Below are 144179 nucleotides of genomic sequence, written 5' to 3'. Positions count from 1 at the left end.
CCAGCAACGTATGAGGATTCCAGTTTCTTCACATCCTCATCAACGCTTGTAAATCCATACTTTTTAGTCATATCCATCCTAGTAGGTATGACATGTTATCTCACTGTGGTTTTAATTTTACGTTACTCCAATGGCTAATAATGTTGATGATCTTTCTATGTGTGTATCAGCCATTTGTACATCTTCTTTGGATTACTTCAGTCTTAGGACAGATAAAAATTAAAATACCTTTATTTAGAAAGGAACTGATGCCTCTTTATAGGAACTAATAGCATTCTTTCAAGTGAGGCCAAATTAATAGTTGCTTAAAAACATTAATACAAAGGGAATACATCTTTAAATATGTGGCATAGGACTCTGGGGTTAAAAACACACTTTTATCTTTAAAAAGTAGCAAAAATTAACCTCAAAACTAAGTGATTGAGAGGAAATTCCTCTTTTTCATTTTTATTGGAGTATAGTTGATTTACAATGTTGTGTTAGTTTCTGATGTATAGCAAAGTAAATCAGTTATATGTACACATCAGTGCAGTTCAGTTTAGTTGCTCAGTCGTGTCCGACTCTTTGTGACCCCATGGACTACAGCACTCCAGGCCTCCCTGTCCATCACCAGCTCCTGGAGTCTACCCAAACTCATGTCCATTGAGTCACTGATGCCATCCAACCATCTCAAATTCTGTCATCCCCTTCTCCACCTGCCCTCAATCTTTCCCAGCACCAGGGTCTTTTTAAATGAGTCAGCTCTTCACATTAAGTAGCCAACGTATTGGAGTTTCAGCCTCAACATCAGTCCTTCCAATGAACACCGAGGACTGATCTCCTTTAGGATGGACTGGTTGGATCTCCTTGCAGTTCAAGGGACTCTCAAGAGTCTTCTCCAACACCACAGTTCAAAAGCCTCAATTCTTCAGCACTCAGCTTTCTTTATAGTCCAACTCTCACATCCATACATGACCAGTGGAAAAACCATAGCCTGCATGAAGCACAAGCTGGAATCAAGATTGCTGGGAGAAATATCAATAACCTCAGATATGCAGATGATACCACCCTTATGGCAGAAAGTGAAGAAGAACTAAAGAGCCTCTTGATGAAGGTGAAAGAGGAGAGTGAAAAAGTTGGCTTAAAGCTCAACATTCAGAAAACGAAGATCATGGCATCCGGTCCCATCACTTCATGGCAAATAGATGGGAAAACAGTGGAAACAGTGGCTGACTTTATTTTTGGGGGTGCCAAAATCACTGGGGATGGTGACTTCAGCCATGAAATTAAAAGACTCTTACTGCTTGGAAGGAAAGTTATGACCAACCTAGACCAGCATATTAAAAAGCAGAGACATTACTTTGCCAACAAAGGTCCATGTAGTCAAGGCTGTGGTTTTTATACATATATCTTCTCTTTTTTAGATTTCCTTCCCATTTAGATCACCACAAAGCATTGAGTAGAGTTCCCCGTGCTATAGCCAACAAAGGTCCATGTAGTCAAGGCTGTGGTTTTTATACATATATCTTCTCTTTTTTAGATTTCCTTCCCATTTAGATCACCACAAAGCATTGAGTAGAGTTCCCCGTGCTATATACACTAGGTTCTTATTAGTTATCTATTTTATATATAGTAGTGTGTGTATGTCAACCTCAATCTCTCAGTTCACCCAACCATCTCTTTCCCACATGGTGTCTGTAAGTTTGTTCTCTACATCTGTGTCTCTGTTTCTGCTTTGCAAATAAGTTCATCTGTACTGTTTTTCTAGATTTCACTTATAAACAATACTATATGATGTTGGTTTTTCTCTTTATGACTTACTTCACTCTGTATGACAGTCTGTAGGTCTATCCACATCTCTGCAAATGGCATTATTTCATTCCTTTTTATGGCTGAGTAATATTCCATTATTTATATGTACCACATCTTCTTTATCCATTCCTCTGTTGATGGACAGTTAGGTTGCTTCCATGTGGAAATTTCTCTTTTAGAGTAGATAAATAAGTAGTAAATACTGTTCGGTTAAAGAATTAAACAGTGGGCTCACAGGAGACCTTATCACCAGTATTTCTATTTTTTTGGAGGAGCCTTTGAGACTTGCCTAAGAGTTAGTGGATAATGTAACAAATCTGGCACCCCACTCCAGTACTCCTGCCTGGAAAATCCCATGGATGGAGGAGCCTGGTAGGCTGCAATCCATGGGATCGCTGAGGGTCGGACACGACTGAGTGACTTCACTTTCACTTTTCACTTTCATGCATTGGAGAAGGAAATGGCAACCCACTCCAGTGTTCTTGCCTGGAGAATCCCAGGGACAGGGGAGCCTGGTGGGCTGCCATCTATGGGGTCACACAGAGTTGGACACGACTGAAGTGACTTAGCAGTAGCAGTAACAAATCTACTGTTTTGAAAAAGGTAAAGTTATCATTTTAATATAAATGACCCCATATCAAAAAACCCAGTTCATGTGAGAAATAAAGTATAAGGCCCTGCCTCTAAAAGTGCTCAATTAATATATGTTGACCAAATTAATTTTAAAATCACTTCGACTCTACTTAATAACAGTTACTATTTATTGAGTGCTTATATGTGCCAGATAAGAGCTTCATATATGTTATCTCATTCACTCATCTATGAGGAGGTATTCTTAAAATAATCTCATATCTCATGTAGATGAAGAAATCAAGCCTTTAGATTAAATAAATTGCCCAGAGTCAAACAGCTGCCAAGAAACTGAAAGCCAAGTTCAAACCCAGACACAGACTTCAAAGCCTGTGCTCTTACCTTCTGTAATTCTTGATTTTCTCCAGATTCTCAGGGAAATATCTATTGCAACACAAGGTATATATGAACTCCAGCTACTTTCAGTATTAAATCTGTAAGCTTCTATGATGTCACATGCTTCTATTTATCTTTCAGGATATCTCCGAGTGTTTCATCTGGGAGTTATTTATCAGATAATTGTCCTTCTTAGGGTAACACTCTATCTATAAAGATTGTGTGGCAGTTAAGTGTTAGTTGCTCAGTCCTCTCCGACTCTTTGTGACCCCATGGACTGTAGCCCGCCAGGCTCCTCTGTCCATGGAATTCTCCAGGCAAGAATACTGGAGTGGGTTGCCACGCCCTCCTCCAGGGGATCTTCTTGACCCAGGGATCTAACCTGTGTCTCCTGCATTGCAGGCAGATTTTTTATCATTTGAACCACCAAACACATTTGTGTAATAGAGTCTTCGACAAACTGAGCTTCTACACATCACCTACAGCTGAATCCCGAAGACAGAGAAAAACAAGAACACAGTATGAGCGCTCTCACCAAGCTCAGGCATGGTTTAGATGCTTTACTGAGAATGTTCCAGCGGCAAGAGAAGGCATTTTAGAGTAGGCATATCTGTTGCTCCTGCGCTGTAGTCAAAGAAGAGAACACCAGAAAGGGGATAGATGCACCAGAAGGGTCCATCCCATTGGGATGGTTCTGAAAATAGACTACATATTCATCCCTACTTGAGTCAAACCTTAAGACTTTTAGCTGGGGCTAAAATGGCTCTGGGCTACCCAGGTAGCACTATGGTAAAGAAACTGCCTGCCAAAGCATGAGTTGCAGAAGACACAGGTTTGATCCTTTGGTTGGGAAGATCCCCTGGAGTAGGAAACGGCAACCCATTCCAGTATTCTTGCCTGAAAAATCCTACAGACAGAGGAGCCTGGCAGGCTTCATCCATGGGGTTGGAAAGCGAGGACATGACTGAGTGATTGAGCATGCAGGCAAAATGGCTCCATTCACCCTGCTGAAAGAGCTGTGCCTCACATTTCCGCATAAGTTGGCCCTTCCCTTTCCTAACCCAACAGCCACTAGCTCTGCAGGTGTTGGCCAGGGGTAGGCCGTGTATTATCAGAACCCAAGAATGAGGAAGGCATTTGGTCAATTCCAGAAATGGTGGAGAAGTTACTGAATCACCACCATTATCTTACATAATACCATGCCACAAAGATTTCTTTGCCTATGAATAATTCCTGGGTTTGCATAAAATACCCTGGGATGCCTCAGTGGTGGGAGGGAAGCTTTCACTGGGCCCTCTCCATCAGCTCATTCATTCAGCCTAAATTCCTCTCCGAGTACTTTTTCAACCCTCTTCTTAAATCTGACTCCCTATTTTCATCTCAGGCCTAAGTCTTTAAAAATGCTAAGAAATAAGAAATGAATTGCGTGAATAACAACTGGAGAATAGTTAAAGAAATAAAAATGCATTAAGCATTGAGCTTCTAAGTGAATAAATAAAAATTTTAATGAACATTTCTTAAATGAATGAATAAATTTAGGATTTAGAACAAATCAATTTCATCCTAGGATAAAACATACAGCCACGGGCTTTCCTGGTGGTCCCTTGGTTAAGAATCCACCTGCCAGTGAAGGGGACACAGGTTGATCCCTGTTCCGGGAAGATTCCACATGACATGGGGCAACTAAACCCATGCGTCACAACTACTGAAGCCCTAGAGCCCGTGCTCCACAATAAGAGAAGCAACCACAATGAGAAACCCTTGCACTGCAACTAGAAAGTAGCCCTACTTGTCCCAACAAGAGAAACCCCAAATGTACCAACAAAGCTGAGTGCAGCCTTAAATAAATAAATAATTTAAACAAAACATACAGCCACTATTGAAAGTTTCAGTTCAGTGCAGATCAGTCACTCAGTCATCTCTGACTTGTTGCGAACCCATGGACTGCAGCATGCCAGGCTTCCCTGTCCATCACCAACTCCTGGAGCTTACTCAAAACTCATGTCCATTGAGTCGGTGATGCCATCCCACCATCTCATCCTCTGTCGTCCCCTTCTCCTCCCGCCTTCAATCTTTCCCAGCATCAGGATCTTTTCAAATGAGTCAGTTCTTAGCATCAGATGGCCAGAGTACTGGAGTTTCAGCTTCAACATTAGTCCTTCCAATAAGTATTCAGGACTGATTTCCTTTTGGATGGACTGGTTGGATCTCCTTGCAGTCTAAGGGACTCTCAAGAGTCTTCTCCAACACCACATTTCAAAAGCATCAATTCTTCAGTGCTCAGCTTTCTTTATAGTCCAACTCATATCCATACATGACTATTGGAAAAACCATAGCTTTGACTAGACAGACCTTTGTTGGCGAAGTAATGTCTCTGCTTTTTAATATGCTGTCTAGGTTGGTCATAGCTTTTATTCCAAGGAGCAAGCATCTTTTAATTTCATGGCTGCAGTTACCATCTGCAGTGATTTTGGAGCCCAAGAAAATAAAGTCTCTCACTATTTCCATTGTTTCCCCATCTATTTGCCATGAAGTGATGGAACTAGTCCCCTTGATTTTAGTTTTCTGAATGTTGAGTTTTAAGCCAATTTTTTCACTCTCCTCTTTCACTTTCATCAAGAGGCTCTTTAGTTCCTCCTCACTTTCTGCCATAAGGGTGGTGTCATCTGCATATCTGGGGATATTGATATTTCTCCCAGAAATCTTGGTTCCAGCCCAGCATTTCACATGATATACTCTGCATAGAAGTTTAATAAGCAGGGTGACCTTATATAGCCTTGATGTACTCCTTTCCCTATTTGGAACCAGTCTGTTGTTCCATGTCCAGTTCTAACTGTTGCTTCCTGACCTGCATACAGATTTCTCAGGAGGCAGGTAAGGTGGTCTGGTATTTCTATCTCTTGAAGAATTTTTCACAGTTTGTTGTGATCCACATAGTCAAAGGCTTTGGTGTAGTCAATGAAGCAGAAGTGGATGTTTATCTGGAATTCTCTTGCTTTTTCGATGAGCCAACGCATGTTGGCAATTTGATCTCTGGTTCCTCTGCCATTTCTAAATCCAGCTTGAACATCTGGAAGTTCACAGTTCACATACTATTGAAGCCTGGCTTGGAGAATTTTGAGCATTACTTTGCTAGCGTGTGAGATGATTGCAATTGTGCGGTAGTTTGAACATTCTTTGGCATTGCTTTTCTTTAGGATTGGAATGAAAACTGACCTTTTCCAATCCTGTGGCCACTGCTGAGTTTTCCAAATTTGCTGGCGTATTGAGTGTAGCACTTTCACAATCATCTATTAGGATTTGAAATAGCTCAACTGGAATTCCATCGCCTCCACTAGCTTTGTTTGTAGTGATTCTTCCTAAGGCCCACTTGACGTCACATTCCAGGATATCTGGCTCTAGATGAGTGATCACACCATCGTGGTTTTCTGGGTCATGACGATCTTTTTTGTATAGCTCTTCTGTGTATTCTTGCCACCTCTTCTTAATATCTTGTTAGGTCCATACAATTTCTGTCCTTTATTGTGCCCATCTTTTCATGAAATGTTCCCTTGGTATCTCTAATTTTCTTGAAGAGATCTCCAGTCTTTCCCATTCTATTATTTTCCTCTATTTCTTTGCACTGATCACTGAGGAAGGCTTTCTTATCTCTCCTTGATATTCTTTGGAACTCTGTATTCAAATGCGTATATCTTTCCTTTTTACTTCTCTTCTTTCCTCAACTATTTGTAAGGCCTCCTTGGACAATCATTTTGCCTTTTTGCATTTCTTTTTCTTGGGAATGGCCTTGATCACTGCCTCTTGTACAATGTCACGAGCCTCTGTCCATAGTTCTTCAGGCACTCTATCAGATCTAATCCCTTAAATCTATTTCTCACTTCCACTGTATAATTGTAAGGTATTTGATTTAGGTCATACCTGAATGGTCTAGAGGTTTTCCCTCCTTTTTTCAATTTAAGTCTGAATTTGACAATAAGGAGTTCATGATCTGAGCCACAGTCAGCTCCTAGTCTTGTTTCTGCTGACTGTATAAAGCTTCTCCATCATTGGCTGCAAAAAATATAATCAACCTGATTTCGGTATTGACCATCTGTGATGTCCATGTGTAGGGTCTTCTCTTGTGTTGTTGGAAGACGGTGTTTGCTATGACCACTGTGTTCTCTTGGCAAAACTCTGTTAGCCTTTGACCTGCTTTGTTTTGTACTTCAAGGCCAAATTTTCCTGTTATTCCCAGTATCTCTTGACTTCCTACTTTTGCACTCCAGTCCCCTATAATGAAAAGGACATCTACAGAGTTTGAATAATCTAAGGCAATTCTGTGTCATGATAGTAAAAAAAAAAGAACAGACTATGAAATTATACATGTAGTATTCCTCAACCGTGATGAATACCTATGCATATAAAATTCTGGAAAGAATTCACTAACATTTTTTTCTTAATTTATTTTTAGTTGAAGGGTAATTACGATATTGCGTTCGTTTCTGCCATATATCAACATGAATCAGCCATAGGTGTACATATGTCCTCTTCCTTTTGAGCCTCCTTCCCACTTCTCACTCCATCCCACCCCTCTAGGTTGTCACTGAGCCCTGTTTGAGTTCCCTAAGTCATACAACAAATTCCCACTGGCTATGAGTTTTACATATGTTAATATATATGTTTCCATGCTACTGTCTCCATTTGTCCAACCCTTTCCTTTCTAGTGGAAGTGGTGAGGAGATTGAAGGGATTAGATCTGATAGAGAGAGTGCATAAAGAACTATGGATAGAGGATCATAACATTGTACAGGAGGCGGTGATCAAAACCATCCCCAAGGAAAAAATATGCAAAAAAGACAAATGGTTGTCTGAAGAGGCCTTACAAATAGCTGAGAAAAGAAGAGATGGTAAAGGCAAAGGAGAAACGGAAAGATACACCCATCTGAATGCAGAGTTCTAAAGAGTAGTAGGGAGAAATAAGAAAGCCTTCCTCAATGAACAATACAAAGAAATAGAGGAAAACAATAGAATGGCAAAGACTAGAGATCTCTTCAAGAAAATTAGAGATACCAATGAAACATTTCATGCAAAGATGGGCACAATAAAGGACAGAAATTGTATGGACCTAACAGAAGATATTGAGAAGAGGTGGCCAGAATACACAAAAGAACTATACAAAAAAGATCTTCATGACCCAGAAAACCACGATAGTGTGATCACTCACCTAGAGCCAGATATCCTGGAATATGATGTCAAGTGGGCCTTAGGAAGGATCACTACAAACAAAGCTAGTGGAGGCGATGGAATTCCAGTTGAACTATTTCAAATCCTGAAACATGATGCTGTGAAAGTGCTGCATTCAATATGCCAGCAAATTTGGAAAACTCAGCAGTGGCCACAGGACTGGAAAAGGTCAGTTTTCATTCCAATCCTAAAGAAAGGCAATGCCAAAGAATGCTCAAACTACTGCACAATTGCACTCATCTCACATGCTAGCAAAGTAATGCTCAAAATTCTCTAACCTAGGCCTTAATGATACATGAACCGAGAACTTCCAGATGTTCAAGCTGGTTTTAGAAAAGGCAGAGGAACCAGAGATCAAATTGTCAACATGTGTTGAATCATAGAAAAAGCAAGAGAATTCCAGAAAAACATCTACTTCTGCTTCATTGAATATACTAAAGCCTTTGACTGTGTGGATCACAACAAACTATGGAAAATTCTTCAAGAGATGGAAATATCAGACCATCTTACCTGCCTCCTGAGAAATCTGTATGCTGGTGAAGAAGCAACAATTAGAACCAAACCTGGAACAGTGGACTGGTTCCATGTCGGGAAAGGAGTACATCAAGGCTGTATAAGGTCACCCTGCTTATTTAACTTCTACACAGAGTACATCATGCGAAATGCTGGGCATCATGGATCTACACAGAGTACATCATGGAAATGAAGCACAGGCTGGAACCAAGATTGCTGGGAGAAATATTAATAATCTCAGATATGCCGTTGACACCACCCTTATGGCAGAAAGCAAAGAACTAAAGAGCCTCTTGATGAAGGTGAAAGAGGAGAGTAAAAAAGATGGCTTAAAACTCAACATTCAAAAAACGAAGATCATGGCATCTAGTCCCATCACTTCATGGCAAGTGGATGGGGAAATAATGGAAACAGTGACAGACGTTATCTTCTTGGTCTCCAAAATCACTGCAGATGGTGACTGCAGCCATGAAATTAAAAGATGCTTGCTCCTTGGAAGAAAAACTATGACCAACCTAGACAGCGTATTAAAAAGCAGAGACATTAGTTTGCTGACAAAGGTCCGTCTAGTCAAAGCTATGGTTTTTCCAGTAGTAATGTATGGATCTGAGAGTTGCAGTATAAAGAAAGCTGAGCACCAAAGAATTGATGCTTTTGAACTGTGGTGTTGGAGAAGACTCTTGAGAGTCCCTTAGACTGCAAGGAGATTCAACCAGTCCATCCTAAAGGAAATCAGTCCTGAATATTCATTGGAAGGACTGATGCTGAAGCTCAAACTCCAGTACTCTGGCCATCTGATGCTAAGAACTGACTCATTTGAAAAGACCCTAATTCTGGGAAAGATTTAAGGCAGGAGGAGAAGGGGATGACAGAGGATGAGATGGATGGCATCAGCGACTCAATGGACATGAGTTGGAGCAAGCTCCAGGAGTTGGTGATGGACAGGGAAGCCTGGCATGCTGCAGTCCATGGGGTCACAAAGCATCAGACATGACTGAGCAACTGAACTGAAATGAGCTGATAAGGAACTGTACCCGATAGCAGCTGATAAGGAACCATACATAGATAGCTCTCATGACAAAGGAATATTTTAAGTGCCAAAGTCCTAAGTTTGAAAAGATCTTTTGTGTTTTAGGAACTGAGAAACCAATGTGGGTGAGGGATAAAATTGCCTGAGATAGGAAAGAGGTAGGTAGGAGACAAATCATGCAAAGCCTTTAGGTTATGGCAAGTTTTTGAACTTTATTCTAATTAAATGTAGTGGGAAGTTATTGGAGGGTTTTAAACAGGGCACTACTGAGCGACTGAACAACTCCTTCCACCCTTCCCCATGTCCATAAGTCTGTTTTCTATGTCTGCATCTCCATTGCTGCTCTGTATAAAGGTTCATCGGTAACATCTTTTTAGATTCCATATATATACATTAGTATAAGGTGTTTCTATTTCTGACTTAACTCTGTATAAAAAGCTCTAGGTTCATCCACCTCATTAGCACTGACTCAAATGTGTTCCGTTTTATGGCTGAGTAATATCCTATTTTACATATGTACCACAGCTGTTTATCCATTCATCTGTTGGTAACATCTAGGTTGCTTCCATATCCTAGCTATTGTAAATAGTGTTGCAATGAACACTGGTGTACATGTGTCATTTTAAATTATGGCCTCCTCAGGGTATATGCCTAGTAGTGGGATTGTTGGGTCATCATGGTAGTTTTATTCTTAGTTGTCTTTTTTTTAAGGAATTTCCTACTGTCTTCCATAGTAACTGTATCAATTTACATTCCCACCAACAGGGCAAAAGGGTTGGCTTTTCTCCACACCCTCTCCAGCATATATTATTTGTTGATTTTTGGTGATGGCCATTCTGACTAGTGGAGAAGACAGTGGCACCCTACTCCAGTACTCTTGCCTGGAAAATCCCATGGGCAGAGGAGCCTGGTAGGCTGCAGTCCATGGGGTCTCGAAAAGTCGGATACGACTGAGCGACTTCCCTTTCACTTTTCACTTTCATGCATTGGAGAAGGAAATGGCAACCCACTCCAGTGTTCTTGCCTGGAGAATCCCAGGGACGGGGGAGCCTTATGGGCTGCCGTCTATGGGATTGCACAGAGTCGGACACGACTGAAGTGACTTAGTAGTAGTAGTAGTAGTAGTATTCTGACTAGTGTGAGGAGAAATTCACTAAATTGTTAATAATAGTTATTATCCTTGTATAGAGATATATAATGGGTGTTATTTTTGTTCTTCTTTCCAATGTTCAGTAACTTCTTCAGTTTTCTCTATGAATCATTCTTACACTTATAATCAGAAAAAAATAAATGTCAGTATTTTTTTCTTTGATGCAAAGTGTCCTGTGTTGTGCTATAAAGAACTCTCTCATTGTCACAGATGTTTTCTCTCACAGCTCTGCACCAGGAAAACTGGAAACACTGCTCTGGGAGAACGCCTCCCACAGCCACCTGGCTCCTCTCGTGTCCACACACGTGGGGATCTAGCAGAATGAAGAGATTAGTGTGGGAAGGTGCTTCTGTCTGCCATGCTCTTTGCCCAGCTCTCGCAGGTCTGTGCTTGCCACTCCATTCCTGTCTGTCTCACTTGTTGTTGGTGAGGAATTTTCCCAAATTATCACTCCCAGCGAAAGGCATTTCTCTAACTAGGTCTTGGGAGATGGAGACGTAACATTTGCCAGGTTTCTCAACCCATCTCTCAGGTTGACTTGGGCCACATCCCGGGAGAAAGCACTTACCCCACCCACCTCAGGATCACTCAAGTGGCAAAACATGCCCCCAGCTGTGACATGTTCTCACTGAAGAAAGGCCTGCCTACACAGAATTTTTCAGAATTTTCAAGCTTAGTGTCAGTGTAGGAGCCACTTTTTAATATTTTGCTTAGGACTCCTACATTTCTATTTCCACCACGCTGTTCAGAATTTAAAAGCAAAACTCTATACTAAGACTGAGGACTGCAAGGCCTGAGCCACAAATGTTCAGCCATAAGATGGAAATGAAATGATCTGAGAGGTATGAATGTTTAATGAGGCCTGATTTGGAAATGACAGGATATGCAGCCAACACATGGCCTTTTCTGGAAAGTTATATTGTTCGTGTGACAGCAATTAAGTCACCCCAGGGGACAGATTTCATGCATATCAACATTCCGCAGAGAGGCGAGTCTGCAACAGGAGACAATGTGCTTTTCTGGCCCAGCTCTGCAACAGCCACATTTCTGACTTAAGAGTCCATTTACAGCAGGAAAAGTCCAGTAATCTCAAATTATCATACACAGCCAATTAAAAAAAATGTGTAATACTATAGGACAGGTTCGTCACTGACTCTGGTTAGGTTAACTTGTAATATGTCATGGTGATCTTGTTTCTCAGGTCCAAAGCCTTCTCTAACCTCCACAGGCAGAGTGAAGCAGTTCCACCCTGAGTACCATCGCACCTTGTTAACGCCTCTTTTCCAGCACTTGTTACATGCCCGTAACCGCTTGTTTACAGATACCTCTCTATCACTGGACCAAGACTTCTGGAGGGCAAGGGCTAGAACTCTTGTACTGAGTGCAGAGATTGCCACTTAATAAACGTCTGTGGCACTAACTGCCTGTCAAAATGTTCATTTTCCCCCCTCAGAATTGATACCACACTTTAAACAATGTTTAACACAGTTGAGAGAGGTATATTTATAGAATTTTAGAACCGAGGGGGAACCTCATTTTGTTGAAGGGATAACCACAACTCAGGAAAGCCTAGTGACCCATCCAAATTCATCGAACATTGCTGAACTGAAACATGCACACTACCATGTGTAAAACATAGCTGGTGGGAAGTTGCTGTCTAACACAAAAGCTCAACCTCATGCTCTGTGATGACCTAGAGGGGTGGGATCAGGGGAGGGAGGGAGGCTCAGAAGCAAGGGGGCAGTTGTATACTTACGGCTGATTCACATTGTGGTATGGCAGAAACTGACACGACATTGTAAAGCACCTATCCTCCAATTAAAAATAAATTAAAAAAAAAACATTGCTGAGACCATTCCTCAGTGCAGTTCTCTTTGTGAGAGTTAAATGTGCTTTAGGAAAATGGACTTTTATTTTACATTCTGGGAATTCAAATCTGTAAGCCTTTAACTTCCACGTTTAACAAAATGGTGCTAACAGGCCTCAAGAAGTATTTTAAGTGTGGGTAGTATAGGTCATTGTTTGGCCTAAGTCTGCCCTCTAAACGTGAGGAAGATATGGATCAAGAGACACCTTACTTTAATGTGTTAAAACTATTTTCATGAGTTTGTGGAACATTTTATTTTTATTTTCCATTATAGTTTTAGATTTATAGAAAAGTTACAAGGTAGTACAGAGCCCTCATAAATCTGTCACCCAGTGTCAGTTTCACCTAATGTCATCTTACATTATCCGTGTATATTTCTCAAAACTAAAGAGACTAACACTGTGTGCATTCCTATTTATGGAATTGTGCATCCCTATAAATGGAACACCAGAATTAATTCAGATTTCACTGGTTTTCCCACCAATGTCCTGTTTCCATACCAGGGTCCCGTCCGGGATACCAACATATGGTTAGTTGTCATCTCTTCTCTGAGCGTCTCTGGTCTGTGACAGAGAAGGGTCTTTGCTCTATGACAATTTGTTTGCTTTTAATTTTTTTGGAGTATAGTTGATTTACAGGGTTGTGTTGGTTTCAGGTGTACAGCAAAGTGAATCAGTTATACATATGTCCATTCTTTTTTAGATCCTTTTCCCATATATGCCATTACAGGGTACTGAGCAGAGCTGCCTGTGCTATGCACTTGGTCCTTACCAGTTACCTATTTTATATATAGTAGTTTATATATGTCAGTCCTGACAATTTATCCCTCCCTTCTTTCCCCTGGAAACTCTGTTTGTTTTCTATATCTGTAAGACATTTCTGTTTTGTAAGTAAGTTCATTTATATTCTTTTTTTTTTTTTTTTGGTTCCACATATAAGCGATATCATATGAGATTTGTCTTTGTCTGACTTACTTCACTCAGTATGACAATCTGTAGATTCATCCATGTTGCTGAAAATGGCGTCATTTTGTGCTTTTTTATGGCTACCATGACAGCTCTGAGGAGTACTGGTTGAGTATTTTGTAGATTGTCCCTCAAATTGAATTGGTCATATGTTGTCCTCATGATTAGACTGGAGTTATGGGGTTTTTGGAAGCACGCCACAAAGGTGACGTTCCCTTCTCATCACACTGTATCAGCAGGTGAATGATATTCCCATGTTATCACTGGTGAGGCTAACCATGATCATTTGGTGAAGAAGGGTATTTGCCAGGTTTCTCCACTGTAACGTTAGTATTTTTCCTTTCTATTCTCTGTTCTTTGGAAGTGAGTCACTAGGACCGGCCTGGAAGGGAAGAAAGGTTTTATGTTCATATAGTATTTGGAATTCTTTCGTTAGGGAGATTTATCTCTTGAGTTCATTCAGTTCAGTCGCTCAGTCGTGTCCGACTCTTTGCGACCCCATAAACTGCAGCACGCCAGGCCTCCCTGTCCATCACCAACTCCCAGAATCCACCCAAACCCATGTCCATTGTGTTGGTGATGCCATCCAACCATCTCATCCTCTGTCGTCACCTTCTCCTCCTGCCCTCAATCTTTCCCAGCATCAGGGTCTTTTCAAATGAGTCAGGTCTTCACGTCAGGTGGCCAAAGTATTGGAGTTTCAGCTTCAACATCAGTCCCTCCAATGAACACCCAGGACTGATCTCCTTTAGGATGGACTGGTTGGATCTCCTTGCAGTCCAAGGGACTCTCAAGAGTCTTCTCCAACACCACAGTTCAAAAGCATCAATTCTTCAGTGTTCAGCTTTCTTTATAGTCCAACTCTCACATCCATACATGACTACTGGAAAAACCATAGCCTTGGCTAGACAGACCTTTGTTGACAAAGTAATGTCTCTGCTATTTAATATGCTGTCTTGGTTGGTCATAACTTTCCTTCCAAGAAGCAAGCGTCTTTTAATTTAATGTCTGCATTCACCATCCACAGTGATTTTGGAGCCCAGAAAAGTAAAGTCAGCCACTGTTTTCACTGTTATCGCATCTATTTGTTTGTCTAGTCAAGGTTATGGTTTTTCCTGTGGTCATGTATGGATGTGAGAGTTGGACTGTGAAGAAGGCTGAGCGCCGAAGAATTGATGCTTTTGAACTGTGGTGTTGCAGAAGACTCTGGAGAGTCCCTTGGACTGCAAGGAGATCCAACCAGTCCATTCTGAAGGAGATCAGCCCTGGGATTTCTTTGGCAGGAATGATGCTAAAGCTGAAACTCCAGTACTTTGGCCACCTCATGCGAAGAGCTGACTCATTGGAAAAGACTCTGATGCTGGGAGGGGTTGGGGGCAGGAGGAGAAGGGGATGACAGAGGATGAGATGGCTGGATGGCATCGCTGACTCGATGGACGTGAGTCTGGGTGAACTCCGGGAGTTGGTGATGGACAGGGAGGCCTGGCGTGCTGTGATTCATGGGGTCGCAAAGAGTCGAACACGACTGAGCGACTGATCTGATCTGATGGGACCAGATGCCATGATCTTAGTTTTCTGAATGTTGAGCTTTAAGCCAACTTTCACTGTCCTCTTTCACTTTCATCAAGAAGCTCTTTAATTCTTCTTCACTTTCTGCCATAAGCGTGGTGTCATCTGCATATCTGAGGTTACTGATATTTCTCCCGGTAATCTTGATTCCAGCTTGTGCTTCTTCCAGCCCAGCGTTTCTCATGATGTACTCTGCATAGAAGTTAAATAAGCAGGGTGACAATATACAGCCTTGATGTACTCCTTTTCCTATTTGGAACCAGTTTGTTGTTTCATGTCCAGTTCTAACTGTTGCTTCCTGACCTGCATACAGGTTTCTCAAGAGGCAGGTCAGGTGGTCTGGTATTCCCATCTCTTTCAGAATTTTCCAGTTTATTGTGATCCACACAGTCAAAGGCTTTGGCATAGTCAATAAAGCAGAAATAGATGTTTTTCTGGAACTCTCTTGCTTTTTTGATGATCCATCTCTTATCCTCCCTTTATTTGTGGAGACTTTGGTTTAATAGATAATAGCAATTCCTTGAATTTGTGGGAAGCTAAACTAAATTATAATTGTATAAGATAGTAAGCTTGGACAGATTAAAAAATAAGCATATGGTGTTAAAATATGAATTTAAGTGGTAAACACCTTTTTTGGGGGGTACCACCATGGCTACCCTAGTGGTTCAGCTGGCAAAGCATCTGCCTGCAATGCAGGAGACCCAGGTTTGATCCCTGGGTCAGGAAGATCCTTTGGAGAAAGAAATGGCAACCTACTGCAGTATGCTTGCCTGGGAAATCCCATGGACAGAGGAGTCTGGTGGGCTACAGTCCATGGGGTCGCAAAGAGTTGGATGTGACTTAATGACTAACATTTTCACCATGGCTGAGAGGATTCACATCAGTAAACTTTCCAGATAACTGAAATGCATTTCTTTAATCAATAAGAGGGTTTTTTTTTTAAAATATATAAACTTCTCCCATTTTTCCGGCTGTCTTTCCAAGATGTATGTATGCTTTTATCTTCTAGAACAGAATATGCTGAACACAAATATAATGTTGTTACAAAGATTGATCATTATACTGAAATTCACTGTGATGATGATGGTTAAACTTGACCTCTAAAGTTTTTTTCCAATGCAAGTTTAACAACTATCAGACAAAATTGATGCTGCTTTGTCCCCAAATAACCAAAGACTTGTTGTTTTAAACCTGAGGTTTTTACCTTCAGCTGGGGTATAGCGGTGTCAGCCTTACTTCTAGACTGGAAGGAAGCAACAGGTGTTCACACAAAAGCATGCAGGACAGCTCATACAAATCCCTCGGGGAGGTGCTGAAAAGCCAGACTCTGATTCACGCCTGAGATTCTTCATGTCTAACAACCTTCCAGGTGGTGCCGGTGCTGCTGGTCCATAGATCGCTCTTTGAGTGGCAAGGACCCAGGGAACTCTGCTCACCAGACTGTGCAGTCTGGCTGTTGGCAAGGCTTTAGGAGGCCAGGAAGTTCCTGGCACAGAGCAGAGCTGCAAAGAGCTTTGACTAGACATGGATCATTCATAAAGTACAGACAGAGCTTAGAAAAAGAAGGAGCTAGGTGACAAAAATAAATCACTCATTCTTCTAAAATAATCCAAAGGAAGGAAAGAGAATTCTCTTCCTTAAGAGAGGTGTTAATACTTTAGAGACAAATATTTTCTGGTCTCTGTGGTTCCTTTGATGTTGAAAAGAAGTACTTAGGCCACATGAAAAAATAATAAGCTAATGTTACATAAAGATCAGTTTTGTGGAGAGAGGTCCACTTCTACAGCTTGAGACTTCTTATCCTAAAATTACACTTGAGAATTTTAGGATGGCACTAATGTGCATTTTGGCTCAGATGGTAAAATGTCTGCCTGCAGTGCTGGAGACCCAGGCTTGATCCCTGGGTTGGGAAGATCCCTGGGAGAAGGAAATGGCAACCCACTCCAGTATTCTTGCCTGGATAATTTCATGGACCGAGGAGCCTGGTAGGCTACAGTCCATGGGATCCCAAAGAGTCGGACACGACTGAGTGACTTCACTTTCTTTCACTTTCAATGTGCATTTTATATGATTGCTTCTATTATTCTCTTACAAACAAAGGTTGGTTTGTCCTTCAAGATCCAAGCCCCCACAGCCAAACCCCTAGCTGTTTTCAAGTTAAGCTAATATGACATATGGAATCTATTTATTTAAATCTAAAATCATTCCTCACTATCCAAAGAGGGTTGGCTCCAGGACTCCTATGGATACCGAATCCATGGCTGCTCAAGTCCATTATATAAAATGATACACATCCTCCAGTATACTTTCAAACGTCTCTAGATTACTTATAATACTTACTACAATGTATATGCTTTGTGTGTAGCTGTAAATGTTAAAGCTATGTAAATACCCTCCTTCATTTGGTGGGAATGTAACTTGGTACAGCCATTATGGAGAACAGTATGGGAGTTCCTTAAAAAAAAACAAAAATAGAGCTACCATAAGACCCAACAATTCCACTCCTAGGCATATATCCTGAGAAAACCGAAATTTGAAAAGATGCACGCACCCTAAATGTCATTGCAGCACTTTTTACAATAGCCCAGGATGCTAATAAAGTAATGCTCAAAATTCTCCAAGCCACGCTTCAGCAATACGTGAACCGTGAATTTCCAGGTATTCAAGCTGGTTTTAGAAAAGCAGAAGAACCAGAGATCAAATTGCCAACATCTGCTGGATCACGGAAAAAGCAAGAGAGTTCCAGAAAAACATCTATTTCTGCTTTACTGACTATGCCAAAACCTTTAACTGTGTGGATCACAATAAACTGTGGAAAATTCTGAAAGAGATGGGAATACCAGACCACCTTACCTGCCTCTTGAGAAACCTGTATGCAGGTCAGGAAGCAACAGTTAGAACTGGACATGAAACAGCAGACTGGTTCCAAATAGGAAAAGGAGTACGTTAGGCTGTATATTGTCACCCTGCTTATTTAACTTCTATGCAGAGTACATCATGAGAAACGCTGGGCTGGAAGAAGCACAAGCTGGAATCAAGATCACTGGGAGAAATATCAATAACCCCAGATATGCAGATGACACCACCCTTATGGCAGAAAGTGAAGAAAAACTAAAGAGCCTCTTGATGAAAGTGAAAGAGGAGAGTGAAAAAGTTGGCTTAAAGCTCAACATTCAGAAAACGAAGATCATGGCATCCGGTCCCATCACTTCATTGCAAATAGATGGGGTAACAGTGGAAACAGTGAGAGACTTTATTTTTGTGGGCTCCAAAATCACTGCAGATGGTGACTGCAGCCATGAAATTAAAAGATGCTTACTCCTTGGAATGAAAGTTATGACCAACCTAGACAGCATATTAAAAAGCAGAGACATTACTTTGTCAACAACAAAGGTCCGTCTAGGCAAGGCTTTGGTTTTTCCAGTAGTCATGTATGGATGTGAGAGCTGGACTATAAAGAAAGCTGAGTGCTGAAGAATTGATGCTTTTAACTGTGGTGTTGGAGAAGACTCTTGAGAGTCCCTTGGACTGCAAGGAGATCCAACCAGTTCATCCTAAAGGAGATCAGTCCTGGGTGCTCATTGGAAGGATTGATGTTGAAGCTGAAACTCTAATATTTTGGCCACCTGATGTGAAGACCTGACTCATTTGAAAAGACCCTGATGCTGGGAAAGATTGAAGGCAGGAGAAGAGGAAGATAGAGGATGAGATGGCTGGATGGCATCAGTGACTCAATGGACATGAGTTTGGGTAGACTCCAGGAGTTGGTGATGGACAGGGAGGCCTGGCATGCTGTGGTTCATGGGGTCAGAAAGAGTGGGACATGACTGAGCGACTGAACTGAACTGAGGACATGGAAGCAACCTAAACGTCCAATGACAGAGGAATGGAGAAAGAAGATGCAGTGCATGTGTAGAATAGAATCTGCTGCTGCTGCTAAGTTGCTTCAGCCATGTCTGACTCTGTGGGACCCCATAGACGGCAGCCCACCAGGCTCCCCCGTCCCTGGGATTCTCCAGGCAAGAACACTAGAGTGGGTTGCCATTTCCTTCTCCAGTGCATGAAAGTGAAAAGTGAAAGTGAAAGTGAAGTTGCTCAGTCGTATCCAACTCTTAGCGACCCCATGGACTGCAGCCTACCAGGCTCCTCCATCCATGGGATTTTTCCAGGCAAGAGTACTGGAGTGGGGTGCCATTGCCTTCTCCGAACATATATACACTACTATTTATAAAATAGATAACTAATGAGAACCTACTGTATGGTACAGGGAACTCTCCTCAGTGCTATGTGGTGACCTCAATGGGAAGGAAACATAAGAGTTCGTATATGTATATGTATAACTGACTCATTTTTCTGCACAACAGAAACTAACACAACATTGCAAAGCAATTATACTCCAATAAAAATTAGCTTTACAAACCATGTAAATAGATACCAGAGTGCACAAAATTCAAGTTTCACTTTCTGAAACTTTCTGTAATTTTTTTCTAAATATTTTTGATCATGGTTGAATCCACAGATGCAGAACCTGGGGATACAGAGGGATGACTGTGCAATGAAATTATGATTCCTGAATGAAATGTCTTTATTAGGGAAACTAATGAAGGATTTCTTTCTTTTTTAAATTTATTTATTTTATTTTTGATTGTGCTGGGTCTTCATTGCTGTGCACGGGCTTTTCTCTAGTTGCAGCAAGTGGGGGCTTCTCTTTGCTGTGGCATCTGGTTGCGGAGCATGGGCTCTAGGCACATGGGTTTCAGCAATTGCAGTGTGTGGGCTCGGTAATTGTGGAGCACCGTTTTAGTTGCTCCGTGGCATGTGGAGTCTTCCCTGATCAGGGATCAAACTTGTGTCCCCTGCATTGGCGGGCAGATTCTCATACCACCAGAGAAGTCCATGAAGAGTTTCTTGACTGTGAGAAAGCTTTCACATCATCACATGCATTACAGCAAGCTCTCGGAAATAGTTCTGGTCAGAAATGCAGTACTGAGGGGAAAACATTGCAGACGGATCTGGAGACCTGAATTCTAGCCCCTGCTCAACCAGTAACCATTTGGATAACGTTTACCACTTGGGCAAGTCACTTAGCTTCTCTAGGCCTAACTGTATAAACTAGATGACCTCAGGATTTATTTCAAGCCCTCGTTTTTCACCACTCCATTCCCATATCTCAGAAAGATGTTTTGCGTACATTTCAAAATAATACTTATCCCTGTTTATAGTGTCATTAATAAAGATGATTCTGCCAACTTGTGCTTAACCCTTGAGGAAGTAGAAATTGAATGTTATGTCAAATAAATATCAGAGGAAAAAATAGCTGAGATTTGACCTCATTTTTTGAGTAGATATGTTTGTGGTTGTCAGCTAGCTAAGCCACTAATTTAGTTAATATTATACAGAGTTATTGCTAAACTCTCCTTTCCCCCAGATAATGACTAAAAATCAAAGTTTATGTCATGGGTTATTACAAGTTGGTAAAACTCTGAATTCATCGTACCAGGTAACAAATATCATATTAGAGTTGATTTTATTTATTTATTTAAAAAATTTTGGCCATACCACCTGGCATTTGGGATTTTAGTTCCCTGACTAGAGTTTGACCCCATTCCCCCTGCAGTGGAAGCACGGAGACCACTGGACTGCCAGGGAAGACCCCGGAGTTGATTTTAGATGGAAAAATGACTCTAGCATCATTGACTGAAAAGGTAAAGAACAAAAGTGCTGACTGCTGCCTGAAAAAATTTAGCTTGGTAAATGTATATCTGAAACAGTGGCAGGCACTATGGCAGGATGAGATGCAGTCAGCATAGCAGTGAGAACATGGGCTGCAGAGCTGTATATTCAGATCTGAAGTCTGACTCTACTACTTGCTGGTGGTATGACTTTGTAAAGTTGCTTAAACCCTCCAGATGTCAGCTTTTTTGAATGTGACAGGAATAATACTAGTACATAACTCATAGAGTTGTTAGGATGATTAAATAATACTTGTAAAGCACTTAAAACACTACTCATTACATGTTCTCTGTTGTTACTGTTATTAATAGGAACTGAGATGGGAAGAGGGAGAACTAGTCAAGACAGGAAGGCAAGCGTGGTCACACTAAGAAAAAGATGCTGAAAGCAAGTTCAGAAATGGGTAAGATAGTAGTACTTTCCATGTCTACTTCCTACATTGATTATTCTCTGGATGTGACTACAATACTCTTGTATATAACTCTTCACTCTCTGCATGTGGTGGGTAATATTTCAAAGTGATTTCATACATACCTCATTTGATTATCAGCAATCTAGGGAGGTAAAATCTCTTACCCAATCTAGCAAATACCGCTGACTCCCACAGAATGCGCATAAGGCAAGCCCAGGACAGTGCATTAGAGTGCATGAGCACAGTGCCAGAGAGCACAGCAGAGCTCAGCAGGCCGTCTCCTATCTGGACGCTCAGAAGTGTTGCTGGGCTCTTTATATGCACCGGAGATGTAATGTGGGGTTGTTTTCTTTCCCAAGATGACCTTATTGTACATTTCTTGAAAGCATTATGTTTGATCATCCTCATAGCTTCACATCTACCACCTGTACGTCATGTTTGTTGGTAATAATAGTAAGCATATTTTGCATGCTTCACCCAGACTTGCACTTCCTTGTGGCTCAGCTGGTAAAGAATCTGCCTGAAATGCAGGAGACCTGGGTTCAATCCCTGGGTTGTGAAGATCCCCTGGAGAAGGGAAAGGCTACCCACTCCAGTATTCTTGCCTGGAGAATTCCATGTCAGTCCATGGGGTCTCAAAGAGTCGGACACGACTGAGCAACTTTCACTTCACTTCACTACACAGCTGATCGACTTTCACTTTGTGACTTTCACGTCACTTCACCGGCCTTAATTCACTTCACTTCACCGGCCTTAATTTTGTATCAGAAAGTAGCCATTTAAAGCATTTTCTTTGCTTAACTCTGGGAGGTACTTGTATTGCTGCATCTTATGTTGTTTGTTTTTGCTATGATAGCAAAGCAATACCCTATGAAACAGTGCCACAAAAATATTTCACATAGAGTTAGGGAAGACCCATAGAAATGGTCTATATGGTGACGATAGAACATAATCTCTGGCTGAGTAACAGGAAATGTGTCATAGAAGTTATTGGCTTATTATAAATTAAGACAATAATTAACATTGACCACTTTCTGTGTGCCTGGCAATATGCCAGGTGTTTTATGTGAATATAACCCACATGATATTGCAGTATGCCCAGCATGTGGCAAACAGTAGGAGTTTAATAGATATTTGTTGAGTAAATAAATCTATGGGATAGGAATTACTTTTATCCACTTTATAAATGATGAAAATCAGGTTTAGAATTTTAAGCTTAGCCTAAGATCACATAACTATTAAGTAACTAGTGAACCTAGTTGGTCAACTGAAATTTGATTGTAGCATAACATAATGTAGTGGTTCAGCGTGGGAATTCTGGAGCCAGCCAGACCACCTAGTTTCGAATCCTAGCTCTGCCACTTGCAAACTGTATGACCTTGGGGAAGTTACCTGGCCTTTCTGTGCCTCAGTTCCTTCATCTGTAAATTAGAAATAGTAATTCCAACCTTCCAACGTCATTGAGGTGATTAAATGAGATCGTACATGTAAAGCACTTAGAACTGTGCCTGGCATTCTCTAAATATAACTATCACTGTTCAGTAGAGTCTTATATTACATACCAGTAGAGCTTTCTACTTTTCAAAGAAAAATTTTTATATTATCATAATATCCTTATAAGGTACTCAATAATCACTATAATTAATATAATAGTATCTTATGCAGTATAACCTATAAAAATATTGAGTCACTATGTTGTACACCAAAACTATTGTAAGTCAACTATACTTCAATTTCAAAAATAATAGTATCTCACTTAATCCTCACAATAGTCCATTTTATAGATTACAAGAATCAGGCTCAGAAAGATTAAATGGATTGCTAAAGATCACAAAGCAACTAGTTAGGCCCTGTTGGGAAAAGATAGAATGAAAGATTAAAGATAACACACAGTGTCAACTCTTAGAATAACTTTTAAGAAGGGAGTAGAGGGAAGACAGATAGGAAAACAACTAGCTCATTCAAGGCATAATGAAGCCATGTACTAAACGGGGTTCAGGTTACATGTTGAGGAAAGCCAAAAGAAGAATTGATGAATTCTGTCTGGAGGTAGTATGTTTGCCTAGAATCCATCCCAATAGCACCAAAGCAGATCACTGTTTTCATGGCAATGAAACATATTGCGTCTGTTTGAAGTCAAAAAAGTTTGAAGGTCTTGGAGTAGCAGATAAACATGGAAAGGAGTTTCCCAAAGAAAAAAATGCCTAAGCATTCATAATCACTCCCACACATTTGGGGATGTGGGAAGGAAACAGTGACCTTCATTTTAACGGACAAATTAAGTATTCAGTACCAAGGATAATGTGAACAGTATAGAAAATGAATCGACATGGCCTGAGCCATGTGGAAATTATGTGAAAATAAGTAACTATATAGACGACAGACTGTTTCATACACCTGGGTGCGAATCTTGGGAAAACCTAGAAGCCACAGTTGAGAACACGTCAAACTCAAATCTTGGGGCCTCTTTGGTTCTAGACTCCCTCTAGTGGTTCAACATTGGTGCTGTAATTGGTACGCTTCAGTTGATAGAATCCACCAAATTTGGGATCATATTAAAAGCAAATAAGCAGGGAATTCCCTGGTGGTCCAGTGGCCAAGACTCCACACTCCCAATGCATGGGACCCGGGTTCCATCTCCATCCCCGGTCAGGAAAGTAGATCCGGCATGCCACAACTAAGAACTCGCCTGCTGCAGCTAAGTGTCCTGCCCGCCACAGTGAAGACTGGAGATCTTCACTGAGTGCTGCAACTGAGGCCAGTGCAGCCGAATAAATCAATAAAAGCAAATAAGCAAAAGAACCACACAACTCTTACTAAAATGGTTTCTCACACACACAAAAAAACTATTTTGTTGAATGGTATAATTTCAACTATTGAGGTAGTGGGAATAATAGGGTTGCAAAGGGTCTGATCTAAAAAGGAACACAGTGGATATCACAGGCTAACTGGAAAAGCCAGTTTTAGTTCTTCTGATGTGTGGGTAAGAGCTGAAGGTCAAGGAACAGGGTTCCTGTATGCTTTTGTTTGCAAACTAAGGTGAGAACTCAACTTTTTAGGGATAAAGAGAAGTGGATATTTTCTAGGTATGTGGATCCTACAGGGTCCTTGGCCTTGTACAGGTCTAGCTTGGCCTTGTATAAAGTCAACCTTTAGACTAATCCAAAGAAATACATAGTTTCTTTCATACCATATTCCTAATTTTGCAGCCTCTACATCTGTATTAAACCAAATTCAGAAAATTCTAAGAGTGATATAACTTTGTTTCCCTGCATTGGCTTTGGTTATGCCCTTTGGCTATGTCTTTAAAAAGTCTCCTACTTCTTCTACACAACTGCATGAGGAGGAAGACTTCTGTGTTTCCCTTCCTGCCAGTTCTGCATTATAGATACACATAAATCTGCCAACTCTTTAATATGACAGCCCTTTACATACTTAAGAGTGTTATCATGTCCTCATTAAGTCTTCTTTCCCTTTTTTGGATTTCCAAAGCTTTTTGGAACCAGAATAAGGGAACCTCTGTGAGGTACAGCTATCATGATTGAATAAATTACTGGGCATTTGTTCACACTTTCAGAGGTAAAAACACTGGCTTAAAAAAATATGTATTGAATACAGTCGACTTACAATGTTGTGTTACGTTTAGGTGCACAGTGAAGTGAATGAGTCACATATGTACATATATCCATTTCTTTTTTCAGATTTTTCCCCATATAGGTTATTACAGAATATTGAGCAGAGTTCCCTGTGCTATTCAGCAGGTTCTTGTTAGTTATCTATTTTGTATATAGTAGTGTAGTAGTGTGCATATTATGTTAATCCCAATCTCCTAGGTTATCTTCTCCCATCCCTTTCGCCTTTGGTAACCATAAATTTGCTATGTCTGCAAGTCTATTTCTGTTTTGTAAATAAGTTCATTTTTATCCTTTTTTAAGATTCCACATGTAAATGATATCATATATTTGCCTAAGTTCATCCATGTTGCTTCAAAATACAATGGCTTTTTATTTCAGAAAATACAAAGCTGTTCTTCAGGATAGAAAGCCCAGAGATGAATCCATGCGCCAGTGGACACCTAATTTATGACAAAGGCAGCAAGAATATACAATGGAGAAAAGACAGCCTCTTCAATAAGTGGTGCTGGGAAAACTGGACAGCTACATGTAAAAAAATGAAATTAGAACATTCCCTAACACCATATACAAAAATAAACTCAGAATGGATTAAAAACCTACATGTAAGACCAGACACTATAAAATTCTTAGATGAAAACATAGGCAGAACACTCTTTGACATAAATTACAGCAAAATCTTTTTTGACTGACCTCCTAGAGTAATGAGAATGAAAGCAAAAATAAACAAATAGGACATAATTAAACTTAAAAGCTTTTGCACAGCAAAGGAAACCATAAATCTGACAAAGAAACAGCCCTCAGAATGGGATAAAATAATAGCAAATGAAGCAACTGACAAAGGATTAATTTCTAAAACATACAAACAGCTCATATAGCTCAACGTAAAAAAATCCAATAAAAAAATGGGCAAAAGACCTGAATATATACTTGTCAAAGGAGACACAAAGATGGTCAACAAATACATGAAAAGATGCTCAACATTACTAATTACTAGAGAAATGCAAGTCAAAACTACAATGAGGTATCACCTCACACTGATCAGAATGTCTATCATCAAAAAATCCACAAACAATAAATTCTGGAGAGGGTGTGGAGAAAACGGAACCCTCATACTCTGTTGGTGGGACTGTAAATTGATATAGTCACTATGGAGAATAGTATGGAGGTTCCTTAAAAAACTAAAAATAGGTATAACCCAGCAATTCCAATTCTGGGTGTATACCCAGAGAAAACCATAATTCAAAAAGACACATGCACCCCAATGTTCAATGCAGAACTGTTTACAATAGTCGACACAGAAGCAACCTAAATGTTCATCAATAGAGAAGTGGATAAAGAAGGTGTGGTACATATATACAATGGGATATTCCCTGGTCATAAAAATAAATGAAATTGGGCCATTTGTAGAAATGTGGATGGATTTAGAGACTATCTCACAGAGTGAAGAAAGTCACAGAAAAGTGAATATCATTATTAACTCATATATGTGGAATCTAGAAACATGGTATCAGTTCAGGTCAGTTGCTCAGTTGTGTCTGACGCTTTGCGACCCCATGGACTGCAGCACACCAGGCCTCCCTGTCCATCGCCAACTCCCAGAGTTTACTCAAACTCATGTCCATTGAGTCAGTGATGCCATCCAACCATCTCATCCTTTGTTGTCCCCTTCTCCTCCCACCTTCAATCTTTCCTAACATCAGGGTCTTTTCAAATGAGTCAGCTCTTCCAATCAGGTGGCCAAAGTATTGGAGTTTCAGCTTCAGCATCAGTCCTTACAATGAATATTCAGGACTGATTTCCTTTAGGATTTACTGGTTTGATCTCCTTGCAGTCCAACACCATAGTTCAAAATTCTTCTCCAACACCATAGTTCAAAAGCATCAATTTTTCTACGCTCAGGTTTCTTTAGTCTAATTCTCACATCCATACATGACTACTAGAAAAACCATAGCCTTGACTAGGTGGACATTTGTTGGCAAAGTAACGTCTCTGCTTTTTAATATGCTACCTCAGTTGGTCATAACTTTTCTCCCAAGGGTCTTCTACAACACCATAGTTCAAAAGCATCAATTCTTTGGTGCTCAGCTTTCTTTATAGTCCAACTCTCACATCCATACATGACTACTAGAAAAACCATAGCCTTGACAAGATGGACCTTTGTTGGCAAAGTAATGTCTCTGCTTTTTAATATATTGTCTAGATTGGCCATAACATTTCTCCCAAGGAGCAAGTGTCTTTTAATTTCATGGCTGCAGTCACCATCTGCAGTGATTTTGGAGCCCCCCCCAAAATAAAGTCTGCCACTGTTTCCACTGTTTCTCCATCTATTTGCCATGAAGTGATGGGGCTGGATGCCATGATCTTCGTTTTCTGAATGTTGAGCTTTAAGCCAACGTTTTCACTCTCCTCTTTCACTTTCATCAAGAGGCTTTTTAGTTCCTCTTCACTTTCTGCCATAAGGGTGGTGTCATCTGCATATCTGAGGTTATTGATATTTCTCCCAGCAATCTTGATTCCAGCTTGTGCTTCTTCCAGCCCAGCATTTCTCATGATGTATTCTGCATAGAAGTTAAATAAGCAGGGTGACACTATACAGCCTTGACATACTCCTTTTCCTATTTGGAACCAGTCTGTTGTTCCATGTCCAGTTCGAACTGTTGCTTCCTGACCTGCATACAGTTTTCTCAAGAGGCAGATCAGGTGGTCTGGTATTCCCATCTCTTTCAGAATTTTCCACAGTTTATTGTGATCCACACAGTCAACGACTTTGGCATAGTCAATAAGGCAGAAATAGATGTTTTTCTGGAACTCTCTTGCTTTTTCTAGGATCTGTCAATTTGATCTGGTAATTTGATCTCTGGTTCCTCTGCCTTTTCTAAATCAGCTTGAACAACTAGTTCATGGTTCACATACTATTGAAGCCTGGTTTGGAGAATTTTGAGCATTACTTTACTAGCGTGTGAGATGAGTGCAATTGTGCAGTAGTTTGAGCATTCTTTGGCATTGCCTTTCTTTAGGATTGGAATGAAAACTGACCTTTTCCAGTCCTGTGGCCACTGCTGAGTTTTCCAAATTTGCTGGCATATAGAGTGCAGCACTTTCATAGCATCATCTTTTAGGATTTGAAATAGCTCAACTGGAATTCCATCACCTCCACTAGCTTTGTTCATAGTGGTACTTCCTAAGGCCCACTTGACTTTACATTCCAGGATGTCTGGCTCTGGGTGAATGATCAGACCATCATGATTATCTGGGTTGTGAAGATCTTTTTTGTACAGTTTTTCTGTGTATTCTTGCCACCTCTTCTTAATATCTTCTGCTTCTGTTAGGTCCATACCATTTCTGTCCTTTATCGAGCCCATCTTTGCATGAAATGTTCCCTTGGTATCTTTAATTTTCTTGAAGAGATCTCTAGTCTTTCCTATTCTATTATTTTCTTCTATTTTTTTGCACTGATCACTGAGGAAGGATTTCTTATCTCTCCTTGGTCTTCTTTGGAACTCTGCACTTAAATGGGTATACTGGAGATCAGTGGAGAAATAACTCTGAAAGAATGAAGGGATGGAGCCAAAGGAAAAAGAATAGCCAGCTGTGGATGTGACTGGTGATAGAAACAAGGTCCGATGATGTAAAGAGCAATATTGCATAGGAACCTGGAATGTCAGGTCCATGAATCAAGGCAAGTTGGAAGTGGTCAAACAAGAGATGGCAAGAGTGAATGTCAACATTATAGGAATCAGCGAACTGAAATGGACTGGAATGGGTGAACTTAACTCAGATGACCATTATATCTACTACTGCAGGCAGGAATCCCTCAGAAGAAATGGAGTGGCCATCATGGTCAACAAAAGAGTCCGAAATGCAGTACTTGGATGCAATCTCAAAAACGACAGAATGATCTCTGTTAGTTTCCAAGGCAAACCATTCAATATCACAGTAATCCAAGTCTATGCCCCAACCAGTAACACTGAAGAAGCTGAAGTTGAACGGTTCTATGAAGACCTACAAGACCTTTTAGAACTAACACCCCCAAAAAAGATGTCCTTTTCATTATAGGTGACTGGAATGCAAAAGTAGGAAGTCAAGAAACACCTGAAGTAACAGGCAAATTTGGCCTTGGAATACAGAATGAAGAAGGGCAAAGACTAATAGAGTTTTGCTGAGAAAATGCACTGGTCATAACAAACACCCTCTTCCAACAACACAAGAGAAGACTCTAAACATGGACATCACCAGATGGTCAACACCGAAATCAGATTGATTATATTCTTTGCAGCCAAAGATGGAGAAGCTCTATACAGTCAGCCAAAACAAGACCAGAAGCTGACTGTGGCTCAGACCATGAACTCATTGCCAAATTCAGACTTAAATTGAAGAAAGTAGGGAAAACCACTAGACCATTCAGGTATGACCTGAATCAAATCCCTTATGCTTATATAGTGGAAGTGAGAAATAGATTTAAGGGCCTAGATATGATAGATAGAGTGCTGATGAGCTATGGAATGAGGTTCGTGACATTGTACAGGAGACACGGATCAAGACCATCCCCAGGGAAAAGAAATTCACAAAAGCAAAATGGCTGTCTGAGGAGGCCTTACAAATAGCTGGGAAAAGAAGAGAAGCGAAAAGCAAAGGAGAAAAGGAAAGATATAAACATCTGAATGCAGAGTTCCAAAGAATAGCAAGAAGAGATAAGAAAGCCTTCCTCAGCCATCAATGCAAAGAAACAGAGGAAAACAACAGAATGGGAAAGACTAGAGATCTCTCAAGAAAATCAGAGATACCAAAGGAACATTTCATGCAAAGATGGGCTTGATAAAGGACAGAAATGGTTTGGACCTAACAGACGCAGAAGATATTAAGAAGAGATGGCAAGAATACACAGAAAAACTGTACAAAAAAGATCTTCACGACCCAGATAATCACGATGGTGTGATCACTGACCTAGAGCCAGACATCCTGGAATGTGAAGTCAAGTGGGCCTTAGAAAGCATCACTACGAACAAAGCTAGTGGAGGTGATGGAATTCCAGTTAAGCTATTTCAAATCCTGAAAGATGATGCTGTGAAAGTGCTGCACTCAATATGCCAGCAAATTTGGAAAACTCAGCAGTGGCCACAGGACTGGAAAAGGTCAGTTTTCATTCCAATCCCAAAGAAAGGCAATGCCAAAGAATGCTCAAACTACCACACAATTGCACTCATCTCACATGCTAGTAAAGTAATGCTCAAAATTCTCCAAGCCAGGCTTCAGCAATATGTGAACCGTGAACTTCCTGATGTTCAAGCTGGTTTTAGAAAAGGCAGAGGAACCAGAGATCAAATTGCTAACATCTGCTGGATCATGGAAAAAGCAAGAGAGTTCCAGAAAAGCATCTATTTCTGCTTTATTGACTATGCCAAAGCCTTTGACTGTGTGGATCACAATAAACTGTGGAAAATTCTGAAAGAGATGGGACTACCAGACCACCTGACCTGCCTCTTGAGAAATTTGTATGCAGGTCAGGAATCAACAGTTAGAACTGGACATGGAACAACAGACTGGTTCCAAATAGGAAAAGGAGTATGTCAAGGCTGTATATTGTCACCCTGTTTATTTAACCTATATGCAGAGTACATCATGAGAAACTCTGGGCTGGATGAAGCACAGGCTGTAATCAAGATTGCCGGGAGAAATATCAATAACCTCAGATATGCAGATGACACCACCCTTATGGCAGAAAGTGAAGAGGAACTAAAAAGCCTCTTGATGAAGGTGAAAGTGGAGAGTGAAAAAGTTGGCTTAAAGCTCAACATTCAGACAACAAAGATCATGGCATGCGGTCCCATCACTTCATGGGAAATAGATGGAGAAACAGTGGAAACAGTGTCAGACTTTGTTTTTCTGGGCTCCAAAATTACTGAAATTAAAAGACGCTTACTCCTTAGAAGGAAAGTTATGACCAACCTAGATAGCATATTCAAAAGCAGAGACATTACTTTGCCAACAAAGGTTCGTCTAGTCAAGGCTATGGTTTTTATTGTGGTCATGTATGGATGTGAGAGTTGTACTGTGAAGAAGGCTGAGCGCCGAAGAATTGATGCTTTTGAACTGTGGTGTTGCAGAAGACTCTTGAGAGTCCCTTGGACTGCAAGGAGATCCAACCAGTCCATTCTGAAGGAGATCAGCCCTGGGATTTCTTTGGAAGGACTGATGCTGAAGCTGAAACTCCAGTACTTTGGCCACCTCATGCGAAGAGTTGACTCATTGGAAAAGACTCTGATGCTGGGAGGGATTGGGGGCAGGAGGAGAAGGGGACGACAGAGGATGAGATGGCTGGATGGCATCACTGACTCGATGCACGTGAGTCTGGGTGAACTCTGGGAGTTGGTGATGGACAGGGAGGCCTGGCGTGCTGCGATTCATGGGGTCGCAAAGAGTCGGACACGACTGAGTGATTGATCTGATCTGATCTTTCCTTTCCTCCTTTTCTTTTTGCTTCTCTTCTTTTCACAGGTATTTGTATGGTCTCCTCAGACAAAGCAAGAGTAAAGACAGAGACGTGGAGAACAGCTGTGTGGATACCAAGAGGGAGGGTTGTGGCAGGAATTGGGAGATTGGGATTGACATATATACACTATTCATGTTATGTATAAAATAGATAACTAATGAGACCGTACTGTATCGGGAACTCTACTAAATGCTCTGTGGTGACCTAAGTGGGAAGGAAATCCAAAAAAGAGGATATATGATTCACTTTGCTGTACAGTAGAAACATTATAAAGCAACTGTACTCCAATAAAAATTTTAGAAATTACAAAGCTTTCTTGAGAAGTCTGAATTTACAGTCTTTGTTCTTCAAAGAGAATAGAAAGCACTAGGATTAAGAGAAAGAAGAAAACAGGGTTTAATTGGTGATTTCCCCATCTAAGGATCTCCTCTCAGTATAATTTCCTGGTTCCTTTTAGGTTGTTCCAACCTAGGAGCTGGAAACAGACAGCCGAGGTCAGTAAGTGACTATGGACTCGAGAAGTTCGTCATAGTGTCTGCAAAGCTATAAAAAGGGCCACAAGATTTTACCAAACCCAACACCGTGGCAAACTATCTTGACGGTCTCATCATTGTCTAACAGTCTAACTTCCTATTGGTCCTTTCCACCTATTAGGAGACTCACATCAGCGGCTTCCCTGGCGCATGCGCATCACCTGCTTCCGGCCACGGTGTGCAGGTCTTTCCGGCCCGGTGGAATTCCTACCCGATTTTCCTGGGTTTTGCGTCTTTCGTGAGAAATGGCTCCGGACTCGGCTTCCTTTCCGGAAGGACCTCCCTTAAAGCTGCTACCCGTAGATACTAGGGATCGGGGCACCCAGCGCTGTCGTCTGGGCCCTACCGCCCTCCGCGCCTTAGGCGCCCACCTGGGCTCGGCGGTGAAGATCTCGCTGCCTGACGGTGGCTCCTGCCTGTGCACCGCCTGGCCGCGGCGGGATGGAGCGGACGGCTTTGTGCAGCTGGACCCGCAGTGCACGAGCCCGGGGTCGGCAGTGGGGGCGCCGGGGTCTGGGGGGATTATTAACCTGAACCGACTCCGCTTAGTGCCCTGCCCGCCCCTTCGGAGCCTCGCGGTGTGGCCGGAGTTGAGGGAGCAAGCGGGCGCGTCCGGTGCCCCGAGTCCAGCCGCGGTGCTGGAGGCGGTGCAGGAGCTGCTGAGGAACCGTCCAGTCTCTCAGGGCCACGTGGTGGCCGCTCCTCCAGGCGCTCCGGGTCCAGTGGCCGCCCTGCACATCGTTAGCGGGGCGCCCAGCCCGAATCCTGCTGGGTTGGTCACCCCTCGCACCCACATCAGTCTGAGCGAGGTGCCTCCGTCGGAGGAGGAGCCGCAGCCCGAGGTGCCCCTGGGGGGCCTTTCGGAGGCGGCCGACTCGCTGCGGGAGCTCCTCCGCCTGCCGCTCCGCTACCCCCGCGCCTTGGCCTCGCTGGGGCTAGAAGTGCCACGCGGGGTGCTCTTGGCCGGCCCCCCGGGAGTGGGCAAGACCCAGCTAGTGCGGGCAGTGGCTCGGGAGACGGGCGCGGAGCTGCTGGCGGTGAGCGCCCCAGCGCTGCAGGGCGCCCGGCCCGGGGAGACGGAGGAAAATGTGCGGCGGATCTTCAAGCGCGCCCGGGAGCTGGCCAGCCGCCGTCCCACCCTCCTCTTCCTGGACGAGGTGGACGCCCTGTGTCCCCGGCGGGGCGGCCCACACCAAGCCCCCGAGAGCCGCGTGGTGGCCCAGGTGTTGACGCTGCTGGACGGCATCGGTGAGGACCGCGAGGTGGTGGTTGTGGGATCCACCAACCGGCCGGATGCTCTAGACCCAGCGCTGCGCAGACCTGGGAGGTTCGACCGAGAGGTAAATAAAGGCTCAGCCAGTTAGCTCATTGCCCCTGAACCCGGCCTCATCTGGCCCTGGTTGGCTGCCCCGAGGCGTTTCCCACTTAGCTTTGGAAGTCAAGGAGACTGGAGTGGGGCTTTTATTTAGAGAACCCGTTCTCTGCTTTACAAATGATTTGCGAGCCAGGACCCTTTCCCTCCCAGAGTCAAATTGCTCTGAGAAGCCAGGGGGCCGTTTGGGATTGTTGTGCAGGCCCTGAGAATGAATACTGTTATCAGTAGCGTTAGTTTTTAAGGACTACTACAAGCTATTAAACTCTTAGGATTTGGAATGAGAATCTAAAGTGAAGGATAGCCTCAAGAAACAAATGTGTTGAAATAAGAAAGAAGGCAGGGAAGAACTAAAGCAAAGCAGACGTTAACTCTTCTATCTAGATTTATGCATTCCTTGTCTGAATGCCAGCATCCTGTACCACAGTTGCTCTCTTAGTTGCCAGGAAGATTGAATATTCAAAATATTCAAATATTCAAGTATTATTTTATAAACTTCAGGCCTAAATTGATTCTTGATTTCTGTTAGTTTGAATGGTGGTTGTGATGTTTGAACTTTGTGGTAGGATTATAAGAGACAGCTGATAATTGCAGACTTTAGCATAATCTGTTTAGAACTTGAGTGGATTTCTTCTTCACACCATCTAATACCTGTCTGCTGAATAAGCTCCATAAGGGCAGGGACATAGACTTTCTGGTTTACTGGACCTAGAATGTGATAACCCACTCCAGTGTTCTTGCCTGGAGAATCCCAGGGACAGGAGAGCCTGGTAGGCTGCCGTCTATGGGGTCCCACAGAGTCGGACACGACTGAAGCGACTTAGCAGCAGCAGTAGCAGCAGAATGTGATAAGGTTCTCAAAAATAACAAAATAAAAACTTCCTGAAGTTGTTGCTGTTGTTCAGTCACTAAGTCATGTCTGACTCTTTGTGACTGCATGGACTGCAGCACACCAGGCTACCTTATCCTTCACTATCTTCTGGAATTTGCTTAAACTCATGTCAGTGATCGGAGAAGGCAATGGCACTCTACTCCAGTACTCTTGCCTGGAAAATCCCATGGACGGAGGAGCCTGGTAGGCTGCAGTCCACGAGGTAGCTAAGAGTAGGACACGACTGAGCGACTTCACTTTGACTTTTCACTTTCATGCATTGGAGAAGGTAATGGCAACCCACTCCGATGTTCTCGCCTGGAGAATCCCATGGACAGGGGAGCCTGGTGGGCTGCCGTCTATGGGGTCGCACAGAGTTGGATACAACTGAAGCGACTTAGCAGCAGCAGCAGCATGTCAGTGATGCTAAGTAATCATCTCATCCTCTCTTACTCCCTTCTCTTTTTGCCTCCAGTCTTTCCCAGCAGCAGGTTCTTTTCTAATGAGTCAGCTCTTTTTATCAGGTGGCCAAATTATTGGGGCTTCAGCATCAGCATCAGTCCTTCCAGTGAATATTCAGGGTTGATTTCATTTAGAATTGACTGGTTTGATCTCCTTGAAGTCCAGGGGACTGACTCTCAAGGGTCTTCTTCAGCATCACAGTTCGAAAGCATCATTTCTTAGGCACTCAGCCTTCTTTATATGGTCCAACTCTCACTTCTGTACATGACTACTGGAAAACCATCAGTTCAGTTCAGTTCAGTCGCTCAGCCGTGTCTGACTCTTTGTGACTCCATGAATTGCAGCACAGCAGGCCTCCCTGTCCATCCCCAACTCCAGGGGTTCACTCAAACTCACGTCCATCGAGTCAATGATGCCATCCAGCCATCTCATCCTCTGTTGTCCCCTTCTCCTCCTGCCCCCAGTCCCTCCCAGCATCAGAGTCTTTTCCAATGAGTCAACTGTTCGCATGAGGTGGCCGAAGTGTTGGAGTTTCAGCTTTAGCGTCATTCCTTCCAAAGAACACCCAGGGCTGATCTCCTTCAGAATGGACTGGTTGGATCTCCTTGCAGTTCAAGGGACTCTCAAGAGTCTTCTGCAACACCACAGTTCAAAAGCATCAATTCTTCGGCGCTCAGCCTTCTTCACAGTACAACTCTCACATCCATACGTGACTACTGGAAAAACCATAGCCTTGACTAGATGGACCTTTGTTGGCAAAGTAATATCTCTGCTTTTGAATATGTTATCTAGGTTGGTCATAACTTTCCTTCCAAGGAGTAAGCGTCTTTCAATTTCATGGCTGCAGTCACCATCTGCAGTGATTTTGGAGCCCAAAAAAGTAAAGTCTGACACTGTTTCCATTGTTTCCCCATCTATTCCCCATGAAGTGATGGGACCAGATGCCATGATCTTCATTTTCTGAATGTTGAGCTTTAAGCCAACTTTTTCACTCTCCTCTTTCACTTTCATCAAGAGGCTTTTTAGTTCCTCTTCACTTTCTGCCATAAAGGTGGTGCCATCTGCATATCTGAGGTTATTGATATTTCTCCCGGCAATCTGGATTCCAGCCTGTGCTTCTTCCAGCCCAGCGTTTCTCATGATGTACTCTGCATATAAGTTAAATAAGCAGGGGGACAATATACAGCCTTGACGTACTCCTTTTCCTATCTGGAACCAGTCTGTTGTTCCATGTCCAGTTCTAACTGTTGCTTCCTGACCTGCATATAGGTTTCTCAAGAGGCAGGTCAGGTGGTCTGGTATTCCCATCTCTTTCAGAATTTTCCACGGTTTATTGTGATCCACACAGTCAAAGGTTTTGGCGTAGTCAATAAAGCAGAAATAGATGTTTTTCTGAAACTCTCTTGTTTTTTCCATGATCCAGTGGATGTTGGCAATTTGATCTCTGGTTCCTCTGCCTTTTCTAAAACCAGCTTGAACATCAGGAAGTTCACGGTTCACATATTGCTGATGCCTGGCTTGGAGAATTTTGAGCATTACTTTACTAGCATGTGAGATGAGTGCAATTGTGTGGTAGTTTGAGCATTCTTTGGCATTGCCTTTCTTTGGGATTGGAATGAAAACTGACCTTTTCCAGTCCTGTGGCCACTGCTGAGTTTTCCAAATTTGCTGGCATATTGAGTGCAGCACTTTCATAGCATCATCTTTCAGGATTTGAAATAGCTCAACTGGAATGCCATCACCTCCACTAGCTTTGTTCGTAGTGATGCTTTCTAAGGCCCACTTGACTTCACATTCCAGGATGTCTGGCTCTAGGTCAGTGATCATACCATCGTGATTATCTGGGTCATGAAGATCTTTTTTGTACAGTTCTTCTGTGTATTCTTGCCACCTCTTCTTAATATCTTCTGCGTCTGTTAGGTCCATGCCATTTCTGTCCTTTATCAAGCCCATCTTTGCATGAAATGTTCCCTTGGTATCTCTAATTTTCTTGAAGAGATCTCTAGTCTTTCCCATTCTGTTGTTTTCCTCTATTTCTTTGCATTGATCACTGAGGAAGGCTTTCTTATCTCTCCTTGATATTCTTTGGAACTCTGCATTCAGATGCTTATATCTTTCCTTTTCTCCTTTGCTTTTCGCTTCTCTTCTTTTCACAGCTATTTGTAAGGCCTCCCCAGACAGCCATTTTGCTTTTTTGCATTTCTTTTCCATGGGGATGGTCTTGATCCCTGTCTCCTGTACAGTGTCACAAACCTCAGTCCATAGTTCTTCAGGCACTATGTCTAGTGCCTGTCAGATCTAGTCCCTTGAATCTATTTCTCACTTCCACTGTATAAGCATAAGGGATTTGATTTAGGTCATGCCTGAATGGTCTAGTGGTTTTCCCTACTTTCTTCAATTTAAGTCTGAATTTGGCAATAAGGAGTTCATGATCTGAGCCACAGTCAGCTCCCAGTCTTGTTTTTGCTGACTGTATATAGCTTTGACTATATGGACCTTTGTTGGCAAAGTGATATCTCTGCTTTCTCATTTGCCATTTAGATTTTTGTCATAGCTTTCTTTCCAAGGAGCAAGCGTCCTTTAATTTTGTGGCTGCATTCACTGTCCACAGTGATTTTGGAGCCCAAGAAAATAAAATCTGTCACCGTTTCCACTTTTTCCCCTTCTTTCTGCCATGAAGTGATGGGGCCGGATGCCATAATCTTAGTTTTTTGAATGTTGAGTTTCAAGCCAGCTTTTTCACTCTTGAAAATAAGGATTTTCTCATATTCAGAATCTAAGATACATACTTAAGAGTACCTAGTAATAGTTCCATATTTGTTCGCTAAATTATTATACATATTTGTGAGGATAAAAAAATATTTTTAAGCTGTAAATGTTTTCTTTTCTTGCTTTGCACATAGGTTGTCATTGGAACTCCCACTCTTAGACAAAGAAAGGCAATTCTACAAGTGATTACTTCAAAGATGCCTATCTCTGGTCAAGTTGATTTGAACCTCCTTGCAGAAATGACAGTTGGCTATGTTGGCGCAGACCTGACTGCACTCTGTAGGGAGGCTGCCATGCAGGCTCTGCTTCATAGTGAGAAGGTAAGAAATATTGGTTTATGACTTACGTTAACCCTTTTATTAATGTAACAAGTTAATTTGGGGACTTAAAAAAGTGGTAAGTACCTTTTCTTGAAACTTTTGACACCTTGGACATCTGTTTCTTATATGTATTTTTACATCTGAATTCCATATATAAATAGTGTATGACTGAAAGTGGGGACAGAGAGTTGACTTCTCTAGGTCGGCCGAGGGCATGTTCCCGTTCTCCCATACTAACTCTTTAGTGTTAAAGCCCAGTGCAATAAGGAAAAAGACACTGTGACCCCAGAAGAATCAAACATGTGTCTTTAAAATTTTCGTTTTATTTTGAATCTACTTCAGACTTAGAGAAAAGTTGCAAAAATAGGACAAAGAATTTTTGCATTTTCTTCGCCCAGATTCTTCAAATGTAACATTTTACCCCCTTTGCTTTATCATACTCTCTTCATGTGTATGAATGTTTATGTATATATACTTATACTCTCAAATGCAGCCAAAATGCCCACATAGCTTTGAAAAGTTGAGTGTTTATTTCCTAAAATCAGACTAATCAATAGTACAAACAATAATCAAGATGAAGAAATTAATACCAACTTTTACTTAATCTATATAGACCTTATCCAAACCTTACCATTTGTCCCATTAATTTCCTTTGTAGCAAAAATTTTAAAAGAAAAAAAAATATTTTTTGATCCAGGATTACACATTGCATTTATTAGTTGTCATGGTTTCTTAATCTTTAATCTAGAAACTTCTTCAGTCTTTCTTTTATGACTTTAATTATTTTTAAGAGTACAGTTCAGTTGTTCTGTAGGATATTCCTCAGTGTAGGTTTGACTGATATTTTCTCATGATTTGATTCAGGTTTTGCATTTTTGGCAGAAATATTCCAGAAATGATACTGTGTTCTTCTCATTGTGTCTGTTAGGTAGAAATGATATATCTTTGTCCTGTTACTGATTTGATATCTTAGATAAGGTGGTTATCTCTGAGATTCCCTATTGTTAAGATACTGTTTTTCCCTTTGTTATCAATACGCATCTTGTAGGGAAAAGAACCTTTTCTTACTCTGGAGAAGATTAAGTGCCTGGAATTTTACTTAAATTCATCTTTGACATTTAAATCCTTAATTCATGAGTGCCTTTTGAAAAAATAGTTGGGATATTAACTTAAATATAGTAGTTTTCAACACTATAGATTGGAAAATCTGTTCACTTTGTATGTAATAAGTCATCCTGAGTCCCTAAACTCCTCCAGAAAAAAATTAATTTCATTGTGCTAGGGGTTCTGTTGTAACACTTAAAATTGTCCTTTGATCTTACTCCTAATTTTGAGGTTTTTTTGTTTTTTTTTAAACCATAAAAGGATGATTTATCCTAGATTTTGAAAACATTTTTACCTAATTAATTTATATCCTTCCTCATCTTCTTTTCCTTTATTTTTACTCTTACACTGAAGGTAGGAAAGGAATTACATGAACTTTAAGTCCTCATCTTTGGGGTTTAGAACCAGAAGTGCTTAAAGATTTAATGACAAGGCCCATGTGTGAAGATGTGAGAATATATGCCTCTTGAAGGGAGGACAAGAGTACAGGATGTGGAAACAGAGGTTTACAGTTAGAATTCCCTCTGCTTTGAAGTTCCAGGTTTGACCTAAAGCACCTTGGCTTAGGTGGTCCAGCCAGCTGCAGTTGTCCTAGGGTGGAGCCCACTGCTACTTCAGGAGGGCCTGCCCAGTCATAGTTAGCACAGGTGATGGCTGAGTTCATAAACAACCAGGGGAAGTGGAAAAAAGAAAGGCAAAAAGGAAGAATGGACGGAGGCATCTGGGCAGGTACTGGTTCCATCTATTTCTTTCTCCATCTCCAGGCAGCTGAGGAGCTGTTGCTGCCTCTATTACAGGGTAGATGAGGACACATTAGAGTTTGTTCAGCTTTTTGTCAAGTATGTCTATTAAAGCATTGGAAGTACAGTTTAACACATAAACATATACACATGGAAGGGAAAGGATTTTATGTGCCTGAAAGGGTTATGAAAATCAAGTGAGTAATATATACACACTAATGATCTGGAAGTGTAAATGGGACTTTCAAATGTTAGTTGGTGTTCACCTAAAGTGTGTTAGTATTCATTTACCCAATATCTGATACTGTTAGCTAGTAAAAAAAAAAAGATGGTATTTTAAAAAATTATTTAATAACATTATTTGTGAGAAATTAAACAAGATAAAAATTGTCTGAAAGCTCATCTCCCAGAGATTATAATTATTAGCATTTTTAGGAACACTGTTAAGAATAGCTCTGTATATACATATTCACTTATTTAATCTTACATAAATGGGATAAAATAGTTTGTTATTGAAAATGGAAATTTTGGGACAACTAAATATTCAGAATTTGATGTAAGGTTAAATACTTAAATATAATACAGATATTACAAATAGAAATATGAATTTTTAATAGCCAAAAAGAAGATAATTTACTGATTTGAGCATTTTAGAATGGCAAAACAATACTATTTTTAAAAAAGATGACAAGTTCAAAAGCAAAACAAACAATACTATAAACAAAGGCAAGGACACGAGACAGACTGGGAAAAATACTGCCAGCCCCTGACAAAACACCAATTTCCTTGGTATAGAAAGAAGTCTTACAAAGCAATAAGACCAATCTAAGAGAAAATGTGTAGTAAAATATGAACTGATGAACTGGTAGTTGACAGTGAAAGGATTACAAATGACTAATAAACATGAAAAATCCTCAACTTTCTTTAAAGATTAGTCTTTTTTGATTCTTTCTCTTTTAAAAACTTATTTTGAAATAATTAAAACTTCAGGGAAAAAATTTTAAAAATTAAACAAAACTTCAAGGAGAGTTGAAGGTAGAGAACTCCTGCTAATTCCTTTATCCAAACTGACAAGTTTTTAACATTTTGCCATATTAGCTTTATCCTCCTTTGTTTTCTCTCATCTCTTTGTCTCTCTGTATATATACAGTTGATTTTTGAGCAACATGGGTTTGAACTGCTCTAGTTCACTTATACGTAGATATTTTTTGAGAGTAAATCCTGCAAGTAGTGCACGGTCCAGGACTGGCTGAACCCACGGATGTGGGGAACAACAGATTTGTTGGGCTTCCTCTACTTAAATGCAGATTAACCTCCATGATGTTCAAGGGTCAACTGTATACATATACGCATTCTTTTTTTTTTCTGAATCATTTGAAAATGGGTTGCATGCATCTTAACCTGTTGTCTCTTAATATTTTAGTGTCCATTTCCTATGAATGAGTATGTATAATCTCATTATATTCAGGAAATTTAACAGTGATCAAAATGTTGTCAGATCTACAGTCCCTATTCTGATTTTGCTGGCTGTTTCGTTTTGTAGCACCCTTTTCCTTCAGTGTAGAATTTAGTCCAGGATAATATATTATGTCTAGTTTTTGGTTTTCTTTAATTTTGAATGTTTCCATAGCACTTTCTTGGTGTGTGCGCGACATTTTGACATTGACATTTTTAAAGATTTAAAGTCAGTGATGTAATAGAGCATCTCTCAGTTTGGGTGTACCTGTTTCCTCCTAGTTACGTTCAGGTTATGCAAGCCCAATAGGAACACTGCATTAAATGTTAGTGTGTCCTCCTTAGGATGTCATTTGTGGAGACATAGTGTGACCACCTACTCCTCACTGGGGGTGCCTCTCGTGGGTGACTGGTGCGATCAACTAGTCAAGCGTTGGTCCAGTTTATCTGCTTTGGAGTTGTTATTTTTCCCCTTGCAACTAGTAAGAAATCTGTGAGGAGACCCTCTAAGACAATGCAGCCATCCTGTTCCCCGTCAGACTTTCTCTCCCCTAGATTGGCATCCACTGATGATTCTTGCCTCAAATAGCCATTACTGTAATGGTTGCAAAATTTATTTTCTAATTCCATTATTCCTTTTACCTCACTCTCAATTGAAGAAACTTAATTAACGCAATAGTAAACACCATGTCCTCTGTCACAATGGCAGACATTTAAGGTCTGGTCATGTCCATTGTTAGAGAGGTGTGGGGAAAACAGCTTCATATTATTGATACAGCTTGGAGCACATTTTAATAGTAGCTATGAAAATTCTAAGTGTGCATACTCTTAAGCACAGTAATTCTATTTTGAGGAAAGTCTTATATAAAATACTTGAACATGTGTACAAAGACATTCAGTTGCAGCTTTGTGTTTAGTACCAAAAGACTGGAAAACCTCTGTTCGACAGAAGGGTGTCATTAAAATACTCATGCAATATTATGCAGTTGTCAGAAAGAATGAGGTTATTATTGTATTCGTGGACATGAAAAGATTCCTGAGAGATGAAAAAGTACAAATTAATGTGTACGGTATGGTCCCATTTGTGTCTCTCTTTGAAAGGATATACATATGTCATAAACATACTGGAAGAATATACAGGAGACTGTTGACTTTCTCTGGGGATGAAGATTGGTGGGAGTTGGGGAGACATTTAGTTTTTTCATACCATGTATTATAAATTTCTTTATAGTGACAAGAAAATAGATGTATAAATTCAAATGAGGATCACAATAAAAAAGTAATCATGTTTGTGTGCCACAAAAAAGGCCCACCTGATTTTTGGTTTGATTTTGCTTTTTGGGATGGATTACTTCAGAACCAGGACAATCCGACAATTGATGAAACAGACTTCCTTGAAGCTTTTAAAAAGATCCAACCCTCATCATTTCGAAGTGTCATTGGAGTGACAGACATCAAACCTGTTGGCTGGGAGCAAATTGGTGGCCTTGAAGATGTAAAACTGAAATTAAAGCAGGTGAGATAGAGACTCTGCTTAAGCCAGTAGAGTAGGACGGTCTAAGTGTAATGCATTTGTGCTGTAAACAAGTGGCACTGAAACATGGCTGCCTTCACTGATGTGAACCTAACATCCGGGTCTAATGATCGCTTTTCCATCCTTGTTTAACTGGACTCTGCAGACATCAAATGCCATTTTTCATACTTTCTTTCTTCACCTTTTTGTTTAGTTTTTGCTCTAAAGAGTTTCTAATTTAGATGAAGGATCAGTAAACTCTTTCTGTGGAGGACCAGAGAGTAAATAATTTAGGTTTTATGATCTCTGTTGCAGTCATTCGACTCTGCTATCACAGCACAAAAGCAGTCATATGTAATGAGTATTTGTGTTCTGATGAGATTTTTATTTATAGACACTGAAGTCATAATTTTCACACCACAGAATAGTCTTTTTTTTTTTTTTTTTAACATTTAAACATGTAAAACTGATTCTTAGATCATAGACTGTATAAGTACAAATTCTTCATTCATAGGCCTGAATTTACCCCGAGACTGGTAAAAACACAAATTTATAATTAACAGTCACTTTGGCCTGAGTAGTTACTTGATACTGATTCTCACAGTGGCTGTTGAGGGTCACAGCTCACTGGATTTTCTTACCTGCACTGCAGTTCCAAAAATTAATTTTTCCAATTCCCCTTTGGGTGATCCTGCCATAAGAAAGTAGGTTTCTCAAATTGAGCACACACAAGACTAATTTTTAAGTATCCATTATAATTTATTTGTCTTAACTAGGAGCTGTATCTACAGTGAACCCTGGAATCCTTGTATCCATGGATAGGCACATTTTGTTGTTGTTGCTAAGTCACTAAGTCATGTCTGACTCTTTGTGACCCCACAGATTGAAGCACACCAGGCTCCTGTGTCCTCCACCATCCCCTAGAGTTTGCTCAAATTCATGTCCATTGAGTCGATATTCCTCTCTAACCACCTCATCCTCTGTTACCCCCTTCTCCTCCTGCCCGCCCTCTTTCCCAGCATCAGGGTCTTCTAGTGAGTTGGTTGTTTGCATCAGGTGGCCAAAGTCTTGGAGCTTTGGCTTCAGCAACAGTCCTTCCAGTGAATATTCAGGGTTGATTTCCTTTAGGATTGACTGGTTTGATCTTCTTCCAGTCCAAGGGACTCTGAAGAGTCTTCTCCAGCACCACAATTTGAAAGCACCCGTTTTTTGACACTCAGCTTTCTTTATGGTCCAACTCTCAAATCTGTACACAACTGTTGGGAAAAACCACGGCTTTGACTATACAGACATTTGTCGGCTGAGAGATATTTCTGCTTTTTAATAGATATCTAGGTTTGTCTTAGCTTTCCTTTCCAGGAGCAAGCGTCTTTTAAGTCATGGCCACAGTCATTGTCCACAGTGATTTTGGAAGCCCAAGAAAACAAAATCTGCCACTGTTTCCACCTTTTCCCTTCCTCTTTGCCATGAAGTGATAGGGCCAGATGCCATGATCTTAGTTTTTTGAATGTTGAGTTCTAAACCAGCTTTTTCACTCTCCTCTTTCACCCTCGTCAAGAGGCTCTTTAGTTCCTCTTCACTTTCTGCCTTTAGAGTGGTATCATCTGCATATCTGAGATTGTTGATATTTCTCCCAGTAATCTTTATACATTTTTATATGTGTGTATGTATATATATATGTGTGTGTGTGTGTGTATATATATGTATGTATGTATGTATGTATTTGACTGTGTTGGGTCTTAGTTGCATCATACAGGACCTTCCATCTTCATTGTGGCATGTGGGATCTAGTTCCCTGACCATGGATTGAACCTAGGGCCCCTGCCTCGGGAGTGTGGAGTCTTAACCACTGAACGTCAGGGATATCCCTCTCCCAGTGGTCTCGATTCCATCTTGGGTTTCATCCAGCCCGGCATTTCACATGATGTACTCTGCATAGAAGTTAAATAAACACAGTGACAATTTATAGTCTTGTACACCTTTCCCAATTTTGAACCAGTTTTTTCATGTCCAGTTATAACTGTTGCTTCTTGACCTGCATACAGATTTCTCAGGAGGCAGGTTAGGTGGTCTGATATTCCCATCTCTTTCAGAATTTTCCACAGTTTGTTGTGATCCACACAACGGCTTTAGCATAGTCAATGAAGCAGAAGTAAATGTTCTTCTGGAATTCCTTTGGTTTCTCCATGATCCAACAACTGTTAGCAATTTGATCTCTGATTTCTTCTGCCTCTTTGAAATCAAGTTTGTACATTTAGTTTTCAGTTCACTTCAGCCAGCTGAAGTCTAGGATTTTGAGCATAACCTTGTAAGTATGTGAAATGATACAATTGTATGATAATTTGAACGTTCTTTGGCATTACCCTTCTTTGGGATTGGAATGAAAATTGACCTTTTCCAGTCTTGTGGCCACTGCTGAGTCTTCCAAATTTGCTGACATATTGAGTGCAGCATTTTAACAGCATCATCTTTTAGGGCTTGAAATAGCTCAGCTGGAATTCCGTCACTACCACTAGCTTTGTTCATAGTAATGCTTCATAAGGCCCACTTGACTTCATACTCCAGGATGTCCAGCTCTAGATGAATGACCACACCATCCTGGTTATCTGGCTCATTAAGACTTTTTTGTACAGTTCTTCTGTGTATTCTTGCCACCTCTTCATCTCTTCTGCTTCTGTTAGGTCCTTAACCATTTCTATCCCTTATCGTGCACATCCTTACATAAAATGTTCCCTTGATATCTCTTATTTTCTTAAAGCACATTTAAATATACTCTAATTTTTTTATATGCTCTCATTTAATCTTCACAAAATAGCCATACTTTCCTGTGAGACACACCGTCTTCCTTTAGCTCTGAGATGTTAGGCTTTCCTACCTTTTTGAGCACTCCTCTCCCTTACTTTAAATGTTAATTCTCCAAGCTCCCAAGAGTCCTCTTTTTGCATTTTCTAAGTGAGTCCTTCATCTCTCATCTCCTGAAGCGTGTCCCAGGCTTCAGCTGTCTCCTGAAAGCAGCTAACTCAGAAATCTTTATATCCAGTGCAGATAGTTCTTTTGATCATCAAAACTACTTAACTCCCTGCCTACTAAATAACTTCCAGGGATCTCGGATTCAGCATGGCATGTCCAGAGTTCAGCTTACCAATTCCATCTCTACAGCTGGATTCCCTCTCGCAGTGAAGACAGCCAGTTGCCCCATCCCCTAAGTCAGAGACCTGTCTTCTAAATGGATGTCATGTTGCATGTCATGTACTTTCCCCTCTGGACTTCCCCCCTGCATATAGTGCACTTACACTGTATGTTTCAAGTCCATCCCAACCACATGATCTCTGCTGCCTGTGACACATCCAGCCTTATTATTTTTGTAGTCTGAGTCATTGCACTCATTGACCACTGCTAAGTAGTTTCCTTCCCTCTGGTTTCATTTCCTTCTAGTTCATTCTCCATACTGCTTCCTCATTGTTGACTAAAACTATGAAGGCCCAGTGTGATCTGACTCCTTCCATTTCAGCTCCATCACTCCTTGCCTCCCACGTCCTCCACTCTGTTCTGCTTACCACTGGGAGATGAACTGGATGGTTTGATGTGTCTCTGTATATATTTGTTCCTTGTCCACGGAATGCCCTACTTTGGCCTCGTTGGTAGTTTTTAAGCCTGTCTCCCCAATTACAATAGGAGTTTCTAGTACGGGGATCTTGTCTGTCTTTTTTTGTAGAGGCAATGTATCAGTAGTTAAGAACTCATGCTCTTGACCTACACTGTCTGGGATTAGTCTTAGTTCTGCTACCTCACTCATAATAAGGTAATAAGGCCTGGGCAAGTTACTTTACTTTTTAAGCCTGAGTTTCTGCATCTCTGAAATTATGATGATAACAAAACCATCTACCTCAGAGGTATTGAGGATTTGTTTATAATTCAGCTAACATTTAATGAGTGCCTACTTTATGAAGGTGTCATTCTAGGTGATGGGGATTTAGAGGTGAACTTTGCCTACATTCCGGCAAGAGCAGAATGACAAACTCAACATGGGAATACAGTAATTTCAGATAGCAAATGAGTTAGTGCTCCAAAAATAAAAAATGGATAGTAGCATAGAGTTCCTAGGAAGAGGAAGGTCTGTTTTAACTACAGTGGTTAGGGAAGACCTCTCCAAGGAAATGACTGTAGAGTGGAGATCTGAGTGATGCAGAATAGCATATCAAGATCGCAAAGGAGTGTTCAAGCAGAGAGACTAGCAAGTAAAGGCCCTGAGATGGGAACAAACTGTGGGGGGTTATGTTAGGCCTTGTAAGCAGTGATAGTTAGGAATTTGGATTTGAATATTGTAATTCTGACAAGAAGTCATTGAAAGATTTTAAGCAGGAAGTGATGTGACCTCACTTATGTCATAAGCTCACTGGCTGCTGTGTGGAGATTGGACCCTATATCCAGCTCATAGCAGGTAGCTGAAGATTGTTGAATGAATTTATTGAATTTTTTTTTTCACATTTTACTAAAACAACTGTCTCCTTTTGTGTCCTGTCTCTTTTTGTGTTCTTTTAGAGCATTGAATGGCCTCTGAAATTCCCTCGGGAATTTGTTAGGATGGGCCTGACACAACCAAAGGGAGTTCTCCTATATGGGCCCCCTGGGTGCGCCAAAACCACGCTGGTGAGGGCCCTGGCCACCAGCTGTTGTTGCTCTTTCGTTTCAGTGAGCGGAGCTGATCTCTTCTCGCCTTTTGTTGGAGATTCAGAGAAAATCTTGTCTCAGGTTGGTTGGTTTATTTTCCCTCATGTAGTTAAGTTTACTTTTGAATTTTTGTTTCATGCCTTAAGGATAAACCTTATTTTTTAAATGTAACTGGCTATATTTCCTGTTAAGAATGTTATACCTGTTTGTGTATAGAAAACTTAGAAAATTTAGAAAAGTATAAATAGGAAATCCTCCATAGTCTCTCTACTTACTGTTAACATTTCGGTGAATTTTCTTTGTCGTTTTGTTTCCTTAGGCAGGGGAGTGAGTGGATATTATATATGTATATCCACTCATTATATATATATGTATATATACCTATCCACTCATTATATTTATGTACTATCCACTCATCTTTTATATATATATATATCTGGACTTCCTTCATAGCTCAGTTGGTAAAGAATCTACCTGCAATGCAGGAGACCTGGGTTCAGTTCCTGGGTCGGGTAGATCCCCCTGGAGAAGGAAATGGCAACCCACTCCAGTATTCTTGCTTGGAGAATCCCATGGACAAAGGAGCCTGGCAGGCTACAGTCCATGGGGTCACAAGAGTCGGACACGACTGAGTGACTAAACCACCAAACCACCATATATATATCCATTCACATATATATACATATACATACATATATATCTTTATTGTGATTTAGCTTAGTGTTACCACTTTTAAAATTCAGTAATATTAAATGTTTTTTGAAAATAAGATTTTTAACCCCTGTATAATACTGTTCTTTATTTGTTCATTCCCCAGTTCTTAGACATTTAGAATCTTTCTTTTTATATTTTAAAAATTATAAATAGTAATGCAGAAAGCATTCATTCATATGAATAAGGCATGATGTATAGCCTTTTAATATTTCCACTTTTGAACAAAAGGTATTTCGACAAGCAAGAGCAAATACACCAGCAATTGTGTTTTTGGATGAGATTGATTCAATCTTGGGCTCTCGATCAATCAGCAGAACAGAATGTAATGTTCAAGATCGTGTTCTTTCTGTTCTCCTAAATGAATTAGATGGTGTTGGATTGAAGACTATAGAGAGAAGAGGAAGTAAATCAGATCAACATGGTAAATGCAAGCAGCTGGAAAAAAATGAAGAGGTATTTATTAGCCAGGATACACCAAAATCCAGGCCAACAATAAACAGACTGCATCTATACTGTCTTTTCCTATGCTGGATTCATCTCATACATTTATATAATTTCAGTTTGACTATTAGGATTTTTACAGAGCTGGTAAAATTGTGATTTAGCTGGGAAGATGAGGCAAATTTTATAATAAAGTATCTTAGATATGTGTGAATGTGAATTTTTTCCTAAGATTAGAAATGTAACTGCATATTGCTAGTGGAGAGGGGAGTTTCTTATTTCTGTATCCTCATAAAGTAGTGTTTTATGTGAAATGAAACAAAACAGACTATTATTTCCAATAATCAGTAATTAAAAACTTCCAGTTTTGTTGAGGTTTCCTTGGTTCTAATGCAGTTAAAGTGACCTTTGGAAATCCTTTTCCTTCCAAAGCTTTTGTTTCTTCTTGGTGTTTCTTATTTCCCATTTCTTAAATTGTTCCATAGAAAGAGAGTCTTATAGCTCCTTAGGAAGATATGCCACTAGAATTTGAAGGGACCCATGAGGTGTTCTAATCAGTTCTCATAAAGCAGGAATTCCTTCTATAGCCTCTGACAGGTGTTTACCCAGTCTCTGCTAAAATACTTGCAGATACAGGGAACTCATTGCTTTGAGAGATCACATTACTGGAAAACTGATCTGAAAATTCAGTTCAACAATTCTGAATGCTTAGCATGTGTAAGGCCTTGTTGTAGCAGCTCTTAGATATATTTTTTTAAATCTTCATCCTGGATTTATATACACGCAACTTATATTAGTTGTCATATATTTGCCTCTGTAAAGAAGAAACAAAAAAAGAGGTAAAATAAATCTCCCTCCTCAAGAACATGAGAGCCAAGACTTTTCATAGGTATACTATGTGCTAGTCAGATGCTTCTGTCTTTTCAAGTCATGCATTTAAGTTGTAATCACTCGCTGGGGCTCAGATGCATTCAGGTCAGCAGATAGATGTTCTCTGCTGTGGTGTAGAGCTTTTTTCATCAGTTCTCACAGTGAGAGATGCCCCACTGGGGTTGATCACTCCCTTCACCGTGTGCATGTTGTATAGCTCTTTGATTAATAATTTGTTTCTAGGGTGCCTTGATATTGAGAAGGTGGTCTGGATAGGAAATGTAAGCATTCTAGTCTGAAGAGAACAGTATTCTCCTATTTAAAAACAAACAGACCTGCTGATTTGTAATTAAAAAAAAATACATTTACTAATTAACAACTTATTGATGTTACTTTGTGTTGTATATATTCCCTCAGCTAGAGTTTCAAGAAATTTTCAATAGCAACGTCATGGTTGTTGCAGCAACAAATAGACCTGATGTGTTAGATGATGCCTTGTTACGGCCTGGAAGACTAGATAAGATTATTTATATTCCTCCTCCAGATGAAAAGGTAATCACTGTGCACATTTACTCTGTGTGAGCATTCCTAATAACACATCAGTGTCTGAGCTCTAAGAAGACGGCAGAGTTGAGTTCCTGACTGGATGTAAGTGTACATGGTGTGTGTCCTATATTGGATTCTGTGTTTTTCTTATCTAATGGTTCATCATAAATTATCATTTTCATCTGCTTTTGCTGGATACTCTGGCCCTGTTTTCAGAGAAACATAAACCTAAAAAATGGTAGTAATTTCGGCTTTGTGGAAGGCTCAAAATACTGAGTTTATGGAGTCCACTCAAAATTATTTTGCAGCTAGAATGGAAGAATCCTAAAGTGTTAAGGAGTTTTGGTGATTATCTAGGTGAGCATCCTTATTTTACAGTGGAGAAATCTGAGCTTACAGAGATTATATAATGTATCCACAGCCAAAGGATCAGTAAACCCTTTGTCCTTCTCATCCAGAGCCACTGGCAGTGAGTGGTGAAAGACACAGAAAATGCATTTTTTATTTATCAGATTTTGAAGGGATGAAAACATTTTTTTAATCTATTTTACTTTTTAAAAATTATAAAAATATTAAAATTTATCTTGATGTCACATTTACTTTCTTACCTCCTGAGAAAAAGTGATTCTTATTTTTTAATTCTTAAATATATATACTTTCTCTGTAATATAGAAAATTCTATATGTTTTAATATAACATTATGTCAAACATTAAGCTTCTAAACATACTATGTTTTATTTTGTTCCAGGGAAGGCTTTCTATTCTGAAAGTCTGTACAAAAAACACGCCAATGGGGCCTGATGTTTCCTTAGAAAAGGTAGCAGCAGAAACCTGTTTTTTCTCTGGAGCTGATCTTGGAAACCTCTGCAAAGAAGTAAGTTAATGAATTAGTGAAGAAAATGTACACATTTCTGCATTTATTCAGATCTTCATTCACTTGGTTTATTCAGATCTTCATTCACTTGGCAGTATTTACTGAAAGGGAGGCACCATGGGAGGTGAAACAAGCCGCTCTGGTTCCTTGCCTTCTCTTCAGGGCTTACAGGTTGATGCGGCAGGGGGTGGTGCCGAGGGGTGATACTGAATTTAAAAATGTAGTGAGTTGGGGAGGTTTAGGGTGCTAGGAGGAATACAGTCCAGACTTGAAAATAAGAGAAGGCTTTCTGAGAGAAGGTGTGTGTACATTGCAAGTGGAAGGATGATTAGGGAGTTAGCCAGTCTGTGGGAGAGAAGGGGAGTGTCTGAGGCACAGGGAATAAAACGTGCAGATGATCGGAGGTGAGGGGATGACATTACTGAAGGGGTGGCCAGTGGCCGGCTCACACAGGTCTCTGTAAGGCACTCTAAGGCATTTAAACTTTATCTTGAGGGCAGAAAAAAGGTCAGCCACTGTAGGTTTTTCCTTAGCAAAAACTTGTGAAAATGAGAGGATACTGCCCACTGAATTAACATACAGTGAACACACTTGTATAACTACCACTTGGGTCAAGAAAGAATGTCATCAGCATGCTAGAAGCTTTTCGTGGTCCTTCCTGCTGCTACTGCTGCTAAGTCGCCTCAGTTGTGTCCGACTCTGTGCGACCCCATAGACGGCAGCCCACCAGGCTTCCCCGTCCCTCTATCACAAAAGAACCACTGTCCTGATTTCTAGCACTGTGGAGATGACTTTTGCTGCTTTTGCACTTTATATTAATGGAACCATATGGTATGCTTTTCTGTCTGCTTCTTTAACTCAAGATTATGTCTATGAAGTTCTTTCGTGCTTTTGTGTGTAACAGTGAAAGTGTTAATTGTTCAGTCATGTCCAACTCTTTACGATCCCATAGACTGTAGCCCACCAGGCTCCTCTGTCCATGGAATTCTCTAGGCAAGAATACTGGAGTGGGTTATTCTTTTCTCCAGGGGATTTTCCTGACCCAGGGAGTGAACCCTGGTCTCCTGCACTGCAGGCAGATTTTTTATTGTTTGAGCCACCAGGGAAGCCTGTGTATAACAGTGGTTTGTTCATTTTCTCTTTATGATCAGTGCTGTGTCCTGTTTAAAAACTCCTACTCTGAGATCAGGAATACAGTCGCTCATCTTTTTTTTTTTTTATATTGGAGTATAGTTGATCTCATCTATACTCCAATATAGTTGTTCTGCACTCTGCTCCACCTCCCTGACACCCCCCCGCCCCCGCATTTAAGGCTAGAATGTAATGTAGAAGGAAAGATGGTCCACTGAGAAGACTTGATCACTTTAACTTTTTAGCTTAATATTTTTAATGCCACGAATATTGAAATTCTGTGAAGTGAGACTGAGATTTTGATGTTCAGATTTTAAAGTATTACCGTATATCATAAAATAACAGTGAAGCATATTTATTATTTCCTATTGTTTGTCTTTTATAGGCCGCCTTGCTGGCTCTGCAAGAAAATGGACTGGAAGCGACCACAGTGAAACAAGAGCACTTTCTAGAATCACTTAAGACTGTAAAACCGTCCTTAAGTCATAAGGATTTGACTTTATATAAAAACTTATTTCAGAAAAAAGAATTTTCTATCTTAGAAGATATTTAAAAATTATTTTACATACCTGCTCAAGGCTTAATTGAAATGTGAATATGCACTATAATTTGCAACTTACTTAGTGTGTATTATTTCCTATAAATAAAAAAACTTGTGCCTGATAGGCTAAGATTTCATACAGAAAAGTTAAAAGAATAAGGCACTCATATACTTCTAACTCAGATTCACCATTTTTTTTTTAAAATTTATTTGTTTGGCTGTGCCAGGTCTTAGTTGTGGCATGTGGAATCTAGTTCCCTGACCAGGAATTGAACCTGGGGAGCTCGGATTCTTAACCACTGGGCCACTGGAAGTTCCTCCAGATTCATCAGTTTTTACCATTTTGCCACATTTGTCTCCTCTCTCTCCCTCTTTCTCCTCCCCTCCACAGTATTTTTTATGAACTATTTAGAAGTAGATTTTACATATCACACATCTTTATCCTTTTAATACTCCACTGTACATCTCGTATAAATGAGGTTATTTTCTTATATGACCACAATGCAGTTATCACATTCAAGAAATTTAACATTGATAACAATGTTTTAATCTACTGATTAATGAATGTCATCCGTTGTTCCAATAGTGATTGTTTTTCCATTAGAAGATGTAGTCTAGGATCACGCATTCCACTTAGTTGTCTTGTCTCTTTAGCCTCTCTGCCTCTTAATCTGAAACAGCCCCTCAGCCTTTCTGAGCACCCTTGACACTTTCAGAGAGTACAGACTACTGTGTGGAACCGTCAGTGCTGCTGTGTGTCTGTCTTCCGGGCGTCACGGTGGATTCGTGTCGTGCAGCAGTATACCTGCTGTCACGTCCTCAGATCACAGCTGGAGGCACGTGACATCTGCACATTATTGGTGACATCAGTTTTGATCACTTGTTTCTGATATCGTCCCCATCTCCACAGTACAGCTGTTAGTTTTCCTTTTGTAATTCTGAGTATTTTTTAAGGAGCTAGATTATATGTAAGCTTTTATTTTCCTTTATTAAAAAGGTAATAATGCTAGAAAATACAGATAAACATGAAGAAGACCCTTGGGTATTTAACTTTCTAGTCCCTTATACACATACAGATGTGTAAGGGACTTTTTAAAACCAAAAGGCATGGTACTATGTAGCTCTTGTTTTTTTCTCACCTGACAATATCTGCTAAGTATCTTACTGTGTCTTCACCCACAAGGTGTCATACAGAGAAGAGTGTGAGTGAAGGAGCAAGACATGGCATAGAGAGGGCAGCTGGGAGCAGGGACCTCAGACAAATCATGCAGCGAATTAAGCACCAGATGAACTTCAAAAGAAGTGTATGTACAGTCAGAGCATGGTGCATGAACTATACAAAGTCATAAATGTGAAGCAGTTGTTGGAAAAGTTTCCTATTTCTGACTGGAGCCAGGATTATTACTAAGCAATTAAGGAGCAATTACTTTTGATTATTACTATAATTACAATTGATTATTACTAAGCAATTGAGCAATTAAGAAAAAGGCCTATCTTATTTATAGGTATAAAATGTAATTCATGGAGGAGGAAATGGCAACCCACTCTAGTATTCTTGCCTGGAGAATCCCATGGACAGAGGAGCCTGTAGGGCTACAGTCCAGTGGCGGGTGGGGGCGGTCACAAAAGAGTCAGAAACGACTTAGCAACTAAACATCACACACTCAATCCAGTTATTGGGAAACATTTAAGTATCTTTGGAATAACTTGAGTACGTGAATTGACTTTCTTAACCATAAATTTTATAAAATTTAAATAAAAGAATATCAAACCAGTCCTAAAGGAAATCAACACTGAATATTCATTGGGAGGACTGATGCTGAAGCTCCAATACTTTGGCCACCTTATGCAAAGAGCTGACTCATTGGAAGAGGTCCTGATGCTGGAAAAGATTGAAGGCAGGAGGAGAAGGGGGCGACAGAGGATGAGATGGTTAGATGGCATCACTGACTCAATGGACATGAGTTTGAGCAAACTGGGAGATAGGGAGGACAGGGAAGGACAGGGACAGGGAAGCCTGGCGTGCTGCAGTCCATGGGGTCGCAAAGAGTCGGACATGACTTAACAACTGAACAACAAAATGAAGGTCAAAGGTTTCTGATGAAAATTTAACATCCAAATCAAAATGCGCCATAAGTAAAAATGTACACTAGAATTCAGACTCAGCATGAAAAAAGCTGTTAAGTGATTTATTAATTTGTCATTGATTACATGTTGATGTCATTGTTTTGCTATATTAGGATAGATAAAGTAGTTTACTTAAAAAATTATAATTATTCTAACAAAGTGACATGCTTTAGAGTAGTAGGGAAAATACCTAGAAACTTTATTAGAATTCTAATTATTTTCGTTCACGTTGTGTCAGTTGTTGATTTTATAGGACAAGGCAGCTATTAGGCCTTTGCCGTCTCTAGGTCTAAGGCACTCTAGCCTGAACCCCTTACCTCTTCTAGCTGCGGGCCCTTTTTGTTTTTTCCTAGAGGAAGTTTCCAGTGGTCAGCCTAGAAATTTGGTACACACACTTTGGTTAGAAGCTTGAGTTTTGCTTTGAAATTGTCTTTTTATAACTTCTCAAGAGAATTTCTGGAAGCTTCAAAATTCTTGAAGACAAAATCCATGTTTCTTCTCTCACTGATGTAAATGATGAAGTCAGATTAAGGTGTTCTTTGACTCAGTTTCAGTGTGATTGAAGGTTTGCTCTGGGAAACTTCCAAAAGCTGTGTTCTTAATTGGTGAGAAAACACTTATGCTTCTAAGTACCTGGGAAGTGTGAACAGTTTAGTTCAGTCACTCAGTCGTGTCTGACTCTTTGCAACCCCATGGACTTCAGCAGGCCAGGCTTCCCTGTCCAAGGTCAAATCCTGGAATTTACTCAAACTCATGTCCATTGAGTCGGTGATACCATCCAACCATCTCATCCTCTATCATCCCCTTCTCCTGCTTTCAATCTTTCCCAGCATCAGGGTCTTTTCTAATGAACCAGTTCTTTGCATCAGTTGGCCAAAGTATTGGAGTTTCAGCTTCAGCATCAGTCCTTCCAATGAATATTCAGGACTGATTTCCTTTAGGATGGACTGGTTGGATCTCCTTGCAGTCCAAGGGACTCTCAAGAGTCTTCTCCAACACCACAGTTCAAAAGCATCAATTCTTCGGCAGCTTTCTTTATATTCCAACTCTCATATCCATACATGACTCTTGGAAAAACCATAGCCTTGACTAGACGGACCTTTGTTGGCAATGTCTAGATAGCATATTCAAAAGCAGAGACATTACTTTGCCAGCAAAGGTCCATCTAGCCAAGGCTATGGTTTTTCCTGTGGTCACGTATGGATGTGAGAGTTGGACTGTAAAGAAGGCTGAGCACCGAAGAATTGATGCTTTTGAACTGTGGTGTTGGAGAAGACTCTTGAGAGTCCCTTGGACTGCAAGAAGATCCAACCAGTCCATTCTGAAGGAGATCAGCCCTGGGATTTCTTTGGAAGGAATGATGCTAAAGCTGAAACTCCAGTACTTTGGCCACCTCACGCGAAGAGTTGACTCACTGGAAAAGACTGATGCTGGGAGGGATTGGGGGCAGGAGGAGAAGGGGACGACAGAGGATGAGATGGCTGGATGGCATCACTGACTCGATGGACGTGAGTCTGGGTGAACTCCGGGAGTTGGTGATGGACAGGCCTGGCGTGCTGCGATTCATGGGGTCGCAAAGAGTCGGACACGACTGAGCAACTGAACTGAGGTTGGTCATAACTTTTCTTCCAAGAAGCAAGTGTCTTTTAATTTCATGGCTACATTCACCATCTGCAGTGATTTTGGAGCCCCCCAAAATAAAGTCTGTTTCCACCATTTCCCCACCTATTTGCCATGTAGTGATGGGACCAGATGCCATGATCTTAGTTTTCTGAATGTTGAGCTTTAAGCCAACTTTTTCACTCTCTTTCACTTTCATCAAGAGGCTCTTTAGTTCTTCACTTTCTGCCATAAGGGTGGTGTCATCTGCATATCTGAGGTTATTGATATTTCTCCTGGCAATATTCCAGCTGTGCTTCATCCAGCCCAGCGTTTCTCATGATGTATTCTGCATATAAGTTAAATAAGCACAGTGACAATATACAGCCTTGACATATTCCTTTCCCTATTTGGAACCAGTCTGTTGTTCCATGTCCAGTTCTAACTGTTGATTCCTGACCTGCATACAGATTTCTCAAGAGGCAGGTCAGGTGGTCTGGTAGTCCCATCTCTTTAAGAATTTTATAGAGTTTGTTGTGGTCCACATAGTCACAGTCTTTGGCATAGTCAATAAAGCAGAAGTCTTTATGGAACTCTCTTGCTTTTTCAATGATCCAACGGCATGTTGGCAATTTGATCTCTGGTTCCTCTACCTTTTCAAAATCCAGCTTGAACATTTGGAATTTCACAGTTCATGGACTGTTGAAGCCTGGCTTGGAGAATTTTGAGCATTACTTTACTAGTGTGTGAGATGAGTGCAACTGTGCAGTAGTTTAAGCATTCTTTGGCATTGCCTTTCTTTGGGATTGAAATGAAAACTGACCTTTCCCAGTCCTGTGGCCACTGCTGAGTTTCCAAATTTGCTGGCATATTTGAGTGCAGCATTTTCACAGCATCATCTTTTAGGACTTGAAATAGAGTTCAACTGGAATTCCATCACCTCCACTAGCTTTGTTTTTAGTGATGCTTCCTAAGGCCCACTTCGCATTCCAGGATGTCTGGCTCTAGGTGAGGGATCACACTATGGTGATTGGGTTGTAAAGATCTTTTTTGTATAGTTCCTCTGTGTATTCTTGCCACCTCTTCTTAATATCTTCTGCTTCTTTTAGGTCCATACCATTTCTGTCCTTTATTGCTTTGCATGAAATGTTCCCTTGGTATCTAATTTTCTTGAAGAGATCTCTAGTCTTTCCCATTCTATTTTTCCCCTCTATTTCTTGAACGGCATTACATTAAACTCTAACTCCTTTCTGAGCCACATTACAGCATTAAACAATACGTACGGATGTGAGAGTTGGACCATAAAGAAGGCTGAGCACCAAAGAACTGATGCTTTTGAGTTGTGGTGCTGGAGAAGACACTTGAGAGTCCCTTGGACAGTAAGGAGATCAAACCAGTCAATCCTAAAGGAAATCAATCCTGAATATGCATTGGAACGACTGATACTGAAGCTAAAACTCCAATCTTGTGGCCACCTGATGCAGAGAGCCGACTCATTAGAAAAGACCTTGGTGCTGGGAAAGATTGAGGGCAGAGAAGAAGGGGGCAAAAAAGGATGAGATAGTTGGATGGCTTCATTGACTCAGCAGACATGAGTTTGAGCAACCTCCTGGAGATGGTGAAGAACAGGGAAGCCTGGCCTGCTGTAGTCCGTGGAGTTGCAGAGTCGGACACAACGGTGCAACTGAGCAACAACAGACCGTATGAAATTTAGCAAATCCGTATTTGCTAACCCTGGTAACAGTCAGCCACTGAAGGATGGGCATGAAGGAATAATGAAGATGTTCAATGAAAAAATATTTGATTTTTCTTACAAAGCCCAAGCTGGGCTGCCTAAAATCTAAGTTAGATTCCTAGAGTGGGAACCAAGTAGCTGTGGTTTCATGCCCCTGCAAGTCTGGGTTACAGCTAATACCTTCTTGCCCCACCTTTCTGTCTTTATAAAAGCTTTCTGTTTGTACTACCCCTTGGAACACCTTTCTAGTTCATCAACTATTGAATAAAGTCAATTAGGTCTTAAAATTGACTCCGTTGAATTTTATTTTTTAATACTATATACAATTTATACATTTTTAAAACATTTTAATCTAAACATTTCCAAACATTTAGTAATATGACAAACTCCCACATATCTATAAGCTAGATTAAATAGTATTTTGCTAAATTTGCTTCATTTGTTTTCTAACTGAAGTATTTTACGGTAAATCCCATACATCATATTTCTTAATCTCTTTAAAAATGTGCTTTTAAAAAAAGCCCATAATACCATTATCACACCTGAGAAAATCAACAGTACTCCTTTAATATTTCATCTCTGGTCTGTATTTACGTTTCTCTAATTGCTCCCAAAATGTCTTTTTACAGTTGGTTTGTTTATATTCAAATAAATATCCTCACCTTTGGTAAGATTTTTCAGAGCCCCTTAGTCAGAATTAATCACCTGTCTTTGGCACCAAATCACGTAAGAATTACATGGAAATTACTTACCCATGGAAAGTAAATTGGAAGAAACGTGATTTACCATGCCCCATTCCCAGAATAGTGCCTAGGCTACTGTTACACAAAACTGCATTTTGAAAAGCAACGACTTTGGCAAAGCAGGGCTCTGAGTTTAATTTGGCTTGTGGGATCCTAGTTCCCCCACCAAGGATCAAACCCAGGTTCCCAGCAGTGGAATCTCAGAGTCTTAATCTCTGAGCCACCAGGGAATTCCCAAGGGCTACACATTTTAATTTTAACTTGTGGGTCATGATGGATTCCTATAGGATTTCTTTTTTCTCCTCCTTTCATCCTATAAACAATTTATCTTTAATTAAAATGAGACTTTTCTTAGAACCTTCTGACAAGCTTTAGAAATTCTGCAGAAGGAGCATTAAAAGGCTTCTTTGATTCTGTTCAATACAAATTGTTCAGTTCAGTCACTTAGTTGTGTCTGACTCTTTGTGACCCCATGGACTGCAGCACACCAGGCTTCCCTGTTCATCACCAATTCCTGGAGCTTGTTCAAACTCATGTCCATCAAGTCAGTGAGGCCATCCAACCATCTCATCCTCTGTCGTCCCCTTCTCCTCCTGCCTTCAATCTTTCCTAGCATCAGGGTCTTTTCAAAGGAGTCAGTTATTCTCATCAGATGACCAGAGTACTAGAGTTTCAGCTCCGGCGTCAGTCCTTCCAATTAATATTCAGGACTGATTTCTTTTCAGATGGACTGGTTGGATCTCCTTGCAGTCCAAGGAACTCTCAAGAGTCTTCTCCAACACCACAGTTCAAAAGCATCAATTTTTAGCGTCCAGCTTTCTTCATAGTCCAACTCTCAGATCCATATGTTACTACTGGAAAAACCATAGCTTTGACTAGATGGACCTTTGTTGGTAAAGCAATGTCTCTGCTTTTTAATGTGCTGTCTAGGTTGGTCATAGCTTTACTTCCAAGGAGCAAGTGTCTTTTAATTTCATGGCTGCAGTCACCAGCTGCAATGATTTTGGAACCAAAAAAAAAAAAAAGTTCACTGTTTCAATTGTTTCCCCATCTATTTGCCATGAAGTGATGGGACTGGATGGCTGGCATGAGCTTCTTTTTCTGAATGTTGAGTTTTAAGCCAACTTTTTTACTGTCCTCTTTCACTTTCATCAAGAGGCTCTTTAGTTCTTTACTTTCTGCCATAGGGGTGGTGTCATCTGCATATCTGAGGTTATTGATATTTCTGCTGGCAATCTTGATTCCCACTTGTGCTTCATCCAGCCTGGCATTTTGCTTGATGTACTGTGTCAGTTAAGTAGGCAGGGTGACAATATACAGCCTTGATGTACTCCTTTCCTGATTTGGAACCAGTCTGTTGTTGCATGTCCAGTTCTAACTTGCTTCTTGACATGCATGCAGATTTCTCAGGAGGCAGGTCAGGTGGTCTGGTATTCCCATCTCTTTAAGAATTTTCCATAGTTTGTTGTGAATACAAACTACAAAAAAGTTTTAATTTTCTTTGAAGTAATCAACACACATCTCCAGTTACAACTTGGATTACACAGGAAGAATTAGGTGGTAGTAACTGGGTTAGAAGTTATATTTATGTTCTGCCATATGTAAAACAATTATTTGCAAATAACAATTACTATTGATTGAACGCCTACCTCAGGCAAAACAGAATGCTATATTCTTGGCATACAGTCTACCATTTTTTCCAATTCCCTGCTGAGCTAGGTTTGTCCCTATTTTATAAGAGCCATAAAGCCTAAGCAGTTTCCTTGAAGTCAGTCAGCTAATAAAGTGTGGCAGGGGTGGCCAACTGACCTGAACTCAGGTCAGTTTGAATGCAAAGTCCATGACTAGAACTAAAACCAGGTAACAGAGCTGGATCTGGCCCTTCACAGAACACTGTTTTCGATTTTACATTAACTTATATATAGCTTGAACTTCAAACAGTTTTAAAATAATTTTTTTAAAATAACTTTTTAAATAACTGAGCTTGCACTCTTGTCTTAATTTCAGTTGCTAAGAGTGGGGTGCAGAAACAACAGTGATATTGTCAGACAGAACTGGGCTCTGATTGCATCTCCACCACTTACTGGCTATATGACTAGAGCATCTCTGAGCCTAAAAAACTTGAGAAAATGTCGAAAAGATTCTTGTACAGCGTCTGGCACACAGATTATGATTTAATTATTATTCCCGTGATTCTGCAGCCGCCTGCATGTTCCGTTCAAGGCTTGTCTGCTAGCTTAGGGGTGAGTTAAAACCGGACAAGACAAAGCTAGCCTCCAGGGTCGTCTAAGAAATCTTCTCTTGGAAATCTCTCCAGTTGATTCTTTTTGTTTCTTCTCCCTCACATTTTTTTTTTAATGGTTAAAAAATCAAGACAATAAGGAATTATTCTGAAAGGAACTTTACAGTTTACATGTGTGCCACATCCCATTTTTGGAGCTTTTAATGTGACTTGGATTCTAATTTACTTGCCTGCACCAAGGAGCCTCCCATGGGACCCCCGTTTCTGCGGCTCCTTTTCCGGATCTCCTTTTAGAGGGGCTGCTTTTCACCAGTTTTGGCTATCCGAGCTCTCCTGGTTCTCAGTTGCAGGGGCGCTAACGGTCAGCCTCGGCTCGCTCCGAGCGGAGGTTGAGAACCGTGGCGGGCGGCAGGGGGCGCTCGCGTCCGGTTGCTCGGCGACTGAGGACACGGAGTCCTGCAGGGGGCGCCCAGTTGCCGGGCACCCGGCAGGGAAAGCAAGTCAAGCCCCGCACGGCCCCCGCGCGTCCCGCGTGATCAGAACGCTCCGGCCGGCCTTCCGGAGCGGGCGGGGCTGGTATATAAGCCGCTGGGGTTGAGGTCAGGATTCGGTTCTGGGCGTTGGCATCGTCCGCTCGTGAGGTCCCTCCGGATCCCCCAGGTGAGCCTCCCTCGGTTGAAGGCGCTGATCATCTGGCTCGAGGCTGGCTTTGGGATACGTTAGCCGGTTTGGCGCCTACCAGGTTGAGTCCTAATACCTGAGTTTTGATCAATATCTTGGATTTTTTCCCCACTATAGATTTGGATTCTACTCTTAAGTCATCATGGGCTTTTTCCAACTCCTGATGAAAAAGAAGGAAGTAAGTTTTTAAAGCAATTGAAAATTGTGACTAAAAAGATTAACTTTTAAAAATGAACAGATGGTGCCGATTTGGAGAAAATATAAAATGATATAGAGCTATTCTATTTCAAGTGTTTCGCATTGAAACATCAGAATATTTTATTCTCTGTTAGCTTATTCCTTTGGTGTTTTTCATGACCGTGGCAGCGGTTGGAGCTTCATCATTCGCTGTGTATTCCCTTCGAAAATCCGATGTGATGTAAGTAAGCATTCATCATTTATTGAAACGTTTTTAGTAGTGTTAGGTTGACCTTCAGTTTATGAAATGCATGGTATCAGTTTCCTGGTTTTTCCCAGAGAATAAGAATGTCGAATTGTGAATTGGGAGTCAGGGCCAGAAAGCATCCAGGTTTCAGAAGGCTATTAAATGATGATATTGATGGAATAAGTTTGTTTCTTGTATCTAAATATCCTTTCATCCATTTCAACCTTTCATCCTCCTCTTCTCCTGAAGCAAAATAAAGTTGTTTTTTTTAAAACATACATTTTGAAATGTAAAGTTCTTGGATAGTCTTTTGGGATATGTATTATCAATCTTAAATCATCATTTTAATGACATTTTAAAATGTCAGTTTACTAGAAAGGTCTTTCCTAATGTGGTAAAGTTGACTGATGCAGTTGTCTACAATAAACCTAATTTCAGCCCTGGATATAAGGTAAAATACCATGTATCCTGGAATATACTGCTGCTGCTGCTAAGTCACTTGAGTCGTGTCTGACTCTGTGCCACCCCATAGATGGCAGCCCACCAGGCTCCCCGGTCCCTAGGATTCTCCAGGCAAGAACACTGGAGTGGGTTGCCATTGCCTTCTCCAATGCATGAAAATGAAAAGTGAAAGTGAAGTCGCTCAGTCACCTACTCTAAGCGACCCCGTGGACTGCAGCCTCCCAGGCTCCTCCGTCCATGGGATTTTCCAGACAAGAGTACTGGGGTGGGGTGCCATTGCATTCTCCGTCCTGGAATATAAGGAACAGAAAAACTGAAACTCGTCTTGGCCCGGTGCAGAGCTCCATAGGCAGTAATGGGAGGTTCTGGCAGTTTACCACCTACAGGGTTCAAGCTGAGCCCTTCTGCCCCTCCCAGAAACTGGGGCAAGAGCTTAATTTGCTTGCTCTTAGCCTGGCACTTCTGCTCTGATTGCTCTCAGCTTATGAAAACATTTTCCAGTCTAGCCCCATAAAGGCACTACAGACCTTTTACCCTGCAGAGGAATTGATCCTTAATGTGTGAGCCAAACTGTGAAGCTTTTTAAAGAACTGTTCCATCAATTTCAGTTAGCAATGAATGCCTGAGTATGCACTCTGAGTCTGTCCCTAGAGTAGTATAAACTCAATATCAGAGTTGGTTTAAATGCACTTTAATGTTTAATCAGCTTTCTTTTTCTTTTAGCCTTGATCGAAAAAGAAATCCAGAACCTTGGGAAACTGTGGATCCTACTGTACCTACAAAGGTATTGCTACATTAAAATGTGATTTATACTTAGCCCAAACCTTAGCACCTTTGTCTGCAGAACAGATGTAATACCTTTCATGTTTAGGGCGCCTTTTAGTGTAGTGTTAAAAGAGAGTGCTGTAGGATTGTGGAGATCTAGTTCACATCCTTGCTCTGTTATTCACAGGTGATTTTAGACAACTTGGTCTCTCTGAGGTTCTCAGAATCTATAAAATGGGCACAGTAATATTAGGCCCTGCCTCAGAGATTAGAGGCTTAAAGAAGATAAAATAGACAAAGCCCTTTAGCATGGTGTCTGGCCCATAGTAAGCACTCAGATAATTAACTTTTATCATTATTGTGATACATCATCCCCTTTTTTAACTTAATTTTTATTTTATGTTGGAGCATAGTTGATTTCCAGTGTTCTATTACAATAGTTTCAGGTGTACAGCAAAGTAATTCAGTTGTATAAATACATATATCCACATACATACATATATCCATTCTTTTTCCAATTCTTTTCCCATATAGGTTATTACAGAATACTGAGTAGAACTTCCCGTGCCATACATAGGTCCTTGTTGTTTATCTATTTTATATAAAGAAGTGTATATATGTCAGTCCCAGACTTCTGTTTTAGCCCTTTCCCCCTCTTTCCCCTTTGGTAACCATAATTTTGTTTTTGAAATCTATGAGTCTGTTTATGCATAATCTCATTTTATCCACTGTTTATCAAAAGTTAATATAAGGTCTATTGTGATAAATAACAGGAACTCCTAAAAACAGCAGTGGCATTCTCTGTAAGCAAAATTAGCTAATATCCACTCATCCAAATGAGTAGATTTTAAAGAATATTGAAAAGACTTTTTTACATTTTAAATATTTTGGAAGTAAACATGTAGTCTGTTGGAATGAACACGACTTAAAATTGTCTCCCAAAAGTTACGTGTGTGTGTGTTTGTGTTTAAACAAAGCATTCTAATGACACAGCTTGACTTAGAGAAGGGCGTCTAGGATCTTTAAAGTTACCTACATCTCCCTGTTCCTGGGGGAATAGAAAACCTGTGCAAATAAATGAGAATCTCTGAATGTGAGTTCTTTAGAAGTCAAGACTTGTCCTCAGCTCTCCGTCTTTCCCCTTATTATGTAACTTGGATCATTTGTACCTTTGTTGAGTAAATATAGTGAGGAAATTTTAAGTGCCTAGCTCTGTGCTAGGAACATTATATAGCCACTCACATGGAACAGATACACTTTTTGAACTTTATAGTCCACATAAAATCATAGGAAATAAAAAAATCTAGAACCTGTTAAGTGAAAATGGGGTATATGTATATAATCTTTCTCGCTAATCCTGTAACACTCAGGAACCCAAAGACTTTATTTAGAGGGATAGAACCAGTACATGTTACTGTTTTAATTAGAGATGGGAAGAGGTGATTCTTTGGCTGCAAATGTTATGGTGATACTTTTTCCAGAGGGAACTATGTACAGATATGAAAAGGAGACCTGAGGATGGACAGATCCTAACAAAACATTTTAATTTTGTTTTATTTACTTTTTAAAGCTTGTAACAATCAACCAAGAATGGAAGCCCATTGAAGAGTTGCAGAAGGTCCGAAGGGCAACCAGGTGACCAGTCCTCGCCTTTTTCTTCCAAAGAGTACTCTATGAATCTAGTGGAAACACTTCTGCACAGGCTAGATTATGGATACCAGTGTGCGGAAATGCTTCTGCTACATTTTTAGGGCCTGCCTACGTTTTTGGACTCTGGATAAGGAATTATAAAGGTAGCACAGCATAACCACATAGTCCCAAAATAAGACTCTGTGTTGTTTTGTGTATTGAAATTTTTGTGTTTATAATGCCTAAATGTTTTTGCCTATAAAGATTTGTTAAATTTGATTGTCTATAATAAAATACAATTTATGCAAGATTTCTTAAAGATCAGGTACATATTTAAATGGAGGGGAAAGATTTTTTTTATGGGAGATAAACACATTTTGAAGCATGGAGATTCACTTTTAAATTTTATTTATTTTTAATTTTTAAAAGATCTTCTTCTTCTTTTTTTTTACTTATTTTTTTGGTCATGCCACACGTCATGTGGGATCATTCTCCCACCAGGGATTGATCCTGGGCCTCCAGTGAAAGCTCTGAATCCTAACCACTAGGCCACTGGGTACCTTCATGGAGCTTCATCTTTTAAAAATAACACCTCATGCAAATTTCTGTATAATTTTTCCAAATTCATTCATTCACCAGAGATCTGTTGAATATCTGCTGTTAGCCACGCACTGTTTTGTGCAGCTGAGATAAATCAATGAACAAAACCAAATTTTGGAGGGAGAGGACTAAAAGATGGCAAGTACAATGAAGAAAGTGAAGACGAGATGGAGTATGAGATTTGGGGATTCGTCTTGGAGGAAGTACTGGGATTCTGGCGGTGGTGGGAATGCGGTGTATGTGAGACTGGCCCTCCAAATGCCAAGGCTGACAGTGGTGCTCATGTGGGGAGGGGAGGATGGAGGGCACCCCACAAGTTTGGGGCTTCTCTTCACGGGAGATCAAAGATGCAATCAAATCCAGCATGCCCCTTGGCGCTCCCCCTTGACTGTTCCTGAAAAAGAGACCAAATAGAAAATAGCTTTTCATTAACTTTTTAAAAAAATTGAGATATAATTCACAGAGCATGGTATTTAAAGTTCACAATTTGGTGGTTTTTTAGTAAATTCATGAAGTTTTACATTTCCAGCACCTAATTCCAGAACATCTTCATCACCCCAAAAGAACCTACTTCTGATCCCTGTGTCCCCAACCTCAGGCAAACACTAATCTTTGTCCCTATGGATTTGCCTATTCTCTGCACTTCAGATAAATAGGATCACGCCTTATGTGACCTTGGTGCTTAACTCTTAACAGCATAATGTTTTCAGGATCCCTCTGTGTTGTACCATGAATCAGTACTTTGGTCCTTTTTATGGTTGATATTCCATTGTGTGGATATACCACATTTTGCTTATCCATCAGCTGACAGACATTTGGGTTGTTCCTACCTTTTGGCTGTTACAAAGAATGCTGCTGTGAACAGCCATGTGCAAGATTTTGTGTAGCCATATATTTTCATTTCTCTTGGGTATATACCCAGGTTCATTGACTCATAAAAATCGTTAAGTCCCTTTTTCTTAATTTCCATCTGAACGTAATAGAAATTTAAGAGAAGGGCTAAATTCTAACCACCTTCAGGGCAATAAAAATTAGCTAGATCTTACTAGATACTTGGCAATTCTGAAAGGATTAAAGCAAGACTACTTTTGCAACTTCTGCTACTTCCTTATTACCTCAAATTTTCCCAGATAAAAATCTCTGATTGTTGATCTCAAGGAATTACATGTACCAATTATGAAGTATAATTTTATTTGCTTTAGCTTCTGAAGAGCATTGTGGCACTGTAGAGGCAAATAAAAACGAACACCCTTGTGATGGTTGGCCAATTAGAGCAAATAGTAGTGTTTGGGAGGGGGGACTGTGCCTTTCAACTTTAAAACACAAGTCTGATTGAAATGCAGTGGCTTTACAAGATGAACAAGGTGGTGGAAAGTACCATGCAGTGGGTTTGGGAGGGGAAAAGGCCAACAGCAATATTGAAATGTACATTTCAAAAGATTTTTTGATTTTATTTTTGATAGTATTCTCAGCATTTTCCCCAAATGTTTTATTTTGAAAAAATTTCAAATATGCAGAGAAGTTGAAAAACTAGTACAAAGAACACACACTTTTTATCAGTTGACATTTTCCCACATTTGCTCTATCTTTCTGCATACTGTGCTCTTTTAAAATGAACTCTGAAACTAAGTTACAAGGTAAAGCTATTTATGCCTAAGAGTAAGGATATTCTAGCCATTGTTACACTATTATCAGTCCTACATCATGAGAAACGCTGGGCTGGAAGAAGTGCAAGCTGGAATCAAGATTGCCGGGAGAAATATCAATAACCTCAGATATGCAGATGACACCACCCTTATGGCAGAAAGTGAAGAGGAACTAAAAAGCCTCTTGATGAAAGTGAAAGAAGAGAGTGAAAAAGTTGGCTTAAAGCTCAACATTCAGAAAATTAAGGTCACGGCATCTGGTCCCATCACTTCATGGGAAATAGATGGGAAAACAGTGAAAACAGTGTCAGACTTTATTTTTGGGGGCTCCAAAATCACTACAGATGGTGAGTGTAGCCATGAAATTAAAAGACACTTACTCCTTGGAAGGAAAGTTATGACCAACCTAGATAGCATATTGAAAAGCAGAGACATTACTTTGCCAACAAAGGTCCGTCTAGTCAAGGCTATGGTTTTTCCAGTGGTCATGTATGGATGTGAGAGTTGGACTGTGAAGAAAGCTGAGTGCCGAAGAATTGATGCTTTTGAACTGTGGTATTGGAGGAGACTCTTGAGTGTCCCTTGGACTGCAAGGAGATCCAACCAGTCCATCCTAAAGCAGATCAGTCCTGGGTGTTCTTTGGAAGGACTGATGCTGAAGCTGAAACTCCAATACTTTGGCCACCTCATGTGAAGAGTTGACTCATTGGAAAAGACTCTGATGCTGGGAGGGATTGGGGGCAGGAGGAGAAGGGGACGACAGAGGATGAGATGGTTGGATGGCATTACCAACTCGATGGACATGAGTTTGGGTAAACTCTGGGCGTTGGTGATGGACAGGGAGGCCTGGCATGCTGCAGTTCATGGGGTCGCAAGGAGTCAGACACAACTGAGCGACTGAACTGAACTGAACCGAAGAAAATTAACATTAATTCAATACTATCACCTAACATATGACCCATTTCCATTTCCTCTAATTTTAATGTCTTTTTTTTTTAGAAGAAAAAAAATGAAAGAATCTTTCCTTCATTATTTTCTTAGAGTGAAGTCCTTTTTAATCATAACAAAATTATCAAGTCATGAGAGAATATATTGGTACACTGTGTACATAAAATTAATATATGCAGTTCAGTTCAGTTGCTCAGTCGTGTCCAACTCTCTGCAACCCCATGAACTGCAGCATACCAGGCCTCCCCGTCCATCACCAACTCCTGGAGTTTACTCAAACCCATGGCCACCGAGTTGGCGATGCCATCCAACCATCCCGTCCTCCGCCACCCCTCTCCCCTCCCGCCCCCAATCCCTCCCAGCACCAGGGCCATAACTGTATTTTTTAGTTCAGAGTCCTATCCAAGCTTCACTTGTTGCATTCGGTTGTTAGGCTGTTGTACTGAACACCTGACAGCTATGTGGTCATGGAGGTGACTCCCAAGGAGCTTATAGAACTTCTTTTCCTAGAGTTTGATCTGGATGAGATTCTCTTGGATTGTGGGCTTTGAAATTTAAAAATTTGAGACATCATAATGACATTTTCAAGGGATCTAAATATTTAAGAAGTTGCACAGTTATTGGGCCTTCACTGTCTGGTGGGTGTTGTGCTGACCTCAAGGATCTGGCAGGAAAAGGAGACACACTTAAGAACAAATCCAAGCAATGTGATGACAATAAAGCAAGGGTAGAAACGAGCACATGGTACAAAGGAAACCTTCCCGAAGAACAAGGATCCCTGAAAACCTAGTTTCTTTAAAAACCAGTAATTAAAATTCAGAAAGGCAACTGAAGTAGAGACACATATTTACCAAGCCACAGAGGGTTCACATAGCATATCTTTAGAAACTTGAGTAGTTTAGTACATGAAATTTAATATTGGAGTGTAAGGTGGGATAGGATATTATGCTATTACCTGCAAGCACAAAGAAACTAGACGAAGATTTCTATTATATATATATGAGATGAGGATGGACATCATACAGTTTACTTAAGGGAATGTTGACTGTCACCAACTAGAGGTTTGTGATGTGCACTGGAGGAAACTTTGGTTGGAGGCCAGAGACCAGCTGCTGCCAGTGGTCCTGGGTCCAGGTGGTGAGTCATGACTAACTAAGGAAATGGCAGCAGGAATGGGGAAAGGCGGATGTACTTGAGCAGGATTGAAGTGGGGAAGACCTCAAGGCTTATTAGGCATGGCTGGGAGATGTCCAAAAGCGCCCTCGGATTTCTCACCCCAGTAGCTGGGTGGGTGGTGGTGCCAAGACCGAGCATACAGGAGGGAAATAAAATGGGATGTTCAAGGGAGGGGTAGATAAGGAATGAGTTAGGTTTTGGAATTGTTCATTGGAGAGCCCAGTAAGCTATCTAGGTAAATTATTTCTCAAGAACTGCAGAGATGTGTGTTGGAGACAGTTCAAAGAATGATAAAAGCCAGGGTGTGGATGAAACTGCCTACAGAGGGCAGTTATAGGTGGCTCAGACGGTAAAGCGTCTGCCTGCAATGTGGGATTCCCGGGTTGGGAAGATCCCCTGGAGAAGGAAATGGCAACTCACTCCAGTACTCTTGCCTAGAAAATTCCATAGATGGAGGAGCCTGGTGGGCTACAGTCCATGGGGTCGCCAAGAGTGGGACACGACTGAGTGAATTCACTTTCACTTTCTTTCATGAAGCCTGAACAGACAGAGAGGAGTGTCATCATAAAGGACATGGGCTGGAAAGAGGATTTGGTCCCTGGTGAGGACTGAGAGAGGGTTCCCAGGTGACTCAGTGGATAAAGAATCTGTCTGCAATGCAGGAGACACAAAAGGGTTCAATCCCTGGGTTCAATTCCCTGAAGAAGGGTATGGCAAAGCACTCAAGTATTCTTACCTGGAGAATCCCATGGACAGAGGAGCCTGGTGGGCTACAATCCATGGGGCCACAGAGACATGACTGAAGTGACTGAGCACATACGCACAAGGACTGAGAAATATGGGGAAGGAGAATCAGGGGATACATCATGGAGCCCAAAGAAGAAGGAATACTCTTCCCTCATTGGTTCCAGTTTGCAATTAAACCAAAGCCCAGAGTCCTTCAGCTAATGGCCTTGAGCCTTAAGCAGACACCCATAATTCTCTCTTACATAAAAAGAAAATATGGAATTAAGCTTTCTGAATAAAAAGGTTAAAGTCCATATCACTAAAAAATGAGTGAAGTCTAATTATGTACTAACTCAACATTATTTTCTTGGGGAAATTTTCTCACATTTTAGTTGAGACTTTGGAGAATGAAACTACAGGCTCTGAAATCAGAACACTCTGCCACTTTTCTACCTATGTTTTGTAACTCAGATTCCTGGTCTATGAACTTGGGTTAATCTGTACCTGCTTGGGTTAGTTGTGAAGATTATGTGAGATAAAAATACCTAATTTGGTGCTTAACATGTAGTAGTTGCTGAGTGTGTGTGTGTGTGTGTATTCAGTTGCTCAGTTTTGTTCAACTCTTTGCAACCAGCCTACCAGGCACCTCTATTCATGAGATTGTTCAGGCAAGAATATTGGAGTGTTGCCATTCCCTTCTCCAGGGGATCTTCCCAACCCAGGGATTGAACCTGAGTCTCCTGTATCTCCTGCATTGGCAGGCAGATTCTTTACCTCTAGCATCATATCATGGTCCTTTTTGCTTTCTAAAGAATGATTATTACTATAAAAGAGAAAGCTCTTAATGTGTTGAAAATTATATTCTTCCATGAGTGAGAATATTGCCTGTTTGAAATTCACACATGTCGACTTCTGGTAACTGGTCCACCTTTGGCTCACAACGCCCCAGTTATAAACCTTTGCCAGGGCACAGACACACCCAAAGATAAACACGTCTCACCTTTACTCTTACCTACACAGATACCGAGCTAGAAATAAGAGCCTCTGCATGTGTGCGCACATCTAGAAAATACATAATAGCAAAAGTAATTATATATATATATAATATATGGACATGAACTTGAGCAAATTCTGAGATAGTGGAGGGCAGAGGAGCCTGGTGTGCTGCAGTCCATAGGGTTGCAAAGAGTCAGACACAATTCAGAGACTGAACAACAGCAACGTAGGTAATGTTAAAAGTGTCACTAGCAACCTACTTATATTTTAGTAATCACTGTATTCCACAAACACACGACGTATATTCTTACGTTCAAAAATGATGGTATGTGGAGTTCCTTGGCAGTCCTCCACTCCATGCTTTTACTGCAGAGAGCCTGGGTTCAATCCCTGGTTAAGGAACTAAGATCCCACATCCCACAAGCCATGCAGAATGGCAAAAAAAAAAAAAAAAAAAATTGTATGAATAAGGAAGGGAGGTGAAGTTGAATATATGTATGTAAGAGAACACTAGGAATCTAGTTAGTTTTCCTGGTAATTATTCCTTATAATATCTTTTCTCCATGCTTAGAAAGTTACTTTCAGGTATTTATGTAGTTTCTCCCTAAAAACTAAGGCTTAGGTTTTGGAAGTGTTTTCCTACATCATTTGCCTGTGTGCTTACTACTTAGCTTTAAAATGAAAATTAGAATACAATTAAGGAAAAAAACCAAAACCCAATTTGATAACTCTTGCTAACATGCTAAAAACAAATTGCTCTTTCACCTGGTGTGACTTATGATACATATATAATAAAATATTGCTTATTTGGAGAGAGGGCATACTATTTAAAAAATTAAACTCTGCTTTTTTGTATTTTCACCAAGTAATACATGTGATTTTTCCTTTACTTAGCTGTGTGTAATCATGAAGTCGATACCATTCTATTCCCTGGGTGTTTGTTCAGGCTACATTGCCTCAGGCAAGTTAACCTGATTATTTTATAATGCCTATGTTTATCTCAATTTTCCTTACCAACATTAACAAGGAATGGGTTCATGTCACAAGGCAAATGTGACTGCTTGTTATTTTGGGGACAAGTTCATTGAGTCAACCACTGGACATTTCTCAAATTTTGTTTCAGATTTTTGAAAGTAGCATCATTTATTTATTTTTACATTTAGACATCCTTTAGATACTTTGAGGCTTTCCGGATGTGCATACCCTTCAGGGCACAAAGACTTGAACTTCTTGGTTTGCATAATTTTGTGGGGTTTTCTGGGTCAATTGAATAATGAACCATTTTCAGAGATCACCTCCAGGCTACTTACTGGGAAAGCGCACCGTTTACTTTTTAAATTGAAGTATAGTTTAGACAGAATAAAATAAACAGGACATAATGGTTCAGTTAGAAGAGTTTTGAAAATTATATGCACCCATGGAAGTATCAGGCAAAACAAGTGAAAGTGAAAGTCTCTCAGTCATGTCCCACTCTCTGCAACCCCGGACTATATAGTCCATGGAATTCTCCAGGCCAGAATATTAGAGTGGGTAGCCTTTCCCTTCTCCAGGGGATCTTCCCAACCCAGGGATTGAACCCAGGTCTCCCACACTGCAGGCAGATTCTTTACCAGCTGAGCCACAAAGGAACTCCATCAGGCAAAGCAAGCTATTTAACATTTCTATCACCCCAGAAAGTTCTCTTGTGGCACAATTTACTTTAAAACCCACCAAACTGTACACTTTAAAAGGGTGAGTTTTATGGTATGTGAATTATGTTTTTAAAAAATCTGCTCTATATTTACTTGCTGTCTCACCTCAAGAAATAACAGAGGTTGGCATAACTTTTTCTATCGTATGTAGTAGTCGGCCCCCAGCCCCCACATACTATTACATTTTGGTTGTTTTCTTTTCTGAAAACAGAAAATTGGAAGTTATTGCAGATTGTAAGAAACACACCAACAAGACCACCTGGGCCAGGCCCGGGTGTAGTTCAGGCTGTCCCTGCAGTGATACAAGCGGGCTTCCCTGGGCTCGGTGTGGATAGACCTGGAAGCAGAGTTTGGACACTGGGTTGCCCTGATATCTAAATGATGTAAACATTACCACCCACAGAGGAAGGGCCCAGGGAGAATACAAGAGTTACTATAGCAACTAGATTATCCGGGCAAATAAATCCTCTCCAGGACAAGGCTGTAACCAGGCAAAGCAGGAGAAGTCACAGTTGACTTCACAACTGGATTAGTGTATTCTCCACCAACTCCTCTATGGTGTATGTCAGAGCTTGCCCAGAGAGCAAGGAACCTTCCGTATCACCAAACCCAGTCCTCCCAAACCACACTGGGAAGCTGGCTCATACTTTCAGTAAAAACAGCTGTTTTCAAACCGGAGCTGTTCTCAAACACCAGACTCTTGTGTAAAGCATGTTAAAACGTGGATTGTTGCTGTTGTTTTAGTCAATAAGTCATATCTGATGCTTTGCGACCCCGTGGACTGTAGCCTTCCAGGGTCCTCTGTCCATGGGGATTCTCCTGCCATGAACACTGGAGCGCGTTACTATTTCTTCTCCAGGGTATCTTCCTGACATAGAGATCGAACCTGGGTCTCCTGCATTGGCAGGTTGGTTCTTTACCACTGAGCCAACTGGGAAGCCCAAAACATGGATTGCTGTGCTCCCAATGCAAAGCTTCTGCTTTAGTGGTTCTGAGGTGGGACCTAAGTATTTGGGGTTTTAAGGCCTCCCCCAGTCCAGGCTGCCTGCTCAGTCACACTGACCCCAGCACCCTAACCTGAGGAGTGGTGGGTCTAGAAGGTGTCCGTGGGGTTAGATGCAGATGCCTTTTTGACATCTTTGTTTCTTTGCAGAGATGACACTACTGACCACATGTGTCAGGACAGATGGCAGTGATTCTACCAGTAAAAATCAAATCTGACATGAATTTGGCTTCATGGTGGGCACAGTGGGCAGGGAGCAAGCAGACAGGTCAGCATGTGACTCTAGGCTCTGCCAGTCTAGAGCTGGGTGACCTGGGTGGGTTTCCTAACTTCTCAGAACATTGCTTTGCAAAAGGGAATTCATCTCAAGGGTAAGCCAGTGCAATGGGTTAATATTTAGAAATGTCTTCACTGAGATATCTTATATCTGCACTATTTCCTCATTGCCCTTCTTCCCTCCAGTGTTCAGTCAGAGCACCTTTTGCCTCAGGGTAAGGACTGAGATGCAAAAACAGTCCTCCTCTGGAACTTCCCTGGTAGTCAAGTGGTTACGAATCTGCCTTCCTCACCAATTCCCTGATGCATTCCCTGACTCAAGTTTGATCCCTGGTCAGGGAACTAAGCTTCTTCCGGTGGCTCAGCGGTTAAAGAATTTGCCTGTAATACAGGAGACACAGGTTCAATCCCTGGGTCAGGGCGGTTTCCTGGAGGAAGAAGTGGCAATCCTCTCCAGTGTTCTTTCTCGGAGAGTCCTGTGGATAGAGAAGCCTGGTGGGCTAAAGTCTATGGGGTTCCAGAGTCAGACGTGACTGAGTGACTAAATATGCATGAAAGGAACTAAGATCCCACATGTGCTACACTATGCTATGCGCTATGCTCTGTCGTGTCTGACTCTCTTGCTACCCCATGGACTGTAGCCTGCCAGGCTTCTCTGTCCATGAGATTTCCCAGGCAATGGGGCAAGTAAGTCCTTCCTCCTCCCCCAGCCACAACTTCTGAGCCTGCACACCACAACTAGAGAAGCCTGCACATTGCAGTGAAGACCCAGCACAGCCTCATCACCTGGGTCCACACCCATACCTCCTGAATCTACATCTCTGGCAGGGAGGCCCAGGATTCTGGGTTCAGTACACAGCCTCTTCAGGGTCCTGCATGGCTTAAGTTTGAGAAGCTCTGGTCTAGAACAAATAAAAACATAGAGGCTTCGAAATCCATAGCTGACACCATAGCCTGCCCCAAAGCCAGTAGGCACATATTTGTGGCAAGTTGGGAGAGAAAGGGTTTTTCTTTGGCAGACAAACCTTGGGAAATTGAGCCCAGAGGTTATGTTCTAAGCCACAGCATCTGGAAGACTTTGTGATGGTACAGTAGCCATCTGTATATCCCAAAGGAAAACCAGTTTGATGAGCAGGAAGAAGAGAGGTTGAGAAGGAGCTGAGATTAGATCTTGAAGTACCTGCAGGGTTTTCTGTCTCCATGTCTGTGGTCCTGTGAAGCCCTGGCTTGAAAATGGCTTATTGTGTCAGACAGACTCTCTCAGAAGCTTAAAGAGACAAGAGTGACAGCCAGGAGGAAAGTCAGGGACATCATAGTGTCACTTGCACCCTAAGTTATTGAAGGAGTACAGATGGAAAGAAGTCAATCAGGAGAAAGAGGGGGGACCTGAGCAGAAAGTGAGGAAGGGGCTGGGGTGTGGGCAGCTGCACGTGTCCAGAGTCACTAGGATTATTGCTATGAGCTCAGGGCCTGGAAAGGGTGCAGGCAGTTCAGAGGCAGAGCCTCAGTCACCCTGCATCTCCTGATTGTAGACTGTTTGGTCAGTGTCTCGTCCAATTGATCTGAGGGTCACTCCTTCAGGCCTGCCCTTGACCTCACCCTGAGCAGACCCTGGGGAAGGTTCCATCTGGGGTGGTTCCCTGCAGACCTCTGACTATGGAGGAGCTGGCGCTGAGGAGGGGAAGGTGCTGGCAGAGGCAGGGGATTGGGGGTAGGTTGCATTGCCCTGCAGGGTTGGGCAATATGGGAGTGTCCCTGCGGTTCCTGGAGAGTTGGCTCATTCCCTTGACCAAAAACAAAACTGGGGCGCCCTTGGTGAGGTCAGTTTCAGTTTCAGCTGCTTTGCACACACAAAAAATTCTTTTTCCTCTTGACTGGAAAACTTACACCTAAAACTTAAGTGTGTTGTTGGGTGAGCCAGGAGATGTGGGTTTCCTATTACTCTGAAGGACCTTTGGGGAAATGACCCACACAGTCAGCGGGTGGTGGCACCTTGTTCAGTATGCTCAGAACATGGTCCATGATGGACGGGTCGTTGGGTGCCTGGATCCATGTGCAGACCTCTTCCTCAAAGGAGCCTTTGCTGAGGCCCAGGCAGATCCTCTTGCCCACACTTCCACAGTCCTGTGACCCTTTCCTTTAATAACTTTTTCACAGACTCATTTTATGTGCATTGGGGAAACTCATTTCTTCCCCCACAAATCTGGAGAGCCATGGGGACCTATTTTCCACTTGTCATTGGATCACTAAGTCACTGGTGTAAGCCTGGTGTGTCATGGGCACTCGTCATATCTATTTGTTGGATAAATGAATACTTAAATGTATGCCAAAGTTCAATTATGGCATGAGTCTTTGCAAAAGGATTCATCACGGTTGAATCATCCAGAAAACACTTAAGGGGCATCTGCTACCTGCCATGTGCCGTGCTAGGTGATACGGTGAGAGGGCTTATATGAAGGTAAAGATAACAGGGGCACAGGTGGAACTTCCCTGGTGGTCCAGTGGTTAAGATGCCACACTTCCAGTGTGGGGGGTGCAAGTTTAATCCCTGATTGGGGAACAAAGATACTACTTGCCACAGGGCCAAAAAAAGAAAAGAAAAGAAAAGAAGCACAGGCTGGGGGTAAGGCCCACCCTCTGCTGTGGCTGCTCTGGTGTCTTATCTTGTTGTTCTTCCTGTGAAGGAAGCTGTTTCATACCTGGTCATGGTTGGGGGTAATCAAGAGCACATCCTAGCTCTCACGGTTAGAGAAACAGATGTCGCCGTCCTACGTGGGAGCCTTGCATAGTCAGACAGTCCATGAACCACCTAGATTTAGAATTAGAGGCATAGGAAGTTGGACATGGGGGAGATCTCACGGATGGCCCATTAAGTCTGCTCACCCTGGACCCCCACACACAGACCAACCTGTGCTAGAGGTTCCGAGAGCCCCAAGCTCTCTGCATCTGAAAAGCTGGGAAAGAATGGCCCAAGTGATGTGGTGAGGATTCAATGACATGATGCTCACAACACTTCTGTGAAGAACCTGGCCAGTGAGGGGAGGGTCCTGCCCACTCCAAACACACGGGCCATACTGCCAACCTCCCTCCCATCGGCCCCAGGCTCTCTGTGCTCTGGACAGCTCTCTGGGGCAAGGTCATGCTGCCCAGTGGGCAAGGGAGCTGAGGTCACTGTCTGCTCTCCATCCTTGTCCCTGAGTCACTGCCTGGGCCTGAAAAGGGGAAAGCCAGCCTTGCTGGCTGCAGCCACGCTCTTGGCACCACTGGTTCTGGAGATCCTTACTGTCCCTCAGGGTCTGCTAATGCCTGGGGTCCAGCAGTTGCCGAGGACAGCAGGCAGACAGTAGAGTCAGGAGCCCTCTCTCCACTTCGCTGCCTGTGTCCCACAGAACCTGCCTCTGGGGAAGCTGTGAGGTGTGTGGTGTTTTTTTCCAGTCCCTTCTGTTGGTGTCAGTTCGGCCGCCCACAAGCCGCCCACCCAGGGTGCTCACATCAGCTACCTTCACTGTGACCCATGGCTCTTGGCTCACTCATACCGAAAGCTGGCTGGCATCCTGGAGAACTCATGGCCCCTCACACGGAAGCCATGGAATTTCCCCAGTAAGGTGTCTTTGGCAACTCCAAGGCCACAGGAAGGTCATAGCTGGTGAGACACAGACAGAATGTGAGGGAGGAAGCGCCAGCCCTGGCCACACTGGCCCCCCGACCCCGCAAGAGGACAGAAAAGCTCCGAGTCTCCGCAGACAGGAATCTGACACAACCAGGGAGCACCGCAGCTGCAGGCGGGTCTCACATTTCACACCGACACCAGACTCCCCCATCTAGAGCCGGAGTTCTCAGCCCCGGCTGCACCCAAGACCAGGTACATCAGAATCTCTGGGGCGGGACCAAAGTGGTTACCTGCGCTTTTTTAAGTCCTCCAGGTGTTTGCTGTGTGCACAAGGTGTTGAGGGTCACTACTTGGGAAAATAAAACCCTTAAACCAAATCTCTGTGTTTGGGTGTGTGAGGCCTGGGGGCAGCCTAGGTTCACATCCTGCCCCCACTACTTACTAGTTGTGCCTTCACAATTCTCTAGGAGTTTGAAGCCTCAATCTCCTCATCTGTTAAAATGAGAATAATAATGTAAGTGTCTACTTTGTGGGATTAGATGTGACAATCTGCTTATAATAGCGCAGGTCACTCCCTCCTATTTCCTTATAAGTCATACTCTGTCTTGTCTGTACCTCAAAAATGTGAAACCTGCATCTGCCCAGCTTGGAGTGCCCAATACTTTGTCTATACTGTGCTTTGCACATCGCTATACTCAATAAATACGAGTTAAATAAAGGAATTGGAAGGTCATTCTTGTGCAGTGCTAAGACTTGTTTCCTAATTTAGCTCTGGAGTAAATCCAGAGTCCATATACTGATTCTGTTTAGCAAATTATAGCCTTTTTGAGTTCCGCTATGTGCTGGGCTCTAAGTATTTGAAGATAAAGACACAATTGCTGTCACTGAGGAGTTGAGTCTGGCAGGGACACAGATTCATGACCTCACATTTTATCATCTATAAAGTTAGTACAGAAGCACCCCAGGCAAGAGGACGAGGACGAGGTGCAGGAGGAGGAACAAGAGGAGGGTGAGGAGGAGGGGGAGGTAGAGGAGGAGAAGAGGAGGAAGGAAGTATTCACACAGAGAATGGGAGATGACTTTTGAGGGTTTTTTTTTTTCAAGGTTTTTTTTTTTTTATTATTATTAATTTAGTTTTGGCTGTGCAGGGTCTTGGTTGCTGTGTGGGTTTTTCTCTAGTTGCTGCGAGCAGGAGCTCACAGTTGTGGTGTAAGGGCTTCTCACTGCCACCAGCCCCAGGTGCTTGGGCTTCAGGGGTCCTAACTCATGGGCTCAATAGTAGCAGCTCTTGGGCTCTGGAGCGCAGACTCAGTGGTAGCGCAGAGGCTGAGTTGCTCCGCGGTGCGCACGTGAGAGCGCACGTGCCCGTACATGTGCATGCTCAGTCCGTCGACTCTTTACGACGCCATGGGCTGTAGTCCGTCAGGCTCTTCTGTCCCTGGCAATTTCCGAGCAAGAATAGGAGAGTGGGTCGCTATTTCCCCTTCCAGGGGATCCTCCTGACCCAGGGAGGGAACTCCCAGTCTCCTGCATTGGCTGAGGTGGGTCATAACAATGGGAAGGAGCTTGTCAGGTGGAGAAGCAGAGAAGGGTGTTGGAGGCAGAGGGAATGGCACCGACAAAGCCAGAGAGGCCTGGAGGGTGTCGCGCCATGTTCGAGGATGGTGTCACAAGGCAGGAAGGAGCATGGGGTCCACATGGTGGGAGATGAGGCTGGGCAGTCAGGTTGAAGCCCAACTGGGAAAGGCTTGGGGGCTGGGCGAAGAGGCTGGGGCTTTATCCTGTAAGGACAGAGGGCCCCGTCATGTCTGTGGGCCGGGAAGGCAAACAGGGCACGCCTGTGTTTGGTTTCCTTCCTTAAGGCATTAAGGCAGCCACTCCTCCCCCGGGTGAGCCCTGCCCGGAGTCACTGAGCAGCCTTTCCTCCTGGTCCCCGCCCGGGAGAGCCTGTCAGGTTGGGTCAAGCTTTGTCCCCGCTTCCTGCTGTCAGAGGGGCAGATGAATGAGATGGGTGTGGAGGAAGGTGCAGGCGGGGGTGGCCATATTTTCCGTTGAGTTTCATTCACTGGACGCTTGACTTTGGGGTTCAAACCAACTGGAAAATCTGGGGCAGCCTACCCTAAACAGGTGGGCTGGGGGTAGGGGTTAGCCAAGGGCCCCGGGGCGGAGGGAGGCCCAGGAGACTGCCTTTTTTGTTGTAAAGCACGATTACTTCGCCGGCTGTGGTACCGTGGGCGCTGAATTCCCTCTCAGGACAGCAGCTTCCTCGGCTTTGAAGTGAAGGAGGCGGGCCACGCCATCTCCCAACCCCGATTCCAAGGGAGGAGCGTGGGACTCCGCACAGGCTGCCGGAGGTGGGGGACTTCCCGGCAGGACAAAGCCTCTTCTAGGGGGACGGGAGGCTTTCCAAGGCTCGCCTCCGTGCCGGACCTCGGTTGCTCCGGGACCTGCCCGTAGCCGGGCCCAGGCTGACGCGGGACCTCGGAGGTGCGAGCGGCAGATGAGACCCGGCAGATGAGAGACCAGCCGGCTCGGCCGGGCTGCGCCGGGAACAGCTCTGGGACGCAGGAGGGGTCAGCTGCTCCCGTCCCTAGGGGTTCACCCTCCTTTCCCGGGGTCCTTCTCCCCGCCCCGCCTCCCCGGGGCAATGAGGAGCCCACAGGAGCTAAGTCCAGGGGCAGACACCGGGCCCCCGCAGGCAGGGTGGTGGGTGACGGCAGGAAGTCAGCAGGGGCCTCTGGGCGGAGAGCCCGCAGAAAGGATGGAGACACCCCGAGAGCCAGCCAGACCGCCGGCGCTCGTCATCCCCCAGCCACTCCCATCAGGCAGCCCCACCTCTTCCGCCGCCCCCCCCTCCTTCAGTTCAGTTTAGTCGCTCAGTCGTGTCCGACTCTTTGAGACCCCATGAATCGTAGCACGCCAGGCCTCCCTGTCCATCACCAACTCCCGGAGTTCACCCAGACTCACGTCCATCGAGTCAGCGATGCCATCCAGCCATCTCATCCTCTGTCATCCCCTTCTCCTCCTGCCCTCAACCCCTCCCAGCATCAGAGTCTTTTCCAATGAGTCAGCTCTTCGCATGAGGTGGCCAAAGTACTGGAGTTTCAGCTTTAGCATCATTCCTTCCAAAGAAATGCCAGGGCTGATCTCCTTCAGAATGGACTCCTTGGATCTCCTTGCAGTCCAAGGGACTCTCAAGAGTCTTCTCCAACACCACAGTTCAAAAGCATCAATTCTTCGGTGCTCAGCCTTCTTCACAGTCCAACTCTCACATACATACATGACCACAGGAAAAACCATAGCCTTGACTAGACAAACCTTTGTTGGCAAAGTAATGTCTCTGCTTTTGAATATGCTATCTAGGTTGGTCATAACTTTTCTTCCAAGGAGTAAGCATCTTAATTTCATGGCTGCAGGCACCATCTGCAGTGATTTTGGAGCCCACAAAAATGAAGTCTGACACTGTTTCCACTGTTTCCCCATCTATTTCCCATGAAGTGATGGGACCGGATGCCATGATCTTTGTTTTCTGAATGTTGAGCTTTAAGCCAACTCTTTCACTCTCCTCTTTCATCAAGAGGCTTTTTAGTTCCTCTTCACTTTCTGCCATAAGGGTGGTGTCATCTGCATATCTGAGGTTATTGATATTTCTCCCAGCAATCTTGATTCCAGCTTGTGTTTCTTCCAGTCCAGCGTTTCTCATGATGTACTCTGCATATAAGTTAAATAAGCAGGGTGACAACATGCAGCCTTGACGTACTCCTTTTCCCATTTGGAACCAGTCTGTTGTTCCATGTCCAGTTCTAACTGTTGCTTCCTGACCTGCATACAAATTTCTCAAGAGGCAGATCAAGTGGTCTGGTATTCCCATCTCTTTCAGAATTTTCCACAGTTGATTGTGATCCACACAGTCAAAGGCTTTGGCATAGTCAACAAAGCAGAAATAGATGTGTTTCTGGAACTCTCTTGCTTTTTCCATGATCCAGCAGATGTTGGCAATTTGATCTCTGGTTCCTCTGCCTTTTCTAAAACCAGTTTGAACATCAGGAAGTTCATGGTTCACATTGCTGAAGCCTGGCTTGGAGAATTTTGAGCATTACTTTACTAGCATGTGAGATGAGTGCAATTGTGCGGTAGTTTGAGCATTCTTTGGCACTGCCTTTCTTTGGGATTGAATGAAAACTGACCTTTTCCAGTCCTGTGGCCACTGCTGAGTTTTCCAAATTTGCTGGCCTATTGAGTGCAGCATTTTCACAGCATCATCTTTCAGGATTTGGAATAGCTCCACTGGAATGCCATCACCTCCGCTAGCTTTGTTCATAGTGATGCTTTCTAAGGCCCACTTGACTTCACATTCCAGGATGTCTGGCTCTAGGTCAGTGATCACACTATCGTGATTATCTGGGTCATGAAGATCTTTTTTGTACAGTTCTTCTGTGTATTCTTGCCATCTCTTCTTGATATCTTCTGCTTCTATTAGGTCCATACCATTTCTGTCCTTTATCAAGCCCATCTTTGCATGAAATGTTCCTTTGGTATCTCTAATTTTCTTAAAGAGATCTCTAGTCTTTCCCATTCTGTTGTTTTCCTCTATTTCTTTGCATTGATGGCTGAGGAAGGCTTTCTTATCTCTTCTTGCTATTCTTTGGAACTCTGCATTCAGATGCTTATATCTTTGCTTTTCTCCTTTGCTTTTCGCTTCTCTTCTTTTCACAGCTATTTGTAAGGCGTCCCCAGACAGCCATTTTGCTTTTTTGCATTTCTTTTCTCTGGGGATGGTCTTGATCTCTGTCTCCTGTACAATGTCACGAACCTCCGTCCATAGTTCATCAGGCACTCTATCTATCAGATCTAGGCCCTTAAATCTGTTTCTCACTTCCACTGTATAGTCATAAGGGATTTGATTTAGGTCGTACCTGAATGGTCTAGTGGTTTTCCCCACTTTCTTCAATTTAAGTCTGAATTTGGCAATAAGGAGTTCATGATCTGAGCCACAGTCAGCTCCTGGTCTTGTTTTGCTGACTGTATAGAGCTTCTCCATCTTTGGCTGCAAAGAATATAATCAATCTGATTTCAGTGTTGACCATCTGGTGATGTCCATGTATAGAGTCTTCTCTTGTGTTGTTGGAAGAGGGTGTTTTTTATGACCAGTGCATTTTCTCGGCAAAACTCTATTAGTCTTTGCCCTTCTTCATTCTGTATTCCAAGGCCAAATTTGCCTGTTACTTCAGGTGTTTCTTGACTTCCTACTTTTGCATTCCAGTCCCCTATAATGAAAACGACATCTTTTTTGGATGTTAGTTCTAAAAGATCTTGTAGGTCTTCAAAGAACCGTTCAACTTTGGCTTCTTCAGCATTACTGGTTGGGGCATAGACTTGGATTACTGTGATATCGAATGGTTTGCCTTGGAAACTAACAGAGATCATTCTGTCGTTTTTGAGATTGCATCCAAGTACTGCATTTCGGACTCTTTTGTTGACCATGATGGCTACTCCATTTCTTCTAAGGGATTCCTGCCCGCATTAGTAGATATAATGGTCATCTGAGTTAAGTTCACCCATTCCAGTCCATTTTAGTTCACTGATTCCTAGAATGTCGACATTCACTCTTGCCATCTCGTTTGACCACTTCCAACTTGCCTTGATTCATGGACCTGACGTTCCAGGTTCCTATGCAATATTGCTCTTTACAGCATCAGACCTTCTTCTATCACCAGTCGCATCCACAGCTGGGTATTCTTTTTGCTTTGGCTCCATCCCTTCATTCTTTCTGGAGTATTTCTCCACTGATCTCCAGAGCATATTGGGCACCTACTGACCTGGGGAGTTCCTCTTTCAGTATCCTATCATTTTGCCTTTTCTTTCTGTTCATGGGGTTCTCAAGGCAAGAATACTGAAGTGGTTTGCCATTCCCTTTTCCAGTGGACCACATTCTGTCAGATCTCTCCACCATGACCTGCCCACCTTGGGTTGCCCCACGGGCATGGCTTAGTTTCATTGAGTTAGACAAGGCTGTGGTCCTAGTGTGATTAGATTGACTAGTTTTTTGTGAGTATGGTTTCAGTGTGTCTGCCCTCTGATGCTCTCTTGCAACACCTACCATCTTACTTGGGTTTCTCTTACCTTGGGCATGGGGTATCTCTTCACGGCTGCTCCAGCAAAGCACAGCTACTGCTCCTTACCTTGGATGAGGGGTATCTCCTCACTGCAGCCCTTCCTGACCTTCAACGTGGGATAGCTCCTCTAGGCCCTCCTTACTCACTCAGTTACCTGAAAGCTCTGGTCTGCAAAAGCATCCTTGTTTTAAAAATAATTTCTGTTTCCTTTATTAGCAGTCAGCTCCAGCTTTCATAAATATGTGAAATCGATGTAAATAATTTTTAAATTAAAAATGCACATGTTCCCAGATGTGGATCAAGAAGACCTAGCTGTCATTCTCAGGAGCTCTGTGTTGGGCCTGGGGAGACAGCCCTGTACTCAGCATCCTCACAGGGCTGAGGGCCACCACAGGACCACAAGGAGGGTTCAGGAAAGACTCTTGGGAGGAAACCTTGACCTGAGACCTGGGGCTTAACAGAGATCTGGCCAATGAAGGAGAGAGGGCATCTCAGGAGAGGGGCCAACCTAGGCAGGACCAACAGATGGGCACCACCAGGAGTCGTGGCCAAGCAGGGAACTGAGGAGGAAATGTTCCTTTTTCTGAACTCATCACACTGATAATCATTTGTACAAGCATCTGTCAGTATCTGCCCTGGTAGGTTACAAGCTCCAGGAGAGGAAATGGTATACATTTTATGGTTCCTCAGGATCCTGGTTTTCAGTACAATGACTGGCACACAGTAAGTATTCAGTTAGATTGGTGTTAATTGACCAAGTAAATGAGAATTCTCCTGTTAATGTGGGTTTGGTCAGAAAGGGCTGGGAAGCCAAGCTAACTGGAGTGTAAATGTTATCCTTAGGGCAGTAGGAAGCCACTAAAGGTTTAAATACTGAACAACAATGAAAGTTTTAAATAAGGGAATGACTCGGTCAGCTTTGTGTTCCAGGTATCCCTTTTTGGCTTTGATCTGGGGAATGGCTGGAGACAGAGTCCAGCCAGGTGGCAGACACTTTGTCCTTAACTAGGAGCACTGTTTGATTTAGTATCTGTTTGTGTGATCTCCCTCAGTAGGCCATGAGCCCTGGAGGGCCAGGGCCAGGCCTGTTTGCCTCACATCCCTGTGCCCAGCACACATGGCACATGGTAAAGGCTCTGTGGGTTTAATGGGTGAAATTCTGATTGGAAGTTGCAAATGCAACTTTAAGGGTAGGTGGTGATGTTTAATGCATGTGATGTCATAGGCAACTTTCAAAACATGGGAAACATGAAGGAAAAGGTCATTTACATTTGGGAAGCAGTGTCAGAGCTCTGAGAGGTGGGATGGAGGAGGAGGAGGGGGGTGGGGAGATAGAGCGGGCTCCTCAGAGCTGTGACAGTTGCTGGACTGATGAGGCCTTCCAGGTTTGGAATCTCTGAGATGCGAGGCTGAGGTGAGAAGCAGCAGGTTTGGAGGACTAGGTGAGGCATTTGGGTGTCTATGGGACATCCAGCTCAAGACTGGGGTGTCTCCAGCAATAGAAGATTCAGGAAGCTTTCAGGGTGAGTGTATGGCAGAATGTGGGGAAGTGTCTGGAATTCCCTGGAGAGGAGAACTTTTGAGTAGGAGCGGAGGAGTGAGTCAGGGAGTCAGGGCGGGATGGAGAAACACCAGGAGCTCCTGCCTCAGGACTGTGAGCTGGTGACTTCCTCTCTGTTTCCTCCAGGCTCTTCATTATGAGCCCATCATAACAGCCCTGTCAGGAACCGGCACTGCAGAGCCTCTGGTGAAGCCCAACTCCTCAACTTCTGTGTGTTCTTGGCTCATCTTCCTTTTGTGGTCACAGTGCCACATTCTGTGATTGCCTTCTGTCTTCACAAGACCTGCCTTCTGGACATTATACTTTCCTCCACTCAGTCACTCAACTGATTTCATTTCTGCTTGTCACCTTTTTCGTGCTCCTGGCTTTTCCAAATAGTTCTGCCCCCTCCCTAGTGAGCCAGGCTCCCTGCTGCAATGTCCTGGGGGGAACCAAGGGTGTTTCCCAGCTTTTCTCCACGTCCTCCCCTTTCTTCCCTCCTCATCTGCCTGAGCAAAGGTCCAGCACTGGCAGCAGTGGGGGGAAACACAGGGCTGGCCGCCCTCCCAGCCACTACACATCCAGGTCCCCCAGATGTGGGCCAGGTGCAATGGTGCACCTGTCGACGAATAAGTGGCACTTGGGGCAGAAAGCGGTGATTGGTTGCATTTCTTGATTCCCATGGTGTAAATATTCCCATCACCATCAATTTCAAGCTACCAACAAGATATTACTGAATGCAGAACTGGGGACAGATGGGAAGCAATGCACTTTTACATAATGTTTCTAGCAAGCAGACACAACAGGTGTAGACAGCCTCAAAAGCAAATATAATTACAAAATGTAGTCAAATGGGAAGTTTTGAGTATTTGTTGCTTTTTAAAAATGTAACATTGTCTTATAAGATTTTATAATTGTTAATATGATGGCTGTTTAACAATTGCTTTGCAAAAACCAAAACAACAGCTTTGCAGAATTCCTTAAAAGTTAACAATTAGATCTTGCAAGCAGTACAGACTGGCTTCAGCCCACCACTGGGTGCCATATGGGCCAGGAGGAGAAGTGGAGACTCCAAGCCCCAAACTGCAGTGCGTTCTCACCTGCAGCCTCTCCCTGCCCAGGCTGTGTGGGTGGCAGGTGACAGGTAGCAAGCCCCCACAGCCCAGGCGGAGCAAAGCTGGGCCCTGGGCACTCCTCCCACCTGTAGATATGGACTTTTCTGGCCTGGGCCTGTGGGCTCTGCGCCCACCCAAGCCCCAGCCTCTGGACACCTACCAGAGTAGCCTCCAGAATGAGGAAGTCTGAGTGGTGCAATTTCCTCTACCCTAAAAAGTGTGAAATAACTGCTCAGAAAGCAGGCTTGCCCAATTACCCACAATGAAAAACCAGAAGAGGACAAAGCCTCTCTTTCTAAGCTTCTGTTTATACCAGTGGGCTGCAAAGCAGGTCATGCTAGGTCTGAACGGATGTGGGATGGAGATGACTTCAGGCATGCAGCTCAACCTGTGGGCATTTCTGAACATCGAGAATGAAAAGCACCAGTGAGCTAATTTGACCTGTTCTAAATGTGCCAGTCTTTGCACTAGATCTTGGGGACTCAGAGGTGGTGACCTAACATAGTAGAAAGCTTGTCTTGGCTACTCCAGGAAATAGCTGAATCTCTGACTTGATGACCATTGTGAAGGTTAGATAAAAGGGGTCCCTTTGTCACCACATCCTATATGTGCCTTGGGCCCTGGTTTATGGCTTTGCATAAGTATTAATAACTAAAGGTGTCTTCTCGCTCATAATCACATCCCATCACAAGCCAACCCATCGCACCTGCCCCCTCAAGCTCACTTTCAGAACTGCACCTCTATTTGGAGCATTTCCACATTCTCTCATGGGGTCTTCCTATGAGCGTGGGGTTTGTGTGCTCTGATATTTAAGCACAGGAAGGCCAGGACTTCGTCACTTACACATTCATTCATTCCTTTGTTCAGTGGGGAGTGGGGCTGGGGAGGAGGCAGGAGGATGGAAAGGTCTGTCCAACTCTAAGTAGGGGTGCAGCTCAGGGAAGGCTGCACCCTGAGTGGAGGCAGAAGGAAGGGCAGAGGGAGGCAGGAACAGAGACCAAACCCCTGTTTCTCTCTGCTTTCAGATCTTGTACCAGGGTGTACTTGCCTTTTGTAAATAGTGAAACAATGTCTGAATGCTAGGTGAGGTAATTACGCATTTTCTTTGGATTGCAGGTTACTCCAAGAGGGTGTTTCCATGGATTTGCCCACCTCAGGACAGCCTCACCTGTGTTTCCTGCCTTGGGGTAAAGACCTTTTTATACCTTTATTTGGGACAAAAAACAGTAATGTGTTGTTTTCCGCCCTCCCTCCAAAAAAAAAAAAAAAAAAAAGCAGTTCTAGCTGTATTCCATCTAGCTGTATGATGGCTTAAAGTTTTGATTTCTCATTGTTTAACATTGCTTACTTGAAATATTTGCGGAAATTGAGCTGAAATTCAGGCACAGCCAGTGGAAAGGCACAGGAGCAAGATTATGGCGCCATCTACTGGTAATATACACCTAAGTATGACAAAGTTGAACTTGCATTGAGCCTCTTGCGTAGGTGAAAACGAGTTGATTTTTAAGTGAAGTACAGTTGATTTACAATGTTGTGTTGAATATGAGTTGATTTAAAAGCTTAAAATGGAAAGTGAGTGTGCATCAACATATTCAGATAACAAGTTAATATAAAAAACCTCAATAGAAAAATGAGCTCAGAAAAATGCATGAGACATAAAGGGGTACTTCATAAAAGAGGATATCCAATGCATGATGAACTTATGAAAGATGGTCGACTTTTCATTCTTGGAGACTCCTGGGGGAGGAAGAGACGTGACACGGAGGGCCTCAGACCAAAAAACCAACAAAAACAACAAAAAAACAACCTTCCAAGTAATTCAGATTTTATCCACCAGGGGGAGGACTTTGACTTTAAGTTGCATCAGTTCGGTTCAGTTCGGTTCAGTCGCTCAGTCGTGTGCGACTCTTTGCGACCCCATGAATTGCAGCACTCCAGGCCTCCCTGTCCATCACCAACTCCCGCAGTTCACTCAAACTCACGTCCATCGAGTCGGTGATGCCATCCAGCCATCTCATCCTCTGTCGTCCCCTTCTCCTCCTGCCCCCAATCCCTCCCAGCATCAGAGACTTTTCCAATGAGTCAACTCTTCGCATGAGGTGGCCAAAGTATTGGAGTTTCAGCTTTAGCATCGTTCCTTCCAAAGAACACCCAGGACTTATCTCCCTTAGAATGGACTGGTTGGATCTCCTTGCAGTCCAAGGGACTCTCAAGAGTCTTCTCCAACACCACAGTTCAAAAGCATCAATTCTTTGGCATTCAGCTTTCTTCACAGTCCAACTCTCACATCCATACATTACTACTGGAAAAACCACAGGGAACTGCAAATTGAAACCACAGTTAAGTGTCACCATTTACCCTCCAGAATGGTTAAAATTAACAATAAAAGACTGTCAGTGCCAAGTTGGCAAAAATGTGGGGTTATGGGTATTCAAATACACTGCTGCAGGGAGTTGTTCTGTGTTATCTAAAAAAAAGTTGAACAAATGGCTTAATCTGTAACATAGCAACCTGACTCTTTGGTATATACAACAAAAATATATGCCCATGTACCCTAAGATGCATACACATTCTTAACAGCATGAATGAAGCAAAGCTGGAATCAAGATTGCAGGGAGAAATATCAATAACCTCAGATATACAGATGACACCACCCTTATGGCAGAAAGTGAAGAAGAGCTAAAGAGCCTCTTGATGAAAGTGAAAGAGGAGAGTGAAAAAGTTGGCTTAAAGCTCAACATGCAAAAACGAAGATCATGGCATCTGGTCCCATCACTTAATGGGAAATAGATGGGGAAACAATGGAAACAGAGACTTTATTTTGGGGGATGTCCAAAATCACTGCAGTTGGTGACTGCAGCCATGAAATTAAAAGACGCTTGCTCCTTGGAAGAAAAGCTATGACCAACCTAGACAGGATATTAAAAAGCAGAGACATTACTTTGCCAACAAAGGTCTGTTTAGTCAAAGCTATGGTTTTTCCACTAGTCATGTATAGATGTGAGAGTTGGACTATAAAGAAAGCTGAGCACCAAAGAATTGATGCTTTTGAACTGTGGTGTTGGAGAAGACTCTTGAGAGTCCCTTGGACTGCAAGGAGATCTAACCAGTCCATTCTAAAGGAGATCAGTCCTGAATATTCATTGGAAGGACTGATGCTAAAGCTGAAACTCCAATACTTTGACCACCTGATGTGAAGAACTGACTCATTTGAAAAGATCCTGATGCTGGGAAAGATTGGAGGTGGGAGAAGGGGATGACAGAGGATGAGATGGTTGGATGACATCACTGACTTAATGGACATGAGTTTGAGCAAGCTCTGGGAGTTGGTGATGGACAGGGAAGACTGGTGTGCTGCCATCCATGGAGTTGCAAAGAGTCGGACATGACTGAGCGACTGAACTGAACTGAACAGCATAACTGGTAATAGCCAAGAAGTGGAAACAATTCAAATGTCCATAAACAAACAATAGGCTAGATAAAAAGAAAAAAACTGTAGTATATTAATGCAGTGGAATATCTAACAGCAAAACAAACAAAAGCAAACAAAGTGCAGCCACATAGCAACAGCGTAGGTGAATTTTACAAATGTAATATTGAAAGAAATTGGACATAAAACAATGCCTACTATGTCATAACAATTGTATAAGTCAAAGAGGCAAGTCATTTTATAGTGTTGGATGTCAGGATGATGGTGTGGAGGGTGGAGGCAGAGGTCAGGACTGGGCTGGGGCTGATGATGTTTTATTTCTTGACCTGGTGGTTGTATGGGTGTGTTCACAGTGTGATCATGTATCTTTGATTTGAGCACTTTAAAAAATAACACTTTTAAACTAAGTGTTAATAATTTACCCTTCATTTATAAAATTAAAAAATAAAAATAGTTAAAGGTGGAAAGGTAGAGTGGAATTCCTAACCAGGATAATATAGGCAAAAGTGTGGGAGGAAGTTATCAGAAACTCGGGAAAAGAGAGAACAGGTGTTGGCTGCAAAAAAGGTTCCAGGTAATTCATATTCTTCCCACTAGGGGGTCTGCTTCTCTGTCTTCTCTCAGATTCTTGCCCTAGGCAAACATTTTGTTTGGGTGTTTTTGGGGTTTTTTTGACTCTTGAAGTATTTCCATAGGGGAAATTTTCACAAGTAGAATAATTTGGTCGAAGGGTATGGCTATTTTAATGTCTTGTTTTATAAACTGTCAGACTGTCCTCCAGAAAGACTGTATTAACCTATAGCAACTCAAGAATGCTGCAAAGTGTGTGTTTCTAAAACAGGGTTTTAAGAGTTTGTGGATTTAACATAGGCAAAATGGTATGGAAGTGGACTAATTTACATTTCCTTAGTTATTAGTGAAACTAAACATTTTCCTTTAAAATGCTTAATTCCCTCTTATACATACTGGCTGGTCAGTGTTTTTTCTGCCTATTTAGGAGTTTGTTTTCTCTATGGATCTGTATTTGATCTTTATATATTTTATTAGCAAATTTGTATCTGTCACAATTATCACAATTTCTCCAGTTCTCATCGTTACTTTTTTCCATCTTAATTTTTATTATTTTCTTTTGTAATACACTAGACTGCCCCTGTGGTTATACCTTTCCATTTTTTCATCTATTTTTTTAAAAAGTACTTTAATGGTAATTCTATATATGTCACCAGAGGAATGGTGGTTTTCTTGATTATTGTTTTCTCAAGGGAAAGGATTCAGTTCAGGGACATAGAGGAGTTTTAAGTAACAAAAGGTTTGTTTGTTTATTTACTTGTTTGACTTAAACACCAAATTCATTTTCTCAGAATTTTGGAGGCCAGTAGTTTTAGATCAAGGTGCCAGCAAGATGGTTTTTTTTTTTTTTTTTTTATTACTTATTATGGTTAGAACACTTAACATTTAACATAAGAACTTAAGAACACTTAATAAAATTTTAAGTGTAAAATACAATATCATGATTCATAGGCACAATATTGTTCAGCAGATCTCTACAGATTATCCATCTTGCCTAACTGAAATTTTTCAACTGTTGATTATCAACACTCCATTTACCCCTTTCCTCAACTTCTGAAAGCCACAATTCTGTTTATTTCTATGGATTTGGCTATTTTCCATAGTTGATATAGGTGGCATCATGTATTTGTCTTTCTATGGCTGGCTTATTTCACTTAGTATAATTGCCTTCAGGTTCATCCATGTTGTCATGTACGGCAGAATTTTCTTCTTTTTAAAGGTTGAATGGCAGTCTGTTGTACGTATATACCACACTTGCTTTATTCTTTCATCTATTTATGGACAGTTATGTTGTTTCCACATTTTGAGTAGCAAGAGTTTTAAGGAAAAGGGAAAGTACCCTCTCAAGAAAGGATGAGTTCACTGTCTGGAAACCAGAAGCAGCCCCGCGTGGGGTAGGGCTGGGCATATTAAGAGTGGCGGTGCCTCCCAGTGTCATTTGACTGACAAGTTAGTTAGCTTTAGGTTATATAACTTTTCTCCTAGTGTGCAGGTGCTTTCCTGGGGAAACCTGTGGGGGGCGGGCGGGGAGGGCGGTCCAAAACTGCAGTGCTAATTTATTACAAATACAGCGCAATGAAGCCCAGGTTACTTTGAGTCACCTTTTAGGTCTTGGTGCTTGTGTGCCAATGTGTGCTGGTGGTTTTTTCTTGCCTGGTCATGATATGCCTAGATACCTAGCAGGGGTCCTTGGCCACAAGAAAGAAGGTCTTTGGCATGTTCTCATCACCAGAGTCCAGGTGGAGGAGAGAAAGATGACCCAGTTCAGGATAGGGCGTGGACCCGCTCATGTCTGACTACCTAACATCTGTATATTTCTTCCTAAATTAAGGTAAATGTGTATTTCTTCTAAGTAGTGTTTCCCAAATCAGTTTCCTCTTATCTCTTTTAATGTTAATGCATTTTCTGAAGGGGTTCCATGGTCAAAGAATATTGGAGAACAATGAATTAGACAAAAACTAAACAACTTCCTTTATTACAGTACTTATCAGATCATAAATATGGTAGTTTATTCATTGAACATATTGAGCACCAACTATGAGGCACTAGTGAACAAAGAGTCAGATGTATATTGTGTATTTCTAGGTGAAGTACACAGTAGACAAATTTTCTCTAATGCATTTGAGCAAAAAGTTTTTATATCACCCATTAATCTTTTACATGATGCCACAGAATATCCTGATCTGGAATTTTTGCAGCATAATGTGAAAGACATGAATCAGCTTTCATTTTTTCCTAACAGACTCATCCATATGCCTTAGCAGAATTTGTTAAATGTGATTCTTCTTTGTTTGGTTTTGTTGTCTTCTACTCATTGAATATACATTTTCCATAATTTGGGGATTTGTGGCAGAGTTGTTTGTTTCATTGGTTCATATTTCTGAACTGTGTGTTGATAATGAAGGAATTGTTATTCAGTCGCCAAGTCATGTCCGACTCTTTGTGACCTCATGGATTGCAGCACACCAGGCTTCCCTGTCCCTCACGATCTCCTGGAGTTTGCCCAAGTTCATGTCCATGGAATCGGTGATGCCATCCAACCTTGTCATCCTCTGTTGCCCTCTTCTTCTTCTGCCTTCAGTCTTACCCAGCACCAGGTCTTTTCCAATGAAAATAAGGAACTAGCTGTATCCTAAAAGGGATGAGAACTTTCACTTTTCCCACCTTTAATTGTTGCTAAGATGAAATGGTGCCCTTGAGCTGCAGTTTCCCTAGGAATCTGCCAGCAAGAGCTGGGCATCTCTCAGAAGAAGCCTAAGAGCAGAGGGTATAATGTCTCTGGAGCCTCCTCAGCCCATTCAGCCACCGGGAGGGCTGGCCCTGGCTGGAGCAGGAGTATTTGGAGTCAGAGCAGGAAATTAATAGTTACTGAGTGCTTACTATGTGCAAGCCACTTTGCACATAAGAATATTTAAGGAGAAAGTAAGGAAGCTGGAGGAAACAGCAGAGAAGTGAAAGGAGAACCAGGAGGGAATACACACAGACTGAAGGAGGTGAGTTCCCAGGATGGGTTGGTCAACAGTAAAAACTTACAATCTATTCTTGGTAAAACAACAACAAAAAAACCAGCCTATAATGCAGGAGACTGGGTTTGATCCCTGGGTTAGGAAGACCCCCTGGAGAAGGGAATGGCTACCCATTCCAATATTCTTGCCTGGAGAATTCTATGGACAGGACAGCCTTGTGGGCTACAGTCCATGGGGTCCCAAAGAGTTGAACACAACTGAGCAACTAATACTTTTCACTCTTACCATATAATCCAGCAAATCACAATCCTTAGAATCTAACCAAAGGAGCTGAAAACTATGTTCAAACAAAAAACCTGCCCTTGGATGTTTATAGCGGTTTTATTCATAACTGTCAAAACTTGGAAGCAATCGTGATGTCCTTGAGTAGGTGAATGGATAAACTGTGGTACATCCAGACAGTGGCACATTATTCAGAACTAAAAAGAAAGGAGCTATCAAGTCATAAGAAGACATGGAGGAAAGTTAAATGCATGTCACCAAGAAGTCAACTTGAAAAGGTTACGTACTATGTGATTCCAACCATATGACATTCTGGAAACATCAAAACAATGGAGACAGTGAAAAAAAAAAAATCAGTGTTTGTCTAGAGTTGGGTCAGAGGAAGGATGAATAGGTGGAACACAGATTAATGGTGAATACGTGCCACTATAAATTTGTCAAAACCCACAGAATGTACATCAAGAGTGAACCCTAAAGTATGGACTTTGGGTGATAATGATGTGTCAATATAGGTGTTTTTTTTATTGTCGTTGGATTTTTGTTTTGTTCTGTTTTTTTGCTGCACTGCGTCTTCCTTTTTGGTGTGCAGGCTCTTTGATGTAGTGAGTAGCCTTCTCTAGTTGTGGCATGTACAGGCCTGGTTGCCCTGCAGCATGTGGGATCTTAGTTACTGGACCAGGGATGGAACCCGCATCCTCTGCATTGGAAGGCAGATTCTTAACCACTGGACCACCAGGGAAATTAGGAATATAGGTTAATCAGTAACTCAATGGACATGAGTTTGAGCAAACTCCAGGAGACAGTGAAGGACAGAGAAGCCTGGCATGCTGCAGTCCATGGGGTCGCAGAGAGTCAGACATGACTTAGTGACTGAACAACAACAACAAACAGAAAGAACAAAGCATCACTCACAATCTGGTCATGTGGGTTAAGTCATCACTCGCTGACGGAATGCCCTGAGGGACAGTCAGGATGGAAAAACAGGGTGACACATTCTGTACTCTGGACACACCAGTCCCTGATAGTTAAGATGCATATCTAAGGAAGAATCTCAATGATTCCATATTCTTGCACCTTCGCATACATAGAAAAGCACGAAAATCATTAACTGGAGATGTTTGTTCTTTGTGATTAGCAGTCATCTTTTACCACAATGTATGCTGGATACATGTATTTCCCAGCCAAAACATTCACATATATACTGGCTCTTCCCCTAACTCTTTGAAGTAGTCCCTTCAAAGCTGCTGCTGCTGCTGCTAAGTCGCTTCAGTTGTGTCTGACTCTGTGTGACCCGGTGGACTGCAGCCTACCAGGCTTCTCCATCCATGGGATTCTCCAGGCAAGAACACTGGAGTGGGTTGCCATTTCCTTCTCCAATGCATGAAAGTTGGTAAGAGGCTATTTTCTGAGGTGAGGGGATGTTGACAGTGGGGGAGACTCTGCCTGTGTAGGGGCAGAAAGTAAATGGGGAATCTCTTACCTTCCTCTCAATTTTGCCATAAACCTAAAACTTCTCTAAAAAAAATAAAATCTTAAACCCCAAACTTGCAGATCCAGTGAGAACTCAGCTAGACAAAAGAGTTCTGATTTGGCATGAAAGATGACTAAAATGATATTCCTAGATGATATGAAACTGAGTCCCCCTAAAACTGAGTACCCTGGCCAAGTTTATGATTAACCTCTCCATCCAAAACTTTATTCTCTTTTTTTGTCCCACATTTGTCCCCTCAGGATTGAGGAGTCTCAAAGAAAAGGGGAGACTGAAAGCTAGCAGGACCCTATGGAGCCCTCCCAGATATAGTCTCCTCCATGCCACCCAGCTCCTTACTGTTTGTAGAAAAAGGCTTCAGCCTCCTAGACCTTCTTGAGTTTCAAAGGGCAGATTGAAGGACTTCCTAATCAGGGAAGAGAGGGAATGTAGAAACAAAGGAAAAGCCGTCAAAAAACAATATGTGTGCTTATTCAGTCGTGCCAGATTCTTTGCGACTCCATGGACTGTAGCCCATCAGGCTCCTCTGTCCATGGAATTTTCCAGGCAAGAATACTAGAGCGGGTTGCCATTTCCCTACTCCAGGGGATCTTTCCGACCCAGGGATCAACCCATGTCTCCTGCATTGGCAGGTGGATTCTTTACCACTTGCCACCTGAGAAGCCCTTCAAGAAACAATGTGCAGCAATTTAACAGAGTCCTGGTTCCTCCTCAAGGGCTGCATGTACCAATCTGATACATAGGCTTGAGTTGTTCTGTAGGAACTAAGGCCCCCACTTTGGGCCTAAGTTCACAGAGCTGAATTTGAACTGACTTGCAGGCAGGATCGAAGCCCTCTCTTTTCCACTGCACCATGCTGTCTCTCCTTAGTGTCTCACCCACAAAGTGTACGAGAGAAGAGGCACGAAGAGCATAGCCCCTTGGGGTCTTTATTTGCAAAACCTGCTAGAGAGCCTCAGGCAGTCCTGGGAGACATGGGGTCAGAGTCACGGTAACCTGTCCATCCAGTTGGACAGTCACTGATGAAGCAGGCACAGTCCTGCTGGGTCCCTCTTCTCCCGTGTCCATCCCACCCACGTAGGTGGGTTCTTGCAGTGGCCCAGGACAGTCAGCCCAAGCCCTCCTGACCCTCTGAGAGCACCACACAACATTGCTCTTGGTAACCCGTGTGGCCAGTCACAGCGCTGATCACATCATAAAGGGTAAGAGAGTGGACACTGGAGCCAGATCGTCTGCATTTGAGTCCCAGCTCAAGGTTACTAGCTAACCTTAGGCAAGTTTCTTAACCTCTCCCTGCCTTACCTTCCTCACCCATAAAAATGCGATTATAATAACTCATAGGTTTGTTTGGTAGGATTCTCAAAAACCTGAAAAGCTTTTAGAACAGTTAACTACCCCAAATGAAAATGAGCATGTCTCTACATGAAATGGATTAAGAAAAAATAAATACTTGAACCTTTTAGAACAAGGCCTGGTATATACAGTCCTAAGCACTCAATCAGTGTTTTAAAAATAATAACAATTATTATTATTATCATTGTTTTTGGCCATACCATGTAGCGTCTTAGTTCTCAGACCAGGGACCAAACCTGCGCCCCTGGGGGTGGAAGCACAGAGTCCCAAACACTGAACTGCCAGGGAGGCCCCTATTATTATTATTCAGATGGCCAGACTGAGGCATAGAAAAACAGAGTAACTTGTCAAATGAAACATGAATGGAAAAGCTGGAACCAGAACTGGTTCTTTTGCCTTTTAATCCAGTGTACTTTGTATACTTGGTTACATGCTTTAACACCAAGATTACTGATTTAAAATTCATCGATTCTCTGAAAGTAGCCTGAGCTGTTCCCCTATGCAGAAAATAATCACTTTATTCATCTTTTTAAAAGTCTTTTATAAAAACAGTCATCAAGAAGGCTAGAATTGACAGGAACCAGCTCAGTTCTACCACTGCATTGGACTCCAAGAGAGATTATCAGGCTATATAAGTGATAAAAACTGCTGGTTGTTAGCCCCAGTTTCAGTTCAGTTCAGTTGCTTAGTTGTGTCCAACTCTTTGCAACCCCATGAATCGCAGCACGCCAGGCCTTCCTGTCCATCACCAACTCCCGGAATTCACTCAGACTCACGTCCATTGAGTCAGCGATGCCATCCAGCCGTCTCATCCTCTGTCGTCCCCTTCTCCTTCTGCCCCCAATCCCTCCCAGCATCAGAGTCTTTTCCAATGAATCAACTCTTTGCATGCAAAGAGCACCAGTTTAGTTGCAATTAATTGCAAAACTGTCTTGGGTGTTTCAGAAAAGTGTCTAATTTCTGTTGCAGTCTTAAAAAGATAAAACCATAAATACTTGCATAGCTGTAGTAGAATTACACATATCCTAAGTATCAAAAACTGATCTGGAATATTTTTATAGAAGAGTGGGTTTCAGTGACATTACAGAGAAGAGGTTAAAACATTGGTGGTGGGGATTTTTAGGGCGCCTTAAAAAAGTTTCCGGGTATAAATTGATATTTGATGATGGTATAGTTTCCAACTGGGGGAACATTTATGCAGCCCTCCGGTGTCTCTAATGCTGGAAATTGAAAGAGCAGACCTAGGTCTCACCCAGGGGGCTTGTGGGTAATCAGACAGTGGTGGCTTTCCAGGGTGATGGCAACAGAATGAGGGAGGTGAGCACAGAGGTGTGTGTGTGTTAGTTGCTCAGTCATATCTGACTTTGTGCGATCGAATGGACTGTAGCCTGCCAGCCTCCTCTGTCCATGGAATTCTCCAGGCAAGAATACTGGAGTGGGTTGCCATTTCCTTTGTCAGGGGATCTTCCTGACCCAGAGATCAAACCCAGGTCTCTTGTATTGCAAGCGAATTCTTTATTATCTGAGCCACCAAAGAAGCCCAGAGAAGGGGCTCCTAATAGGGAAGGCAAGGAAAGCTTCTTGAAAGAGATAATGCCTGAGGAGTCTTAAAGGATGAGTTGATTTTTGTGAGGTAAACAACTTGAGGAAAAGGTCTTCCAGATAAAGGAGACAAAGGAGCAGAGGATAAGAAAGTCTGTCTTGTTCTGGGTTTGCAAGATGCAATGCTCAGCTTTTTTTTTTAAGTCTGCATTTGTGAAGAAATTAACCTGCAGTAGTTAGGATAGCCGATATTCGAGTTTTGTGTGTTCTTAAGACTTTGATTATGTTGGTCATTTAATTCTTGTAAAAGTCACATTAAGTAGAGACACTTATTATCCCCATTCTGCAGGTGGGGAATCTGAGGCACAGAAGTTCAGTGATTTTCCCCCATTCTTCTGGAGAACCAGGATGGTAACCTAAACCGTTTGAGAGACTTTGCCTCTGTGCGAGCTCACAATGAGAGCATCTGTTTGGTTTGGAGCTACCTAGTAACTATCCCAGGGATGGGGGAGTCTATGGGGTTGCACAGAGTCAGACACCACTGAAGCGACTTAGCAGCAGCAGCAACAGTAACTAACTCGGATAACAACCAGATTTTACCCACTCCCAAGCAAGATGAGATCAACTTTAGCTGATAATTCCATGACTTGTGGGAAGTTCATTCTCTTCTTGAAAATTTCTATGAATTACCAGAGGCTTGTGTTTTGTTTTGTTTCCTGTGGGTTCACATTCTCTATGCAGCATTTCTGAGCTGTTTCTTTGTCTCTGTCCCGTCTTGGTGAAGGCCAATTGGTGGGTACAGCCCCTTCTTAATTTAACCCCTTCCTCCCCCACCCAAACCATGCATGAATTAAGATTTGGGGGGGCTGCTGTGACCAATAGATGCCATGGTATGTTGACTGTAACATGGAGTTCCCTCCCCTTCCCGCCTCACAAGCAAGACCAACTGTGGGCTGGGAAATGCAGTGTCCTGACCTTAAAAGGAGTGGCTGGCTGCAGGCCAGGAGGCGTCCAAGGCCTGTGGCCTGGATCCCAGCCCTTCCCAGTCATGGCCTTGAGGGCTGAGGAATAAGGAGAGGAAGGGCCAGGGAAGGGGATGTGCTGGGACCCGATTCAGTGCCATCCTGGTACCTCAGAACACAGGAACTCAATTAACAAATGGTAAACTTTTGGCTGCTTTCTTGCTAATCATGCAAGTAATTATATAAGGTTGAACGTTCCCTAAACTATTATACTTCTCTTACTTTATACACCTATTATCTAAAACCTGGTTGTGATTTTAACTGCATTAGTTTATATTGCATCCCTTTTGTATTACATGTTTACATGTTTTTGTACTACACGTGTATAACTATATTCAGGAGTCATCTGTGATTTCTATTCCTGAATTACTGCTCTACCTATGGGACTTTGGGCAAGTCACTTAATTTTTTCTGATCTCAGTTTCTTCACTTGCAAAATGAAGATTATAATTATCTTCAGAGGACCATCATGAGGATTAAATAATACATACAAAAGTGCATGGTACAGTGTCTGAAGGGCAGTAATGGATCAGTACGTGTTAGTAATCATTACTTCCCCCATCAACCAAGAGCTGACTGTAGTTTGGCTGATGTAGGGGAGGTAGGATGGCAGTAAGCAGTCACTAATTGGAAGGATTTTGTGTTTTTACCCAAAGGATGGATTTCATCCTACAGTTTTTCAAGCCACTTCTAGTGGGAGTGGGATCTATCTGTAGGGGTGACAGTATAACCCAACATGCTCTCCAAAAACATAATAGAGTTTAATTTCCTGTTTAATTTTAAAAATACATAGGAGTTTCATGCTCTATTCCATAACGTGTTCAGTGGTATGAAGGTGGCCTTCAAAGAGCAATATTTACTTGAATGATTATAAAATCAGTATCTGGAAGGAGTCTCAACCTATTCTAGAAAAAGAAAATTTCCAACCAATAGAACCAACTTTTTGAGATGTCCTGATTTCAGTACCATGTAATCTTAAATTCAAGACTGCTTCTAAGATCAAAAATACATATCAATGATTAAAACACTCTACATTCTGTAATACTTTGTCTTAGGGATTAAAAAAATAATAACCTGGGCTTTGGAAAATGTTCTTACACAAAAAAGCAAAGAGAGGATGGAATATGCTTATGTTCTGAAAATACTGAAACTTTGGTCAAGCTGTAACTGATTAAAAAACCTGTTGGAACTAGGATTTGCCTTGGAGCCTTCACAGCTGAATATGATAGATTAGTGAATGGAAGTCCAGGAAACTCTTACCTTCAGCCCAGTTTTGAAGTTCAAGGCCAAACATTCAATGTAATCACTGTTAAGAGGTAAATATATCCCTGTTACCTTTATGCTGTTAGCAAGTTTCTTCTGGAAAGGATATAGGGGAATGGTGATAGGAGAAGGTGCAGACAGACTGACTTTCCTCAGTCCTAGGAAAGTCAAGGGAACAGTCTTGCTCTAAGGCTAGCCTTGCTTCATGAGGTCTGTAAAAGTTTCCTATTTAAAAAAATCCCAGCTATTCCCAGCAACACAGTTGTTGAGGAACTAGCCTACTGTGTTCCCCCTTTCCTTGGCAAAGTAATAAAGCTACTTTCTTTCTTTTTCAAAAACAACAACAACAACAAAACCCCTATACTCTTAACAAGAAATACCTCAATATATTTTGGAGAAAAATCTACCCATACACATCTTCTCCATACTTTCAGCATTTTGTTAAAATGAACAAAAGTATTAAAAAACAAAACAAAAAAACCCACCACCACCACAACCCACAAACCAATGTGCAAAAACTGGGAAGTGAAACATAGACAATAGGAATTTAAAAGTCAAACCAGAACAAGTCTTTGAAAAGTCCAGGACAGGATACAAGGAAGCTATTTGGTAACTTACAAAGTATCGTCTTCATGTTTGGTAATACCCACAGGCCAAATTTACAGTTTATGTCCTGTAAAAGTCACATGAGAGCCTGAAACCAGAATGCTGCTTGAAAATGATGAGCTCATTGGTGATACTTCACTGAACCTTACAATTTTAGGAGGTTTAAACATCTTATCTCCATGATTCCTGAAGAGATATTTAGTCATAGGCTTCATACTTTTTATATATGCTTCATTTATTTCACAGCTTATAGCAATTATAGTAGATCATAGTTGGAACTGAAATATAACCCCAAAATATTATTCTAATATATTAAGTAAGGCTGAAAGTTTAGCATAAACAAGTTTATAAGATCGGTACCCCAAATTAGGATTAATATATGACATGAACCCCCAAAATAAAACATCAAAAAAATAGAAATAGACCAAAGAGTATGTCACAGAGTATGTAACATGTAAGTGCTTACTGATATATCTAAAACTGTATTATTATTTTCAAAAATAGTTGTCTTTTACTAGCTGGGTACCTGAAAAACTTTAAAGAACATACTCTTTTAAAAGCCTTATAAGCAATTTTCAATTCACTTAGCAGATCAAATGTTATCTTTTGGTTTGCGAACTCCCAGTTGGCACCAACTATGGAAGGTATTCAACATGTATATATTTTTATTTCATTCATTTTTTTTTGGTCATAACTTATGTGCAAAATTAAAAAATTCAGGTGAATAAGCTTTATGCTGAAAAATATTCTTAAATGGTGCTGGTGATCATGGTGCTGTAGAAAATGGCTTTGCTGCTGAACATTATGTATAACATGGTAATTGAAATCTTGCTACCCTTTCTCTATATTTTGGCCCCAGACTCCAAGGGGGATAAAGAAAAGAAAAATGATAAAGGGAGGAGAAGACCTTTTGGTGACTCAGTTAGCTGTCAGACCAACCAATCACAGGAACTTCCAAGTGGGCTCTGTTGAGAGCTTGCTGCATCCATTTATGCTGTTATGGTCCTGAAATGGTACAACAGAGCACACCAGAGGCCAGCAAACTTTTTCTATGAAGGGACAAGCAGTAAATATATTTGTCATGACTACTCAATTCTGCCACTGTAGCATGAGTGCAGCTGTGGTTGAATGAGTGTGGCTGTGTTCAAGTAACTTTATTTACAGATGCTGAAATTTACCTTATGTAATTTTCACATCATGAAATATTATTATGATTTTTTAACATTAAAAGATGAGAAAACCACCCTCAGAAACTTAGGCCATACAAACAGATTGTGGCAGATGGGCCAGTGAGGTATGGTGTCTGAGCCCTGGTCTGAAACGGTTGGAGGTCCTTGGGGCACTAAGCTCACACTTTCCGATGGGCCTCACCAAACTCACTCCCACAGCGGCTTCTTTCTTTCCTTTCTGCCATTGTTGCTGGGCTGCAGGGACATCAAAAGGGGCTCATATGGGAATTCCCTGGAGGTCCAGTGGTTAGGGCACCCCACTCCCACTGCAGGGGTCCAAGTTCATCCCTGGTTGGGGAACTAATATCCTGCATGTAGCATGGCCAAAAAAATTTTTTTTAAGAAGTGACGGATATAAAAAGATAAAGGTTATTTCAATCTCTCTTTTATCCTCTCTGGAAGATTTTCTTCAGGTTTATTTCTTAAACATCTAAGAGGCCATTAAATTGGAGATTCTAAAACTAGATAGCTTAAAATCTATTTTCCAATGCTTTTCTATGAAGATTACATTTTGAGGCCTATTATGATTATTTATTCAATTTTAAATACATAGAAATTTAAGGCACTGTACACTTTCATTTTTTTAATAAACCACATGGCAAAACAATACTTTAATAAATGTATAGGAAATTACAATTTGAAGATTGCAAATTCAGTACATATACATATACTATAGTTTGATTTTAAATTACAAGGACAGACTCCAGCTTCAAAATCTTTCTAAAATCAATCATTATGCAAAATACCTGGTTTCTGAAAGCGTATATGGGAAAGTATATACAATTTCTTAAAGTGTGATATGGCTTACTTATTAACATGTATTTATTTAGAGAAGCATAAGCTTTCCAAATATACATTATCTTTCAGGTGCAAAGCTGACATACTGGCACATTTCAATTTTGTTGCAGTTATTTCAGAATATACTTAATTGCAACATTTAAATTGACACTGTCATAGGTTTAACTGGGAAAGTCTTCTTAAGTGTTTTCCAATCTTACCAAAAATTAGAAAATGTTTGTTGGTCATCACAATATGACTAGAAGAATGGGTTAAATCTTTTGAAAGTGAGAATTCAATGACTGGCTGGCTGGAATGTGTAACGGAGGGGCACACACACAATTTAACACTGAGGACTTCCCACGATGGTTCTTCTCCACAATCTGTGTGCTCTTACTGGCATCACAAGCAATATCCCTGGCTAGCGATCTGTAACATAAATGTGAAGCCCTGTCTGGTGAGATTCACAGGACAGATCTGTAGCTAGGGTTTGCAAATGATATCGTGGTTAGAGAGACATTAGGCATAATCAACAGTTTGGGGATCAAGCTGGCCTCCCCTCAACAGAGCATCCTGCAAAGTGTCACTCTGCATTTGTGACTAACAATACCCAACTGGTTCCTAAGTGAAGCTTGATTCGAAGACAAACTGAACCTGATGAACTAGTCTTGTGAACACATTCTGTAACTTTAAATTTACTATATGTAAGGCAGAGGCAACAGCAAAAGTGTCTAAAACCTTATTCCAAAGGGGCTCAAATTCTATATAAGAACACCTTATTTCGTTGAACCAACTGAAGAAAACACATTTAGCTAATTGTGCTTGTTTCAGAAGTGAACACTTCTCTGTGGTAAGAGTGGTTATTTGAATCTTAGCAGTGATCCTGGCTTGTGATTGTGCAGTGCATCTAGTTCTACCACACTTACCATAAAGCTCGGCGTGCAGAGAAATTTGGATCAGGAACAATCAGCAGCTTAAACAAAGGTTCTACCTTACCCAGAAACACACTTATAAGTGCTGCTTTGTCTCTGAAGGATGGTTTTTCCTCATATTAAAATGAAAGGGAAGCTCACATATCTGATCCTGCCTGTGTCTATTCTGGGAAAATTCTACTGAAGACAAACACTCAGTGAGGACACCTGAGCTCAAGAGGTAGAACCAGAACACTGAGACTCCTAAGAGCAGGAAACTAGTTTTAGAAAATGGGAATGAAGCACCTGAAGTGGAAAACAGTAAAATAAGAAATCTAGTGATTTGGCAAACAATACTGATGGGAGCTGCAAGTTGTGAAAATCCTGGCTCACATTACACAGGGAATAGCTAATGGAAAATGTATGGAGGAATTCCGTCGCTTCTGGTTCTGCATTTCAAAGCCCTCTGAAATATGCTTTATGCAACTATATTCCCCGTTTTATATTTCTAAAGCAGCATGGTCGTTAATGAAACAATAGGCCATAAAAGTCAAAATGCTGCATCCGGTCAGAGCTGTGAAACACAGGTTATACACATAAGTAATTCTGATTATTTGCAAATGATAACCAAAATACACCTCACTGAAGAATTGCCCAGTTTTTATGTTGTGATCTGTTTTCCTTATGCAAAATTAATAATGCTAGGTGTTTATACAAACAGCCACTGCCTTTGCTGGACAATGGAGAGCCCTTTTTGAGAGCTGGCTGAGGAGTCTAACTAGGGGCTGTAACTAGGCGGGGGAAGGACAGACCAACTGTGCAATTCCTGGTCATATCTGCTAAGTTCACATCCTTCTCTGCAGGTCTTATAAGTTAGAAGTTAAATCTATCAATCCTCAAATCTTACACTCCCAGTGAAGTACCAGTACAAAGTCTATAGTCCTTGCTACAAAAAGGAAAGCATAGGAAAACTTCATGTGTTTCTCATTTTAAGGAGAACACTGTAAGATTTACAAAAGTTTTTGGTCTTTCTGCGTTTTACAAAAGGATCCTTTCAATCCTCAAATGTATTTCAGACTGTTTCATCAAGTAACTTTCCAAGGAATGGGTTATTTATGAAAAGTCAGATATAGCTATTTAAGATAAAGGAAAATTTATAAGAAACAAGCTGGGTAGCTATGAGGAACAATTTGCAAATACGGGGAAACCATTAGCATAATTAATGCATATTCTTTTTCCTTCTCTTGCTAAGTGCTCAAAGTCTACAAGTGCCCAAATGTCCACTGAAATGCCTCCCATTTATTCTTACTTGCCCTCTGTATTTTAATTTTATATTTATTTTGATTTCAACAGCTTATGTGCTACTGAAATTTTTGAAAAAGTCAAATCATTATTTTAAGTAGATTCACAGTAAGAATCTCATAAAGTTAATATTTAACAAACACGAGGTTTTATTACAAACCATTAATCCTCATCAACCCTTTTTTGGGGTAAATCCAGGTTTTATCTTAGGTTTATTACATAGTGAGGTATTTGGCAGAAAGATAAAGCATGTGTCCTGTTCATTTATATCAGGAGTCATCTGCATGCCCATCTAGGATTTCAGTTCACAACTTGCTTGGTACACTGCTGCTCTACTCTGATTCTGAGGAGTCAAAGGACCGTATCTGTTCTTGGTATAAGAAACTGTTCTTCTTGAAAATGGATTTCTAACATGCATAAAGATAATCTCAAAACCAACAGTTGCAAAATGAAACATGAATATTCACAGCTGCCTCTTTAACACAATTGTTACCAATTAGTTGCCTCTGCTCTGAAAACTTTTATGCTTAGCCTCCCCACAACAAATTTAATGTCCATCCCCATTCTCCTGCTTCAAAACATAAGAACACACAAGGTCAAAAACCCTTGAAAATTTTGTCTTCTCAGAGTAATATCTTCCCCCAATCCCTCTGGGCATTTCTGTTATGATATTATTATTGGAAAAACTTCAAAGTTATACCCTAGGATTTCTGGAGTCCGTGGAGAATCCCTAACCCGTGTCATTGATCTGAAATTATTCCTGGAGGAAGGTGGTTGGTCTACAGGAGAGGTGGAGGGCACACTGAAACTTAGTTGCCCAGAGTTCTACCCTGAAAGGGCTCCCACAGGTTAACTGGCATGGAAGCAGGAAGGAAGGTACCAAGCAACTTCCTGTACAAAAGGCAAGGCAGTTTTTAAAAGGACAGAGGGTCATTGTTTACCTTCTGTGGTCTCTTGCTGTTCTTAAAATAATTCCATGAACAAGTGATTTCAGGAAGACTTAAATCTGAAACCCCACACCCCATTCTCACTCCGTTTTTTTTTTTCAAAGTATCATATTATAATTTGAGTTTATGATTCACTTCTGCTATTCAGAATAACACAGAAAATATCTCCTAAACAATTTAGTATCAGTGGCCACAACAGGTAAATATTTGATTCTGATAAGATTACAAATAACCAAAAATGCTAACTTTGAGATACAAAACCCTGTACTATCTGGAAAAAGTTGATTACAAATTATAACAATAAGATTCAAACTTATTTGTGAAATAAAACATTTCTGAAACTCTAGGAATACATGCTTATTCCACTCTCTGGATAATTAGTAGTACTTTGAGAAATAATTTTGGTAAAAAGAGAGGTGGGTGTCAAATTCAAGAAGCTGGGTTCAAGATTACATAATAAAAAAAATCAGTTTTCCAGCACTGGCTTGATATAAAAATGGTCTTTAAAAAGGATTTTTAAATGCAAATACTGAATTCTTGATGCTTTCTTTAAGACATGTACTGTCATAATTAGTGAAGTACGGTCTTGGATTGTCTTCTGTGAGGTATCTGTAGAGTCATGTCTCATTCTGTAAACAGTGTTTTAGAAACATCTTCATATGAGAATCATGGTGAAGTCTCATTTTACCATTAAACAGAAACTAGCACTGGCAGGCTGGAGTGTCTGTTTTGAGAGACCGGTGCTTGATAGTGACACAGCTGTCAGGGATTCCATTTCTCACTCAGGTGTGCATTTATTGCTCTCACATCTGTGACTGCAGGATAAATAAGGCAGCAGTCTCTCATATATACACAGTTAGGAACTGGAACTCTGACAGTTTGCACAAGTTCTGTTCACTTCTTGCCTGTAACTCTGAAGCTGAATAGTACATTTATACATGCCAAACGTGTTCAATAATAAATGCTTTGCTTTGGACTGTACTTCCTCCCATTTAGATGAACTTCCAGGAACTGCAATATCAAGAAAATATCATTACTATTCACTGCACACTGTTACATTATTAGTGAACAAGACAAAGGGCAAAAAAACAATCATACTATTCTGTGTACATGTTTTTATTAGTTTGAGTTCTACCCTCTTGAAGCTATTCTGTTAGAGAAGTGTTTCAGTTCACAAAGCCAGAACGACTTCTTCTTATTCCAATTTCTCTAGTGCACTCTTGCATAGAGAAAGAACACTAGACATCAATTACAAGTCTTTCATCTTTTGTAGTCTTTTTAAAAAAGCCACAAGCATGTATTATTTTGATAAAAAAGAAAAAGCATCAATCTGTGAAATGTTTAAATAAAAACATAGAGTCTAGCTTTTTCTATATAGAAAGAACATATAAATATACTTTATGCCTTTAATCTGAAGGCAAAAAATCTATCTGTAATATCTCATCAGAGAGAAAATGGCCGCTCTGCTATCATTATATTGACTTGCAACTCACCTTTTGAAGAGCTTCACCCTTCCCTTAAAATAAATCTTTCCAGCAGAAAAGTCTTCCTATTTACTCCTAAGGACGGTTGTTTAATTCTAAAGATAGAAGTCCACCAACCCCAGCATTTACCGTCAGCAACATACTTAGCTGTATGTGTACTATGGCAGTAGGTTTTCCTGAAGTGAGAGACCAGATATTTAAATCTTCCACTGAATGTACATCTTCTATTTTCATCAAAGCTTCTTTGATATAGTCTACATTCAAATGGCTTGGTACACCTATTCAGAATGGATCATTTATAAATAAAGGCTATTTTAAGAAAAAAGTTATATATTACTAATATGACATTTTTTAAGAAAAGAAACCAAATGGGTTTACCTAATTCAGTTTAAATTAGTACTTTAAACTACATTAAAACTTTAAGATAAACTATGCATATATATAGCAGGATATACACGAGAGGTTAATAAATACTTAAAAAAATGCTCACCAAAAAGAAATGTCAACCAAATCAGAATACTTTAATAAATAAGCTAGGATAGACGAAAAAGGAATATACAATGATGATAAACCTACTTTGAGAACTCACAGTTACATGCTTATACTTAGTATCAGTAAGGCAGGAATGTTGGAAATTGAATAGCAAGTTAAATGGGAATTACAGACTTAATACATGAATTACTAAACATAACTACATTAAGAATCATGAGCTGCATTCTTGTCCTAGCTCCACAGTTTATTAGCAGCATGACCTTAATGAAGTTATGTTACCCCACTGTGCCACAGTTTTGTTGCTGGTAAATGGGGATAATAATGTCTGCCTTGCCTACCTTTCTTGGCTATTATAAAGATCAAATGGGTAATAGATGGGAGAGTGCATTGACTCTTGAATGTTTTTTCATGTAAGGTGGTATTATAGACTAATAAGTATTAGTAAAAAGAAAGACATGACTCCTACCCTAGAGAATCCCTCCCGCCAACAGCCCCAATCTGATTTAGGGAAATAATAAACTCACAATGGGGATACCAGAGAGCTTACCTTCTAGAATTATCACTACTGTGTCCCATATGATTCGAAAGGTTGTAAAAGCCACAAGTAATGAAAACACATATGTACAGATGGGATCAGCAATCCTGTATTCTGGCTGAAAAGAGACAAATCAAAAATATGTGATTAAATACAAACAGACATAAAACAAGTCTGAAAAGCAAAGCAAGGCATACTCTGTCCCTTCTTTAGCAGGACTGGAGCATATCTTTAGAACTTGGATATTGCCAGTCGAGAAATGTCTACTGTTCTTTGTGAAACCCATTTCCAGAAGTTTAGCCGTTTATTCAGCTGTTTTCCTCTGTGCCTCCTCTAAATCGTCCAGTCACAAGCCACAGACTATCAGAATTGAAAGGAGTTTCAGCAGCCATCCATCTGGTCTAAGCCCCTCATATTAAGGTGGAGGGAACTCAAGTTTAGAGCTGGGGGACTTGCTTAAGATCAAAGCATTACAGCCAGAGCCAACACCAGAACTCAGATCTCTGAATTTTCATTCCGGTATATATTCCAATACCTAGTAGTTGAGTGACAAAGCTTAAAACTGAGTTTTTCAGTGAAAGCACCACCAAAACCAATAGATAAGTTATTCCTTGAGGTGATAGTATTCTGACTAGTGCTAATAAAAAAGCGATACTGATAGTTCAGGTATGTTTGCATAACGCAAAATGAATAGGACTGGCACTGGTGTCTAGCACACTAATAAAAGATAGTTGTGACCTTTAGTTTAGTTTTGTTTTTTGTTTTGGCCGAGCCGCACAGAGGCTTAGTTCCCCAAATCTTAGTTCCCCAAAAAGGGATTAAACCCATGCCGCCTACATTAGAAGCACAGAGTCTTAACCACTGGACTGCCAGAGAAGTCCAGTCATTTTTAATGTTGAAATTAAATAATATTTTCAAATCGAAGAATTAGTGATTATGTTACCTTGAATCGTATGATGTATGCAGCTATTAGCACACCAACACTCTGTACCAGATCCCCCAAGGCATGTACAAATGCAGCTCTCACTGCCAGGCTATCCTGCCCTTGGTTGTGTCCACATCTGGGACCTGTGGTAGGAGAATTTGAGGGCAGGGAGTGGGAATGGGCATGATGGTGACCAGATTGGTTCAACAGAAACCCCATTCTGTTAAGAATAAAAGAAAAGATTATTATTCTTTCTAATATTATTGATTAAAATATTTGTTACTAATCAGGCACTAATGAGGCAACATGAAACTCATTCATTTAATTAATATTTGAGCACCTATTATGTATCAGGTACTGTTCTAGGTGTTGGGGTCAAAATAGTGGTAAGGCAGACATATCCCCATGGAACTTATGTTCCAGGAGAGAGGGCAGAGAATTAACAAATAAATACATAATGTACTGGTTGACAATGTGAATGCTTTGAAGAAAAAGTAAAGCATGGCAAGGAGATGGAGAGTGACGGGCAGTGATGAGAAAAGGCCTCACTAGAATTCTGAGTAGAGACTTGAATGAAGTCAGGAAGCAAGTGGTAGTGGAAGAGTGTTCTAGGCAGAAGGACCACCCGGGCAAAGGCCCTAAGATGAAGATGTGCTCTATGTGCTTTAAAAAGCGAGACAGCCACTGTGGCTACAATAAAGTGACCAAGATGCTAGGAGGTGAGCTGGAGAGGTACATAGGATCTAACAAAGTGGCCATGGTAAAATGTTTTGATTTTACTCTAAGTATGAATGGAGGCCATTAGTACAGGGACTGGCAAACCAGGGTCTGTAGACCATAGTTGGCTCACTTCCTGTTTTATACATTTTTTTTCTTTTTCTTTTGCAAATAAAGTTTTATTGGAACACAGCCATGCTCATTTGTTTACATACTAAATGTGGGTGCTTCTGTTCTATAGCAGTAGAGCTGAGTATATGTAAAAGAGGCTCTCAAAGCCTAACATACTTATTATCTGGTCCTTTTACAGGAAAAGTTTACTGAACCCTGGCCCAAATGATTAAGTAAGTATTAAAGATTTTTTAGTTTTTAGGAAAAAAGTTGGTAGTTAGAAAAACTTATTAAAATAAAAATACTATAAAAGTTATTTTAAAAACTTTGTCCTACTTAAATTCCTGATTGTTAGTCAAACTTCAGTATACCTGAGCAAACCCATGAGAAACTTATATAATTCCACAACAGTATTTTATTAACATTTAGGAGAAAAATTAATGTACTATAAAACTTCAAAATATATTAAAATATCACTGCACATTATTGAATGCATACACAATAGTCTCTAAGTTCACAGTACTTGAAAATATTAATGTGAACACAATACAGAGTGTGATACTATAATGGTAGATAGTGTCACTATAAATTTGTCCAAACTCATAGAATGAGTTTAACACCAAGAGTGAACCCTCATGTGAACTATGGATTCTGTGCAGTAATGATGTATCAATGTACAGCTCATGGCTTGTATTAACAAGTGTACCACTCTGGTGGGGGATGTCGATAATGGGGGAGGCTATGCATGTGTTGGGATAGCGTACATATGAGAAGTGCTTGCAGTGAACCTAAAACTGCTTTAAAAAATAAAGCTTATTAAATTAAAAAAAAATACAGCTTACATCACGTTAACTGCAACTCCAATAGCTGCAGTAATGAGCATTATATCTCCATTTATTTCATATTTCATGTGGATAGTTCTTTGGACAGCTTCATAGAGGAGGAACCCCATTAGTATATACACCAACAGCACACTAATCATAGCTGATAGAACCTCTGGAAGGAAAAATATAAAAAATAAATATATTTGTAGAATGGTTATTATACTTCATACATACTAAATACTATACAGTCTCTAGTTTATATATTCTTCCCTCTAAGGAGATAAAGGGATTACGTTATTTTTGTCATGTCATTTTTCTTATTTAAAAAATTGTTGTTTGCTTTGGATCCTCTATTAATTCATTCCCACTACTCCCCACCTCCTTCTCATCTCTTTAGGGTCAAATTATATATATTTACAAACAAAATGAAAAAAACTGAGAAAGAATTTGTAACATACTTGATTACAGACTAATTTCTCCATAGATGATATACTTACAAATCAATAAAAAAAGCAAACAACCCATAAGAAAAATGGGTAAAGGACACAAATAGTAATATACAGAAAAGAAACAGGTATCAAAGTCAACCATAATACAAGAAATTCAAATAATTCCTTTTGCCCCTTACTAAGTTGGCAAATGTTAAAAAGTTTAACAGCCATAGTTAGCAAAGATATACTGATAGAAGCATAAAATAAAGCTATCTTTTTGGAAAGCAGTTAGTAAAACTAATACAATTTTAAAATGCATATATTCCTTAATTCTAAAAGTCTATCCAATAGAAACACATCCATATGTATACAAAGACATCTACACAATTTTCTACTGTAGCTTAGCCTGTAGTATAAAAAAAGATCCAGAGACATCTTAAATGCCCATCAATAAGGAACTTAATGGATAAATTATGGTATATACATAATGGGAAGCCATAGTCATATATATAGGTATTTTTAATTGAAGTATAATTGATTTACAATATCATGTTAGTTTCAGTTGTACAGTACTGTGTGTGTGTATATATATATTCTTCAGATTTTCTTCTCTTATGCTCAGTCACTTTAGTTGTGTCTAACACTTAAGTTGTGTCTAACTCTTTGTGACCATAACCTGCCAGATTCCTCTGTCTATGGGATTCTCCTGGCAAGAATACTGGAGTGGGTTGCCATGCCCTCCTCCCAGGGATCTTCCCGACCCAGAGATGGAACCTCTGTCTCCTGCACTGCAGGCAGACCCTTTACCACTGAGCCACTGGGGAAACCCCAGTATAACAAATATTGAGTACAGTTCCCTGTGCTGTACAGTAGGTCCCTGTTGGTTTATTTATATTTTTTAAAAAAGGGGGAAAAAAGGGACTTCTCTGGTGATCCAGTGGTTAAGAATCCACCTTGCAATCCAGGGGGACACGGATTCGATCTCTGGATGGGGAACTAAGATCTCACATGCCTTGGAGCAACTAACTCCACACACAACTACTTAGCCCACGCGCCACAACTACTGAGCCCATGCACCACAACTAGAGAGTTTGTGTACCACAGTGAAAGATTCTGCATGTAGCAACAAAGACTTGACTCAGCCAAACAAATAAATATTTAACCAAATAAATAAAAAGAAAAAAAATCAGGCAAATTGATAATCACAAGAAAAGACTGACAAGAAAATGTTATACCTGGGAAGTGAGAGTGAGTGCTTGGGGAATTTATTTTTCTCTTTATTCTTTTTTGTAACACTTGAAAAATTTTAAGTTTTTACTATAAACACATTTGTCTTTAGACTAAAGAAAAACAAACCCATTTTTAAAGGCATGTAAGTATGCATGAATGCACTTTGACATAGGAATTCCTCTTCCAGGAATGATATACACATGCCAACTGAGCTGCACGCACACAAAATGAGGTATGTTAAGAATCTATTTATCAAATGTTACATATAATAGCAAACAAGTGAAAACAATAAAAGAAGTGATTAGTAGGAGCCTTGTAGCATGGAATATTATGAATCTGAAAAAAGCGTTGAGCTCTTAATGTTTTAATAAGGAATCATCTCTGTGAAAAAAGAAAAGTACACAACAGTATATATGATACGTTAGCATTTGTGCCAAAAGAAAGAGAATATATAAATAATGATCTGTACGTGCAAACTCTGGAAGAATATACAAAATACTGATAAAAACAGATTGTAAAGGAAATAGGTGGCTAGGAAACATGGATAATGTTCCACTATATATGCTTTACACCATGTGAGTAAGAAGTAAAAATCATTTTATATCTTAAAATTATTAATATAGTACAATATAAAGTACATTTAAAAATAATTATTATATAAAACTAGTGTTGACACTCAGAACAATAACAGAAAGAAAATATATAACATTTTTCTTAAGAAATCAAATATTAAACCTTTAAGTGTTATAAGTTAAAACAACCTGGAAAATTGTTATCTGGGTCAACTCATTGCTCAAAGGTCCCAGGCAGTTCCAGTATATTGGACTTTGATACATTTTTATTCCACCTCATAAATTGCAACACAGAAAACTATTTCTCCAAAGACATCTCATTAATGTAGCCAAAACTCTAAAATTCTGTGAATCAACAGATGTTAGAATAAGACAAAAAACATAACAACTCCTACTTAAAACTATGATTCACCTATTCCTGACATACTAATTATATCATACTTTAAAGGAGACACAGCAATAAGAAAGATAGAGAGAAAACCAGCTGAAATACACAAAGATAGGGAGAGAAAACTATATCAAGTCTAGGCTCTAAGCCCCTTAAGGATATGACTACTTTACATTCCAGGTCACATTTACTGTAGCACTCAGCAGAAAGGCTGGCATGTAGTATGTACTCATGTATTTATGGATGGATCTGTAGAATGAAGTTAGTTAGTCTGAGTAAGGAAAAATAAAAGGGTATATATATATACAATTAAGAAGGTTAAGCTAAATATGAACAATAGGTTATTTACTAAATCCCAACAAACAAGAATAGGTTAAAAGGAAAGAATTAAGCCAAATATAAGACTGAAAACACATAGAATTTCTTGTTAAGTTATAACTGCTGATGGCAAAACATACATATATAAATAATATAAATAAAGAATAAAATAACAAATTTTGAACTGTAAAATCTCAGGTACTAGTGGTTGGCTCCTCATTTGACTCATGAAGAAATAGAACTTTAATTCTCTTTAATATTGGTATTTAAAAAATACCAATCCTTCTCAAACTCTTCCAGAAAAAAAAAAAGAACTTTAATCATGTGTCCAGATTGAAGCTAGCTAACAGTTAGGACATCATAGTTTTAAGGGTACCTAAATCAAATTTTTAATATGAAATTATAAAGCAGTACATTTTGTAAAGATTAACAGTTATACAAGTTAATGACATAGAGATGTGATTGCTTATGAAGATCTAAAACCAGTAATTAAAAATTCTTTCAAAACACCTTGTAATTAGGTTGGCCATACTTTCCTGTTTTCCTAGATAGCCCCAATTTATGCCTGTTATCCTGTCATAATTACCAACAGTGTCCCATTTCACTCTCAAAAGTGTCTTTGTCTTTTGGATAATAAGATATATTGTGACCCTAGGAGGTCTTCCAGATAAAATACTGGATGCCCAGTTAAATCTGCACTTCAGATAAACAACCAATTTTTGCATGTAAGTATGTCCCATGCAATATTTCAGACATCTTGTCATCTGGAGAAAGAGCGAGAGAGCTTGCAAGCAAGTTAAAATGTGGCAACACCCAAATCTCAGTGATCATTTTCCTAAACACTGAGAATTATCTTTTTGTGAACTTTCAGACAAGGCAAAACCATATTCAAAATAGAGTAAAATGCAAGTCAAACTAAAGCATAACGTTCTTAACAAGGAGGATTCCCACCCTGAGAAGGCCTGAGGCCCTTGCAGCCGAAAACTCAGTTTTCCACCACACAATTTTCACCCACATGAGTAGCACAAAGGACCCTAATGCCTGCCCATAGTTAAGAGTAATGGAATTCAGCTGATTCCTAGAAATTCCCAAAATGACATATTAGGATACTGTTACCAAAATGTGGCTTATTCAGTAATTAATAGGAATGTGCCTCATATTTAGTTTCCCTGGTGAAAAGCAAAGAATTCATCTGTTATTTTTTTATTCTAATGATCTGTCAAAATGTTTTCTAAACAGAGCACTGATCAAAAAAGAAACTAAATTTTGAGTATATTTTTAGGGCTGAAATTTATAATTGAGAAGTATAAGGCACAGGAACATATATAACTAAAATTTCTAATAGTAGATGTATGATCATTCTGATAAATGAACAAAAAGTTCTTTCACTGTGAATAAATTAAACTTTGGTGAAATATCATGAATAGACCTAATTATTGTTAAAAATTTTTTTGTAGTATTTTAAATATGATGGAATGCAGATAAATGCAGGCAAGATATTGTTTTCTCCCCCATTTGAGAGAGAAGGAAGCTTTCAATCAACAACCAAATTATGACTTGCTCCAATCTTCTCATTCTTGCCCTGTTGCCCTGGGTTGGTATTTGGTCACATAACATAAAGTTTTTCAAGATGAAAGGAGTATACAACATATGGATTTTTCATTTTCTAAAAGAGACTCAGGAACTTTCACAATTGAAACCCTAGTTTCTGTGAAAGTTACTATCCTATCTGTCTTAGATAAACTTGACAAAATGGAAATTTAGCATAAGTAAACTCTTGAAAGAGATTTTTATGGAAATTCTAGAAAATCTATTTTATAGTAGTTCTAACATAATTTGCTACTTTATTCTACACACAAATAATTATATCACTCTACTTGGCTGAATGGTAGTTTTGGAGGATGGAGTAAGATGAATGAATATGTGTTCTGTAACACTCACTTGGGTCATTTCATTCAGCTGAAATTACAAATGCTTATTATGATCAATGATCTAGCAAAGACCAAAATATACCCTAAATTTCACATAGAGTGGATAAAGTTTTGATTCAAAAAGCTAATAAATAGTAAGAGCAAAAATTAAATGGAACAAAACACAGATGATTATCAAGTTTTGATAGTACTATAATAAAAATGTTTATTGTACATTTTAACACATCTGTAAATTGCCAAAGGGTTTCCCAGGTGGTACAGTGGTAAAGAACCCATCTGCCAATGCAGGAGATGCAAGAGATGCAGGTTTGATCCCTGGGTCAGGAAGATCCCCTGGAGTAGGAAATGGCAACCCACTCCAGTATTCTTGCTTGGAAAATTCCATGAACAGAGGAGCCTTGTGGGTTGCAGTCCATGGAGTCTCAAAAGAGGTGGATACAACTGGGTAACTGAGAGCACATGCAAATAAATTGCCAAAACTAGAGGTTTTCAAGATTCATATGAAAAATACTGAGTCCTTCTCTGACATCCTCTGTTATTCTCCATCATACTACCTTATTCTTTCTCTTTACAGCATTTAATACAATTTATGATTATGTTTTGCTTGTGTATATATTTACTGTCTATTTCCCCACCCTATAATATTACTCATTCAACAGGAACTTTTGAGCACCTATTCAGTGAATGAGTAACAATCTACTTCAACTATGTAAACCACACTCAACCCAAGCATATTTGCTTTTTTATGAGTGCTGCCCAGATGTTCTGGCCTGTCATAACCGTTATCTTTGCTATGATGCCAATGTCTGTGTCCCTTCAGGCATACACATTGTCTCTCTGTTGACTCAAACTTAAATAGCAAACATTTAAAGTTCAGGTTTCAGAGGCCTAGAAAAAAGAATAGGGAAGGACAGTGGAGATATAGTCTCTTCCGTTTCCTTTTATGCTATTTTTCTTTTCTGCTGCTGCTGCTGCTAAGTTGCTTCAGTCGTGTCCGACTCTGTGCGACCCCATAGATGGCAGCCCACCAGGCTCCCCCTTCCCTGGGATTCTCCAGGCAAGAACACTGGAGTGAATGCATGAAAGTGAAAAGTGAAAGTGAAGTCTCTCAGTCGTGTCTGACTCTTAGAGACCCCATGGACTTCAGCCCACCAGGCTCCTCCATCCATGGGATTCTCCAGGCAAGAGTACTGGAGTAAAAAAAAAAAAAAAAAAAAAGAGTACTGGAGTAGGGTGCCACTGCCTTCTACATTCTTCTAAAAGCAGATAGGAAGGAAAAAGAAGGAAAAGCAGTGGGCTGTACTGGATTAGCCTAGAACTTCCAAACTAGTATTTTTATTTCATCTCATCCACAGGTGAGGATGAACTCAGGACAAAGACATCACATAGGATTTCAGGGGCCCACACTTGCCACCAGGATACTAAAAGCTAAACTGCAAAGTCTGTATCTTTGGATCCTCTCACTTCCTACTCTAAATCACCTCCTGTTTTCTGCCTTCGTACCACTCCCTCTTCCCCACACCCACGGTGCCCAGTGCTCTCGAGTTGACTTTTGGCTATCCAGTATTGACTGATGTCTTATACCTGTCTCTGTAAAAACTCCCATTTCTAGCAGGTACCTATACTTTTCCTATATATGTTCATGTGATGCGAATTAACGCTTAAGGTATGAACATGACAAATAGGCATAACTCTTGTCAGGGGTGGGAGGAAGTTGTTGAAATGAATCACCAGGGAGAAGAGATGGGTTTTTTTTTTGGGGGGGGGCTGCATGTATGGGGGAAGAAATTTTTTTAGCTGAATACTTTCTGTTCCTTTAGTAACTATCAGGGGAAAAATAACAAACTATGTAGAATTAGCATTATAAGCATATACCTACCTCAGGACAACCATCATCTAGTGAGATCTGCACGGTCTCTGCTCAGTAGAATGACACACTGCTACAAAAGACCCCTGCACTGTCACTTCCCAGCTAACCTAGGCTGAGACCTGCGTTACCAAAGTTAATCTTGCTTTTCATTTCAAATACAGATGACTCTGCTTATTACAGTCCTTTCACATGGTCACTATCTTTATCTAATTCTTGCAGGCTCTTCAGCCCAAGAACTGGAAGAAAAGCCAAATAAATAAAGTCAACTACACTCATAATCCACAGAGAAGGATAAAAGCAGAAAGCTCCCCCTCCCCCGCCTTTGGAATAGCATGTCCCCTGAGACATAATGTGGGTCACAGTGTGACTTCATGAAGTTCTAAGTTTTATTAACGTCCAGAATAAGATGACATACCCACAGTCAAATAAATCCAGGCATTTAAAAATAACTCACATATCTTCTCACAAAAGACCTACCATTGTAACTCACTGAAATGTAAGAAAGAAAGAAAAAAAAGGAAAAGAAAAACCTGAATGATTTTATACAATCTGTGAGTTCACATGAAGGAAAGAAAGCACCAACAGAATGGAACTGACTCCTGCAACAGCCAGTTGGGCTTACCCCTCAGATCAGAAACTACCTCTCTTGCCTTGACTGAGAACGATTTTTGCTAAAAGAAACTTTGTTATACTGCTCCAAATGTTACTAAAGACCCGAGTTATAAAGCACATCTTTAAAAATTGTTAATCATGAGGGTGAATCATGTTACTTTTCTCCTACTACCTGGCTGAGATAGTTTTGCTAAGAAAATAAGAATTTTGATTGGGGTGGGGGGGAGGCAGGCGGTTTTGAAACATGAAACATTTTGAGAGATAGGAAAAGTCTGGATAAGATGATAAACTGGCAGATAGAAGAAGGAAGGAAAAGAAGGCGGACACTAACTTTTAGTGAGAATTTACTCTGTGCCAGGTATCATGTTAGGAACTTATACTACCTTAACTATGTCTTTTTATTTTTATTATTTTTACAATTCTGCAATAAAAGTACTATCATCCCTATTTTACAGTAGAAACCCATAGTTAAGTCAAGTCATTCTCCTAAAGGTCATACAGCTAGTGAAAGAGCAGATCTCAGACGTGGGATCAGACCCTGACTAAGATAAGGAGAAGAAATTCCCTTCTGACTAGTTTCTTAATTAGTCTGAAGGACCTATAAGCCAGGCTACACAACTCAGCTCTGTTACTGACCAAATAAATTTTTAAAGTTTGTGAGTATAAACCTATTCAGAATTATAGACAAATGCTTTCAAGTCCCAAACAGTTTTATCCCAAAATTTAAAAAATTCTCCTACTCTCAGTTTGGAAGTCGGTTTAACTTGGAAAACAAATGATTTAAGGATCACTAGATTATCTGTTTCAGTTTTCATATCCATATTTACTCAGCTTTGACTATGTAACAATCTGATTAATGATACCTTATACAGCAGTTATTAGTGCCAGAGCCATAGACTTCCGTATTTTATGTTCTTGTCCCTAGACAATTCATGGTCTAGAAGGAGACACTGTCTCATAAAAATATCTATAAAAATGTGATAAATGCTATTAGACATGTATAAAGTGTTATGAGAAGACAAAAAGAAAATAAATTTAGGGTATGATACTACTAATATCTAACTCTTATCCATAGACATACACCTCTAGTATGCTGCCTTTGCGTAGGAAAGGGTTGTGGGGAGCAGCATATGAACATACATACATATTTTTTTTTTCTTATACTTTCAAAAGGAAATGCTGGAAGGTCAGACAGAAAGTAATTAAAATGGTTGCTAATTAGGAGTAGGGCAGAAGGATGGGTTGGAGGGGACAGGATGAAAGCAGGCTTCTCTGAGTAAATTTTTTCTTTTAAAAATTAATTTTTGACTTCTGTGACAGTTTTATATATATACAAAGTAAATCAACAAAGAAAAATCCAACTCCTATCACCCATGCCATCAAAGCAAAACAAAATTCAACAGCACAGTAACCAACCAGAAGTTTCTTAGGGGGAATTCCTTCCGAAACGTTCTTTAGGACCTGAATCCCCAAGTCTTGGTAGTTGGGAGGTCATTAAGAGGCACGCTCTCTAAATGCGTCCAATGTAAACATACCCTCCCCTAGAGAACTTAGATTACTTGTGAAGCTGTGGAATTTTATAGCACAGGAGGACAGCCACTGCTTCAGTTTATAGCTTTGTTCAGTTCTACATACTTTTGTTGCCTTTTTAATCCTCCTCAGATCATCGTAAGTTTTTCTTTCATTACTTCAAAGAGCAGAATAAGTGAAATAAGTTCTTATCTATATATATCCTTGTAAGATTTTGGAATACAAAGAAGAAAAAGATCTCAAGAGGCCCTTCTAGTGTGAGGGTGTGATTCCCTTCTTAGCTCTGGAAAATACTCACCTATCTGTATCACAACAATCCTTTTCCTTCTATTTGTTAGATGACTTAAAAATTTTAGATAAAATTCAAATAACAAAATTTACCACTTTAACAATTTTGAAGTGGACAATTCAGTGGGTTTTCGTATATGCACAGGTTGTGCAACAAGTACCATTAATTCCAGAATATGCTCATCAGCCCCAAAAAGAAACCCTATAATCCTGAAGCAGTCACTCCTTTTTATTTTTTAAGTCTCTTTTTCTGAGGTTTTTAATAGTATACTTCAGACTTTCCAGATCATTCTTTTATAGTTTTAAACTTTTTCTTCCTATTTTTATTTATTTTTGTTCTGTATTCTGGGAGACTTTTTTCTTTTTTACTATTGTTTAAAATTTTTATTGTAGTTGATTTACAATGTTTGTAAATTTCTTCTGCAGAGCAAAGTGACTCAATTATATATATTCTTTTTCATATTCTTTTCTAGTATAGTTTCTCATAGGATATTGAGTATTGTTCCCTGTGCTATAGAGTAGAATCTTGTTTATTCATCCTATTATATAATAGTTTGCCTTTGCTAATCCCAAACTCCCATTTTGTCCCTCCCCTACCCACCCCCACCCCCCCATCCCCTTTGGCAACTACAAATCTGTTCTCTATATCTGTGAGTCTGTTTGTTTCACAGACGGGTTGATTTATATCATATTTTAGATCTCATAAATAAATATTATCATCTGACATTTGTCTTTCTGGAGGATTTTCTTGATTATATTTTCTAGTCCTATTGAAAAAAAATTTTGTTTTAATTTTTTGTAATATTTCAATTTCAAAGAGCTTTTTCTACATGTTTTTTTCAAAATATTTTACTGTTTTACTATACTGAGTATATTAGTAAGTAATTTAAAACATTTTCCTCTGTTTCTTAAGTCACCTCTTTTCAGGTAGGACAAATTTTTGTTAGTTTTCTTTTTTTTTTTTTTAACTTTCTTTCATGCTGCTGGTTTTTCTCATTTCCTAAAAGATTTTTGGTTGTCTGTTCACATTTAGGGCAGAAGGACAGGACTATGCAAAAAAGTAAATGCTGGAAGGATAACACATAACTATTTAAAATAGGTATGAATAAGGGGTAAAGAGCAGGGCAGACTAAGACAAGTGTATTACTTTAGCGTGAGTATGTGGGGAACCAAACTCTAAGGCTGCAGAACCCTGAGTTCTAGGATGAAAAAGATTTATTTTGGAGCATCAACATTCACACTAAAGTCTCAGCTTTCTCCAAACATTTGGCTCAGTTTCTTTTTAGAAGAACTATTTGGTGTTCACATGGAGAAAAATGCAGACTGCCTGAGGGGAGGTGGGGATGGGAAGAAGGTAGGGACATAGTGGACTGACTAGTAGGAGCAGTTTCCCATTTATAGCCATTCAATTAATCTTGTTTTAAGCCCTCTTTCTCACTTCTGCCATTTCTGTCCCTGAGTCTTCTTTGGAGTTCCATTAGGCTGATCCAGTTCCTGCCCAAATGTACTCTAGGCTGCTGTTCCTTGGCTTCTTTCTTTCTTCAACCCACTCCCATCTACTTTCTAACTTCCAGAAATTTCCTGTTTATTGGTTACCCAACCATTTGCTTTTCTTTGTTGTTTTGGTACTCTGTATTTCCTATTGAAATGTATTTCCCATCTCAAATGCTGATTTCTAGTCCACCATCTTGAACTAGTACTTTTAAGGAAAGGGAAAAATATGACTTTCTATAGAAATATACAGAAATACAATAGAGCCAGTCAGTTCTTTTTTCTTTCATCTTTCCGTAGTGCTTGTAATCTACGGCCAAATAAATAAAAAATACTTCTTTGACATTTAATAGAATTTTCCTGATTATGTGTTCTTAGTTTATCATTTGTAGAACCTTCTATGTTAGGGGAGAATTCCACTGTTTTCATTAGAATTCCAAGGGATCTACAATCTAAAATGAATATACTCTCTTTAGAAAATAAAAATCCCCATTCCATGATGCTGTGTTTGAGTTCTGATTTTAAATTGCAAGAGTTTACATCACAAAAAGATTAAAGTTTGAGAATAATTTTGAAGCTTTTACAAACCCCAAGGCAATTAGTAAATAAATGGATGTATAATGTGTCAGTTAGCAGTGGGAGTTTTTTTAGGAACACATCCAAATGCATTATGTGTTATGCATTGGCTTAACAAGTAACAGAAAGACCTCATTCAGGGCTTTACCTCTCTTGTACAGCAGCTGAGGATGCTGAGATATGGGGATGCCAGATAATTTCCCGAAGTTATGACCTGGATAGCTACTTGGAATACAGCCATTCATGTACAATGTTAAGTTTTACACCAGAAGACTCAACTATTAAATTATATGAGACCTACATATTAAGATTAGGCTAAAAAGTAACAAAGAAGGGGAGATACTGATTAATATATTAGCCCAAAGTGTCAATGTCTCTACAAAAGATGTTAATTCTAGTTCTTTAAGACCAGTTTTGCTGAAGCTACTTAAATGTCAATTTTTAGGTTCTAAGCAAAAGCAAAAATTGGTCATATGGCACTTCATATCCTAATTCAAGTGACTGTTCTACATGTATTTTAAAAATAAGTAAAAATTTTAAAAAACAAGCAAGAAGAAGAGTTGTGTGGATAACAATGTATGATTTTAACCTCTTTTAATTGAATATTAATATTTATTCAAAATAGGAAAATAAAATATGTGTGCATTGTTAAAGAAAAACATTCAATGACACTTGTTAAAACATAGTAAAGAAGACTTTATTAAAGATTGGGGGAAGCCATTGAGATCGGTATAGGAAGTCATGTTGAGAACAAGCCAGGGTGATGAGACATCACCTGGGGATGACCCACCAAATATTGAGAATGGGGTTTCTGTTAAATTGGCTTGGCATAAAACTAGATTTTACAAGGAAGAACATAGATGGGCTTGGGAGATGATTCAGGAGATTTGGTCAAGCAGAGAATCTTTGTTGTATTTATAGTTAATGGCCACAGTGAAGGTCAGCCATACAGTATGTTATAAAAATTACAGTAGTGCTCCAAACCTGGACTACAGTAGCTTTGATTGGAAAGCCTGAGGTGAAAGAAAGAAGTTAACACTCATTGATGAATTAAATACATATAGTTCTACTCGGTTCAGTAAACTGAAGGTAAACTTTTTTCCTGTTAACATCTTCAGGACACAGGGAACAACATTTGAAGGTTAATGATCATCATATAATTTTTTTCTTTTGGCTGTGCCATGGCATGCAGGATCTTAGTTCCCTGACCAGGGATCAAACCTGTGCCCCCTGCAGTGGAAGCACAGAGTTCTAACCACTGGGCTGCCAGTGAAGTACCTGATTACCATGTAATTTTACATGTGTAAGCTATTTAGTACCCTGGAAGATATATATCTGAATGTACCCTGGAAGATATATATCTAAAGATATATATCTAAATAGCTTCATTTCCTAAGCCAATGCATAACACATAATGCATTTGGAGGTGTTCCTATTTGTCTATTTTCATTTGCTTTGTTCTAACAGGCTATCACCAGAAAGCCTTTAGTTAATCAAAGGTTATACAGTTCATTGTGATTTTACGATAAATTTTATAAATAAAGAAATGCCCAATTACTTACCCAAGCGATGAAATCCAAAAGTGAACCTTTTGGTTGGTGATTTTGAAGACAGCCACAAAGCAAGCAGGGTCAATATGATGGCACTTAGGTCAGTTAACATATGAAGTGCATCTGTCATGATTGCTAGGCTATTTGCAATGTATCCACCTTAGAGTAAGGGTGACAAGAAAGAAGGAATAAGTTAATTAAAATAACAAACATAAGCAATCAAACCCCAAATATACAATATTCCACAAAACATGAACTTACAACTAAAGTTAACTAAATAATTATCCTATTGCAATTAAGTCAAAGTATCCTGAAATTTTATGTAAAACATTAACTATGCATATATTTTTTTTTCTGGTGAGACTGTCCATTTCTAGAAACAGATTCTCTGAGGAATCAATGACCTTAAAAAAGTTAAGAGGCACTAAAGGGTGGCTAACACAAGAGAAGTTTTATGTTTTAGCACTTCAGCTTCTACTCAACCTACTAATTCTGCTGCTGCCGCTTAGTTGCTTCAGTTGATTCCAACTCTGTGCGACCCTACTGACTGCAGCCTGCCAGGCTTCTCTGTCCATGGGATTCTCTTGGCAAGAGTCCTAGGGTGGGTTCCCATGCCCTGCTTCAGGCGATCTTCATGACCCAGGGATCAAACCTGGGTCATATTCTTTACTGCTAAGTACTGTTAGTGAACTTAATAACCACCATATCTAAATATTACAATAAAGCTGAACAAAAGGTATTCACTAATTTGGGAGGGCTTGAACATAAACTAAAGAAATTTGTAAGATAGTCAATAGTTCAAAACAAAAGATAAAAAATAACTGATTCTCTTAGATATAAATAGCAGTGTCTCCTAATAGAGGGATAAAAGATGGCATTTAGAATACAATTTTTTTGTACTGGTTTTCCAGTAAAGAATAATAATGTATATATTTCATATATTTGGGTGTGTGTATCTGTGTCTGTATATATAAATTTATATTATATATGTGTGTGTATTATATATATATATACACACATAAATATGTACACTATTTATTATTTTTATTTTGTTCCATTATGGTCAACCAATTTTCCTATCACCATTCAGAGAATAAATTTTTATTATACAGAGTATTCAAGCTTGTATGTATATCACAATCACCTGGAAGGTTTGTTAAACTATGGACTTCTTGACCCTACTCCCAGAATTTCTAATTCAGTAGATCTGGATGAGGCCTGAGAATTTACATTTCTAACATGTTCCCAGGTCATCACTGATGCTTCTGGTTTTGGAACCACACTATGAGAACTACTGTTATAGTGTACTGCAGAATTTCATGATCAGGATGTTGTGACACTTAAATGTGCTGAGCTGTTGATTCCCCTGTTCCTACGATGGGTGTGAAGAGCCAAGAGCAGCAGAAGTGGGGCTGATGATCTTGTAGACACATCCATTTATCCCAGTGTTGTCTATACAAATACCATTTTTTAATGTTTTCCCTGACATGAAAAAGCTGGAAATCACTGAGAGAAAATACAGCTTGGTGGTTAATAGCAACAGTTTAGTTCAGTTGCTGAGTCGTGTCCAACTCTTTGCAACCCCATGGACTGCAACATGCCAGGCTTCCAGGACTTTGAAATTTCAGAGACTTTGAGCAAGTTACTTACTCATTTTTGAGCTTCAATTTACTCATCTGTAAAATGAGGATAATACCTAAAGCCACACTGTCCAGTAAAACTGAGATGATGGAAATATTTTATCAGCGCTGGCCAGTGGAGTAGCTGCTAGTCACATGTGGCTTTTGAGCATTTGAAATATGGCTAGAGCAACTAAGGGATTGAATTTATTTTAGTCAGCCTAAAGAGCCACATGTGGCGATCACCAGCAAAGAAAGCAGGGTAAGGACCTCTGAAAATCATCTCCTCCATACAAGGCACAGAACATGGGCAAAAATGGTCCAAACCAGCTTTCTGAAAACTATGCACATTAATTAAACAAAGGCTGATACAGGTAGCATTTATTCAAGGAAAAAGTTTCAACCTTGATAAGAAGCTCAGTAGCTCTGTGACATTTTAACTTGCTTTATACCCAATCTCTCCCTCTTCAATTCCATGGTAGCCTTGGAAACTAACAAGCAGTAACCACAGTGAAAACCTCAGCCTGGCAGCCACTGTAAGGAATAGGATGGAGTTGAAAGTGAAAGTGTTAGTCGCTCAGTTGTGTCTGATCCTTTGTGACTCCATGAACTGTAGCCAGCCAGGCTCCTCTGTCCATGGGATTCTCCAGGAAAGAATACTGGAGTGGGTTGCTATTTTCTTCTCCTGGGGATTGAACCCGGATCTCCCGCATTGCAGGCAGATTCTTTACCATCTGAGCTACCAGGGACATCCTGGATGGAGTTAGAGGTCATTAAAAGCCCCACTGCCAGGATTGACCTGTCTGGTGATTCCCTCAGAGACTATACTTGCAAGGTTCTTTTTATTTGACTTGACTTGGAACTTGGCCCTGGTGCAAACCACAGTGAATGTTTGTCGAAAACAATAAGAGACAGTTGTTAACACACCAGTTGCCTGAAGCAATAAATAAGTCTTCTGAAATTTTACAATGACGTACCTTGGTGTGGTATTATTTTCATCCAATTTGGGCTTTTATTGACTCTGTCTGTAATTATATACCCGTCGGTTCTGGGAAAATTTCTTAAACTATGTTGCTGATAATTTCTTTCTTATGCTTTCTCTATTCCCCAAACCCCTATTATTTGGAACTTGAACTCATATACTAGCTTTCTTGCCTTTCTTCTCCCATGATCTTCTATCTCTCTGCTCTATTCTGTAAGAGACTATCTTAATTCATCTGCTAATTTGTTTGGAGTTAAAAAATATTTTAATGTTTTTATTATTCAAAATATATTTTTCTACTCTGAATTTCTTTTTAAGAATAGCCTCTTCTTGTTTCATAGATTCATGATCTCATTTTATATCTATGGATACTTATTCCATTATTACACTATTATATCTGACTGGCTCTTAAACAAGTTTTCATAAACTTTCCTTATTTTAGCCTTCCTCTTTACCCACTTAGAGGGGTACCTGATACAACCAATTCTAGTCCTGCTTAGTATTCTCTAGTGCAGTTCTCAATTGTAGTACTCAGGATCAGCAGCATCAGCATCTCCTGGGAACTTGTTAGAAAATTCTACCCCGGAACTACTTAATTAGGAACTCTGGTCCAGCAATTTGTGTTTTAACAAGTTATCTAGGTGTTTCTGATGCACTAGCATAAACTGGATTGGGTCTTGGTTTTCCCCACTGCTTGTTTAGGAATTGGCTTTCTTGGGCCTATTAATACAGTTACACCTTTTACATGATTCCTTTCTAGTTTGTGTTGCTATTGTCTCCTTTCCAGTTTTCCCCATCTGTGTGGAGATACAGAGAAGGCGATGGCACCCCACTCCAGTACTCCTGCCTGGAAAATCCCATGGATGGAGGAGCCCAGTAGGCTGCAGTCCATGGGGTCACTCAGAGTCAGACAGGACTGAGCTACTTCACTTTCACTTTTCACCTTCATGCATTGGAGAAGGAAATGGCAACTCACTCTAGTATTCTTGCCTGGAGAATCCCAGGGACAGGGGAGCCTGGTGGGCTGCCGTCTATGGGATCGCACAGAGTCGGACACGACTAAAGCGACTTAGCAGCAGCAGCAGCAGTGTGGAGATAATATATATATATTCCATATATGTATGTGGATATATGTATATGTGTGTGTGTCTGTGTGTGTGTATACATATATCTTTTTCATTCCCATGCAGCTGTTAGAGCAGTCAGTAACTGTTACTAAATCCAAAGGATATTTTAGTTCTCATCTTATTGGGCCTCTCAGCAGCTTTAACTTATTTATTTCCAATTTGAAATACTCTTTTCTTCAGTTCTGGGATACTTGTTTGCCTTCTGCCCAACTTCTAAAGTGGTAGTTACTCAAGACTTGGGCTCTTGAGATAATTTTTTCTATTCCTATGGCATCTACCTTGACCTCCCTTCTGAATGACAGACTTACACATAATAGGTCACTAGACATTTTTACATGCCTATTTCACATACATGTAATACTTAACATGTCTAAAACAACCCTTGAGCCCATGCTTAAATCCTGTTCTGTATTTTCTCCCTTCCCTGCTTCATAAATGATACACATTTACATACACTAAGCAGGTTAGGTACGAAATTTCAGAATCATTCCTGATATTGCTCTCCCATCAATTCTCACATTCAACTCATTAGCCATTTTGCCAAAGCTACCTCTAGAATGTTTCTCAATCAGTGTATTTTTCTCCATCCACTCTATTTCAAGTCATAATCACTTCCTATTGGGACTTCTGTGAAATATATTTGCTTCTGCTCTTGTACCAGCCAATCCACTCTCCATATGAGGCAGAGTTATCTTTTTAAAAAGTAAATCCCATCATGTCAGTCTCTACTCAAAAGCCATCACTGGGTCCCCATTGTACTTAGAATTAAAGAACAGACTCATTTAAAATGGTCTGTCAGGACCTACTTGATCTGGGCCCCCTACCTCTTTCCTGCTTACTATATTCTGGCCAACTGGTCTTCTTTTTAGGTCCTCTTAAAGAACTGATGGTTTTAGGACTTGTGAATTTGCTGTTCTCTTTGCTTGGAAAAAAGTCCTCTTCCATTCCCTTTTCTTAAATAACTCCTAATATTCTTTTTTTGGTTTAACTGTATCTGGTTCATATATAAACCATGTCCTATTGATTACTACGTCCTATAGTATCTTGTTCTTTTTCTTCACAGTACTTAAAACCACTTGCATTTTAAATTTACTTGCATGTTTAACATCTGTGTCCTCCATTACAGGAGGACATAATGGCCTCCAAACATTAGACTAAGTGTTTTAGATAGTAGGGATCAAATAGTTTTGTTCTCCATTGTGTATCTGGAACACCACAGCACACTGCCTGGTATACAGTAAGTATACCAAGAAATACTGCTGAATGGAAAGAACTGACCTTTCTGAACGGAAAGAAAGGACGTAAGGACATAATGTCCTCCAAACATTAGATTAAGTATTTTAGATAGTAGGGACCATAATAGTTTTGTTCTCCATTGTGTATCTGGAACACCACAGCACACTGCCTGGTACACAGTAAGTATACCAAGAAATACTTGCTGAATGGAAAGAACTGACCTTTCCATTTCTGAATGGAAAGAACATCTCAGAGCAAACCCAAGATTCAAAATCAAGTCTCCTCTTTCAGATTTTTAAATTATTTCATTTTAAAAATTACTCCATACTTTCTATATCAGTTCACTTCAGTTCAGTTGCTCAGTCGTGTCTCTTTGCAACCCCATGAACTGCAGCACGCCAGGCCTCCTTGTCCATCACCAACTCCCAGAGTTCACCCAGATTCACGTCCATTGAGTCAGTGATGCCATCCAGCCATCTCATCCTCTGTCGTCCCCTTCTCCTCCTGCCCCCAATCCCTCCCAGCATCAGAGTCTTTTCCAATGAGTCAACTCTTTGCATGAGGTGGCCAAAGTACTGGAGTTTCAGCTTTAGCATCATTCCTTCCAAAGAAATGCCAGGGCTGATCTCCTTCAGAATGGACTGGTTGGATCTCCTTGCAGTCCAAGGGACTCTCAAGAGTCTTCTCCAACACCACAGTTCAAAAGCATCAATTCTTTGGTGCTCAGCCTTCTTCACAGTCCAACTCTCACATCCATACATGACCACAGGAAAAACCATAGCCTTGACTAGACGAACCTTTGTTGGCAAAGTAATGTCTCTGCTTTTGAATATACTATCTAGGTTGGTCATAACTTTCTTTCCAAGGAGTAAGCGTCTTTTAATTTCATGGCTGCAGTCACCATCTGCAGTGATTTTGGAGCCCAAAAAATAAAGTCTGACACTGTTTCCACTGTTTCCCCATCTATTTCCCATGAAGTGATGGGACCGGATGCCATGATCTTTGTTTTCTGAAAGTTGAGCTTTAAGCCAACTTTTTCACTCTCCACTTTCACTTTCATCAAGAGGCTTTTTAGTTCCTCTTCACTTTCTGCCTTAAGGGTGGTGTCATCTGCATATCTGAGGTTATTGATATTTCTCCCGGCAATCTTGATTCCAGCTTGTGTTTCTTCCAGTCCAGCGTTTCTCATGATGTACTCTGCATATAAGTTAAATAAGCAGGGTGACAATATACAGCCTTGACATACTTCTTTTCCTATCTGGAACCAGTCTGTTGTTCCATGTCCAGTTCTAACTGTTGCTTCCTGACCTGCATACAGATTTCTCAAGAGGCAGGTCAGGTGGTCTGGTATTCCCATCTCTTTCAGAATTTTCCACAGTTGACTGTGATCCACACAGTCAAAGGCTTTGGCATAGTCAATAAAGCAGAAATAGATGTTTTTCTGGAACTCTCTTGCTTTTTCCATGATCCAGTGGATGTTGGCAATTTGATCTCTGGTTCCTCTGCCTTTTCTAAAACCAGCTTGAACATCAGGAAGTTCACGGTTCATATAGAAGACGTTTTATTTCTAAGTGCTTTTGACACATTGCAATAAATGCTCTACTGTTTACCATTTAATTCTATGTAACATTCTGAATAATATTGTTAACGTCTATTCTAAGTACTAGCATCTCTACAGTGTTTGACAAGATTTTCATACTTGGAAAATCAAGTTAGTATTTGAAAAGAAATGCTTATTGTACCTTTCACAAAACATCATTTACCAAGTAAGAGACTTAAAAAATGTCAGGGCAATTATATCCTAGTAATTTTTATAGGTGTAAACTCTAATTTTAAGGGGGAAATTGTGATTAAATGTGATTTAACTTCAAATATTCAATATTAACTGAATGACTCCCTGTTCATGTGAATTTGGGCATCATTGACTCAGTCTGCTGAGAGCATACCTTATCTGATCTCAGCTTCTACTCCTTTCTTTACAGTGTAAACATTTATAATTCTCAAACAGTAATTATTAATTCAACAAAAATGTATTGAATGTATACTCTTTGCTAGTCATTGTGCTGTGTGCTGGTAACTGAGCTTATATTTCAGTGGACACTGATACTAAACAAGTGAATATACAAGCAAGATAGTCTGAGGGCTTTTAAAGTGGGGGAAGGAACAGGGGAGAAAAGACCTATAGGCAGTCAGAAAGGTTTTTAAGAGATATCTTTTGAGATGAGACATAATGACAAGAAGCCATCCAAGAATGTTTTGGGAAAAGACAGTCCATATAAAGCTGTGTTTTTCAAATTGCGGGCTGTGACCCATTCCTAGACCGTGAAATCAATTATGGGCTGGACCATAATTGAACAAACAGTAGAACACATCACATGATGTGCAACTTTTGTTTTAGTTATACATATATTTATACATATGTGTATGTGTCTGAACATACTTACATATGTATGCATGCATGCCTACATAGGTTACTATGTTAAGCGTGTATCTTACTACAGTGAGATCAAAAAAGTTTGAAAGCCACTGATGTAGAGGGGCCAGTCAGTTTGAAGGTGTTATGGGCAGGAAAAGAGCTTTCTGAGTCAAAGGGAGAAAGAAGGTTAGCACGGCTGAAGTGAGCACTGGGGAGGAGTGGTATGAAACGACTTAGGAAATGTACATAATTTTTCTGCACATAACCTCCAGCCAGCATCTTAAATCCAGATGGCTTTCTCTGTTCTCATCATGGTTCTTCATTAAGAGAACACAGGAGGGAATTCCCTGGCAGTCCAGTGGTTCGGACTACCTCAGAAGTTCAGTCCCTGGTCCAGGAACTAGGATCCCAGAAGCCCCAGGGTGTGGCAAAATATAAAAAAGGAGAACACAGGAGAATAATCTCCTTTCTTTAATGTAACTTTATCAATTATCACTTAGAGAAGTTAGCAGTTATACTAATGTGACTCTGAAATTAATCTCTAAATGGAGAATGTATTTTATAGTAAAACTGCATTACTTGAATAATTAAAAAGTGAAAAAACCAAAATCATAAAACCTGGGGAAGACGTCTGGCTTTCAGATCCTCCTTAAAATGAAAAACTTTGAGGTTAGTTAGTAGTATTTAGGTATGCAAATTTCCTGGATATAAATACAAAAGGAAATAGTAAACAACCACTAAATTCAATGGCAGAGGGAAAAAAAATCAAGACAATGGGATGGCAGATCTTCACTTACTTAAGTGTCCTCATAATCTATTTAACCTCTGTGCCCTCAGATCTCTTAAAAAAGGTGGAGCAGGTGTTCAGTAAGGTCCCTTCACACTGTAAAATGTTATTTTTCTAAGTAATTTTAGAATCATTTGCTATTTTAAACGCTGCAAAAATTAACCTAGTGTTTTATCAGATTTTTTTTTCTGAAACGGGAAGTTACATGATATATAATGAAGATAATATCCTTAACTTTACAGTAGATGACATGGTGTTCAGAGAACTAGAAGAAATGTCAAAGTTATCTTTGGAAGTTTATGTTGTACCTAGGCTGATCTGCAGTTTGTGAGGCCTCCGCACATCACCAGATCAGTATCTCGATAAATAACAAGCTTCCTAAAAAGCAAGTTTAAACCCCAAAGCAGTAGGCAAGGTAAGTGGAAAGTGAGTTGGCAACACAACTCACCTACAAGCTCTCCAATCATGAAAAGCAAGTAAAGAACGGCAGCAATGGTCAATCTGGTTTTCACCTTTCTCTGCTTCAACAACTCTCTCTGCTTGCTGCAGTTGTCACAGGGGTCCGCCTTCAAACTCAGCTGACTGTTGGTCAAAGGTAAGTCCTGGTCCAGCAAGGAGTCATCGTCGGCCTGGAGGGCCGAGTGCGCCCCGTTAGCAGGCCTTTCCGGGGCTTCGGAACCATCGTCGGCCACCACAACTCGAAGTTTGTTAAACCGAGAAAGCCCCTCGTCGCCCACCTCGTCCGAGAAGTCAAAGGCGCTGGTGTCATTTAAGAACAGCGGCGCATCATCCTTCCTCAGCATTGATTTGAGGCGCTTCCACGCGCCGGATCCGGCCATAGCACTGGCTGAGCGGCCGCGGCGCCGAGCGGCTGGGTGCAGGCGGACGGCCGGAGACTCCTACTTCACTCGAAAGCCAGTTCCCAGTGGCACTGCGGCGCGTCCCTTCTCATTCTGTGGGAAACGAAACACATTATAAATTAAAGGCGGCCCGACAGAGCCCACAAGTTCCGAAGCCCGGGGCGGCGGGGGGCGCCGGGGCTCCGAAAGAGGGCAGCGCTCTACCTGGGGTGCCGCTGTCGGGCCGCCGCTCATCTCCCCGCCCCCGGCCGGCTCCGCGGGGCCGGCTCGCGCATCTCGGCCCGGGGCCGCGAAGGAGCGGGGCGGTCCTCGAGCCTGCAGCGCCCGCCGCTCCAGGCCGGCTTCCCGAGTCTGACAGGTTCGGGGCCGGGCGCCCACGGCCGCCGCCTCTCCCCGCCCTGCGCGAAGCCGCGCGCGTGCGCTGGAGCGGCCGCGGACGAGCCGCGCCAGGGAGGGGTGGGCGCGAGGACACGCAGGCCTGGCGCGCCCGGCAGAGGCGCACACGAGGGGCGGGGCGGGGCAGGGGCGCGCGCCGCGTCCCCCGCCCCTCAACCGGCTCTACACTTCCCGAGGCTGGGAGGCCGGGTCGGAGAGAGCTGGAGTCCTCGGGTTAAGTGGGTAGATTTCTACGGTCCCGCCCACCCGAGGTTGGGCGTTGCTGCCTGGAGTTCGCTCCGCTGAAGGACGGCCTAGAGAATCTTTGATTGAGATCTGGGTTTCAGATGCTTGGCGACAGGAGAATGTAACCCTTTCTTGCTAAATTGAGCAGCTTTTCTGCCATTAGAGTTGCTGCCTCTCTGGCAGGTTGGCAAAATTTGCTGCACAGTCAGATCAGCTCGGAGAGGGCAAGGCTTGTGGTCATAAGCAGTTCAGTGTCCTGCTTTGTATTTACTGTTGTTTTTCAGCAAATATGTGTTATCTGTGTGCTCCCTATCAGGTTCCTTTTGCACCCAAGGTATTTACAGTATGGACTAAACCCAAGCACAGGAACTATATATAGTACGGTAAGTCCCCTACATACCAACCTTCAGGTTATGACCGGTCAAAGATGTGAACTTTCAAAGATGCGAACATGCTTTCCATGCTTTCCCACCGTCTAATCACATAGATTAGTTCACGTGTCTGGCATACATTATCATATATGTGCATGCTCTACAAGTGGTTGTGCTTTTCTGTACTTTACTGTATAATACTATATAGAATATAGTGCTACAGGATCTTTATTTTAAGCTCAGGATGTCCGGAAGCAGGTTTAAAAGCAGCAGTGATGTAGCTGGTATATAGTACTACCCAGACATCACTGGATCATTTTTTTTTTTTTTCAAGAATGTAGATAGACTTGAATCCAGCAAGGAATCGGAACCTGTGCCGTTAGTGTCAGGTGTGAGTGAAATTACAGTTTGCCCTCCATCTCCTGTTGCTGACAATCCTTCAGCACCATCAGCTCCCACCTCCTCTCCCTCCAGTCAGTAACTCTTCTTGCCTGTTCACTCAGTGCCAACCCCTGTATGCCAGCTGTTGTACTGTACCATTGTACTTTTCAAAGTACTATAAGATTAAAAATGTTTATTTTTGTGTTTGTTTTTATGCATTATTTGTGTAAAAAGTATTATGAAGTATTATAAACCTATTACAGTACAGTACTATAGCAGAAGCAGAAGATATTAAGAAGAGGTGGCAAGAATACACAGAAGAACTGTACAAAAAAGATCTTCAACCCAGATAATCACGATGGTGTGATCACTGACCTAGAGCCAGACATCCTGGAATGTGAAGTCAAGTGGGCCTTAGAAAGCATCACTACAAACAAAGCTAGTGGAGGTGATGGAATTCCAGTTGAGCTATTTCAAATCCTGAAAGATGATGCTGTGAAAGTGCTGCACTCAATATGCCAGCAAATTTGGAAAACTCAGCAGTGGCCACAGGACTGGCAAAGGTCAGTTTTCATTCCAATCCCAAAGAAAGGCAATGCCAAAGAATGCTCAAACTACCGCACAATTGCACTCATCTCACATGCTAGTAAAGTAATGCTCAAAATTCTCCAAGCCAGGCTTCAGCAATATGTGAACGGTGAACTTCCAGATGTTCAAACTGGTTTTAGAAAAGGCAGAGGAACCAGAGATCAAATTGCCAACATCCACTGGATCATGGAAAAAGCAAAAGAGTTCCAGAAAAACATCTGTTTCTGCTTTATTGACTATGCCAAAGCCTTTGACTGTGTGGATCACAGTCAACTGTGGAAAATTCTGAAAGAGATGGGAATACCAGACCACCTGACCTGCCTCTTGAGAAATCTGTATGCAGGTCAGGAAGCAACAGTTAGAACTGGACATGGAACAACAGACTGGTTCCAAATAGGAAAAGGAGTACGTCAAGGCTGTATATTGTCACCCTGCTTATTTAATTTATATGCAGAGTACATCATAAGAAACACTGGACTGGAAGAAACACAAGCTGGAATCAAGATTGCCGGGAGAAATATCAATAACCTCAGATATGCAGATGACACCACCCTTATGGCAGAAAGTGAAGAGGAACTAAAAAGCCTCTTGATGAAAGTGAAAGTGGAGAGTGAAAAGGTTGGCTTAAAGCTCAACATTCAGAAAACAAAGATCATGGCATCCGGTCCCACCACTTCATGGGAAATAGATGGGGAAACAGTGGAAACAGTGTCAAACTTTATTTTTGTAGGCTCCAAAATCACTGCAGATGGTGACTGCAGCCACGAAATTAAAAGACGCTCACTCCTTGGAAGGAAAGTTATGATCAACCTAGATAGCATATTCAAAAGCAGAGACATTACTTTGCCAACAAAGGTTCATCTAGTCAAGGCTATGGTTTTTCCTGTGGTCATGTATGGATGTGAGAGTTGGACTGTGAAGAAGGCTGAGCACCGAAGAATTGATGCTTTTGAACTGTGGTGTTGGAGAAGACTCTTGAGAGTCCCTTGGACTGCAAGGAGATCCAAGGAGTCCATTCTGAAGGAGATCAGCCCTGGCATTTCTTTGGAAGGAATGATGCTAAAGCTGAAACTCCAGTACTTTGGCCACCTCATGCAAAGAGTTGACTCATTGGAAAAGACTCTGATGCTGGGAGGGATTGGGGGCAGGAAGAGAAGGGGACGACAGAGGATGAGATGGCTGGATGGCATTACTGACTCGATGGACGTGAGTCTGAGTGAACTCTGGGAGTTGGTGATGGACAGGGAGGCCTGGCGTGCTGTGGTTCATGGGGTCGCAAAGAGTCGGACACGGCTGAGCAACTGAACTGAAATAAACTGAACTGAACTGAACTATAGAGCCCATTGTGTTAGTTGGGTACCTAGGCTAACTTTGTTGGAACAAATTGCTTGCAAACGTGCTCGCAGAATGGAATTTGTTTGTAAGTAGCAAACTTACTGTAAAAGTATCTGTACTGGCTGTTGATTCTGTTTAACAGCAAGGTTTAAAAAGAATTAAGTTTTTAGTAGTAGCTTCTAATTTAGATCTAATTTTAATGACAAAATGAAATGACAATAAGCCCCACCTTCTGCTTCTCTGGCGATTCTCCAGGTGAGTCTTAGGGGATTTGGAGGCCTTAAAACTACATGCAAAATTTTGTGGATATATGTATTTTCTTGAGTAAGTCTGTTAGCCTTCATCGTATTCTCAGATGGGTTTCAGACTCAAATAAGATTAAAACAACAGCAGTGTTAGAAGACTAGTGCAAACTCCCATTAATCCAGTGTTTATAAATATATTTTAACAACAATCTATGTAAATTACCACATTTTAAGTTATAGAAAATACAATAAAAAGTCATATAAACATCATTTTCCTCTGAAGATCCAGATGATACTTTAGAATCTTGCATGTCTCAGTTGCAACTCACCTTTGAATGGCCACGATATTCCTACAGAACTGCAGTCATGGGAGTCAGGTTAGGAAAACTGGATTAGCGATTCCCTAGTTCCCTAGACCCAGAGTATTTAATAACCAGGGGACCTCGGTCATTATCAACAGAAGGAAGAAATTTTCCTGAAGGTTGCTTCCTTAATTCTAACATTAATCCATCCAGATTGGGAGTAGTTTATTTGTTGTTAGTACTTTTAGTTTGTTATATTGCCTGAAATCCTACTAATGAGAAATAACAAATGAATAAAGTATTTCAGGAATGTGATCACTCTTTACTAAAAATTTTGCAAATGAGATTCCATTAAGGAATGGAGATAGACGTTTTTAAAAACAAGATGAGGCAAAGCATGTGTTTTGTTTGTTTTTGATGTTTACAGTAAACTGTTGGGAAGAGCTAAAATATGGTAAGTTTTGGGATAAGTTGTTACACAGCAATAGATGACTAATATAGTCAATATCAACTTTCCTCTGTTCCAGAAAAGATACCTTTCTTATTCTTTTATCACATGGACTCTTGTTCCTAGGCCTGCTTTGAGTTAGTGGCATGATTTCTATCACTGAACTTTAAAGGGGGCTAAATAAATAGATTTCTGTGACTAGTCTTGAAAGGTAACTACCATTTTCAACCTTATATCTACATATTCAGAATTTATAACAATAGATAATCAGCTTTTGAAACATAACCCATTTATGAGTGGAGTGCTTCCTGCAAGTATTCTAGCTCTTGATCAGTATGCCATTCTTTTATATGAGACTTAATACTTCTTAATACTTTGCCTGGGCAAATGAAAAAAGTTGTCAACCATTTAGCCTATCTCTCAACCAGGTAACCTATAACATACAGATGGTTTAGGTAATAGCAGAGACCAGTCAATTCGATTTCAGGACACATATCTCAGGGCAGTTAACTGGAATAGATGCAAAATATCCTATGTCAAAACCTGTTTTCTGGCCCAGATATCTCTTGGAACAAATGACAGTGCTAAAAATAATACTACAGCTAACATTTACTTAAGGCTTGTTTATGTGCCAGGCACTAGGCAAGGGATTTGATTTACCTGAGTTCATTTAATCCTTACAGCATCATTAGGATACAATCACTAGTGATACAAAGCATGGATGTGGGAATCAGACTGCTTGTGTTTGCATCCTGGTTTCACCACTTAGAGTCATATAATCTCTGGCGAACTGTTTAACCTCTTTGTGCTTCAATTTTCTTATCTATGAAGTGGGAGTGATAATCATACCTGCTTCACAGGGCCTTAATAAGGAATAATGTATATAGAGCATGTAAAACTTAACATACCTAGTTCCTAGCACAGTAAGTACTCTATCAATGCCAGTGATTACTATTTTTTAAGTAGATGGAGACATAGAATCTCAGGGAGATTAGGTAACTTGGCCAGAGTCGTGCTGCAAACAGAGCAGGAACTCAATTTCAGATCAGTTTGGTTTCAGAGCTCAAGCTCTTAACTATCACTCTACACTATCCCTCTTGGTTTCTTTCTGCATAAAAATGGAATAATCTGCAGAAAAATATCTAGACTTCTTGGGATATATTAGGAGAGATCTCTGTTTCATACATTAAAGATTTGCCAACAATTTGAGACCTCTGCATTGTCCTGTGAAATCCTGTTTGGGAATGGAAGGGGGAAAAAGTTTTTTTTCTTTTTAATTGAAATGTAGAAAAGGTGCTTCATCTACTTAGTTGACAGGTTCAAATGCTGCATATTCCCCATCCTGAGAACTCTTTTGTCTGTTGGAGTATGTGGCTGTAGGAAGTTCCTATAGGATGTTTTTGGAATATGTTCCCTTACCTTTTTTAGGAGGGGATGAAAGCTGTTGGATGGGTATGAACAGGAGTTAGTGATGTGATACACAACTCTGGTGAAGCTAATGCTTTCGTCTTTCCATGGATTACTCAGTAACACAGTGGCTGGAGATTCAGTTTAACCTCTCCTCCAGGGGAGAAGAAATACCAGAAATAGATTACCTGAGGACAGGCAGTTGTCTTCTTGGCCAGGGAAGAGATAAAGGAGATCTCTGGCTCTAGAGACCATCTACCATTTCACCAACCTGTGAGCCAAACCTACTTTCAAACAAGTTCGTAGTTTTCATATCTTTGTTTCTGTCTTTTTAAAAAAATTTTTAATTAAATATTCCTATGGGTTTCTCTAATCATGTCTGGCTGAAATGAAAGGGAATAGGAGGTCCCAGCTGGGACAGTAATTTAAGAACTAAGCATGGGATTTCCCTCTAGTCCAGTAGTTGAGACTCACCACTCTGCCCTTCCACTGCGAGCAGGTTCAGGTTTGATCCCTGGTTGGGGAACTAAGATCCTGCATGCTGCTCTGCCAAAAAAAAAAAAAAAAAAATTTCTTGAACTGAATAAAAATAAAAATACAACATATCAACTTTAAAAAAAGTATATATATAAAAAGAACTAAGTGCATCAGTCCTGGAGTTTGGAGGTTGTGGCTGGGCTGGGGAAACTTGAAGATGAGGGTGGAATTTGGAAAACCTGGTTTTAGCTTCTAATTTTGCCATCTATTTACTGTGATCTCTAGTAGTGTACTATTGCTGAACTCATTGTTAATAGTGTTAATACTCATGAGTTAATTAACATGAGTTAATAAACTCATGTGTTAATAGTGGAAAATAAAATTTGTCCTACCTGTTTCATAGCGACACTGTAAGAATCCAGTGAGATTTTGAATGTAAAACATCCACTTAACCTACTTTGCTAGTGAGAACTATTAAAGACCACGCCATCTAAATCAAATTGCAAACCAAGGGTACAGGCGAATGCTGGTCATCTGATATCCTTCTTAGGACTGCTACACTCCATTTTTGGTTTATTAAACATGTTTTGAGTCACTTAGACCTCTTGATCACCACCACATATGTTTCGCTGTTACAATTACTTTGTTTCTCTCCTAGGCTCTGTGTGCCCTTAGCAGCTGACATTGTGCTCAGAGCAGAAACACTGTAAATACATGGAATTAATAGATGAAAATATTTTTGTTATAGAGAGTTCATCCATGACTTTAAATTCCTTTCTAACAAATATTTCTATGTCTTCAAGCTAGTGTGTAAAGTCATTTGTAAGAAATTCTTACCAGGGAGGTCAATATATCTCATAATGACTAGAGATTGTTAATATGCTAGTAGTTTGTATTTATACTAGACTCATTTCAAAGAATGTTACAACATTATGAATTAAACTGGGACAAAGAAGCAATGGCAGACGAAGGGACTCTTTTGTGGCCTCTGACAACTGGTGGCTTTAAACAAAGAAAGCTGTTGTGTAAGAACTCCCTTCTGGGGTTATTGTGAGGATTGATTAGATTAAAATCTACAAAGTGCTTTGACTTTTTCCCAGAATTCTTTTGCAAATAAAGATGGCGTTTATTTTTTTTTAAGTATCTTTATATTGGTCCTTGCTGAATCAAATGAAACAAGTTCACCTACTATTTCACTCTCTGTATTCCCTGAAGCAAAAAAACCAGACTAAGCCAACCTAAATTACTTTTAATGGTTTTAAGCTGGCCACAAGTGCACACATGACTGAGCAGAATTTAGTACCCTAATCACAAAGATCTTTGTGTATGATTTACATGACACAGTAATGCCTCATAATCACTATGCTACATGGTCATTAGATATAAATTACTGTAATTATTACAACTGTTTTATACTGACCAACAAAGTTATATATTCCTCTTTGTTAGTTATATTTTAATAACTCACATTCTGCTTACTCACAAAGAATGTTTCAGGCAGCCTTCCTGAAAGTTCTTCCCTATCTTCAAACATTGTAAATGTTGAAGGTTTGCCCTGATACCAAGTACTGTTTCATCCTCATTGTTTACACAGAAACACATAGAGACACCAGATAAAAAATGAGAGTCCTAGATCCAAGTTTCCAATAGTTGAGTTTCCTCGGGAACCCCTTTTCTGTTCCCAGTGACCCAACCGGCCCATGCTGTCCCTTCCCTGATCCAGAAGGAGCCACTCTGCACATTCTGGGAGGCAGCAGTTTCTCTGGAGCAGGCCCACATGAGGTCTGTGAACAATGGAACAAGAAGCCTGTTGGGTAGGCTACCCCAAAAATATGCCTCGATGGCATATTATTTATTTGGAATCAAAGTTATGGCCAGTTGGAGAAGAGGCACTCTGAACCTTCTGTCTTCCTGAAAGCCGGAAATAATCTCTTCTTGTGAAACTTACACTCCCTATATCTGCAGATACAAGGACACCTTATCACCAAAGATAGGGAATTGGAACTGAGAAGTCTAGGTAAACAAACCTTCACTACTTCTTTAGCTTACTACTCCAAGCCAAAACTCTGTTTTGATTCTTCGTGAATTAGGCACCCAGAACCTAAGTTTCTTTGTCCTGTCAATTCCTCACAAAAAAGTTTGTCTAAAAAGTATGAAATATGGACTTCCCTGGTTGTTGTTGTTGTTGTTCAGTTGCTAAATTGTGTCCATCTCTTTGTAACCCCGTGAACTGCAGCATGCCAGGCTTCCCAGTCCTCCAGTATCTCTTGGAGTTTGGTCAAACTCGGATGGTAAAGAATCTGCCTGCAGTGCAGGAGACGTGGGTTCAAGAAGATCCCCTGGAGAAGGAAATGGCAACCCACTCCAGTATTCTTACCTGGAGAATTTCATGGACAGAGGAGCCTGGCAGGCTATAGTCCATGGGGTTGCAAAGAGTCAGACATGACTAAGCTACTAACACGCGCGCACACACACACACACACACACACATGTCCACTGAGTCAGTGATGCCATCCAACCATCTCATCCTTTGTCACCCGCTTCTCCTTTTGTTCTCAGTATTTCCAAGCATCACGGTCTTTTCCAATGAGTCTGTTCTTCGCATCAGGTGCCCAAAGTATTGAAGCTTCAGCTTCAGCACCAGTCCTTCCAGTGGTGGTCCAGTGATTAAGAATCTGCCTGCCAGTGCAGGGGACATGGTTTTGATCCCTGGTCCAGGAAGATTCCACATGCTGTGGGGCAAATAAGCCTGTGTACCACAGCTACTGAGCCCACACTCTCGAGCTCATGAGCCATATATGGCGTGAGCCTGTGTGCTGCAACTCCCGAAGCACGTGCACCTAGAGCCTGTGCTCCCCAACAAGAGAAGCTACTGCAAGGAGAAGGCTGCACAAAGCAAGGAAAAGTAGCCCCTGCCGCTGCAATTAGAGGGGCTTCCTAGGTGGCTCAGCAGTAAAGAATCTGCCTGCCAAGCAGGAGACCCAGGTTTGATCCTTGGGTGGGGAAGATCCTCCTACAGAAGCAAGTGGCAGTCCACTCCAGAATTCTTGCCTGGGAATTCCCATGGACAGAGGAACCTGGTGGGTTTCAGTCCACGGGGTTGCAAAGAGGTGGACATGGCTTAGCGACCACAGGTAGAAAAAGCCTGGGTACAGCAACGAAGACCCAGTGTAGCCAAAGAGAAAACAGTATAAAGTCTGCCTACTTTGGCTACTTCTTCGGTCTCATTCTATGGGTCTTCCATGGGCATGAATTTAAATTTGTTTCTTGTTTTCAATTAATTTTAAGTCCAGCCACATGAATTCAAGAGGGACAGAGGGAAATTTCTTCCTCCCCAACCAGCCCAGTATATTAAATGAGGAATCCATCTGACAGGTGACCAACTGTCCTGGTTGGCTTAGGACAGAGGGGATTCCCAGGGCCTAGGACTTTCACATTACTAGGTTGAGTTTCCCTCACAGTGAGAATAGATTCCAGAACCCTGAACATTTGGATTCTGGAGCCCTGGCTGAGTGTTTGGCAGGTAGAGTATCTTACCTGAGAAAGGCATCTTGTTCCTTTTGGGCCTGCAGCACACGGGGCTGGGTGTTCTCTGGGAACTCTCCCGACGTGAATCCTGTTACCTTGAAATGGAAGAGGTCAGAGGTGTCCAAGAGGGAGGCGGCCACACGAGGTAGGGCCCCCAATGACCCTGCTAGAGCCGCCAAGGTCCGAGGTCAATTCTATCAGCTTTGCAGGTGTGGGAACTACCCCTGAGTATCAGGCTGAATAAATCAGTGTATGCCCTACTGCCCGGAGAGCCTGAGGAAATTACTGTGTGGCTGGTACCTTAATTGTCCTGGAGGACACACCTCTCCTGTGGCCCTGGCCCCTTCACAGGGCCGGTGGTAGGAGAAACCAAGTTACCTTGGAGATAGAGCAAAGGTGACAGGGAGTTTTATTGTGATATATTTTCCAAGCCTTATTGTCTCTCCTGGCCTCTTATTCTTCTGTTTTCCCACTGGGATGTTCTTCCCCATTCTTGGAGGGTGTCCAACTCCTGTTCAGCCTTCAAATTCTATAGGTTCTATCCAGTTTCCCTCCTTCTTTCCCTCCTTAATCCTCTCTCTCTTCCTCTCCTTCCCTCCTTCCTTCTCATCTTCCTTTTCTTCCTTCCTTCTCTCCTTTTATTCAACAAATATTGTTTGAACGCTTATCATATGCCAGTCATTGAACTAGGGACTGGGGCTATAAAGTTAAACAAGACAAAGTCTTGATGATAACCCATCCCCCAGTAGCCCAGTAGTAATACCACACATTCTAAATCTTTATCACCAGTTTCTTCTGGAGATTATATGCAGACTGTCATTATCTATGTCTGTATATAACTTTTAAGTGAAAGTGCAAAATAATGTAGCCTTTCTTCTAGGTTGAATTTTAGCTTAGTTGTCCTGAAATCATTCCCCAGGCCTCTACCCAGGGATGTCATCAGACAGCCAACCCCATCCATTGTGTACTGATTCTTATAGTCTGGGGCAGGAAATTCACACAGTTACTCTAGCTGCCTTTAGTCTTTGCCATTGTGCTTAGTTCTGAGCTGTGAACTCATAGCTCAGAGCCATGTCTTCATTTTATAAATAGTTTGTATATTTTTATCCCAATGTGCATTACTTTGCACTTGTTCCCACTAAAGCTCATTTGTCAGTTGTCTGACCACACGCTCAGATTTATAGGCTCTTCTGACTAGCCCAAGAACGGACAACCTTGTTCTATAAGGGGCCAGATAGTAAATAATTTTAGCTTTGCAGCACTACTCTAGTGTTGGTGGCAGTTATCGGCTCTGCTGCTGTGTTGTGAAAGCAGCCATGGACGATAGTAAATAAAAGAGCATGATTGTTTTCCCATAAAACTTTATTTATAGACACTGAAATGTGAATTTCATGTAATTTTCACCTGGTACAAAATATTCATCTTCTTTTGATTTTTTTTCAGCCATTTAAAAATGTGAAAACTATTCTTAACTTGTGGGCTGCCCAGAAATAGGTGCTGGCTGGATTTGGCTCTTGGGTTGTAGTTTGCTGACCCTAATCTAGACCCATTGCTAGTTAGAAGTTAGGGATTTTACTGCATTCTCCCTCTGCTTGATCACACACACATATCAGTGAGCCTCTTCCTAGTGCAGATGCTGGAGGATTCAGTCTCTTAGGTCCATCAGTCCCTGCTTCCCAATGTTCTGTTGAGGCAGCCTACCTGTCCTCATATAGATGGGGTGCAGCTGGGGTCCCAGAACCCACAGAGCGCTCTGCTTGTGGC

At 40.9% G+C, this 144179-nt stretch overlaps 4 protein-coding genes and 1 long non-coding RNA gene across 10 annotated transcripts; 3 read left to right on the top strand and 2 right to left on the bottom strand.

The window, feature by feature from the left end:
- Positions 1 to 32012: 32012 nt before the first annotated feature.
- Positions 32013 to 52393, top strand: AFG2B (AFG2 AAA ATPase homolog B). 4 transcript variants are annotated; one of them, XM_061428881.1, is made up of 8 exons: positions 32017 to 33217; positions 37486 to 37671; positions 42328 to 42486; positions 47026 to 47235; positions 48097 to 48321; positions 49597 to 49731; positions 50474 to 50599; positions 52116 to 52393. In XM_061428881.1, exons 1-8 carry the CDS (start codon positions 32123 to 32125, stop codon positions 52281 to 52283), a joined length of 2304 nt encoding a protein of 767 aa, XP_061284865.1. In that variant the 5' UTR covers positions 32017 to 32122; the 3' UTR covers positions 52284 to 52393. The 4 variants fall into 4 exon arrangements, 3 of the variants coding, with proteins under 3 accessions (XP_061284867.1, XP_061284866.1, XP_061284865.1); XR_009738749.1 differs by lacking the exon at positions 52116 to 52393 and having other exon boundaries at positions 32014 to 33217; positions 49597 to 49827; positions 50474 to 50560; XM_061428882.1 differs by lacking the exon at positions 48097 to 48321 and having other exon boundaries at positions 32015 to 33217.
- Positions 52394 to 61157: 8764 nt separating this feature from the next.
- On the top strand, positions 61158 to 64988 carry C10H15orf48 (chromosome 10 C15orf48 homolog). The gene is made up of 5 exons (XM_061428885.1): positions 61158 to 61377; positions 61516 to 61576; positions 61731 to 61816; positions 63008 to 63068; positions 64620 to 64988. Exons 2-5 carry the CDS (start codon positions 61541 to 61543, stop codon positions 64686 to 64688), a joined length of 252 nt encoding a protein of 83 aa, XP_061284869.1. The 5' UTR covers positions 61158 to 61377; positions 61516 to 61540; the 3' UTR covers positions 64689 to 64988.
- A 7638-nt stretch (positions 64989 to 72626) lies between these two features.
- Positions 72627 to 123469, top strand: LOC133254705 (uncharacterized). 2 transcript variants are annotated; one of them, XR_009738747.1, is made up of 4 exons: positions 72627 to 77602; positions 87238 to 87308; positions 110274 to 112791; positions 117858 to 123469. It is a non-coding gene; the product is annotated as an uncharacterized LOC133254705 (long non-coding RNA). The 2 variants fall into 2 exon arrangements; XR_009738748.1 differs by lacking the exon at positions 117858 to 123469 and adding an exon at positions 114493 to 116960.
- LOC133254703 (uncharacterized) lies at positions 77598 to 82612 on the bottom strand. The gene is made up of 2 exons (XM_061428879.1): positions 80318 to 82612; positions 77598 to 78788 (listed from the first exon to the last, which is right to left on the bottom strand). The coding sequence occupies exon 1, from the start codon at positions 82389 to 82391 to the stop codon at positions 81447 to 81449; it is 945 nt and encodes a 314-aa protein (XP_061284863.1). The 5' UTR covers positions 82392 to 82612; the 3' UTR covers positions 77598 to 78788; positions 80318 to 81446.
- On the bottom strand, positions 102391 to 142693 carry SLC30A4 (solute carrier family 30 member 4). Of its 2 annotated transcripts, none has more exons than XM_061428878.1 (8): positions 142425 to 142693; positions 132301 to 132805; positions 123698 to 123844; positions 110917 to 111070; positions 109265 to 109466; positions 108334 to 108439; positions 107438 to 107572; positions 102391 to 106821 (listed from the first exon to the last, which is right to left on the bottom strand). In XM_061428878.1, exons 2-8 carry the CDS (start codon positions 132689 to 132691, stop codon positions 106667 to 106669), a joined length of 1290 nt encoding a protein of 429 aa, XP_061284862.1. In that variant the 5' UTR covers positions 132692 to 132805; positions 142425 to 142693; the 3' UTR covers positions 102391 to 106666. The 2 variants fall into 2 exon arrangements, with proteins under 2 accessions (XP_061284862.1, XP_061284861.1); XM_061428877.1 differs by lacking the exon at positions 142425 to 142693 and adding an exon at positions 132917 to 133060.
- Positions 142694 to 144179: the final 1486 nt, after the last annotated feature.

The sequence above is a fragment of the Bos javanicus genome, chromosome 10, assembly GCF_032452875.1.
Source record: "Bos javanicus breed banteng chromosome 10, ARS-OSU_banteng_1.0, whole genome shotgun sequence".
NCBI classification, from domain to species: domain Eukaryota; kingdom Metazoa; phylum Chordata; class Mammalia; order Artiodactyla; family Bovidae; genus Bos; species Bos javanicus.
The sequence above is the reverse complement of the archived record's forward strand: the minus strand, read 5'-3'. Positions and strand labels throughout refer to the sequence as shown.

Bases quoted from the DNA above. Each gene is read 5' to 3' on its own strand.
- AFG2B (XM_061428881.1), top strand. From the start codon at position 32,123: ATGGCTCCGGACTCGGCTTCCTTTCCGGAAGGACCTCCCTTAAAGCTG. The intron at 48,322-49,596 runs GTATTTATTAGC...ATATTCCCTCAG, and splicing joins AGCTGGAAAAAAATGAAGAG to CTAGAGTTTCAAGAAATTTT. The intron at 49,732-50,473 runs GTAATCACTGTG...ATTTTGTTCCAG, and splicing joins TTCCTCCTCCAGATGAAAAG to GGAAGGCTTTCTATTCTGAA.
- C10H15orf48 (XM_061428885.1), top strand. From the start codon at position 61,541: ATGGGCTTTTTCCAACTCCTGATGAAAAAGAAGGAA. The intron at 61,817-63,007 runs GTAAGTAAGCAT...TTTTTCTTTTAG, and splicing joins CTTCGAAAATCCGATGTGAT to CCTTGATCGAAAAAGAAATC. The intron at 63,069-64,619 runs GTATTGCTACAT...TACTTTTTAAAG, and splicing joins ATCCTACTGTACCTACAAAG to CTTGTAACAATCAACCAAGA.
- LOC133254703 (XM_061428879.1), bottom strand. From the start codon at position 82,391: ATGGAGAAGCTCTATACAGTCAGCAAAACAAGACCAGGAGCTGACTGT.
- SLC30A4 (XM_061428878.1), bottom strand. From the start codon at position 132,691: ATGGCCGGATCCGGCGCGTGGAAGCGCCTCAAATCAATGCTGAGGAAG. The intron at 123,845-132,300 runs GTGAGTTGTGTT...CCTTACTCTAAG, and splicing joins CATGATTGGAGAGCTTGTAG to GTGGATACATTGCAAATAGC. The intron at 109,467-110,916 runs GTAAGCTGTATT...TATTCTTAACAG, and splicing joins GGAGTTGCAGTTAACGTGAT to AATGGGGTTTCTGTTGAACC.